This window comes from Pezoporus occidentalis, unplaced genomic scaffold (genome assembly GCF_034315485.1).
Source record: "Pezoporus occidentalis ecotype Australia unplaced genomic scaffold, CSIRO_AGI_Poc_V1 ctg195, whole genome shotgun sequence".
NCBI lineage: Eukaryota > Metazoa > Chordata > Aves > Psittaciformes > Psittacidae > Pezoporus > Pezoporus occidentalis.
The window spans coordinates 412939-557117 of NW_026913800.1; the positions used below are offsets into that span (position 1 = coordinate 412939).

The 144179-nt window shown below is 44.7% G+C and overlaps 1 protein-coding gene across 5 annotated transcripts; it reads left to right on the forward strand.

The window, feature by feature from the left end:
* The first annotated feature begins 16187 nt into the window (after nucleotides 1–16187).
* Nucleotides 16188–79332, forward strand: JCAD (junctional cadherin 5 associated). 5 transcript variants are annotated; one of them, XM_062617345.1, is made up of 4 exons: nucleotides 16188–16337; nucleotides 62386–62744; nucleotides 69541–73193; nucleotides 77498–79332. In XM_062617345.1, the coding sequence occupies exons 2-4, from the start codon at nucleotides 62446–62448 to the stop codon at nucleotides 77530–77532; spliced, it is 3987 nt and encodes a 1328-aa protein (XP_062473329.1). In that variant the 5' UTR covers nucleotides 16188–16337; nucleotides 62386–62445; the 3' UTR covers nucleotides 77533–79332. The 5 variants fall into 5 exon arrangements, with proteins under 5 accessions (XP_062473329.1, XP_062473326.1, XP_062473328.1 ...); XM_062617346.1 differs by lacking the exons at nucleotides 16188–16337; nucleotides 62386–62744 and adding exons at nucleotides 63565–63817; nucleotides 64854–65251; XM_062617342.1 differs by lacking the exons at nucleotides 16188–16337; nucleotides 77498–79332 and adding an exon at nucleotides 47663–47791 and having other exon boundaries at nucleotides 69541–73671.
* The last annotated feature ends 64847 nt before the right edge of the window (nucleotides 79333–144179 follow it).

The following is a 144179-nucleotide window of genomic DNA, read 5'->3' on the forward strand; positions in this document are numbered from 1 at the left end:
CAGTCCCTAAATGAGGGGCTGGAATTGCTGCCACTGTAAAGCAGCTGAGGAACGTGCAGAGCAGGTGGGGGCAAATAAAAAAGGACAATAAATGCTCCATAAGTGGCTGGTTTGCATATTTGTATAGGTCTTCTGGTGAGATTGCTGACATCTCAGTGCTCCGGGCAGCTTCAGGTGCTTCAGAGCAAACTGCAGATCCAGCTTAGAAAGCCAGCCCTGTCCCTGCCAGTCCTGTCCCTTCCAGGCCTGTACCCCTTCCGCTGTAGAATGGGGTGGTGATGAGTTAGCATTACCAGCTTCTGCCCTATTAACTGCAGGAGTTTAGTACTTACTCCGGAGGAAAGGGGCTTGACTGACCCTGACCCACACGTAGCTCATGCTCTGAGGCCCAGCAGAAGACAGGCTGAGGGTACCTGCTGTACCAGGGACCTCACCTTGGCTGGCCCACCCAGCCTCCAGACCCGTAGCCCAGATGTGGGGACATGGTGTGCATAACCCTTCTGTCTTTCTGCCCAGGTCCATGTGGCCAGGGAGAAACTTCAATCTGCTTGCAAATTTGTATTGCTTCAAAAGTGCAAGTGGATTGTATGACTATTAATATAAGAGAATGTCCCTGCTCACTGCAGGGGGTTGGGCTAGACGACCTTTGAAGGTCCCTTCCAACCCAAACTATTCTGTGATTTTATGATTACTGTCACAGAAATGCTGATATTTTTCTTCCTGGCCTTTTTTAACAGAGATCCGTATGCTTCTGTTGAAGTTTTTCCCTATTAGTTTTACTATTATTTCATCCCACACTGGCTTTTCCTCATCTGTGTCTTAGTTTTTGCTTTTATATAGCTCATCAATATCAGAAAATTCACTTAAAACAAAACCATAATTGTCTGCAATTACTTGTTGCGACTTTTTTCTGTATATTCCTCATCACTATTCTGTGTGAAGGTGAGTTATTTTGTGTTAAAAACACACCTATTGAGGTAAAGCTAAAAGAAAATCAAGGAACCTACTGGACAAAACTTTTGAAGGCAGTGAAGCGTTTCCAATGATGCTCCTTCCTTTGCTAAGGAAAGCTCCACTAGTCCAACAGCTGTTAAACACAAGTTTGGGGTAATGCATTCCTCCAGTCACCTTCTCATAATACAGATCCCAGATCTGATCCTATGGTTAGCCTTCCAATCATTTCCTTGTGTGTGTAATTAGCATTGATCCTGAAATATGAAGCAGGCCATAAGAAGGATAATATCTGCTAAGTAAATTGCATTGTTACATACAAGTCTGTTATGCATTTCTTTCTCAAAGATAAACCTTAAGGCTTGAGGTATGCTTGTATAAAGACATCACACCTCCTCACCTGGGGAGGGTGTTAGAGTGAAGCTGTAACTACAAGACAACATACTTTAAAAAATCCATCTTTGCTCTGGTACAAGGAGCAGAGCATGAACATGTTCATTGCAGGCACCGAGACACCAAGACAAGGCAGATGGTTTTGGTGAGGCTGTAAAGAGTGGCACAGACAGAATGGGGTGGGGCGGGTGAATTAAAAGCAAACCTCAAATATCACTAGAGACCTTTCAAGAAGTGTCTCTGCCTATCCCTCAGGCTAAAGAAACGCCCTTCCACAGAGGTGAAGGAAACACTTTCATTTTTCCATTTAACAGCATAAATTTAAAGGACATATGGACCTATCCCAACTGTCAATGGTATTTTTCTTTCAGATAACCAATGATGCAGCAGCTTTAGGCTGAATCCAAACCAAGAGCAGAGCCAGGTCAGTTATATTACTTCAGTCTGTGATTGTCCTCATAAGTGCTTCATAAAATGACTGTATCAAAATGTGGCTTGTAGGTGACAGTGCATGCTGATTTATGAGAGAGGATTTTCACAGCCTGCTAAATGGATTATCTAGAAATCCCATCAGCAGGGAGAGTGTGAGAGCACCTCATTACTCTGTTCCTGCAATCCGCTAGCTAGATGCTGGCCCTTCATTAGAGCATAAGGCTGTTCCCTGCACACCTGCTTTTAACTTTATCTCTCCAGAGTGACCAGCGTTAGCACATTCCCCAGGGAACCCTTACGCCTTATGTGACCAGCTTTGGGGCGCTTCCCATCTCACAGGAAGCAGGTCCATTGGTCCTGTGTCCGTGACAGGGAGAACAGAATTCTGCAACATCACATATGTGCAGATGGATGCCAGGCAGCTTAGAGAAAGTCAGTATCTCTGATTTAAGGCTTTTAAGATCTAGGCTGTTCTGTAACTAATTGCTTATTTAATAATGATAATAATGATTGATACTGAACTCTTATCTATTCTTTTCACTAGTAGAACTAAAAGCACAGTACATAAAAGGTAATTATTCCCATTTTATATATGGTGAAAGTGAAGCAGAGATGGGTGGATTGCCTTCTCCAATGTCACACATCATTTTACTGGCAGTTGGGAATAACACCTCAGTTTTCCAAGCTTTGGTCCAAGCTGGAGCTGCCAGGTCCCCTGAGGGGGTTTCCTGAGTGTCCATGACTTCTTCAGTGCTTTTCCCATTGCAACACTTCCAGCAACTGGAGGAAACCATTTCTGTGCCAGTGTTCACACACTTCAGCTCAAGGTCACACTACAAATCAGACAGTAGATAAGGTTTTTCTCCAGTGAATTTGATAGACTGTCTCCCATGGCAGTACACAGAGCAAACCTGTCTCTCTGGATGGTTTAAAGGCCTTCCAAGGGACATGTTCCCTGTTTTGCAATGAACTTCGCTGCTTTCTCTCTCTTCTTTCCTTATGTGTGCCCTGTACTGTACCCAGCACAAAGCACCGCATACATTTTGTCTTTCATGGTGCCTTGTGCTGTGGTAGCACTGACTTCCCACCACCACACATTTTATTTCGAGACCCACTTTCTTTCTGCAGCTGCTTCATTCTTTCCCTGTCTCTTTTGTATTAATTTGTTGTGTATTCTCAGGTGGGTGTCTTGCAACACCTCACCAATTATTGCTTATATTCATCCCGAGCCACAAGCAGAGGGTGGCTTTACGAGATTTTCTCTGCTCCATCAACTTGTGCAGTGTAAGAAGCACTTGGTGAATGGTTGTCTGACACCTTGTACACCATTTCTGTAAGCAGTCCATATTGCCCACCCTGACGTGGGTATTATGGCTTTTGTTGAGCCTGTGTAATTATGGCAAGACCTTTAGGAAACCTGTTACGCTGGAGGGATTCAAGGGCGATTAACTATAAAGGCATGTTATTTTTCCTTCCAGCCGAGTTTTGCTGCATTTTTCAGATTTGATTAGCTGAATTCTTATCTTACAGAGAAAAAAGACTTAAAATTCACTCTCCAGTGAAATAATACTGGCATCCTGTCCGTCAGTGGGTGAGATCCCACATACTTGTTTGCCAGAACCGAAATTGTTGCAAAATCTCCTTCAGGCAAAGCTGTAATGTCCTAAATATAACAGACTTAAGCAATTGTTTTGTAGCTGGATATTCGTCAATTCCCCTTGCATATCTAAACAGAAAGGAGAGATGAAGAGCAGCTTTAAAAAGCTAAGAGAAAGTGGAGAGTTTCTGTATTAGCTATTAGCAGGTCAAAGGCTTTTCCTAAGGAAACCTGCCCATTTAAATGGAAAACTGAGAGAGCACAGAGCTTTTTTCTCCATCATCCCTGCAGAGTGTGAAGTGAAATCTAGGCATTAGTGCTAAATTGTTTTCAATTTTTGCAATGGCTTTACGTAAGTAGCTTTTCCTTCTCCATGTCAGTACATTGGACAGCCGTTAAATACCACCCTTGTCAAAACAGACCCTTGTTCCTTCAGTCCTTATCCCAGTAAAACTGGGATAAGTTCCTGGTTGAAATCATGAATCCTATGGTGCAAGTGAGCCCGTGTGGTCCCTGCACTGGGCAGGCAGTGAAGCCAGGGATAACACACCATGGACACCCTGCCCAGTCCAGACAGGGGAACCCTGCGCTTCCACCTGACATTCTCCATCTTTTTCTTGTGCTCCAGAGTTTATTAAAAAAAAACAAACACCAAAAACAAAAGGCAAAGAAGCTATTTCAGACTTTTCAAGTGCCTGATGACAATTACCAAAATAACTCTTCGCTCTGTTATAGCACTCAATGCCTCTTATAGTGCAGTGCTGCATGCCGCCTGAGAGCTGAACCATCAGCAAAAGCAGCTCCAAACTGATAGGTTCAGAAAGACATACATACTTACATGTACTGGAAGTATAAGTGATGAATAAAGTTGCTTTTATTAGCTGACGTCTTCTAAACACTTAACAAATGGAGTTTCAGTCACTGTCTGAAATACTTAAGCACGCCTTGTATGTCGGGTCACTCCCAGGTTCCGAAGGGTTCCCAGCATGTGCCAGGGGAGATTCCCAACATGGGCAATCTGGGGTCAGCCTCCAAACCATAGGGTTAGGCCCCATGTTCATCTACAGCTAGGGCAAGCGTTGTGCTCATTTGAGTGTAGCACTTGTAAGGAAAGGAGTGGAGGCAGGCGGTGCTCATCTGCCATGGGGTTGGCAGCATATTTCAGCTGACTGAATATCTGGCTATTGGGCTGCCCTGCAACAAACCCACCTTCAGCCCCACCGGGCTTTGGCAGGGTCTGGTGTCCACCCAAATGAGGACATGTACCAGGAGGAGATAGCTCTTTGTTCCACAGGACTTGGTTTCTGATGCTGAGATGAGTTGCATCCCACCTGGATTTTGGTCCCCTCAGTTTCAGTTTTGAGCTTTTCTCCCAAACAAGAGAGTTACTAACATTTTCCTTAAATAAACTTAGGCATTTTCACATAATCAGATTCTTTCAGGAACTGGAGCCTTAAAGAAAAGCCAGAGCCTGTTACATGAGGTGTGAACACAGAATCCCCCGAGCATCACAGTGCTGTCACTCAGATAGATGGGAGGCACATTTTTGCAGGGAGAGAGTTATTCTTAATTTTTAGAATTTGCATTTTCATACAGTTAGCTTCTTGAAAATTTAGCAACTCCTCCCAGACTTTTCTCAGATCCTCAAGGGACTGGTGGTGGGAGAGCAATGAAGGAGAAGGACACCAAAACACAACAGCAAGAGACTGCAGCAGATGGAGAAGAGAAGCTGTGAAAAGAGCAGGGTCACTGGAAGGACAGTGCTTGGATCCTGGCTGTGGCAGGGACTCTCATCAGTTTGATGCTGAATTCTGTGAACTTGGTTTTTGCCGGTGTTTTTGAGCAGGCATTGGTAAGACCATCAACACCAGACCTATCACCTGAATTACTGTGCTGTGAACTTCTTGGGTAGCAGAGTCAGAAGAGTTAGGCACAGGTCAAGCGTTGCAATCTGAGTCATCAGTGTGACCGTGACACCCAGCATGTCATAAAGCCAACAGTTTAAGCTCCCATGTTTCTGTTTCTTTATCTGTAAAATGGAGCAAACAAAGCATTTCACTCAAAAAGCCTAAAACTCATGTTTGTGCAACATACTGAAAAGTATTATGATTAACCTCATATCAGGAGATGCATAGGAAATAAAGAGAAACAAAACACCCTAGTCTTTGGTTTCCTAAATTCAGAAATAATTTTTATCTTCAGACTGATGCAGGCCACACTATGTCGCCTTTCTGTAGGAGGCATGAAGGGGCAGTAAAAAGTAAGTTGAGACTTTGAGTGTCTCATTCATGCATTTTTTTCTCTGCCCTTTTGCTTAGCAGTTGAGTCTAAATGGGAGAAGGAGTGGGTTTGGTTTTACGCAGCTTAGTTTCCATGGGATTTTGAATAATCAATCAGTTAACATCATTATGACAACAGCTGATGTGGACTTGCTACAGTCATATTCATGGCACTGCCTGGATTGATAATGCACAGAATTTTACTTTTAATTTAACAACACTGGCTGTGGTTCATTGTTAAGGCTCCTCCGAGATTCATTTCCTTGTGAAAGCTATGCCAGCACACAAATAGTGTGTCAGTGCACCGCATCATGAGGAGTGGATCCGATTGGATGTTTTCCAGATGAATGTCTTTTTTCGTTTTGAAAATGCCTGTTGTCCAAAATGGGGATGTTCTGCAGGAATGTGTTGATTCTGACAGATTGCAGCAGCCAGGGGTGTTAAAACCTGTTGGTTTTGCCAGGGGGGCTCTCGCTGCAAACTCCCTCAACATTCCAGGGCCCCAGCTCTCCACAGCAGCTTGCACAGCTGCAGGGCTGAGAACAGGAGCTGGTTTTGCCTAAGGGCCCCCTCCCTCTTTTCCTCGGAGCAGCTGTCCTAGGGGAGTTGGGCTTCTGCAGGCAAACTGAGCAGGCACCTCAGGGCAGAGCTTTCCTTAGCTTTTTCAAATCCTGTGAGTTTTCCCAGAGCAGAAGATTGTTTTTCTTCCCTTCCTCAAACAAGAATCCTTAAAAAACCCTGTTCATGGCCTTCCTGTTATTCTGGAATACCAATGCATGGAGATGGACTTGAATGATCACTGGTTAACCACTTTAGTTTTGGGTATTGATAAGAAATGCAGCTATACCTCCTTCAAAAGGAGATGTAAGCAAAAAAGAAAAGAAAAACATTTAATGAGTTCAAAGAGAGAAACTTGACCAATAATGGAACATACTGTATAGGCCTGAATTTTGGCAGTGCACCACCTTGCCTTCCTCTTCCCTGCTGCCCTTCGGCTCCAACTTGCTCACATCTATGCAGGGGACCCACCAAGCAGTGGTGAGCACAGCAGCCCAGCTTTGTGCCCAGAGAGCTGGTCATGCTCTGAGAAGAAAACTCCTGTGAAACCTCACTCATCTCATGTGGCTGTTGTCAGGGCATCGTGTTTCTTTTTGCCCGATATGCAAACGGGAATCAGGATGCTGGCTAGAGCTGCTGCAAACCCTGCTGTGACAATGTCATATCTTCTGGAGCCTGGCCTAATTCATTTAATTTGAGCTGCCAAGTAGTTCTCAGAGAGTAAGAGCTTCAAAATGCTCCTGTCTTAAACAGATTTGAAGAGATTAGCTAAAATCAGAAGATGCTGTATCCAGGCCACTCCCTGCGTACAGCATGACATTGCTTTCTGTAGAGATCTGAAGTGCATTGCAAGGGAGGAGGTAAGTAGAGACCAATCTGTTTCATCACCTAAAGTATAATAAAACCAGCTTCAAACTCAGGAGCATGCGTATGAGGGGGTAGTGCATGCAACTACAATATCTGCACCTTAGTTTTGCTCAGGTAAATGTTCCCACTCCTGTCTTCATAAACCCTTGTATTCAGTGGGAAGTTTCACTGCATTGCTGTCACTGTGCAGGAGTTCTTCCTGACCACATTTCCAATAGCAATTAAGCACTGAAAACTTGCATTACAATGGCAGTGAGGGGCAAGTACAGGAGTGCAGCTCTGCTTTCTGGAGACTTGTAATGTTGGTGTAATTGCTAAGCTCAGGGATGCTTTCTTCATACTGAATTGATCAGTGGCCAAAATAAGACTTGTGGCCTCCTGTGAGTTTCCTGGCTTGCTGTGGGCATTTGGGAACAGGCCATCAGACAAGGCAGACCCTGACTCCATCAGCAGCAGCTCCCTTGTAAGATCCCTGGCAGCTAATGCAGGTACATCCACGGCATGGTCTGCAGGGCAGGCAGAGCTGCCCTCAGAACAGGATTTGGCCCATTAAGTGCCAAATGCCCTGGTTTAGAAGGAGCCACTGCCACTTACAGCTTTCTACAAGGCATTCAAAATTTCAGATCTTGTCAGCCCTGCAGGTTGTGCCTGTGAAGGATGGAGCTGCAAGCTCATCTGCTGCTTCTGTGTTACTCTCCTTAACTTTATCGTGCTTTCTTGTCATTTTCGGTGGGAAGGGTTGCTGTGAGCTCTTGGATCTTAGCACAAATCCAAGTCTGATTATCAGAACTTTGCCAAAAATATCCTTGGTTTTCTTTATCGCCACTAACCATATTTGTGCACTGCCAATCAGTGAGTGACCCACATCAGCAGTGTGAGGCTTGGTTTTCTGGAATACAAACAGGTGGGAATGAGTTTTGATCTGCTAGGGGCAGTGTCTAATCTGAGTGCAACTACCTTTGTAGATTTGCTTGTGGGCAAGTTTCCATAGCTCAAAGGAGCCATTCCCTCATCTGAGGAATCCCATGCTGAACACCAGTTTCAGGAAAAAAATCAAGCAGAATTACTGTGGCCATAAGACTGAGGAAAGTTCAGCTTGGAGAGGTTAAAACCTTAGGAGCAAGACCTCACTTTCTTTATACTTCCTGGGAAGTCATGGTGTTTTGCTCCTTCTGAGGCTCACTCTAGACAGAGCATGCTCATCTTACTCATTTTCATCATTAAAAACCCCAAGAGGATTTACACTGCCTTTACCAGGAAACGTGTCTTCTAATCTCCCAAGTGTACAAAGCAGAAATAAGTCCCAAACACCCACAGTCTTGCAAGAGAAAACAGATTAAAGTGCATCAAAGAGGAATCTAACATGGTGCTTCACTTCCTTTTTTAGTGTCCTTCCTCTGTACAGTTTGCTTCTTCAAGTTTGACTCCTGTTACTAATGATGTATATTTGTGTAACAATGGCAGGCAGGCATGTGACAGAGGTTCATTCCCCGCCGTGCCAGAGGTTGAGACACCTCACATGAGAGAGGTCTCGCCATCAGGAATTCATGGTTGGAATAGAAAGCCAGAAGAAGGGCTCCAAGGAAATATGGTTTCTTTCAACAAGCAGATGGGAATGGAGGAAGAGGTGTGGGGATAGAGTTTCTTAAGAACTCAGGGCTGCCAAGCACAGTCAGGTTTTGAGAAGAGCTGAGCTCCCACTTAGTAAAAAGTAAAATAATGGGCTAATTCTTCCAAAGAACTCCGGACAAGGGGAAATGAGCTCTTCTGGGGATCTTGCCTTATATAGTTATTGTAATGACTTGGCCTTAGTGCCAAGCATATGAAAATCCATCATAAAGTGACTTGCCAAAGTGATACAGGGAGTCTGCAGTACATCTGGGGATCAAATCCTGATCTCTGAGACAAAGTACGTTACTCAGGCCTCTCAGTTGTCTGGAAAGCACTAGATTTAGCCTTGGCTTAGCTGTCCTGCTTTAGACCAAAAAAAAAAATAAAAAGAAAGAGCTCAAAGCAGATCCTGCAATTCCTTAGGAGCTTTTCCATGCTTCCTGGGGGAGCTGTAGGGAAGGACAGAAGCTCTCTATGAGGAAATGTCTTCAGGGATGGTATGATTGTGATGAGGTAGAGGCAGCCCCACCTGGTCCTACTCACACTGAGCAGTGCAGAGGGCTTCAGTGCTCAGTAGGATTTTAGATCATCCATGCACACTTTGTGACTTTTGAACAAATTCCTGCTAGGCATGCTGAAGGCGTGGAGTTTGCCTGTGAGCAGGTTGATGAAGCATCTTTCCCCAGGTCTTGTCACAGCATATACTGGATAACTTTGGCAAAAAAAAACAATGGCAAAACTTAAATGCTGCTCTGCAAGCAGTGCAACAGGTAAGCATTGGTGTGGTGCCATACTTTCTGCAAAACATTCATATCCTCCCTTCTTTTTCAGTAGGCTCTCTAGCTCAGTGTTTCCTTCAGACAGGCTTTCACACTGCAGCCTGGACAGCTAATTGTAACAGAAATAATCACAGGTAAATAGCTGAAAGCAAGGTAGGGAACAAAGGCTTTCTAAAAGACACAGGCTGCAGTTCTGGATGTGTTAAAATTAGACTTATTCTCCTTTCTACTACATGGATGCCTCCTGCCTTGCTAAAATCATCAAGAACTGTCACATAGAAATAGCTAAGGAGCCACAGAGGCCACAAGACAGGACTCCATCCTTACTGGTGGTCAGACCCACCCTTACTTTCATTAGCAGCATTTAGTCCTTTTCCTGGAGGAAAAGCCATCAGGCTGGACCTGCTCCCTTCCCGGTGGCTGGCTCTGCATTTTGCTTTTCCGCCAGTGAGTGACACCCCATAACCACCACCAGACATCAGCGGCATGATAACATCTTCCACTAATGTGGCTCATGTCGCAATCCATGATACAGGGACCTGCCAGAGGTCCTTGTGCTCCTGCAATCAGAGGTGTGAGAGAAAAGAGGAGCCACTGTCATTACCGAACAAGAACTGCCACATGCTTAGCCTGAACATCAACATTTTCTTGAGTTCAGCAAAGAGCTCTGCTAATTCTGTTTTCCTCATTAGCCTCTATTTTCAGGACCTCTGAGGTCCCTACTCCAAACCCCTGGTTTCCTTTCCTCTCAGTCTGCTGCTTCTCCTTTTACCCACTATGTGCCCTGACACCTCCAGCTGAACAAGGACCTCTGTTATTTGCTCCCATCTTATTGAATGCGCTTTCTAAACCAGGGATTTTAACCTGCAGCTGGATTGGTCTGTGGGAAAGAAACTTGTGGGCTGTGGGTCAGCAGTGGCTTCATCTTGGAGCTGACTGGCATTAACTCTATCAGATATAGGGAAAGCTTTGAACAGCTTTTCACAGAACCCACCACTGTAGCCCCTCTTCCCCCTTACCCCCCAACCCTTGCCATGGAAACTCAATACAGCCCATATTGTGAAGGAGTTCAGAAAGGAGCACAAGAGTGGGAGAGGCCTCCAGCTGCCCAGTCTGGCTTGGTCCTTCCTGGTCATTGACAAGCGCTGACATGATGTCTTCTAGTGCAAGTGCAGAGCAGCTCATGCTACAGAGGGTAAAGTATAAGGCAGGGGAGTTCAGAGAGGCTTCACTCCTAAAAATACCTGCTGCACCCAAAAGCTGCTTTGGTTTGGGTATCATTATGTAACACATTATTGAAGATACACGTAACTGACTGCAAGAACGTGAATCCTTTGCTAATGCAGAGAAAACTATTCATCTCATAAATCAGAACTCAGTTGTCTTCGTTTTTGATTCTGAATGTCACAATAAGTCATCTTCCTTTCCACATTAAAGATGAGTATATAAACAGTGTGGGAGATGCAGAGAGCTCCCCCTTCAACAGCACAACTTCCTAATAACACAAGTTCTCCAGGGCAGAAATTCCAGTTTTATAGGAGTCACATATCTAGTGCAAATGCTCCCTGCTGACAGATGAGCCTGCCTGTTGGGATTTAATATGCTTGAGACCTCAGAAGGCACCTCATAAAAAAGGCATATTCAGTTGTAGCATTTGCATCTACCCATCTGGCAGGACTGGGGGTAACATCTTCTGGAGTGGAGGGTATCACTGGGCACTGCTGCTGGCAATTCTCTATTGCTAAGCAAACCTGGATCTTCTCTAGGAGTATTTTCAGTGTTCCCCAGTGAAAGTTAGCTGTCTATACAGCATGGTTTTCAGCAATCTCATTCAAAAGCTCCCTTCAGGAAATGCATGTTCATCCTTCTGAGATCCACATAGATTTCCTCATTCTGTCTCATACAGCAAGCCAGAAAAAGCTGAAAGATGGTATGTAGAAGTGGGGCAGCATTTGTTAAGAGATAATTATCCTTATTTTCTCTAGATTTGTTAATTTAACCAAAATATCTTGCTAAGCAACACAAACTCCCACCTGACTTTAAGCAACTGTGGATACAGGGCAGGCTTACACTTCTGGTACTGTCCATTCAAATTGTTAGAAGTGAGTCTTGTCCTGCGGCAGCCCTGGGCTGTGCCATTGAACCCTTCCTGAGACAGCTGTGAGATACCCCAAGGCTTGAAGGTGACCACAGTTTTCCTTATTACATGCTGAATACAGCAGGTCACCTCCGTTGAAGTCCCAGTAGGTCCTTGGCTCATGCTTGGTCCCTGGTGGTTCAGTCATTTAATCCTTTGCTCCTCTGCAGAGTCCTGGAGTTCCCTGAGATCCACCACTGCAGGGTAAGAACAGCCTGCACCATTACAGTTAGTTTATATTATACTTTAGGGTTTGCCCATCACTCGTACAAAAATTCAACACAAGAGGTTTCCACAATGTGAAACAAAGTTGATTGTTGGGGCAGTGGTGAAATACAAACCTTCCTGCACCACTACTTGTTCCAGGTGGAGACTGATATGAATTTGTTCATCACGCCAGAACCGCGGCAAAGCCTGCAAGGGCCTGGCTACAGTGCTCAGCCCACACAAACATGCCCCTGCTCTTGCACAGCAGACCTGGACCACCTAGGCCTAGGCTGGAGGGTACCCCCATTCCATGTCCCCTTGGACCTGTCACCTCTCCATGTGTGCCTGGGGCTGCCTGCATCAAACAGTGTCCCACATAACCATGAACAGAGTTCAGGTTCCTAATGTCATTAATGGGGAGATGCTTCATGTTGAGTGGGTGCAACTTCTTTATGGTAGGGGTAAGACTTGCTGGGTGTGGAGATGGGAGGCAATGCTGACATAGGGTCAATGGCTGCCAGTGCCCCTCCTGTGCCAGCCAATAAAGCCAGGGTCACCCAAACCCAGGGCCCACGTGTTTTGTCTTGGGCTTATAACTGAGAACTGCTTACACTTTATTTAAGGGGAAGCTCTTTGGTGGAATTCCCTGGGTTAACTTGCACTTAACTGTAAGCTCATTCAGTTTTTGCTTGTCACATCATTTGGTGGTTTATGTTCAATGATGGTTGCATTGACATAATTTTAGAAATAAATAGAATGGAAATGAGCACTGCAACACAGAAAGAAAATAATTCAAGATACATCAGCTTAAATCAGCTTTTGCTCTTGTAATTTTTTCAATAGCTATCACAATTTTGTGTCTTATGGTACTTGAAATTGGGAGGGGCTGGTATCATGGTACAGGCTGGTATCTCCGTGTCATGGTACAGGGCTTCGGTTCCAGTACTTTCATTAAAGAAAACATTTGCTTTCCTTTACAACAGAAGTAAGTACCAGATGTCAAAATGGCAGAACTGTGAAAATGTGATCTGCTACCATTCACAATGTGTGGTTTTGTTCTGTTTTTTCAGAAGCCGGTGTTTTCCAGGTCAATCCCACAATTTTGTGCGGATCCTAATGGAAGATCTTTTAACAATGTGGATTGGCAATGTCACTTCTAGAAGTGCTTCCCTGATTCAAAAGAAATTGAAGCTTTGTATCTCTAATTCTCAGTTCACTTTATAAAAAAAAAGGAGAAAACATGCAAGATAGGTTCCTTTAACATGTAATTTCCTATTGGCAACATCTATTATGAATTCGTCATTATCTCAGAAGGGGAGGCCAGTGTGGGAGTTCTTGCTGCTGCAAAATTTTACTTCATTGTGCCTTACAGTTCCTTTCATTTATTGCTCGGTTCATGTAAGCGCTGACCAAAACGCAAAACTGAACACCTAAATAGTTCTAGCATGGGCTGTGTTTTATTCTGCAGGCTTTAATGGAAGGCAGGTGAGCAGCACAGTTTACAGACCTCAGCCTGGTGTGATTATGGTGCAGATGATATCCAGCATCGCACAGAGAGTGCTAAAAAGGAATGTTCCTTTCACAGACTGGGAATAATTTGTTGCTGTTTACACTTGGGAAACAGCCATTCCAGCTAAGATCTGTAATGTTAGGGTTGGATGGAGGAGGAAAGAGCTCTAGGAAACTATGTGGAGCTGACTTTGTTGCTTTGTTTTGGAGGTAGCGGGCATGTTTGTGGGCAGCACTGCAGCAGGAGGACATGTTAAGCAGGGAGCAGGTCTGAGCTGCCTCAAGGCATGAGAGGAAAATAACAAACCTCATCAATAGGCAGGTGTTCACCTTCCAATGCTGGCTGCTGTGTCAGCCTAAATCTGGCAAAAGTTTCAGGAAGATTGATTTTCTTCTTTTGGGAGGTAAAAAACACAACTTGAAGGAACCGGTTTTTATGAATGTGGGTCCAATCTGTTGACTTGCCTAGGAGGAGAAAGGAAACAACCACTAAACCATCCCTCTGTTACTATTTTTCTCCGCATCCCAAAGAAACAGCAGCTATGTGCAATGCTGAAATGTCTTGCCTTGACATTTTAGAAATCAAACTCTTCATTTCCTTTATGTTTGTTTTTAAAGTGCTGTTTCTTGTAAATGGAGTGCAGCCTGACCCAAGAGATACACTAGAAAAACCAAACCATGTGTTAGGATCAAATGCTTTCACTTAATGCAAAATTATTTTTACTTTTTCTTCACCCACTGTTATTTTTTAGCTTCTCTGGAAAATGGACTCTTTTCAGGTCAACCTGCAGAGCAACTCCTGCTGCCCTCTCTTCCTCATGCTGCTTCCTATCAAGCCAGCTAAGCACAAATAAAAAATATACCACTCTGCAGCATAGAAACTTCCTTTGTGCATGCAAAGATCCTCCATGCAGGTGGAGCAGAGAGCACAGAAGCACAACATGGGTTATTTTCTTCCTGAAGTCCTCTCCAGCAGCTTGCAGTATTGGTGCACAGATCTGGTGCCTGTCACCAGTACCTCTGCAAACTGGGAGACCTGGACTCTTCCAGCTAGATTTCCTCCCAGCAGGGCTGTAGCAAGACCTGCCCCTGCCACAAGAGCATTGCTCATGCTTGCTTTCTTTACGGGGTCCCATGCAGAGGTGAGGTAGAAGCTGTAGCTGGAAAACATCAGTGGAACTGATCTTATGGTAATTACAGCAACGTCAAAGAAAGCAAGCCGGGGTGTAGTTTGCTGATTGACTGGTGGAAGGAGAAGCTGGTTGATGGTCCAGAGGCATACTGATGGGAGGTTTGGGAACATTTTGCTTCTAGCTCAGGTGCACATCCCTGACCACGACACAAATGCTTGAGAACCTACTTGCTTACTCTGCAAAACCTCAAGCTCAGGTGAGGAAGCAGAGAAAAGCATTGGAGTAGCTCAGAGAGCTCAGCCTGAGCTCTGGGAAGCAGGCTGGCATCTCCGGAGATGCCCCAGTCCATTCTGGGAACCTGCAGGCTGAGATGGGCAACAGGCTCTTAACCACTGCTGGTTATTAAAGATACCAGACCTGTACATCAAATGAACTCTCCTGCAGCCAGTGGTACCCAGGTGACTCAATAAAATTAGACTCCATGTTCCCAGCCAGCACCTCAAGAGCAGGGCACTGGCTGTGATGCAATAGGCAGCTGCTGGCTCCTGCTGACAGACAGGAGCTACCTGAGCTGCCACTGGATGCTCCGCTGCCTCCCTCCTGCCCAGAGTGGGCAGCGCTGCCGCGCTCTTCAATGTCGGGGTGGGAGGTCTGTGCAGGGCTTTCAGGCGGTATGATTACATCTGCAAAGCACTCGGGAATGCTTTGGGATGAAGAGCGTTATGTAAGTGTAAGATAATGTTATTTATAGAGCCAGGTTTTATTCAAAATGGAATTAAACTTGTGTTCCTGAAGCCTCTGCTGTCAAAGACAAATTAGAATTTGTCCCCTCTTCTCTAGTGTTTTACATCCAAATTTTTTTCCTCAGTTCAGCCCAAAGTTTAAGACAGCATATTATTTACTGATGTGTAAAACCAGAAAGTTAATATGTCTCTTTTCCATCAGGTGTGAGATGGCCCTGAAAGCCCAGACTCTAACCATGCTTTGCAACCACAGCAGCTGTGGCATGAAAGTGTCATAAACCAGGAAATAATGGCAGAGTTTGATCTGGATTAAATAACAAAACCTCAAAACCAGTGTCCTAGGAATAATATTTTGCCTGAACTTAACAACTGTAACAATCCACGAGCTGCAAGGAGGGTATAAAGCTTACATCCCTGCTGGAAAAGGCACTGGTTCACTGGGCTGATGGCTGTGCTCCCACAGAACTACAGACCTTGTGGCCTTTTAAAATCTTGCATTATTACCTTAACGAGCTTTATTTGCTCTTTTGAAATATTAGATTCAAATCCCTCATATTTGTACTTCTTACAAGCCACAAACCCCCAAATTGCTGGGATGCCTGCTGAAATCGATGCTAACAGGTGTTAGGAATATTGTTTTATGAGTTATGCCACCTTACATAGGTTAGTTTGCACAGTTCATCTGCTGCCCCTCACTTGTCATAGTATCTAGCATGAAATTCCACACATGCCTTTTATTTAGGAAAGAACACAAAAGTATGTTATCTTATTCCTCTGGAATTTTCCACACATATTTAGCATGTTAGTTTAAGCATAATTGGTTAGTGGACTCTTGAAATTTATACCTTAGCAGCACTTATTTACATCAGGCTTAAAGTAGTTTGTTTCAGTTGAGGTAAATGTGAAGCATTAGATTGCAAACGTACCTAATCCATCTCTCCTCCCCCATGACTAGAAATCCTGTGGTTAAAATAACACAGCCTCTATTCAGAGCACAAACTTAGAGCTGCTAGCAGGAACAGGCTTGCGTTTTAAACAACTCTGAGAAGATGAGTCTGTTTAAGGGTTTTTCTCAGGTTTGTTTTTCATCCTGCTTCTGATCCATGAGAGGAAACCAGGCTCTCTACTCCGGGCACACAAGGTAAAGATTTTCTGCGTTCTGTATATGGTTACATGTGCTTGTAAAGGAGTGTATGAATGTGATTGCAAAAATGCTGTTGCAAATGCAATTATAAAAATGTTGTTGCTTATTGAGGAAGAAGTGTTTGGCAAATAGCTTCATAATCTTTAACTGTTAATCTGTGGCTGTTTCCATACTATAGTGAAATGAGGAAATGATAATCTTGCACAGAGAAGCAAGCAGCAGCAATGCTCTTGTCACACATTAGAGAGGCTGAGCATGTAGGCAGTATAGGAATAACAAGCCCAGGTACTACTGTGATCAAGCCAGACAACAACTGGCATTTTGTTGACTGTCAGGTGTAGTCCCTCCTGGTTTTGTCCAGCTGCTGTACTCTCTGTGCGGGAGGCAGAGGCTGTGCCAGGGGATGGCACTGAGTCTGTTTACAGAGTATATGCTAATGCTGTTCCAGTGTGACTCTTACAGTAACAGTGCTTTCAGAAATGTTTGGATGTGGCGTGCCAGATAATTAACTGCCTTTATTTTATTTGCTCTTATTGCTTTCCAAGTCACAGGAGACGTAGGAAATCATCATCTTTTGCTTGAATCCTTATTCTATTTGAAATCCAGGAAACAAGCGTGATGTCTGTGCTAATGCCTGTAGGACTGAAACTCCCAGTGCTGGAGACTGTTAACTCTCCCAGCCCCAACACTCTCATTTCTCCCCGTGCTGCTCCTGAGTACCAAATCAGTCCTGCTGCACTGGGGTGTTCAAACACAGCAGGTCACACTGATGGATAATACAGAAACACTGCTACTCATAGTTTTTATTAATTTAAAATTAGGCACGGGGCAGCATGTGTGTGTCTGTGTGTGTGTGTTGGGGGGCACTTATACTCTCCTTCCACCAGTGTAGCACTGAACAAATGCTGCTCCAGGTGCTACCTTGCCAGCGCTGGAGAAAGCCTTATGTGCCACTCAGAGATGCTCCTTTTCCTCTTCCCCTTCCTTCCACTCATCTTTCCCTTCCCTGAGTAAGACAGGATGGTTTCACTATATCCTGCATGCAGTAACTGGCCTCCCCTGTCTGAGATGGTCAGAGATGGTCTCTGCCATCCCACCCTGGTAGCACATACTCTGCTCCTCTGCTCCTCCAGAGAAAAGAGGAGGGCCCTGCCTGGCATACTAGGTCTCTCGCATCACAGAGCTGCCATGCTGTGGGGAATCCTCTCGGCTGGCAAAAGCGCCCTCATCCCTTGAGCCAACAATGATGCTTTGTCCACAGAAGAAATGCAGCTTTATCATCACTTGGGTGCCCAGTGCCAGGATGGGCAAGCAGGGCTATAAGGAATACAAATACACAGCTTTTCATGATACTCATCTACAGCATGTCATGGCAGAGGGGCAGCTTGGGGAAGAGAGAATATGCACACAACAGAGAAATGCGGTCAGGCAGCAACTATAAAATTTCAATATAGAAAGTGGAGCTGATGTCATTTTAAAGTCCCAAGCAGTGCCAAGAATTCTAAGCTCCATATCAAGATTCAGTGCAAATCCCCCACAAACTTAGAATTTGTTCTTGCGGAAAAATGAACTTTTATGGAAAATATGCATGGGAACCTGCCAGGGGAGTGTGTTGCTTTATTTCTTTTATTAATTTTGAATACATTAGTTCAGAGAGCTATCCCATTTTAGCATCAGCAGCCTCTATCCAAGAAGCCAAAACTCACATGCAAATACTGGAAGCGAGGGAACTGTGTTTTTTTGTATGACCAGTTGTTACATGGGAAGAGCTGTTCGAGTAGGAAGGGGTGTGGGAAGGCTCAGTGGGATGACTGAGTTGAAGCTTTTTTACTGGTGACATATCTGAGTCGTGATGAGATGCACCTGAATGGAGAAGAATCATCAGCTATTATAACTTTGAATGCGTCAAAGGTGGGATTGCATGCAGCTCCTGTGATTAAGGCTGCTCATACGTCTCCTGCTATATGACTGCATTCACAGTTGCTTATAACTTTGCCAGACTTGAACTGCTCAGACTGAGTTCTTTCAACTTGATTGTCTGCTTTGGGCTAAGTTCTTTTCTGGAAAATTTCAGCCAAAACTGTCCAGCTATTTCCAAGAATGAGCACAGGGAAAAAGGCATTGTTGTCCAACTGGAAAAAAAAAAAAGGAAAAGAAGAAGCAGAAGGGGGGAACCTGGTGATCCTTTCCTTGGATAGTTCTTATCCCTCTGTGCTTTGGAGTAGAGATCTGAAATTTGGCAGCTTTGTGTTAGGGCTGCAATTTTTCCTTTTTTTTTTTTTTTTTTTTTTTTTTTACTTGGTAAATCTCTTCCAATTTGGCTTTGAAGGGAAAAAATAGCAACTTATTAGGGGCATGCTAGGGCTGAGCACTCAAAATCTGCTGAGATTCCTTCCCATGTGAGCAAGCTCAGCCCAGCATCCTGGCAGCTCCTAGTGCTGACCCCAATGCTTCTGTGCTCCCCGTCCATGCTACCAAGTTCCTGGAGATGCTGCTGCCTCCCCACAGCTTTGCAGGGACTGACCTGTGTTCCCCTCTTGCAGCCCAAGGGCTACGCATGTCCCCTCTCTGTAGCCCAAGAGCCATTCCCAGCTCTAGGAGCAGGATGAAGCTGGGTGTTCCCCATAATGCTGCTCAAAGCCCAGGAACTGGGCAATGGAAAACCATGCAGGGAACACCACTATTCTTTTGACACCTTCCCTTCACAGCAGTAGGCAGCCAGGCACCCTGGGGATGCTGGGCTAAGGGAAGGTCTGGTACTGGAATGCTAAAGCTGAAGGATCGTCTGGGACTGGGATGGGCAGTACTTGGTACATATGAGGCTTGGGAGTGGAGCAGGAAGGTATGTGTCAAGGTGTGAGCCAAAGGAAGAATATGGACATGCCAGAACCTGACATGAAACCTGTGCTGCCCCATCCATGGTCTCTTTTGGGGAATATGAATGCTGCTTTGCAGAACAGGCTTCGTCCCACTCTCCCTGCAGGGCCCTTTGTGCCAGGTCTTACTGAGGCTTTCCCCAGTCTGCACTCAGTAACTGTGGGGTGTGACCCCTTCTCTGCACATGCCATAGGACCCTGGTACTTAATGTCCGCTCCTGGGATGGGACTTGGTGAGAGCTCTGCCTCGAGCATGTCCAGTGTTGCCTGGAGCTGAACACTTCTGCACAGCCCCAGCTGTGTCTGTTGGTCACCCCTTGGTCTCAGCTCCTGACCTTGATGCACTGGGCTGTGGGACCCATGAAGCCTGCAAGGGTAGATGCGGCCATAGATCTTGCTGCAGGGAAGACCCACCGCTGTGGTGGGGGACAGCTGAGGTGGGCAACCATGCCAGACCCCTGACAAACTGGTGCATGATGTGATTAAGCTGGTTGCTTGCGTGCCTGTCTCTTCTCTCCACTTCCATTTTGTTCAGGTGACTAAAGCACCAACACACCTCTGATAGAGGTACCAGAGCAGAGACACATTTGAAGCACACAGGTACTACAAGGAGTTGTGCTACAGAAATTTTCCCAGTGTTGGGAAAATCAGTAATTTTTATTGAGAGGAGGTCTTGCATAGCAAATAAAGCCTAGGACCACACTGAACACTAAGGAAAAAAAACAAAATTCTATATAGCATCGTCTCCATTGAAGAGAGTCCATCCAGTACCATGGGATAAAGCTGAGACTTCTGGTAAAATACTGTGGGATCATCTAATTAACAAGTGATCATAACACATAGCACAAGGGAGGCCTAATTCTGGCATCTCTTACTTCATGGGTTTTTCAGTCTTAACAGTATTCTTCTAGCCTATTTCTGTATGCAATGCATATGCAGCATTTGCAGACAGATGGTGAAATCTCAGTGTTTCCATTTTGCCACTTGACGCGATTTCCACATTGAAAGGTAGGGAGCTGCGGTCTGCTTGTTCCTGCTGCTGCTGGAGAGACAGGGAGAGGTGGCTTCCTTCACTCCTGTGGCTATGGGTTATGGAGCACCCTCTACAGCCTCTTCTGCCACAAAGCCAGACAGTGAAGGTTCATCATCCTCGTCAGCTCCTGGGAGGCCCACACATGCACCAGGACTCAGCTGTGCAGGATGGTGTAGGCACAAAGATCACAAGAAGGAGTTTTAAGGAGAATTGAAACAGGAAGAAAAAGGAAGCTTACAGGTTTTTGCCCTAAGTGTTATTGAAAAAAAACACAAAAGTGCTTGTCTGGACACTGTGGCAAACAGTGCCCTAAAATCTGATGTTGGATGAGAGTGGATAGGTGGAGACTGACAGTTAAAGGACCAGAAATGCCCATTGTGCATGTCCTTGTGGAAGTTGTCACAGTAGAAATAGCCCCAGGGAGCTGTTGCTGTAACAACTTTGAAGTGATGATTACGAGCGAGGAGCAACATCACAAATGAAGCAGTCAGGTCCGTGCATAATGTTTCTTGCACAGCTCTGGAGAAGCTGCTGGTCCCTAATCTGCAACCTTGGCTGGTTCAGCCAGCTCATTTCACTGCACACAGCCCAGGGAAAGAGTGAGGTCATCTCCTGAGTGCTAATCCAAAACCTTCATTGCTTGACCTGCTTGAGACTCAGACCCTGCTCCTATCCCACCTCTGTTCCCATCATGGATAGAGCTACTGGCTCTATCCCATCATGCCCTTCCTACAGGTTTGCTCTGATTCAAACCAGTATGTGTGACATGACCAGCTTAACAATCATAACACTGTGCCTTGGGATTTAGCCTTTGCTGGGAATTAAAGTACATGCAGTCAATTCTGTGTTTCCTCAATGAATAAAATGGGGCTTTTGTGTAATTCATATATCTCATTTGTTTCTAAATAATCATGTATCATGAACTATTTTGTCTTGGAAATTAATGCCTTTTTTTCCAAGAAGAACAGCTTTGACCTACTCTGAAGGCCCCCATGTCTCCACAGACTGTGTGCGCCAGGTCTTCTGTCCTGAGCTATGACAGGGTCTTGGGTTTCTGAAGGTGGTTGTACAGTAACATTGAGGTCTCCAGATGCCGTAGCTGGAGAGAACCAGATTGATTCCAGCCCTGGGAGAAGCTTGTACCTTACTGCATTTACACCCCAGATATAAATTTGCCTTCATGTTATTCTGCTGTGCAGGGACATGGGATTGGGTAAAGCATCAAAGAAGTTTGTTCATGAATGGGTGCACAGGTTTTGTCTCCTACCGAGATACAGCCCTAGCTGAGTACTCTTATAGCAATCATCTTGATAACCCGAACAGTGTTCTCCTACACAAAACATGTACTGCTTCGTACAGGGGATTTGCCATGTCTTCAGATGCACCCATGAAATATGTGTCACCTGGGCTGCATGACCCTTACAAAATCCTCCATGAAAGGACACTTTGGAAGAGTGATTCATGTAGTGCACTTAAATTGCTTGTGACTTAAATTCAGAAGGGTAGTGAATACACAGTTGTTTCAGAAACGAAAAACTGATTTCTGATAAGGCAAAGTCCTTACCTTTTTCAAAAGAAGGAGACTAGCACAAGGTGAAAATAAGCGTTTTAGCCTCTTCCACTGGTGAAGACCATTTGGGAGATCCCTACCCAGGCATAAATTCAAGTTTCCCACCCCAAGACAAGTGCCATGGGTTCCCTCAAGTCCTTTTCTATAAATTCAGTTATAACACCCTTGCAAATCCCATAGTCCAAATCTATGTATGAGACATGACATACAGAGGTTCCTCATAGCCTCAAACTCCCTGAGTTTTCTCTTACTTCTTACAGACTTTTGGCATGTTTTCACTTTTATTTATATGTCTTGTCCCTCAGCACTGATTGTTTTCCTTTTTTATCTTCTTTCCTGCTACTGCTGGCTGGACTTCTATGCCCTTGACATTCCCTACCTGCAGGGCAAAGAGCACCTCCTTGTATCAAACCTCTGACAGTGCACAGCATTGAGCTCTGGCTGTGCTGAGATCACCGTACAAGGTGACTCCAGCTCTTAGCCACAGAGCACAATAAACCCAAGTCATCATTCCTAAGCCTCAAACAAATCATCAGGGTTTAGAAGTGAACTGTGTTGCAACATGCAGCCCTCCAGTACCAAGGCTATAAAGGGTTAAAACTTAAACAGGGGAAGTTTAGATTGGATATAAGGAAGAAGTTCTTTACTGTAAGGGTGGTGAGGCACTGGAATGGGTTGCCCAGGGAGGTTGTGAATGCTCCATCCCTGGCAGTGTTCAAAGCCAGGCTGGACAGAGTCTTGGGTGACATGGTTTAGTGTGAGGTGTCCCTGCCCATGGCAGGAGGGGTTGGAACTAGATGATCTTAAAGTCCTTTCCAAACCAAACCATTCTATGATTCTATAATGGTGTGTCTGTCAAAGACCAGCCAACATATGTGATGGGTCATGCATGATGAGCCATGCCCACCTTTGTCCCTTTCTCCTTGAGCACCTGCGGAGACAGATAAACTCTGCATTTACTTCTGTCTTCAGCCACCTCATCCAACAAAACACCAAAGGGGCTTGCAGAGTGGCTTTCTTGCACAGTGCACCCACTGCTGGGACTGCCAGGGTTTGTACCCCTGCAGCACTTTGGCACTAGGCAGAAATGATGTTGTCAGTAACCTATCTCAGAGAAACAATCAAATGAAATTGCTTTCTCCTCTTCTACTGCTGCCTTTGCTCATAATGATTTGCTTTGGCTTCTTGCATATATGTAATCAAATGCTGCTGCTTTCCACATGCTACAGATTGCTGTGTTTAAATTTAGAGGAATCTCCCTTAAATATTTATTTAAACAATAACATCCCTTGAGGCCTTGAGGAATCTCCCTTAAATATTTATTTAAACAATAACATCTCTTGAGCCCTTTATAGGTTGCTGTACAAGACTGCCTTTCATGAAAGACCGAACTTTTTGAAAGAAATGTATTTGAACTGCTTTCCTGCCTCTCAGCCATGCTGTGAGCCAGCACCTCCTTCTGCCAGGTTTGCAGATCCCGTGGCTCAGAAAACCAGTGCCTGCTCCACAAGGCTTGCAGACCCAGCCCTCAAATCGTGCCAGCAGCTCCCAGAGTTGCAGGGCAGAGTTTTAGCAGTCATACTGCTTTTGTCCCAGGAATTCAATAACCCTGTAACTTCCAGGAATTGGCTCCTTTCAGATGCAGGAAAGCCATCTTTCCTACTGGTACTCACACCCAACGGCTGAGGCTGGGAACACAGAGATGCCAACCCCATGCAGCTCCCACCAGCCAGGGAGGTAAAGCTGAGGGTGCTGACACCTTTCCATAGTATTTAAATTATACCTTGCAGTTCTGGGCATTTTATGAGCAAAAGGCATTCAAGACATACAACACCCTCTGTGCTATTCAGTTGGAGTCCACGGATCTAAGAAGGACTAAGCATCCAAAATAAAAGATTTTTATATTGTACATAAAAGAGAGGATCCAAACTCTTCACTTAGAAGGCCATTTGTTTGTACTTAATTTTAGCTGAAGTTGGATTGTATTTGTTGTATTAATGTTATCTGCTAAGAAGTTTCCCAAAGATTATCAGTATTGAAGAATAAGCTGTAGAGAGTTACGGCCCTTCTTCTGCATTTCCATGTTCCTCCAGCATCTTGATGAATCAAATATTAGCAAAATCTCCATAGTCAACATGGGTTTGGGTAGAAATGGGATTACTCACCAGCTGAAGTAACTGCAAAGGAGATAATTCATTATGCTGTTCCTTAGCTATGATTGAAGCTCATCTCCCCATTCTAGGCTCTGTGTGGGTTTAATCGCAGGAGCTAAACAGGGGAGAAGTACCACAGCTTCTCTGAATCATTTTTATTCTTGTAACAGTTCTTTATCATTGATTACATCAAGGCATATTTCCATGGAGACAGAGAGTGGTGCCATCAGCTTGCTGTCCCTCAGGTCCCCCTGGAACCTTCACTTGCTTTGCTAAGTGCAGCTCATCTCTGGAGGGTCCCTTGGGAGGAAGAAGCAGGATGAGTTTTGCTCAAGATCCTTCTTGTTTGGAGTGCAAATTTCAACAGACTGAATGAAAGGGTATATCCATTTGAGAGTAACTGCGATTGGTGAATCTGGGGGATCAGTCAGCCTTTTCTGATGGCTGAGGTTGATTGCAGAAACAGTTTTAAACATTATGAGGGCACTAAGTATTACTTTTCTCCTATGGTGAATGCAGTATGTGGAAAGTCTGCTTCAGACAACCTTTTCCTTTTCCAGTTGGAACTGGAAAAACCTCCTTGTACTCTTCTCTCCACCAGACAAGGCCATCATCAGCAACATGGATGTAATATCACAGTTCAGTAATTGCAAGTCAATACTCCACTACTTTGCTCTGTTCAGAGGAAGTACATTTTTCTGTGTGGGCATGTGGAGCCTTTTTCCAGCTTGCATATACTCAGCCATCTTGTGTCAGTGTTAGGGTCAATTTCCTCCCATTCTTTATTCACGGCATCTGGAGTAGACCTTTGACAGTGAATGTGTCTGAAAGAGTATTTCAAGAAAAAAAAAGTTATTAATTTTTTTTTTGTTGTTTCTTTTTTACCATTTCTTGCTACTGCTAGTCAATCTCAGCCACTGCTTCATAGCAAGAAACGGCTTTTTCTTCTTCCAAGCATCTGCCTTTCAGTGGTAGCTCTTACACAGCTCCTGCATTGCATGGGGCTGCACTGGGCCCAGCATTTCCATTTAATGAAAACTTCTGAGAATCATACCCTTGTCTTTATACACAATTAGGTCAGAAAGTCAAATTGCAGAAAATCTGAGGGAGCTACACAATCCTGAAAATGTTGTTTCAGACATGTCCAGGTCACTTAATTCCAGAAACAAAATATTTGGATTGTTCGGAATTAAAACAACTTGTTTCCAGTTTGAACTGAACCAAAACCTCTGACTTCGTCTCAGTTTGACGTTAGTCCACGCCCTTTCTTTTCTGCTCTGGTGTCTCATGGGTGCTTGTGCTTTTATGCAGTAGCTATGGCTCACCAGCTGGGCTGCATGCACCCATGAGCCACACAAACACACTCTTGTGGCACCCCACTGGAGTTGGGAACAGCTCTTCTATCAAGGAATAGTTTTTTTCTGTGGTTCTGCACACCTGTAGTGGAAGGTTTTCACCCAGAAAAGAGCTTTGGTGATGTGATCCAAAGCACTGAAGCAGAAATCCCATCCTAGTAGCCCCTGGGGTCTTGAAGTAAGGCACTGAAAAATGCAAGACTGAGGAAACCCACTCACGTACAATGAACTGAAGCGGTACCAGAAGAAGCAAGCCCACTCCTTTCAGTGCAGTTGTGCAGGGGTTGAAGCTGCCTTCTGGATACGGTAAGACTCACTTCCCGACCTCCACCGTCCTAGATTTGAAGAAGGGGTTTGGAGTGCAATGCCCCACATCCGTGCTGGCTGTCCTACCCACAAAACCAGCCGTTCCCTTCTGCCCAGTAGTGCTGAAGGGCTGTGTACAGCATAAGCATGCGGCAAAAGCAAAACCAAGCACTGTAACTGCTGTACTGGGCAGCCTTGCAGAGGTCCCTGATGTTTGCATGGCCAAGGTCTGCTGTGGCTTTATGAGCCCTGAAACAGCGTGAGTCCAAATGATTAACTGTTGTTATTTATTAGGTATAATACTGCCCAGTCCTAGGGCTGAACTCTCCAAACCAAAGCCCAGTATATACAAGCAGTCGTGCTGCTCTCCAAACAGCACCCAGCATCAATCATGGCACTGTAAATTGTTTACACAAAACTGCAGACATCATAACTTATTAAATAACTCTCTTGTCAGTCAGATAAGTAAATATTTCGAAAGACTCTGAACACTATGGCACGTTCCAACTGCCCAGACCAGCTCCAAATGGATCCAAGTTAACAGGGGACAAGATTTGCCATGCTTTTGATGTTGCTGCTCCAAATCAGGTTGAGAAGGGATCTGAAAACAAGCCTCCCTAAGGGAGGCTAATGAAGTTTTAAAGATGCTCAACTTTCCATAGAGGTAACTGGAGGAAGAAACCATGGAAAGTGTTTGCAAAGAAACTATCTTCTTGAAGCTGTAAATTTTAACTTTTGGGAGTCAGAGCCTCCCCCTCCTTCTCCACATCCTCCTTCCTTAACCCAGACAAATGAGGTTGGATGCCAGAAAACCTCTCCTGCAGAAAGGATAGAGCATTCACTCCCTGAGCCATAGCTAGATACCTCAGCAGTGGGTCTCTCACACTGCTGGTGAAATGCATGGTGGTAGCACCTTTACCTAACCGCCTTGCAGTGTAGGCAGCAGCCTGAGGGTGAGGAAAGGAAAGGCGTTAGCATTGACTCCCACACCTCCATTGCCTGTTGTAAGTCACTGTGCTTCTGAAAACACACCATTTCACAGCTAACTGCTTCTGAAACATTCAGTTCTCTGTTTGGTTTAGGATGTTGGTTTATGAGATATTTCTTTCCGATCATTCCCAACAATTATTTGGGATCTTTTCCCTTTTGAGTTCACTGAGTTGTACCAGTTCACCTCCTTTTCAAAAAGGATCGTGTTACAGGCAGGAATGCAGAGTTGAAAGGGCCTGAGCCTTTGCAACAAGATTTTGTTTTGGAAGCAAGTGAGTTGGAAGGAGAGGAAATGGGCAGCCCACCAAGGGCTTCAGCAGGATTATCCCACCCTCTCAGCAAGCCATTGCTGAGGCAACCCATGGGCTATGGCTGAGCCTGCTTCCAGGGGAGGCAGGGACAGACAGACCAGCAGTTTCATACAGTACAGAATCTGGTCCTATTGTTTGAAACCTCATCTGAAACATCCCCTCGGGCACAGACCTTGCTAATGTGGCAGCCACCATGAGTGCTGGAAAGCTCGTGATTGCAGTTGACTCCACGCTGCTGCCCTTTGGTCACTTGGGATCCTGAGGAGGGCAGTCCTCCTCCAAGAGCCCCATCAAAGTTCTCTATCAGCTGATAACTTTAGGCTAACCTGATGCTGTCATTGGCTCAACTGCATGTTTGGCATTTAGTTGTTTGGTACCTGACTGGGACTTTCTTTCCTTTAATAAGATTTTAATTCTTTGTCCTTTGAGTTACTTCAATCTCTCCTGTTGGTGCATCTGGGTAGTTTTCTTAAAATACATGTTTCTGTGTACTGTATTTATTACTTATTACATGTGTGAGGCTGTCCATGTTTGCAAGAGGCAAGATTTTCATCCCAGGAATAAATCAAATGCTGCCAAGACAGCACAATACAGACATAAATAAAACATAGGCTGCAGAGACAAACTTGTCAGTGGTTCTCACCTCCTTATACATCTGTTTGTGTTTGTGCACAACTATACTTACTGGCATTCCTGCCTCAATGTAATCAGTATAAACTGATGACTTATTAAGAAAACAAGTTTAAAAACAAAATCATTTCCTACTGTGGTAGCACAAGTGGGTAGATGCAAAGGGGAGATGGGAAAAGGGTGTCGAAGTAACACTGACATTTTGGCACACGCCAATGTGAAATGCAGTCAATACAGTCAATATATTCATGTCCCACAGATGTAGAGAGGTTTCGTACATTGGAGTAACTGTTTCCTAATTCCTAGACACACACAGATAGAAAACGACAATGCACAGAAGGAAGCATATTCAGGGAACCTGCCAGAAAGGTGCCATTTATTCAAAGAGAGGTGGAAACACTCCACTCTGGATCCAGCACCACCTCTAGCCTCCAGCCGTAGACACCAACCCACACTAATGGGCACACCACCTAAATGTCACCACTCCTATGGGCTACATACCTGTGTTGTGTTGCTTACATGGCTGTCAGTGAACGGGGTGTCCTCATGTGCTGCATGTAGCTACGGACATTACAGGAGGCATATCACCCCACTGCCTGGAGCCCCAGAGCCTCAGGACTCCCAGGGTGCAGGACCCTGCAGATCACATCCTAGTCATGTGTTGGTAACTGTGCTACTTTAGGCTGTTTTGTAAACTATGCAGCTGTCTCTGTGTTAGTGTTCCTATTGACCAGCACCTACCACGGGAAGTTAGCGATGGGGTAGATTTGCCCTTAACTAAGTGCATTTCTTTTCTTATCTTCATTGCAACATGTCACTGTTTTTTCAACCATCAGTGATTTTCTTCCCCTCCTAACATTGTCTCTGATTTCTGTGTCATGAGGGGGAGTATTGTCAGATCGCATTCTCATGATGGGAGAGGCAGAAAATCCATTCTGTATGTCATGTGCCCTTGGCTCCCAACACCACAAAGGATTTTTTCAAGCCTTGCTCATTATCTCGTTTTATACTTTAAAAGAAAAGCTAAAGTGCTGGTGACAAATGGCCTCGTTTATAACATTTAATTGACTGACTGCTCTTTTAAGCCTCTGAAATACACACTTTGGGCCAAAGCACTGTAAAAAGAACATGCCATTTACCCTGGTCTGCTGCCAGGTCACATTAAAAAATGTTCAGGAGGTGTTTGCTAGAGCAGGGGAAAGTGGGTACACTCTCACCCCAGCACCCTTTCCTCCTGGTTTCTACCAAGCCTGACAGTATCATCCCTTTCATGAGCACAGAGCAGAAATGGTGTTGGAGTGAAACTGTTATGAGAAGGGTGAAGCCACTACAAAGTTGTATATATCCATGTTCAATAAAGGAGCGCCTAGAATGGGACCCTGGAGGTTTCCCTTTGTCCCAGAACTAACCAACATTTTCATTGACAGGTTGGGCAATAGAAGAATATAACAATGTGCTTGTGGCAGCTCTGGCAGGTGCTGTGCTGGCTGTAGGTTGCAGGAATGACAAACTGGAGATAGGGATTGAAAAGCCCTCAGCTGGATTTTGGGAGGGAGAAGATGAATGCACACCTCTCTGCAGTGTCCCTGAACCAGGCTGGGGCTGACTGTCTGGGCTGCTGGTTTCCAGGACCTGCAGGTCATGATGGCTGACAAGTTGAGTGCCTATAATGTCAATACTGTTGCCAAAAAAGCCCCCAAACTCCATTGTAGAGTACATACGGCAGGCAAGGCAATTCCCCTCTGTCCAGCTCCCCCCCTCCCTGCTAGTGTGAGACTTCACCTAGAGATATTTTTAGGGATAGGAATGCTATTCTTCAAGAAAGGTGTATGCGGGTATGTGCTAAAGAAACTGGGTTTGATTAAAGAACAGGTTTTTGAAGGGAGAAGTAATAGGTTTCAGGCACAGAAGGGGCTTAGCAAAAAGAAAGTAAATAAACCGCTCTCCATCCCTGCTGTAGATAGCAGCCACGTGCTAAAGTTTCAATGAGGGTGTGTACTGGATCTGGCTGGGAGGGAGTTAAGAAAGATGTAAGACAGATTTAAGGAATGTTCCTAATAGTATGAGCAGTAAAACACAGAGATACTTTGTCTCTGGAGACTATGGAGGTTCTGTTATTAGAGGCTTTTAAGAACAGGTTATCCGGACATCTGTAAGGACTGACCTAGGCATGTGGTGGAGGGATGGACTGGAGCCAGACTGAGTCCCTGCAGATGCTTCTGCATGATATTTTCATCATGTTAATGTGAACACATGAGACTCCTCTTATAAAGCACTAAAACCATCACCCTGGTTTCTAAACAGCCCCCTGAAAAGGTTTCAGTCTCAGCTGAGCCCGTCTCCAGTTTGAAGATGGAAACCTTTTGACTCCTTTCCCCACTCTCACACAAACCTGCTGCCAAGGGGCCACTGAACCCCAAAGTCACAGCAACCTTCTCCCCAGTCCTGTCCTCTGCTGCCTTGGAAGGCCCAAAAGCCCAGCACCACCCCTGTTGCTGCTCATCCCTGGGGAGACCAGTCCCTTCACAACCCCAGCCATCCCACACTGACCGCTGGGGGACTTGCACTGCATCTGAAGTTAAAGATTGACATAAATCCCGCTGTCCTGATTAGCAGCCCATCTAATCCCCATGATGTCAGCAGGGTTTTGCATGGCAGGATTTGGCCCACTGCCCTCGTACAGGCGCTGCTGAAGAGCTTTGGGTTTTATACCCCTGCTTTCTGGCTGGTGGCAGGCAGGAGGAGGCTGCAGCAGGTGTGAGCCTGCAGCAGGAGCCTGCGATGGGGTGTCAGCCACCCAGCAAAATTCACTGCCAAGGTCTGTTTATCGCAGTGGGAAAATGGGACAGAAAGCTGTTTCCTGAGGAATTCAGGAAAATCTCACCATGCAGTTCCTCTTTCACCACACAGTATATACATATATATGGTTTTGATTATATCTGTGTGTATAAATATATATATATATTGCAATTACACTGTTTTCATGCTTCCTACAAACACAGTTTCTGGGGCTAAGACAAGGTATACGTGGGGCAAGGGGGAGGAAAGGGAGAGATGGAAGGAGAGGAAACTGCCGCTGCACACGGCGGCTCTCCTCTAAACCCCATTTTTTACACTAAAGGAATGCAAAGCAACTGTTTCTACTATTTAAGGAAAAAGGTTCCTATACAAAATCCTGTGGTTTCAAAGTGATCCTTTTATAGGCATAAAGAGATTTTTCCACATCCCTCTATTTAATTTCTTTTTTTACTCAGACCTGGCCACTCAAATAGATATTTGCAGAGTATCAGGCACTGGAATCAGACATTTCATTCCTATTCTTGGTACTGGAGATCAAATATCCCACCAGTTTACCACATAAAGCCACAGGGATGCAAACTCAAGACAGTTTAGCTTTAGGGCAGTGCAAGAGAGGGTTGAATTTGGTCCCATACCAATCCCGAGAGATTTTGAGCTGGCAATGCCCCATCACAGAATTGTATGTGCTATATGTTCTGCAGCGGGTTTGCCATAGTGACAGCACTCCCTAATGATCTGTTTATTCTTGTTCTTCTCAACAGTGGTGAATATTAGCAGCATTTGTAATCTTGATTTGGAGTAAGATTAGCTATATGCCAACCTTGAGTTATTAACAGAGGGTTTTAGGGTGTGCACCCTAAACAGCAGTTGAATGCAATGCAAAGCCTGCACCTGGAGCAGGGACTTGAACACTCACCTCTCCTGTCCCAGAAGTGGGAGATGTGGCATTGACATCTGTCCGGGCCCAGAGAACAGTGAGCACAACTCACAACAGTGGGTTGCCAGCCATGACTGTGGGTTCTCATGTGGGAAGACTCGGCCAGGCAGCTTGAGCCATGTGGGGTGTCTCAGGTGGAAGACATCCAGCCTGAAGGCAGATGCTGAGCTGCCTGGCCTGGCCAAGATGCTGGGATGTCAGGAAGCAAAGCAAACCTTAGGGATCTACAAGCAAGCCCGGAGACACCTGAGAGCTTCCTGGGTCCTCTTCAGGCACCAATGTCCTTGGGGGCATTGGGCACAGGTTCTAAGTTGGGGACCTGAAAGCAGCATGGCACAGCTCAGTGCTTTGTAAGGACCAATGCAATCTATAATTTCTTAGTTGAGACTATACAGTCATATACAGTGCTGGAGGTAGCTTTTCTGCACAAAACTACAAAACAAGGGATTTACAGAGCCCCAGTAGCTGCTCAGTGCCAGATGTCTATTATCTCATCACATACATATGTTGTGCATTGATGCCTGTGCTAATACTTTCCTTCACTACAACAGAGATATGCCTGGTACCACCAGTTTGCGTCGACATAAATAGCAACCTGTCCAAGCATCTCTGCTACAAGTGATGGGGGAAGGGAGAAGGACATATGTTCCAGATGAAAATACAACTGGGGGTTGTGCCCTTGGTGGCTTCAAGTTATATAATTTTATCTCAATGCAACCTGAGTCGGAGTGATGCCTCCACAAAATGCATTGTATTTGGCTGCTTGCACACTTACTTTGTTATGAAAGTAGGGGGACTGGTAATAGCGATGGTGACAAAACTACTGCAAAACAGCTGAGACTCCAGTATATCGTAAAAGAAGAACCTACCACATGGTTCCCCATAAGGCATGTTCCCTTATTCCTGCTTTAAAGTGATGTAAATCTCTGTCTTCAGAATAAATCCTGATTTACTCCCACACTGAATGAGTGGAAAACGCTGAAGTTGGATTTTGAATCAGTGGTGCAGGTCTTAACACTCCAGACTTTGAGGACTCTCAACTTGAAATCATGTTTTAACTGCATACGAGGCCACCATGGAAAATTATGTGATCCAGATATGCTTCCAGCTCATCTAGAAGGAATGATTAAGGCCAGGCTGAAAATACATTGACAGAATCAGGATGGAAAACTAAGTGATGCCTGCCCACAGAGGGACAAACTCATAGCGCTCTCCCAAATTGTGGGTGGTCTATTGTGCATCACTCTAGTCAATGAGAACATTACTCTCTTACACGCAAGCCTAATTTGAAAAACCATTATTTAAACTGAACAATGAATGCATTGTAACCTCATCATTCGTCCACGCAGAGCCTCAGCCCTTCGTCCCCCTCCAGCACATAGTAGCCTCTTCAAAATCCTGCAATTTAATTTAAAAACAAGAATGCCGTGGGCGTAAAGTTAGCACACAAAGAGCACAGACCACTGATGACTGCTTTCATCCACACAGAGCATAAGGCAACCAGATGATTTATTTTTATTGGCACTGCAGGCAGATCAGCTTCCACTGTTATGAAGGAGAGAAGTGTGGGTTGGCCCGAGCTGTCAGTCAGAGCGCACCCAGCAGAAAGACTACAAAACCCAACTCAGTAATTACATCCTCCTCAGGGATGTACTGCAGAGGAAGGCCAGGATCCCTGCTTCTCCCGTTGCACTCAGAAATAACCAGGACCGCTTGGAGTCAAAGAAGGACTTGGCTGTTGTTGAATTTTGCAAATGTTGTGGCATGTTTGGGACATCATGGCTACGCAGCAACCGAATCAAAAGTGTCCAACTTAAAATAAGAACTAAACACTGAGGCTGAAAATTAGAAATCCTCTATGAAGGTGCTGAGACCTGGTGCCACTAACCCCTCTCCCAGACTTCAGCAAGGGGAGGATAATGGCAAGGTGGAGCTTCTCCACTTGGACAGCTGCAGTCGAGGGAGGGGTGCTAGTGCCTGTCATGATCCTTGTTTTCCCCTATACCCATTCAGCAGGGCTCTCTGGTGTGCAGAGCTCACTGTAACAACTCACTTTGGCTGTTGCTCTGCTGGCTTCTACAAAACACGCACTTTGTGATCACCTGGACTCTGAATTAAGTGGGCAAACTTTTGATGCATATTCCCACTCATGCTAGGCTGTGGCTAATTCATCCAGATCCTACACTACCCTTGAAGGAGGCCTTGATTATCATGCAAATTACATTTTTACCCTGTTCCTCTGAGATCTCAAGTGGGAAATGAATTTCTTTCTTTTTTCATTAAAGATTGCTAGAGCATTCTAGCAAGTAAAAAGACCACGAATACAAATGGATGATCAGGGATGAATACAAAATGATACCAACAGCCCGGCAGAATTACTTCATGGCTTTAATTTGCAGTGCTGCGAGTCTGTGTGCTTCCACTAATGCTTTTTGGACAGTAGCATCGTACATTGTATCCCCTTCTGCTGAGGAGGAAACAAGACAGCTCTTCCGCAGCTTCAAGGCAAACAATGAAGAGAAGACATCCCAAAGAAGAGCAAATCACAGCTCCATATACAAACACAGGTGCTTTGGGCATGTCTGAAAGCATCTGCAGCGGGGAGCAGAACTACTCGGACTTTTGTGACTTGAAAATATTCTTCCTAAAATAAGAGGTTTTGTCATTGGGGTTTTTTTAGTCATTTCTGGCAGGAAAACCATTTTTGAACAAATTTTGGTGGTTTTGTTTGTTTGGGGTTTTTTTGAGTTTTTTTTCCCATTTAATTTAAAAAACACTTGTATTTTAAGTTTCCATTTTTTAAAAGCAAAATACCTTGAGAAAAATGAATTTTATTTGTCCATCTTCAGTACCAGGAACCTAAGAACTCAAAAACTATTAAAGAGAGGTCTTTTCTGTTTGTTTTTTTTCTCCCTGTTTGTACCTCTTTCTTACCCTCAAAGCCTCTGCAGCTGCTTTGGTGCCTCTTGCCTTTCCCCTATGCCTTGCTGAATCAGTTCACCTGAGTGGCACCAGGACCTCACCACCAATGTCCCTCTGGCACAGCCTGCATTTTGGAAAGGGGAGCATCTCCCCATGCCAGACATGCAGGGCAGGAGCTGCATTCTGGGTCACTGTGGGCACCAATGGGACACACTAGGTCAGATGCCCAATTGGGTGCATGACCAGGGGCTGCTGCCCCACTCTTTCTCCTCCCTATTCCACAGACAGAGCTTAGCAAAGGTCTGAATTTCCTCTAGCTGGCAGCTGGGCACTCTCAGTGCTGTCTGCTGCTGGCATTGAAGATCAGGCCTCAGGGCAATGTGCTTTATACAGTGAAATCTCAATGGAAACAGTAAAGATTTGAGGGCTCCTTCAGCTGGAAAATCAGATTCGGCTTACCTGAGTTATCAGGTCATCCTGGCTGGAGTTAATAAACAGCTCGGGACAAATGGGGATGAACAGTGATGGAGCTGCTTGTAGGAGACTGTGAGGTTGGTTTGGTTGGTCTGAGTCTGAGCAGGGTCTGACCCTTCACACTGCTTTGGCTCCTGCTGCCCCCTCTGAAGTTGCCTGGGTCAAGGGCAGCTGGTGCTGGGAACAGACCCAGCTCATTGCCTGTCCCAAACCCATGGGGACTTGATGGCTTTGAAATATCCCTGCCATCAGGACTGGGTGAAAGTGGCTGGTGGAGCAACACACTGCCAGGGTCAGATGGACAGACAGCACAGCCTCACAAGCACCCTCTTGATGGGAAATGCAGCTAAAACATTTCACTGGTTATTTGTACCCGTCAGTCAGCAGGCCAGGTCTTGCAGCTGCTGGGCTGCCAGGTACTAGGCACAGGAAAATGTCTTGTGTTCCCAGGGTCATCCTACCTGCATCCCTACATAGCCAAAGTCCTTGTTTCCCCCCTCCCCCTAGAAATGTCCGTAGAGGTGGAAAAAGGTAGATTCTGCAAGGAAATCTTGGTCTATGGTAGCTCTGAATATGCCAAAGTGCTCCAAATTAGAAAAAAATATACTCCTGAGATCTGATTTTGTACCACTGCAGTTATATTTTCTGTGCTGTGCAGGGGAAGCAATGAAAGGTGAAATCCCTGTAGGGAAGGATTTGTGAAGTTCTGCAGGAAATTGGTATTATGGATAATTGTTTCCTGCTGAGGGGATCTAACAGAACTTTGCAGAAAAGCTGCCCTTTTCAGCGACGTCCACTGCAGTGTACCTAGCCACAAAAGTCTGCCTCTATCACAAACATGTTCTGCTGCACATTTTCCCATTGCACCTGAAATCTAATGTTAGCTAATTCCGCCGGGATTTCCTTTAAAAGAGACACCATAGTGTGAACGATAAAGCTGTTAAATTGCAAATGAGGGGAAACGGTGGGTGCTTTGGTCTCTGGAGCACGAAGACTTTGATTCTTAATGGTAGCCACTGAGACTTGCCTGTTGAAAATGTGTAGGGAAAATGTATTGATTATCAGGAGAAATTCTCCCTTCCCAAGCAGGCTCATACTGCCAGAAGGCACCAACTTCATTTCACAATGTTTGGCTAAGCAAAAAAACCCGTTATGAGCAGCTTCTTTCTTGTACCTGGTTCCCAGTATTTTCAAAATATGTCCTTTATTTCTCCCTGTTAAAGGTACCCCATTAAAATAAGCCAGCATCACTAGAATACCAAATATGACAATTGGGGTAACACTAGATTTTACCATTGTATACAATCATGTATGTGCTTGTAAATATCCCCAAAAGCCTACATTTTTTCCCTCTAAGCCAAGACACCTTTGGTAAACTACTCTGAGCTGCAGTAGTGTTAATAGCACAGACTGGGTCCTCAGACAAGCTTTCCTCTTCACTCCTCCACTGAACTCACCAGAGCAGACTGATGGTACTTCCTGGATCGGATACTGATGTCTGTTGAATGAAGCCCCATTGCTCAGTAGCCTCTGACAGCTCTAAACCTGAAGCACAGAGACTTTGACCTAGACAAAATAAAACTTCTGCTTTATAATTTTCACAATGAGAACAAAACCAAGAGCACTGTGACTCTTTTATTAATAGTGTGCTTTGCTGCTCCCAAACTTTGCAAAATCTGTGTATCTGGAGCTCCAAGAATATTACTACTTGGACCTATTTCATATGGATTGTGAGGGATAAGACATTCCTGGAAGCTCACTTGCCAGGTCTGCTGGTCTGCCAGTAATCTGAGAAGGAATTATGGTCCCTTTGAAATAGGGATCGCAGCATGACTGGAGGCCGGAGCCCAGCCAGATACACATGCATGGACAGATCCACAGAAGATTCATTTTCCACCCTGTAATAGCCCTCATCTTCTCTCTTCTACCACTCTGCAGTTTTGCTGCTGAGGACACATGTAGGCAGAGAAGACACCAAATCTCATCTTTGAAATAATTCCAGAAACATGCCTCCACATCCAGCTCTCCTCCTGACTGTAGGAAGAAGAGCCAGCAGCAGAAGGCTGGAGCAGGAAGTAGCTCAGATATCATGGTTTTATTAAATGTCTCAGTAATAGCTTCATGAAGAATTAGAGCATTTTTGCAGGACTGAATGGTGCTGATGGCATCTGGTTTAACATGATAAACCTTGCTTGTCATCCCAAATTTACTTGCTATCAGATCAGCTCATCTGTTAGATTGCTATAGCCGCTCCCTGACATCACCAGGAGCGAATGTGTTACATCGATTAAGCCTTTTCCAGTCCAGCATGGATTTAGGTAAACTGCAGCAACTGAAGGACTTAATGAGGAAAACAGCTTGTGCGCGTAGAGCCCTACCTGAGACGTGCATTTGAAAACTGCAAACGTCTGTTACACAGATCCCTAACTGCTTTATCAGACAAGAGGAGAAACCTGGCAAAGCTTAACGATCTCATGGCAAGACATGTGAATGTGGTTGGAAGGTGTATGTCGGATCACCCAAACAGGTGCTCGTGCTACAGAAAAGGGTGCTGCCACCCCAACTAATGAGTTCCCAGCACACACGCCTCAGCTCATCATCCACCCCAAGAGCCTCCTGGGAGGTAACTGGCTTTTTCAGAAGCAAGGTGAATAAGCTGTAGAAGAGCAACTACGCTCCCTCCTGCTCTCTATAAACTCCTTGGAGTTCAGTAACCAGATTTCTGTAACTGTTGAGCTTTGTCTTTAGGAGGAGGCACAAGGACAGATACGCTCTGAAACATACTAGAAGAGTTGGTTAATGGAGGAATTTTATACCATGTTAGGAATGACTTTGAGCTGTTCTTGTACAGCTTTATTGTCTGATGGCAGTATGAGTGGCTTTGAGCCTGGCATCCCATGACTCGTCCAGCTTCCACACACGCAGCATCCACCAGACTGCAGAGTTCACCTGTCTCCACCATTCCGTGCCAGGCCATCAGCAGTACAGGAGCAGAAGAGGGAACATCTGCTTTCTGCCCCTCTTAAACAGTGGGAGAAGCGGAGTGCTACGTGGGGGAAAATGGCAGCCTCTTCCCTCATCAGCATAAAGTCACTCTTGTGCCATGCTTGCTGTGATTATCTGGCTGCAAAGAGCTATCTATCTAGTAGCTCCCCCTCTGTGGTGGTTATAGCAATAGGGAAAAGCAGCACCAGGCACAGTTTGAGCAAGAGCAGCTATGGCTATGAATTCAGAGCTCAGGACACAGCCACAGAGCATCTGAGCGATCCTGAACATGACCATCTCATCTGCAGGTCTGGATGGCAGACAGGCAGGCTCTGTTGGCCAAGCCCTGCTAAGATGGCAGCACCTAGAGTCACCCCATTGCAGAAGCCAGGATTTTAAAGAGGTTCTGGGATGGGGCAAACAAAAGGGGGAACCTAAGTCCTTAGGCAGCTGTGAATCACTGTCTTGGATTTAGGCACCTAAGTGCTTTTTTGGACCTCATCCCAAACACTTCATTGAGTGAGTGTTGCATTAACAACAGCCCAGTCAGAGGATAAGCAGCAACAGAAGTGTTCCAAGCTGCTCTTTTAATGCATCATAGGATGTGAACAAATGATCACTGCAGAAACAGCTGTACTGGGTTATGGTGTCATTGCCCCAAGCTGTTTCCTTCATGACTTCCATAAGAAAACACCCCTCAGCAGGACTTTCCTCAGTGCTTTCACTGCAAAACCATCAGCCTAGTGTACTCCAGAAACCTAGCCAGGTTAGGACCACTGACTTGGTGTTGAAATGGATTTGCAGCTCCCATCATCCATGTATCTGACATTGTTAGGAAGGTGGCTCCTGGTGGGTAGAGGAGGACAGTGTATTAAGGTAGTAGTAGTGGTATGTCTGTAGTGACTGTTTGCCTCAAATATGGAGTGGCCACTTTTGAAACCTGAGCTATGCAGTAACTTCAACTCACTCCAGCTTCTCTTCCGAGATGTGTCAAGTACCTACATGACTTGTGGTGCTGCTCATGATCACTCAGTTCATGTTGAATAGGAGACAGAGGCTCTTCTAGAAATGATGGGAATTTAAGGGTAAGCCTGAGTGTGCTGGGTTTCACTTTAAGCAAGACTACTCTGACTTTGGAGGATACATGGTCACAGGTAAAGGCTGTCTGCAGGGCACAACAAAAGGCAGAGCTGAAGTAAGAAGGCTCATTTCTGTTTTAACTTTCTCCTCGGAGTGGATGCAGCTTGGCTTCTCTGATGTTGTCTGCCTGACTATAACTTGCATGTGCAGGGAGGGGTTTAATCTCCTTTCAAACAGCAGCTCATTTAGAGACTGGCTTGCTGCTCTTCTCCCAGATCCTTTGTGAAGTAAAGGGAGGTCTTGTGAGGTCCCACACCATCTGGTCAGATGGATGTGGAACCTCTAGCGCAGGGACTTGCCTGAGGGGGTGACTGGTTTTGGACAAGATGGTGATGAGATTTAAGAATGTGCAGGGTATAAATGTCCTGCAGCACCCCAGCCCATAAAGGAGCATCCCTCTGAAGGAGAGCCTATATCACAGTGTTGCAGTGTGCCGAAATGTTGGGGGTAAAGCTTGAGCCAGTGAAAGAAAGGATGTAATAAATTTAGGGCTCTATTGTGGCTGTTTGTGATCTGAAGACAGAAAATACGGTGAGGTAGAGGCATCATTTCCACCGATGAGTCTGGAAGCCCTCTAGTGAATTGTGAGCTGCATATATTGTACAGAAGGTGGCCTTAGAACAAAATAACCCAATAAAATGCACATGGAAACCTTCAGGTTAATCTGAATGAGGCTTTGACTAAAAAAATAACCCAAACTTCTATTATTTTGGAGCTTGGTTCCGTTTTCCTCTTGTCCTGAATAGAAGGAGGGAAATGGAAGAATTCAGTTTGACAAGAAAAGCATGTTGGAATGAGAACTTGGATTTCTCTGTCTTTCAAGCAAAACTTCTTTGTAACATCACTATCAACTTCTACAAGATAATTAATAGATTTCAATAACTTTCAACTCCAAATATAGTCCCTAGAGACCTGCAAACCTTTATGTTGCAGGAGGACATTCTGGTGTTGGTGCTGCAATCCTTTGCACAGTTGCTGTAACTTCAAAGGTTATTGAGAAAAAACATGTTTCCATAATGCTGCTTAGATAATTTTTCGGCAAAAGAGCTTTTCCAGAAAATAGCTTCCTTTCCATTCCCTCCAGAGGCACTTCCAGTAGAGAGCAGGCAAGAAATGGGGATGACAGAAACTGCAGAAGTGCACACTCTGATGTAAAATAATACAGGAGCAAATAAGAGTTAAATCCAAGACTAAAATACACATGCACAAGGCAAGTCTGTTACTGTAGGGCTAAAGACACATCCCCACCCAGTCCTCTAAACCTGTCCACCAGTGGGTTTGAGGGGGAAGGAAACCAACTTGACAAGCATGACTGTGCAATTGCGATGCTCTGCTCAGCTCTATTTTAGTTATTTTTTTATTCCTGCTTGAAACAGAGGTGGTTCTGTACCACCCCACAGATAACAGCACACTCCCTGTGTCATTTCATAAGTAAGGCATTTGGAAAAGATTGTTCTATGAAGAATGGATTTCAGTCATAATCCTTTGACCCCCTGGTCCGTTCAAGACAGCCGTGACATGTCATTGCTCTCTGATAACGATTCTTCATGCTGCCTCTGCCTGCTCCTGTGGTGATGAGATGATCTGGGGCGGGTGCATGTCCCTGGCCTCACTCCAGAGCTCTGGGATCTGTGTAATCTCCAGTGTCAAGATGTGTTTGGATACGGAAAGCCGTGATACTGGTATGCATCAGAGAGATAACAGGAGCATCCCCTCACCAGAGGAGACAAATGCCTGGGCCTGGGTGTTGAGCTGCTGAGGCCCCATCCCTCTGTGGGCTTTCTGCCTGCTCTTTAACCCTGGATGACAGTCACATCTTCAAGGGGCTGTTCTTTGGAAGATAAAGATAGCTTTCCTGGTTCAAAAATTACAAGCCATTCTCACATTTTTTTCTCTTTAACAGAGAAGGACTGCAATTTCAGCTTTCTGGGTGAGGCTTTCTGTGGGAATGCGCTGGCATGAAGGGGTGTTGCAAACTCTTGTTGAACTTTTTGAGTACTTTGGTTACAGGCAAGCCTTTCTTCATGCTCTGCCCTTGCTACTGTGCTCAACTTCTCTTATGAAAAAAACAAACAACCTACAATAGATAGTTTTCTCCCCTTGATCTCATAAAGCCAGCTCATGTAGATCTACAGAAGGGAGGCAGTATTTCAGAAATGATAGTGCTGCCTTTTGAAATGTAAGATTTAAAGATCAGTGTTAACACAGCTAAAAGCTGAAATTGATGAGTTAAATAACTATTACTTCACTTCTTATGGAACTAATAGGAACTATGCCACAGATCATTTATAAGAGGAGACATGTTATGGTGTGCTGTGGTTTCGCATTAAAACACACCATTTCAATGATACTCCCCTCTCCCCAGTACGAACCCATGCTCTCCAAGGAAGGGCTTGTTGCAGAGGCTGGGGGAAGGGGGTAACCTGCTCCAGGGCAGGTTCCCTTTATTTTGCCAATAAATACAGTCTGGTCAAAGAACTTTGAAGATTTTGAATAGTGTATTCCCTCCAGACCCTATTTCTTGATATTTACTACTTTTGCCATTGGTATATATTTTTGTTTGCTCCTCATAAACCTGGGGGCTTCAGCTCTATCTTACAGCAGTGTTTTTCACAGCTTAGCTATATCAGTGGCAACAAACAAGAATCCTTTTATCCATACTGTACTTGCCATCTTCCAGCTAATTGTTCATACACATATGCTCAGCAAAGGGGGGAGACATTCCTGAACCACCTCTGCTGTTTCTATATTACTTCACATACTTTCATCACCTGGCCCCTTGTGCATCTCCTCCCCCAGGTGCCCTGCTATTTCAGACTCTATTCTCCTAGAGAGCTGCTCAGCACATGCTATGTGTTTGCGAGTTAAATTATCTATATTACTGAGAATCCATTTGCAGCTGTTTTAAGATGAAGGGTTTTTTTTTCTCCTCTTTCAAAGTAGATTTGCAATTTATTTGCAATAGATTTTTATGAAAAAGGCAAAGAAATTTTAGCTAATGCCTGTGGGCAACCTGAGTTTGCTCTCATCCTTCATTGTAACTCCAACAGATCAGTATCTAAACTTGCCGCACTAAACCTGGAGTCATAGCAGAACGGTACTGAGCTGTAGCTAGAAATCTGGTGGAAGACAGGGTGGATCCTACTGCTTGATTAGACCGACAGAAGGTATCGGGCACGACCTAACGGGCTGCTTAGTGTTGGCTGCGAGCTGCTGAGCACTCACAAGTAATGATGAAGTGCCCATGGAAGTGGGTATTTCCATGGAGATCAACATCTGATTGCAATACATGAGATTTGAGCACAGCCTGCTCTTCTTTTACTTCATTTGAAGTGTGTTTTCCACCAGCACTAATCTACATGGTGATGCTGATGGGGTTCACAGCTTTTGCTAACCCTCTCTTTTTGATTAGAGAAATCAAGCTAAAACCTTGCCTGTGCTTGGGAAAAGATTGCTTCCAGGCTGCATACCTCTCAGCCATGACCACACTTCCCTTGTGTGTGAGACTTCACTCCTTAATGAGTGAAGCTCATATCACTAGCAGGAATGACAATGTGGCAGCCACAGCTCAGCCTCCTCATGTATCCTCATGGAGATCGATGGAGCTGCCATAACAATCTGCATTGTACCGTTTGTGTACCCTTGTACATAATGAATTACATGAATATAGTGATTAGCCTTCTCTAGAGTAGTAAGCATCCATATTTTAAACAGGAAAAATAGGATGGATCCAACACCAACATGCTTAGCTACTGCATAACTATTCCCCTTCATCTTCCCTTACCTTCGGGGTGATCCTCTCCCTCCCCAGTCCTGATGCCTTGCTTTGAGGCCAGCTGGAGCTCCCAGCCCTTCCCGAGAGCTTTTCAGCTGAACGACTGTACAAATATTTTGGTCAGGAAACTCTCCTGAAAAATGAGGGTTGACTGTTCTGTTCCTCAGCTGGGTGACGGGGGTAATTACTGTGATACCTTCCCATCTCTCCTGGGTGTTATGATGAGAAAATCATTAGTATTTGCTGAGTATCCTGAGCCAAGTCCTTGAGTAAAGAGCTGTAAGGATTATTTTAACAATATTTAGCACTTCAGAAGTTTTGGAAGCACTACCTAATTTTCCCAAATGTAAACCAGCTAAATTCTGAAGGGTAATTTGTGTGCCACACCTCTTAGCCTCTTCAGCAGTGTTCACAATGTTCAGGAACACACACCGTAATCAATGCACCCTATCTCTGTGTTCACCAGTCTTTCATTTTTTGCTTCCCCCCCTCCCCCTTTTTCCCTCCCTCCAGCACACTGTGGTCATACTTTAGGATTCTGAGGTATATCTAAAGGAAAGAACAGCTGAACATCTATTTCCTTACATCTAAAGGAAAATATTCTCCATCACAGTGCAGTATTCCTCCTCCCCAGCAGCCTGTGGCCCAACACCTTGCACAGACACTGTGTGTTACATGACTGCTATGTATTACATCGTCCTTGCAGAATGGTCACCACCTGGCGCTATGAGCTATTTCCCTCTATTCAATACACATCCATCCCATCTGTTTCTTTGGGATGCTTAGAAAGCAATAAGGTATTTTGGGAACTGAATCCCCAAATACCAGGTCAAAAGAAGCACCAAAGAACTGGCAAATGAAAACATCCCCTTTCCACAGCAATGCTTAGTGTTTTCCTTCATGTAGCAATAAAATATCTGAAGCTTTTCTGTTCCAAACAAAGAAGAGGTGCCAATTCCATAAACAGGTGATTACCGGTGGATAGGTAATGTGACATGTTTTGTTGCAAAAGGGTAATGGCTGTTTTGTTTATTACTAGCATCTGTTCTGAGAAATTTTAATATATCAGGGCTCTAACATGCCATATAGGATGGAGAAGAGGAAAAAATAAGCACAGGTTTAGTAGCACATCTGTGGCTAGTTAGTTATGGTAAACTTCAGGTATGTGGTGATTTCAGTGTATGTTCTTAAATACATTCCCGGCAACTGGATCTAAGACAAAAACTTACAGTCTTTTGGGGAAAAATTAAAGTACCTAGTCACTCAAACCACACCAAATTATGAAGAAATCTGCTTGATTTCAATGTAAAAACCACTAATGCAGGATTACTCCAGAAATGAGTCTCCAAGCCTGCAACAAGCTCAGCAGGAATGGCACGAAAGCTCTGGCCCCTTGCAGCAACGCTGATGACGGGACATAGAACATAAACAGAGGACTCCCAGGGAGGGAGATTTTGAGGCCGGAGAGAATTATAAAGGCATAAAGCAGCAGCAACTTGCACCGAGCAGAGCAGGACTCCCCATTCACTCATCACAGCAATGGCACGCAGCAGTGCTTTTGCTGAAGAGCTGGCTGGCGTGCAGCGTGCCTGTGTGTTTTTCCTTTTCCCTTCCCTGTGCATTAATTCATCTGTATTTCCCCCATCTGGCCTGCCTCTCTCATGTTTTGTGTTTCTGTTTTCCACAGTTTCTGTCTATAACGGCCACTCACTCAGACTTGCAGGCGCTGCTCTTCATCTCCCTAGGAGCCAAGCCCTGGTGTTCCCTGCTTGCATAGGCATGTGGACCCACTCTACCATGTCCCATGGGATGCTGATTTGAACCCGACTGCTGTGACACATGGGATGGCCTTGCCACTTGCTGGGTTCATGCAGCCCCTCCATGCTCCTGTGCAGATGCTCACCTTTGATGCCACCACACAGCCACCACCAGCTTTTGGTTTATGGTTTCTTTGACCTTCTTCTTGCCCCCTGCAAGCCATGCAAAGCAGAGGGGCAATAACAGCTCTCTCCTCAATTGCCTGACCTTGTCACCCTCCCCCATCCACCGATTTTCACGCATCTCAGGAATCTTCTGTAGCAGGACAGAAGCTTTAGCACTCTTTTCTCTTCACAAACCCAATCTGTACGCTTCTCTTGTAGCCACATTTAATACTTCCAGCCTTTTCAAAGCTGAAGCTCTAAACTGAAGATTATCTGTCAATGGGCCTCTTCTCCAGAAAGAGCCAGGAGATGGAGATCTACCCAGGCGGCCACAGGATCGTGGGCTGTTCTGGGGAGCAGTGCTGCAGGCTGTGCACCATTTACTCCAACCACTGAAAAGCAGAATTGCTTTCCTGCCTCCTCTGTTTTTTCTCATCTTCACCCTTCTCCTGGCAGTCACACTCTGCATTGCAGTAGCCACCTGAGACCACAGCCTTACTGATGTGGGCACTGAGCTAAGGCAAAACCAGGAGCAACATCTGCCCAAAGAGTTTGCTCTCTAACAGGGAGTGGGCAAGATGCAGCAGGAGCAAGGGAGCCTCTGAAAGTTGTGCTGCCACTGAGGAGCACAGCACCCAGACTTCCCAAATCACAGACCAATGGCTTCATGTGTTACACCAGCCCTCTGGGCAATCCTGCTTGGACACAAGGTGGGGCTGCCAGCTCTCATTGGTAGTTAACTGTGAATCCAGCCTGAGAGATGCCCCAGATATTGTTTCAAAAATCATGCAATTTGCTTTCTGGTGTCTGACCATGGAGATGATTTCAGCTCAGGTTTTCAGGCTTTTCTCTTTAGCAGGAGAGCTAGAAGCATGGGTGGCTGTTTTCTTTTTAAATGAGGAAAGTTCTGCTTCTCAACTGTTCCTTTGACTTCACTCAAGGGAAATCTTCAGTGACTGCAGCACTCCAAAGTCATTCCAAGGGCTGTACATCCCTTTGCAGCCCACAAAGCGTGCTCAGAAGTGTAACAAAACACTACCCCAGGTTCAGAGAGGCAGCTCTGAGGTGGGCTGTCCTTTGCACTTTCATCATGCTCTTCACGGCCCATGACCTCCTCCAGACAAAAAGATGTCTCTCCTGTGCACCTTTACAGTGTTCAGTAAATGATCCAGTTTTCCTTCACTGGAGGGGCAGCTTCAGACTCTGCCTCCTCTCTTCCTGGCTCAAAGGCAGTTCAGAAGCAGCTTTCCCAATGGAGAGCTGACAGCTACGGCAGCAAGGCCCTGCTCTGTATGGTGCCTCATACTTACCCAACAGGGAGCGAAAGCTTTTTTGCTCTGAAGGAGGGATGTAAACAGGACTGTCTCCTACAGCCAAGGAGAGCAAACAGCTCAGAGCTGCAGCCATGCACATGAAAAAGTTGTCCTGGAAATCTTTTTCATACAAGACAATAGAGACAGGTATTTAAACCCCCACAACTCCCAATTTGCCTGTCAGAGTCAAGAAATTTAAATAACGAACCGTAACCTGTGCCAGCACAGCTTCCTTCATGGAAACCTGTGCTATCATCACACCCACAAGAAGTTGCTCTGTGACAAAACCCAAACTTTCTACTGACTGACTGTGTCAGACAGAAGGTTTTACCATGGGAAAATACAGGGGTTTCCCAACCAGCAAAGCCATTGAGAATGCTGCAGGGATGAAGTGTAAGGCGTCCTGCTGGAAGTCCCCCTGCTGCTGATGGCATTACCCTTGATGCATGCTTCTTGTGTCAGCGCTGCAGGCTCAGAGCTTCATAGCTGGAAGATAAAAGATGTCTGTAGAAAAGCAGGACAATGACAATTATTCCCAGCACCCTACAAAACCGGGGCATCAGGGAACCTGTACTCAGTTCTGGGCTCTCCTATAGAATTCTCCTGTGACCTTGGACTCATTGTGTAACTTTAATACCTTTGTTTTCCCATTATTAACTAGAGCACATATTGAATAGGACTCAGTGTATGAACACATGTAAAGCACTTTGATAGCCTAGGGTAAAAGTGAATAAAGGCATGGTGAGCAGTTGACGGGCCTAAGAAATTGCTGAAGTAAATAATTCACAAACATAATTTTTGAGAGTGTCATTAAACCAAAACATATTTGCAAATTATTCACCTGTTTCTAAAGGCTGAATAAATGCCAGGGACTGGAGAGGTGGGGAAGCAGGCAATCAGCTATGATTCAGAAAGGCTTGCAGATTGCACCGTGAAAACCATGATGAGGACAAGCCCTTTGGGCTTGCAGCCAAGTGCCAGCAGTCACGGCAAGTTTTGCAAGGGTCTCCTCTGGCCCCCCTCCACCCTTGATGGACCCCAGCCTTCCCTTCTGCAGATATTCCTTGCGCTGAGAAAGTTGTCTTTCTGAGCTCAGCTGCAGAGCAGGGAGGCAGGAGGTGCCTGTTCAACTGCATGGAGAAAACAACCTGCCCCATGTAAGAGTGCATTCCTGGCAGAACTGCCACTGCTGGTGTGGGCTTACGAGCCAGGCCCTTCTGGGTTATCTCTTTGGAAGGATGCACTGTCTGCTGTTGGACATGTCCTTGACCTGGCCAGGCTGGATAGGGCTTTGAGCAACCTGGCCTAGTGGAAGGTGTCCCTGCCTAGAGAGGTTGGAACCAGATGAGCTTTAAGGTCCCTTCTAATCCAAACCATTCTATGGTTCTGTGATTCACAGTTAAGTGCCCATCTCATGGGCCTGTGACGGGTGGGTACTTGATGGTAACCGGACCTCCCAAGGCTTGGATTTTTCATCTTGCAAGTGCCTCACACACGTTTTACCACCGGCGCAGAGCATCGCCTCCGCCGTGCACAGGCCAACGTGTTTCCAGGGACGGATTAAAGGAGGATGAGCGGATCCCAGCGTGGGAAGGCAGCGTGTAACGCCTGCTTGGTCAGCTGGTGCCTCGGGCTCGCTAAGGGCAAGGAGCTGCTTCCCCAGGCTGAAGCACGGCCCCGCCGCGGGAAGGGACGGGGAAGAAGAGCACACACCGCCACATCTCCCGTGGGCCCCAGCCGCCCCCCCCCGCCTCGGACGCTCCCCGCTGGCGGCCGGGGCAGCGCCAGAGCGCCCGGGGGGGGCGGGACGGGGCGGACCGAGTTTGTCTCCTCCCGCCCCCCCCCATCCTGCCCCGCCCCTCCCCGCCCGCCGCGGGCTCGGCGCCTCCCGGCTGCCGCGGCCGCTGAGCGAGGCGGCCCCGGCCGACCCTCGAGGGGCTCGCGCGGCCCGCCCGGAGAGGTGAGTCCTGGCAGGGCGCGGTGGGCGGCTGGAGGAGCGGGCGAGAGCGGCATCGGGGCTCGGAGGGGTGCCCTAGGGCGATGCGCGGCACCGCGGGGCGCGTCCCCCCGGTGCCCGTCCCTGCTCTGGCCGCTTTGCACCTGCTCGTTCCTGTCCTTCCCGGCATCGCCCCTGTCCCTTCGCCCGCGTCCCCAGCCCTGCGCAGGGCCCAGTTTCCCTGGAGCTCGCAGCGAGCGGGAGTCCCAGGGAAATTCCTGGGTGCCGCGGCTGGAGCCCCTCACCTTCATTCAGCGCCCGTCGCTGTGCTCCCCTGCGCCCGGGGCGCCGGCTGCGACTCGGTGTGGCTCCCGTTGAACCGACCAGGATGGGGCATCAGGGTCTGAAACATCAGCTGCTGCCCCTCTTGGTGTTTAGGCTTACTTCGATATTTGCACAGCGGTCACAGGGATTTTGAGGTTATTTCGTTTAGAGTGGTTGTTTTAAGCCATGTAATGTTGCGGGGGATGCAGAAAAAAGCTGTTATGTCAGAAGGAGATTTGTGCCGTTATGTCATTTCATAATTGCCTCAGAATTACAAATTACAGCCCTAGTCTCCCGCTGGATCTGTGCCAAAGGACTCTTGCATCTATTAAGGGTTTGGGGGTTTCTTCCTTCCTTTTTGGACGAAAAAAAAAAAAGAGAAAAAGTTGAGAATAATGACTTGAAAATAATGGCTTTTTAGTGGCATGGACCCTACATGTTAAGCTACTCCAGCCCGTGTCTGTAAGTGAAAATAACGATGTAACTGTTCCGAGTAGTCAGTCTGATCCATGCAGTCAAGACATTAAATCTTGGCTAGTGACACTGAGAATTGTGTCCTGCTGAAAAGTATTCAGCTGCACTTCTTTGCAGGAGCTGAAGCATTTTCTCTGTGTTGCAAGTTCTGATTCTGCCCAGAAGCTCTGTTGCTGTTTGTGGGGAACAGACGTGGAAAATAGCAGCCTTCCAGCTTCAAACTAAAGAATATAGGATTAATGACAGAGAAGGGCTGTGTAGCTCAGAGGAGCAGCCACTGCAAGAGCCTCAATTTGCGCCAGTGCTTAGTTTGTAATCACAGAGACTAGACCTGCCTCTGTGCCGACTGTGTGCATAGACTACGCTCTTGCCGTTCTACCACTCACCATGGAGGAAAAAAGTGTGGTCCTGCCGGCTGTTCCCTTAGCCAAGGATGCTGAGGGCAGCAGGAGTCTAGAGGAGATTGAAGCAGGTTGCTGCCACAGGACAGAGAAGCTGCGCTGGGCTGTCCCCCTCCAGGCAGGGTGGTCTCCTGAGCTGTGCCACCGCAGCATGTTATAATACCAACTCAAGTACCAATTGAGTCTGTTGTTTCAAAGGCTACATCCGCTTCTTCATCCTCCCTTCCAACAGTGATGTTCAGGATTGCTCCCAGCTGCAACATGCATGCGCCCGATCTTGGAAAAGAGATCTTTCAGAGTCTGCCAGGCTGTGTGTATCAAGTACCATATTACAGTAGTATATTGTTCTTTACATGCATAACTTCACTGGCCTGTTATGACCTAAAACGCACACAAAAAATAAACAAGGGCATATTGTTTGGTGGGAAGGATGCAGAAAGTTTTTCTGCCTTAGCCATTAGTAAGGAAAAGATTACTTTTAAGTGTTTCTCCTGATAGTCAGAGAAATGACATGGCACATGTAAGCTCGAGTTTTGCGAAGCAGGCTTTATTTGGAAGGTGAGGCATTTCTGAACTTCTCAGTCACCTTGGAACTAGTTACAAACGCATAGCAAAGTCCTGCCCAAATCTTCTCTTCTAATTAATTGGCCAGAGGCCATCCTAATTAACCTTGAGGGAGTTCAGGGGTGGGAGAGCTTGGTATGAAACAATTGTCTTGTAATTTGCTGTTCACAATGTGTTGACCAAGCCATGAGCTGCATCTCAGAAATCCTCTGGGTCTCTCGCTGAGGCTATTGCACCGGTTTATTTGTTTTTAACAGATGTTGTTTTCCACTTCTTGAATGGAAAGGGTTATCTCACTTTCTGCAACCTTGGTATTGTACTTTGTTTCAAGAGCCAGTGGACTCAAGCATGCTGGGGAAGCTTACTCACCAGTTCCAGCTATGAAGGAAGGGGCTGGTCAGCCTTTTGGTGGTCTTGATGCAATTGTTAAGGTCTCTTTATGAACTGATGGCATCTTTTCACATCTGGCTACAGATAACTCTCAGTTTTTCTGGTACTGGCTATGCCTGCAGAGAACAAAAGTCAGCAGCAGCCTCTCTGTCGCACAGGTGTATTACAGTTAGCGTATTAATAGAATTTGTCAGCCATAACTTGGACCATCTCAAATGGTGGGGCAAGGGGAGGGGTTCTGAAAACTGGTTGAAAAAAAGGGAAAAAAAAAGCTAAAGTCTGAATCCTGCTTTTTGGAAGTGCAAGGGCACCCTGCAAGTCACCGAGTGTGTGATGAAGGAGGAAAAGTAAACAGATGTATCTGAAATTTTAGGATGGACCTTCTTCCCCCGTCGTTATGATATCTGCTTGCCTTGTTCATCCAGGAGCTCAGCCATGCTCAGAGGCTGGGCCACCTTTCACCAGCCTGGGTTTGCCTTGCCAGTAGACAGCCCTGCCCAGCACATTCAGTGCCTCAGCAGCACAGCGGCGCTTGCGTGTAGTCTTCTTGAGCATCTGTCTTATTTTTGTTCTATGCTAATGCATACAAATGCTATTTTGGCATTTATTTTCTGGTAGAGCAAAGGGTCGGGGGAAATCCTGCTGAGACTACAAGGCAGGACACAGAGATGCAAGAAAGATAGATCAAAGGCATCTATAATACAGGAAGAAACAGAGGGTCAATCCAGAAGAGAGGGCATTTGATTATACATACAAGGGTAATATAAAAGGGATAACAACACAGGAGAGGATGGTAATGTCTGAAAATGAGTAAACAAACAGAAGTTTAAGACTATGCTGAGAATTTATTTACTCCAGCAGACACAATCCTTATCTCTTTGAAAGAGGAGAAGACCACACCAACCTTGGAGCGCCTCTGCTCCCAGCCACATTTCTGAGAGGGAGAAAGTGTTTGTTTACGGATCTCTCCTCCGTGAGTCCTGGCCTGATGGGCAGGCCTGTCCTGCTGTGATTAGTAGGATGCTAATGTGTGTAATCCTTTTGATCACAGGGCCCAGGCTCTATAAGTCATGTCACTGTCACCTCAAAGAAATTCAACTATGTGGTAGATCCCATATTAACAATTTTTACTTTGAAAGATTCAATTCAGTTATTATTGAGGAAAGATATAATGCAGTTATTGAAGAAAGATTTAATAAAGTTATTGTTGAAATACTTTTCTTTGGTTTTTACAGATAGAATACTTTTCAGTTCAAAAAAATGCAGACAATGATAATGATCCATGTAGTCCTAGCATAGGAGTAGCTTATGAGCACCTTGACCATAGATATTTTAGGTTGGATTATTAGCCCTTAACATCTTGATTTTCGATGTTTCCATGTGCATTGTTTCACTGAAGTGGTTTGCTCCATACAAAAGCATTGTAAGCAGTATGGAAACATCATCAGAGTCCTAAAGAATATCCTCTTCTGCAGTCTCTTTTTGGGAGGGAAAGAGGTAGCTAATTATGCTTTGTTTAATAAATGTACTATTTTGTTCTGCTGTTGTGACAAACAAAAGCTGTCATTTGAGGAAATCCACCATATGCTGCCAGTTGGTCTAAGGACTGGATATATCTGGAGCACAGAGTAGCAGTGAGCGCTCTTTAACAATTGCTCCTTCTCTAAAAAAAGTCTGCACCGATTTCAGTGGAGTAATGTGCTACTCTGTCATCGGTGGAAGCAAGCTGTTGACATTTTGAAAACCAGCTAATATGAACAGCGGTATCTGTGCATGCTTGGACATTTCCTCCCTCCCATGAATGCGTTTACTTCTATTTGGATGCTTATGAGCCTCAGCGAATCAGTGCTCACTCTTTGCTGGATTGGTCCATGGCAAATTTAAAAATCAACCTTATTGCGCATACAAACTCCCATCCATACCCTCTCAGACACGTTTCAGCGCTGTGTGAACCCAGTATTCAAACACCCACATTATTTAAGAAAACCCAGACTAGCTCTCTACCATTTTTTCTTGGCAAATCTGAGAAAGCAAACTTTTAAATGTGACCTGAAACCTCCTGACAAACAGGGCTGGCAATGCCTGGAGAGCAGCCGTCGCTCATTAAGGCCTCCCCCAGGAGATGCTCTGCACTCACTCTCATGCCACAGTGTGTTTGCTGATACATCTGCACTGGTGAGATACAAGGCAGGAATAACTACCTTCTGAGGGTTAAATAAACTCTTTAACTCCTCTTCTCCTCCCCACTTCCTAGTTTTATTGGAGACACGTTGTGTCATTAATTTATTCTGTGGCACAGTTCCTTGGTGATTTCAGTGAGGACTTTTTGCTCAAAGAATGCAAAGAGGATGTGTGCTGTAATTTTCACCGACTGTAAATCTCTGTGTTAGAGAAAAAATATGAACTCCTGCCCGCAGGTAATGAGGGTTAAACACAGAAATTCACGGATTTCTTTTTAATTTCGGTGAGATGAATAGGAGAGAGTGGCCTTGGAAGACATAAATTGGCTTATGTTCCAGCAATGGCTTTGACAGGTTTTTGTCTCATGTAGTTAGCAGAGATGTGTGTAGTACTAGTGGCTTTGAAGGCCTCAGTATGGTGTTGGCCATAATGGGAACTTTCTTGAAGTCTTGCCTGGTGCGTGTCCATGATCTGATATGAGTCCTTTGGTCAGAACCCCATTCTTGAGCCTCCAGTTAGCTTCATCTGCTCCATCCCTGACAGATCTTCATTTAGCCTGTTCTTGAAAACTTTTATTGATAGAGCTTCAGAACTTCCTAGCATTACCAGTGGTTCACTATCATCATGGCTAGACAGGTCCTTCTAATATCTAACCTAAATCTCCCTTGCTGCATGCTAAACCAGTCCCTTCAGTTTTCCACAGCCGCAGGGAGCAGGACAAGATTATCACTGCCTTTTAGCAGCCTGACATATTTAAAACTTGTTATCATCTCTCATTCTCTCACCCTCATTCCTCCCTCCTTCCCTTCCAACTAAACAAGCCCACTTCTTGTAGCTTCTTCTCCAGGGGTCACACTTCTAAAACTTCTTACCGTTCTTGTGAGCAAGGAGCAGGCAGCAGCATCTTGCTTGAGGTAGGGCCCAAAAACTGAATATAGGGCTGACAGGAGTCAAGAGCCTGACATGTGAAGCTCATCTTAATCTGTCTCCAAGCCTCTTCACCTGTGTGTACCAAGCCCTGCACTACTCCTGATGTCTTCTCTCTTTACAGCCCTAGCCCCAGAGACTCTTTTGCTGTACCACGCCATTCTGCACTTCTGTGTCGCATCCTTCTTCTTCGGCATGGTGCTTTACACCTGCCTGTATTGTATCTCAGTCAGTAATTCCAGACTAGGTCTATAATTTATTAAGATTTTATTCTAATTGGAATCCCTGAAAATGCTGGAAGCGCTCCCTACAGATTTGTAATTGTAATCTTTATTCTAATTTACAAGTCATTAATGGAAATACTGAACAGAACAAGACCCCAGGCACAGCCCTTATGTGCCTTTTCAGGTTGACATTGAATTTAATAACTACGAGTACAGATGTGAAACATTTGTATACCCACCAAGAGTAAATTATACCTAAATTGTATTTGCCTGGTTTGCATGTAAGGCTATCACATGCATCCATCAAAAGCTTTCCTCTTTCCAATGTGCGACTTCTACTGTTTTTTTCCTCCCTACCCACTGTGCTCCCAACTCTGTCAAAGAAGAAAATTAAATTGATTAGACTTAATTTGTTCTTGACAAGTCTGTGTTTTCTGTTTTCTCATGACTTTATCATGTGGGAGTGGATGCAGCTGCAGTGCAGGGCAGGAAGCAGGGTGATAGAAATGCCGCTGCTCCTCCTGGATCACACACTCACTCCCTCCTGCTTTGTGATAAATCAACACCTGTTATAAGTATTTACAAGTGGGTTGAATAATAGTTTGTCTGAGTCAATATCAAAGCCAGGCTGTTTGGTCTATGATATCTCAGATCTGTCTTCTTCCCTCTTTTGTTTGAAGTTAGAGAATATATTTGCCCTTCACTCATCCCTTGAGAATTTCTAGGAGATATTTACTCATGGCTTGGAGGCTGCCCTGGCTAGTTCCCTGCTCCTTCCTTGCTCCTAGCCTACGCTTAGTTAAGCCCTGCCAAGCTGAATACCCCCAACATATCTCTAATCTCTTTTTTCCTGTGTTCTAGACTATCTTTGTGTTAAATATCTAATATTTGATCACAGTGAACATTGCTGTTTACGGCTCTTCAAGCACATGAATTTTGTCTTTCCCAATGGAGCATGTGTCTGCAAGCCAGTGAATGTGGTTTCTGCAGTGGAAGGCAGGGGCACAGCATGCCAGGGCAGCTGCATGCACGGCTGCCTGCCATTTACAGTCCCATCTGACTTTATTGTCCCCAAAAAGATGAAATGATGAAGGTAAAAGCCTCATTTAATGTGTTTGGTTTTGATAAGCTCTCTCATATGCACACATGCAAAGCCAGAGTGAGAAAACAGGAGCAAGTACAATGGCCAAAGACTTAGGTATTCTCCTGAGATGTAGCTCGGGGTTATGTTTAGACTGAGCGAGTAGTACCATCTCATATTAAAACTTCTTCCACAAGAACCTGTTTGCTACTACTGTAGTCTGTCAGGCTTTTATCGCTTGATCTGAGACTTTCAGGTTGTGCCTCTCTCACAGACAAAATTTATTTTAATATTGTCAGCTAAACCAATTCTACCGTTTCCATGATAAATTAGGGGGGAGGAGGGAGGAGAAGGAATGTTGTTTTGCCCACATTAAAAAGGGTAAAGAAAAGAAATCCTCCAGCTGTTCCGCTGAGACCTGCAGTGTTCGGGAACAGGATCTGTGGTGACAAGGCTCAGAGACATCTGCGCATGTTCTCGGCAGACTCGCCTCTGTTTCTAGGTGCTCCATTTTCCAAAGGTTTTTCTCTCCCATCTGTCAGAGCTCCACATCCTCTGGTGCTGAGCAGCCCACCAGTGACCCAGCCCTGTGCAAGGACAGCGCTCGTGCCCTAATGACTCCAACATTGTGTGAGCAGAGCATCCCTGCACAGCCCTGGCATGGTGCCCTTGCCCGGGGCTGTGGCAGTGGAGCTGGATTGTCTCCATAATGATGGTTCCTGCATTTTCCAGGTACAAGTGAAATGGGGTCTTGCACATGGGAGCAGAAAGCAGTCGCAGAGGTGCTTCTGCTGGAAATGTCGATGGGACAGAAGCTGGTCATCAGGAGGGGAAGGAGGAAATTGGGGTGATGGATGTGAACCAGGAGAAGCTGTTAGGGGTGCAAGAGGTCAGGGCAAACTTTACCCCTTGCTAGTGTGGTGATGGGCTGTGTGGGAAGAGTGGCTGGACTGGTGGGACCAGGAGACGGGAAGGCAGGGAAGGGAATCTGCAGGGCAGTGAGGACAGGTGGGTGTGGGAAGTGGGAAATGCATTGGGCTGCATGGTGGTGAGGAATTAGCAGAGGTGGGAGGGATATAGGGTTGCCTGGACAAAAGCATTGGTACTGGATTTGATGGGCACAGGTATGGAAAAAGAGCACGGCAGATAAATTACTGCAGCCAGTTTTTTGTCTCATCCCATGTCTTCACAGTGCAGATAGCTTGACTTACCACAACTGGGCTGATGTGGAGAGGCACTAGATTCTTGCAGCAGTTGTTTTGAATGTACCTAGCTTACTTTTAAGGTTAACGGCTTTAAAATAATCAGGTTGTAAGCACTTCAGACTGGGTGCCTAGAATGGAGAGGGTTGTTTTCACATTAGTCCGTCTGCATAAATGCTTCTGTCTGGCACATGTCTGATATGAAATGGGAATAATATCACCCAGACGTGAGTGAAGATAAGCTAGTTTAATGTGTTATCTAGATAGTGCACTTTGTAATTTAGAAGCCTGTTAGTAACTCTGTGTTCAGAGCAGTGTTTGGATAGCTGCTGTAGATAAAGCCCAGGAAGACTAGTATCACCTAGCCTGCACATCCACTGAGGTATGAGTCCTGCAGAATTCAATAGCCTGAAGTCATGTAATTACAAACTGCAGCAACTTGTGTGTCCGTGCAGGGTGCCTTGATTTTGGCAATTCATGATGTCTGTATGCTTCATTTTGCAGTATGAATCATGTTCCTTCAGTGTTTTCTCCTCTGTGCAGTTATACAGAATCACTTACAAAAAATGTTAGAAATAGTTCTGCAGAGGTGGGGCAGGCAAATCAAGTGCCAAAAGGACTTCAGGGGTTGTATTCAAACAGTTGAAGGATTGCCACCTTCTGCTTTATTTCAAGTAGCAGAGAGTGGGGAGACAGAACAGAGGGCAGACAGGTCTTCTGGTCTCCCACCCAGTACATGGATGCTGTGCCAGGATGCTCTCTGGAACCAGGACTAAAGCAGTCCTGGGGTAAAGTTTGGACTTGATGGTCTTAAAGGTCTTTTCCAACCTATGATTGTAAAGCGTGGATGGACTGCTCCAAACATCATGCAGGGGGAAGAGTGGGAATGGCATGCAAACCATTTCAGAGCATGGAGGTAAGAGCTGTTTCTGCCACTGCTGAAAGTGTTGGCATTCATCATCGCTGGTATTGGTCATCGTACATGTGGTGGTGGTACCCCCACCACCCTCCAAAATAATAAGGCTTGGGAACCCCTGCCACTAAAGAAACCTGCAGATGAAGGCAGACTATCGACAGAAAACAATGTGCTTCCCCCACTGAGAATGGGCTCCAGAAGCAGCTCAGAGGAAACTCTAGCACCAGATTTCTTTGGGGTGTCTTTCAGGAGTACTGTGGCTTTTCTCAGGGCCAGGATGAGATCCCTGCTTTGGACAGAGCACCCCGAGACAAGGTGCTCTGATGATGTTTCCGTCTGGTGGTCTCATTGTGTCCCGCTTGCTGAGGCTGTGGATCCCCATTGTGTCCGCATACAAGGGGGCTGGTGCTGATTTCCGCCATTCATGCTTGTTTCTTTGCATCCAAGAGTGCTGCTGAGAAGTTTCCAGAGAAAAGCTTGGCCCCTGTTTCCAGTGTTATGAGGAGCTGTACCGGCTGCTAGGGACAAGTCGGAAACGCTGGCAAGATAGCAGGCATCCTCAGGAAGCAAACCCTATCAGAAAGCACTGATGTCATTGGCAAACAAAACAAATGACTGCTGGAAAAACAAACTGTTTTCCAGCGTTGTTGATCTTCCCTCAAATTAGCAGCTCTGCTCAGCCTTTACTCTTTTGGCCCAGTCTGACAGAGTATGTACAAGACAGCACTGCAGCGATGGTTTTGTTACTCCTGCCAATCCAATCCCTTTGATTTTATTTTTTAGATTTATTTATCTAAGGGAGGGTGGGAAGAGCATCCCAGCACTGCAGCCAGGTTTGGAAAGCTGGCTGGCGTCCTTGTGGACATTATGTGCTGATATGGTTGATGTCCTGCAGGGTTTGCTCAGGCAGGGCCTCTGGCTCTGCTGCCCGGGACAGGTTTGATGTGGGGGAAGGTACCTCCCCATGACTGCACAAGCCGATTATTCACTGTGAGGGTCGTGAGACACTGGCACAGGTTGCCCAGAGAAGCTGTGGCTGCCCCATCCAAGGCCAGGTTGGACAGGGCTTTGAGGAACCTGGCCTAGTGGAAGGTGTCCCTGTCTGTAGCAAGGAGTTGGAACTGGGTGATCTTTAAGGTCCTTTCCAACCCAAACCAATACTTGGTTCTATGCGTCCTAACAGCATCCCATCCAGTGGCCATGGCCACCACTGCTACCAGATGCTGGCAGCTTGTGCCATAGGCATGGAGCATTTCTCTATGTGGTGGGTCTGGGGAGAGCTCACTGGGGGCTTTGGTGCTGAGGGCACCGTGGCAGGCAGAGGGGTGCAGGCTTCTCTGCCTTGTTCCCATTGTGGAGCTGTGACAGGCACAATGATAGCATCCTGCTCCCAGCCAGGCCTTCCCACCACCCGTAGCACCACAGGGCTTTCCCTTCCACACATGGTAAATTTGCAGAGCAGGAAGAGACAGTCGCACTGGTTCCTCATGGTGCATTTCCACACCATTGCACCTCACTACCAATACCAAGCGGAGGTTCAGAGTAAACCCCACAGGCTGGAAGTTACTTATCCACTTGCTTTTGCCTCTCTGATGGCACCATGATTACAGTGGGAGGCAGAGAGAGGGGGTTAAACTGTGCTCCAAGCCAGTCTGACAATAATAGCAGGAAAAGCACATTTCTTCCTTGCACCTGCAAGTACTCTGTTTTCTGCTGTTTATGGTGGTCACATTGGATCTTTCTCTTGTTAGAAGCTGAACAGCTCTAGCAGCCAGCTGTTCCCCTTGGTCTGCTCGAACCTGGCTCCTATCACAGTCCGGGGCAGCAAGTGGATGGAAAATCAGCCTTTTATGTCAGCATTCAAAAATAACGCACAGAGCTTTTCCTTTCTTCCAAGAGGGAAGTGTCCTGCTCCTCTCTGCTTTCTGCCTGCTTTTACTTACTGCTGGCTCGCTTACTCAGAACGCTTATTAGGCATTTGGAATCCTGTTCTAGCAAGGGATACTCCTAAAATATCTTCAGCATAGAGCTTTAAATAAACAAATAATCTCTTTTTTTAAAAGGTGTGTAGTGTTACGTGTGTGAAAAGGGAGAAGATTCATAAAGCTCTAGAGACAAACCAGTTTAAGGCTCTCAAGCTGAAAAGCCACTTCTGCAGCGTTCCAGGTTCCCAGTTAAGCTGTGGCTCTGCATAAAAACTGTGCATGTTTTTCCATGCTGTGGGCTCTCCTCAGGCAAGTGCTGTGGGCAGTGCAGGGCAGAGGCGGCTAGAGTGTCCCAGTGTGCCTAGGAGCTGCATACCAGGCTGGACCAGAGTGGCTGGCTGGACCGGCTCCACAGTCTGCAGAGCATCCTGGAGACAGGGCGGGAGCAGAAAATGGTTGGGGTGCTGGGTAGGCAAAAAGTGGCCATAATATATGGAGTGCTGCACCACAGAAGCTGGTTTACATTCTAAGCCATCCAATCAACTTCTGTGTGTACGTAGCTTGAGAGTTTTAGTACTAATAAATGCACAGGAGCCAAATCAGTAGTTGCTTCATCTCAAGTAAATAATTGTAAACATCAGTGAACAGAGTTCTTTCTTCTTGCCCATGAAGAACATTAGAAACCAGTGTATAAAGTACTTGTTTGTCAGGATCTTTGCAGAGACTATCTCGTTTTGACTAGCTGATGATGCTGGGCTCCTGGTCCTCAGGTAGACCTACTACTTCTAAGGACACAGAGTACTCACCAGGCATGTTAAGTGAACTCTTCGTGTGGGGAAGATCATCTTAAGTGTTTTACATAACTGATCTATTTCTGTGTGTTTCACTTCTTTATCCACCTTTTGTTTTAATTTCTTTCTTCTTTGCATCCCAACCAGAAGGAAGTGCAGCAGGAGGGCCAGGAGACCTCCTTGGATGGATAAGGAGCTGCTGAGGAAAATTCAAATGAAAAAAGAGGCTTATAATAAGTGGAAGCAAGGACAGGTGGCATGGGAAGAATACAGGGATGTTGTCCGGGAAGCTAGGGACAGGAAAGCTAAGGCCCAGTTAGAATTAAACTTAGCTAGAGGTATTAAAGATAACAGAAGGGATTCTACAAGTACATAGCAAATAAAAAACAGACTAGGGACAATGTAGGCCCCCTCAGGAAGCTCTCAGGAGAACTGGCTACACAGGATTTGGAGAAGGCTGAGGTTCTTAATGACTTCTTTGCCTCGGTCTTCACTGACAAAGGCTCTGACCAAACCACCCAAGTCTTGGAAGGCAGATGCAGGGACTGTGAGAATGAAGACCTTGGGCCCACTGTAGGAGAGGAACTGGTTCGAGACCATCTTAAAAATCTGAACGTGCACAAGTCCATGGGTCCTGATGAGATCCATCTGCGGGTCCCGAAGGAGCTGGCAAATGAAGTTGCGAAGCTGCTGGCCATCATATTTGAGAAATCATGGCAGTCAGGTGAAGTTCCCGATGACTGGGAAAAGGGAAATATAACCCCCATTTTCAGGAAGGGGAAAATGGATGACCCGGGGAACTACAGAGCAGTCAGTCTCACCTCTGTGGCTGGCAAAATCTTGGAGCAGATTCTCCTGGAAGGCATGCTAAGGCACATGAAAATCAACAAGGTGCTTGGTGACAGCCAAAACATGGCTTCACTAAGGGGAAATCCTGCCTGACCAATTTGGTGGCCTTCTATGATGGGGCTACAGAACTGATGGACAGGGGTAGAGCAGCTGATGTCATCTACCTGGACTTGTGTAAGGTGTTTGACACTGTCCCACACAACATCTTTGTCTCTAAATTGGAGCGACATCAGTTTGACGGATGGACCACTTGGTGGATGAAGAACTGGCTGGCTGGCCGCATGCAAAGAGTTGTGGTCAATGGCTCAATGTCCAGCTGGAGACCAGTAACGAGTGGTGTCCCTCAGGGATCAGTGTTGGGACCGGTCTTGTTTAACATCTTTGTCGCTGACATGGACAGTGGGATTGAGTGCGCCCTCAGCAAGTTTGCCGATGACAGCAAGCTGAGTGGTTCGGTTGATACACTGGAGGGAAGGAATGCCATCCAGAGGGACCTTGACACGCTTGTGAGGTGGGCTGATGCCAACCTCATGAAGTTTAACCATGCCAAGTGCAAGGTCCTACACCTGGGTCGGAGCAATCCCAGGCACAGCTACAGGTGGGGCAGAGAAGAGATTCAGAGCAACCCTGTGGAGAAGGACTTGGGGGTGTTGGTTGATGAGAAACTGAACATGAGCCGGCTTCAGTGTGCGCTCACAGCCCAGAAGGACAACCGTATCCTGGGCTGCATCAAAAGGAGCGTGACCAGCAGGTCAGAGGAGGTGATCCTGCCCCTCTGCTCTGCTCTTGTGAGACCTCACCTGGAGCACTGCGTGCAGTTCTGGTGTCCTCAGCATAAAAAGGACATGAGACAGTTGGAACAAGTCCAGAGAAGGGCCACGAGGATGATGAGGGGACTGGAGCACCTCCTGTATGAAGAGAGGCTGAGGAAGTTGGGGCTGTTCAGCCTGGAGAAGAGAAGGCTGCGTGGAGACCTCATAGCAGCCTTTCAATATCTGAAGGGGGCCTGTAGGGATGCTGGAGAGGGACTCTTCATTAGAAACTGTAGTGATAGGACAAGGGGTAACGGGTTAAAACTTAAACAGGGGAAGTTTAGATTGGATATAAGGAGGAAATTTTTTCCTGTTAGGGTGGTGAGGCACTGGAATGGGTTGCCCAGGGAGGTTGTGAATGCTCCATCCCTGGCAGTGTTCAAGACCAGGTTGGACAGAGCCTTGAGTGATATGATTTAGCATAAGGTGTCCCTGCCCATGGCAGGGAGGTTGGAACTAGATGATCTTAAGGTCCTTTTGAACCCTAACGATTCTATGATTCTATGATTCTAGTAATACAGCCCAAGCAAGGAGGAATGTATCAGAATGGGTCCATCATTACACACAACCTACAGAATAGATCATTATCTTTCATGGATTTTGAAACTCTGGGAGAATGGGTATTCTATAGTTGCCATAATTCCATAAAGATGTGAGAGTGATTTAGGAAATAAAGATTGTTGCCAGTCAACTAACTGAGTTTACTGGATCTTTGCTCTAGCAGTGCAGAATTGAGGTCAGCCCTGGTGACCAGGAAGAGAAGTCATGACTGTCCCATGACTTGGAAGTCATTGAGACACAACAGACACTATCATCTCAGGTTGTTGCCAATCATTTTACACAGTGCAGTTGTGTTGTAAAAATAGACTGTGCTTGAAGTCTTAGGGTTTGTATTATTCTAGTTGAGGATTACTGATTACTCCTTATTACTCTGGAGGATTACTCCTTCCAGGAGACCAAGAGGCTGAAAACAAAGTAATCTGTAAAACCAGACTGTTTAGCTGGGGTATGCATGATATTACCTGGGTTTCTCATGTGGTTGCATAAAATTAATTTTTGTTCTCATGCATATTTTGTCCTTGTTCATGTGAACATTTTTTCTTAATAGAATATGCAGAGCTGTAGGGAGAGGCATGCTGCCTTGTAATCCACCCCCTCCTGCAGCAACTCCAAATGTAATACAGAATACACCTCTCCATGACTAGAAAAAAATTGTTTTTTACAGAAAGTGTGAGCTTACCTCTGGTGCAAAGTGGTTTTATGAGATCACTTAGTGACATCTGAAAGCTGCAATCACCAGTGAATTCTTCAGTGGAACAGACTGAGTCAGCAGCAGTGCAGCATCTGCTGCTGGGCTGACTGCATGGAGGTGTATTGCCTAGGGAAGGTCGGCACATGATTTGTCAGAATCTGCATGCACTTTGCTTCATCTGTTTGATGCTGAAGAGCACTGAAGCCAGAGAATGAGACTTTCAGCTTCAGTAGCCTATCAGCTGATCAAAGATATCTTTCCTTGTTTAAAGCAACCTTCTGTTTGTTTATGGTTTTGTTTTCCAGTGATGGATCCTTCTGGAAAGAGCTTTTTGATGGCACAGCTGTGAGTGAAATCAGCACAACATGTTCAGTGTCGAGGACCTCCTTATTTCTCATGGATACAAGTTGTCAAAAAATCCCCCTGTTTCATATGAGAACAGGTATGATGAATACCGGCAGGAAATCACAAGGAACAGATCTGCTCAGAGAACGCTGAATGGATTTGAGGCAGAATCAAGAGCTGGGGCTTACAGCAAGAAACCTCTGGTGAAAACCAACTCAAACGGCACTGAAAGCAGCCATGGGAGCCAAGGGAGGCAAGCAGGTCCTGGTTACCACCATGACCTTCAGGGTTTGTCCACTTTTCATACTTCAGAAGGGGGGTAAGTTTCAGCATCATGCCATGGCTTTGCTTTCTCTTCCTTTTGGTGCTGACAGTTAACTAAGCATGACCCTAACCTCTGACACCGCCTTCCTGTACTCCTTTTCTGCTCCCATACTGGTGACCATTTCCATGCAGTGCAAGTCCACACGAAGCAGTGGCACATCCATTCATCTTCTGCTTAGAGGTAGGCCTTTGAGAATATTGGGGTGAGGGGAAGTGGAATATTTAATTTACTGATGTGGTCTGTATTAGAAAGGCCTTTCTGATGGGTTTAGAAAAGCTCAGTCCAAGTACAGTGAAAAAAAAAGGAGGGAGGCAAAAGCTCTTCCTTTAGTTTTAAAAAACTGAAGCTTCTTCTTCTGCCATATACACACCCTGATTTTTGCTGTGGATTTAGCCACGTGCTGAACACATTAGGGTGTGCCTAAATGCACCAAGGACTTTCTTGTTTTTTTAAGGCTGCTCTCGTGGAGTAAACATGAGAAGGTGCCTGTGAATTTCTTTTTAAAACCACTCCAAGCCAGTGGAAGCTCTTGTCGTCACTCCATAAAATGTGCTTGTACAACCGTGGCTTGCTTAACACGGAGTACGTGCGTGCTGGGGTTGGGGCAGGCTGGGCAGGAAGAGCTGTGTGTACACACCGCCGCTTGGCCATTGTTCTGCAGCTATTTGAGTGCTGCAGATGAACAAAGGAAAGGGGCTAGAGCAGGACTGGAAGCCAGCCCACGTGTGACGATAGTTTACAAGGAAAAGCCCCTTCCTCCTGCCCAGTGGGCCTGAAACTGAAAGCAGGGCAAAACGCTGTTGCCTTGGGAGGTTGTCCTCTTAGGAAGACCTTCATGTGGCAAAGGCTTCTGGGCCCTGACTGCTGGGCTTGTCCCTCATGTCTCTTCTGCTTGCAACTCTGCTTGCCTGGAGCAGGAATGGCTCCTGGCTGCCAGCTAGGATAATGGGCAGGAAGAGATGTGAGCTCTGCAAAGCAGTCCTAGGGCAGCACATCCCAGCCGTAATGAAAGTCCCCAGGTGGAACCAGCCCTTCTGCAGAAGGAAGGAGAGGACACAGGTTTAAAGGTAATGAGGAGGATTCTTCATGGTGTGTTATGGGTAAAGTAAGCTGGACAGCAATAAAGTGAGGGAAGACAGAAAGAATGAGAGGGGAAAAGGTATTGAAGCAGGGGAAGAGGGTGCACAGGGGGGCCAAGGAGGGGTGGTGCTTGGCCTTGGAACCGAGTTTACAGTATGGAGAAAAACTGGTGTGAAGAAGATATATGGCTGTACAAGGCTGGAAGCTACTCCCATGCTGCTGCTCCCACACCCTGTAAGGTAGAGCCTGTGTGGGTGCATGGTGGCAAGGGAGGACTGCTGCCTCCCTGAATCCCTCTTCTCCGAGTGCATCTCTGGGGGATCACATATCTGCCCCATGTTTCAGACATGGCAGAGGTATCTGTAACTGCTCATGATGGCTAAATACAGAATAACGCAATCTGACAATTTAAACGTCTCTTTCTAAGACTCAAAATGCAAGGAGTGGAACCTGTCAGTCTACAGCGTAGTTAAATACTATAGTCTGTTTTTTTAAAATGTCTTTTCCGCATTATATAGGGAACACAGCCTTGGAAGTGGCTGTGTCACACCTTCATAAAGATAGAACTCTTTTCTTATTGTCACAGCAAACTCCGATTCCCAGAGAGCCTATTGGGAACTCTTACAAGGCACTAGCAGCTATGAACAAGGGAAAACCTTTGTCTGAGCCGTGCCTTTCTTGCCACCCCTGGGTGTGCAGAGTACCTCTGGTGCAGAGCACGCCACTGCGCTGCTGGTACAGGAAGGGAGGAGCGAGCCCTCTGGGACAGATCCAGGAAAGCTGGCTGCAGCTTCAGTGCTGCAGCACCCGTGTTTCAATTGCCGAGCTCCAGCCAGGGTGACAGGCCCCTTCCTGACCCTCAGGCACATCTGAGGCACAGGGCTGCCGTGCAGGTGTGAGCTGTTTTGAAACTGAAGGGAAGGGGACCCACTTTGGAATGTTTTGGCCTTTTACAGGTAGGCCATGGTGAATTCCACTGGGGATTTTGATCTCTCCCACTGTCTGGTTTCTGTGCTGTCGTAGGAAATAGATTCCTGGTTCTCAGGCTGGGAAAGAACTACACGCTGCAGAGATTTGGGAACCATTTAGGCCTGAAGAGGTGACAACCACCCAGAAAGATCCAGCATGAAGACACTGCTCTTCGGGCACTGCAGGCTTCCTGCAGCTGTTTCCTGGCACTGCCTTCCCAGTGCTGCACCACAGCAGGAAAAGCCCAGAAGAGGCAGAGTATGTCCCAGTTGCCTTCACAGACCTTGACCCAGCTCCATGGCAATCTGGAGCATCACTCGGGCTCCTCAGCCAGGGAATTATCTACACCGTACTCTTGCCCATACCACTCACTGATATAGAAGAGCTAATCACCTTCCAAGCACCACAGAAGAGAGTGACATTGCCCACCTCGTTGCTGCCTACGCAGACAGGTTTGCAGGGCTCAGGGTGTTTCATGATGGCAGGAGATGATGCTGTTGTCTCCACTCATTGTGGTGGTTATGCTGATGAAACTTTGCAGAGGAGGAGGAGGAGGAGACAGGCTTCATAGCAACTGCATGTGGGCACATCACACCGCCCGCTGCTGCTGCCTGCGAGGGGGGAGTGGCACCCTGGTGGAGCTGAGAAGTAATGTTTTGCTCCGTCCCGTTGTTCCTCAGGCAAAGTGAAGCGGATGATGGGAGGGCTGTCCTCACTGTCCTTACTTAACTGAGCATGAGGAGGTCTCACAGTAAAGGTTTGGGAAAGGAGACGAGGCAAAAAAGATGGGAAAGCTGACCCTATTGGTAGACATGACAGGATTCATAGAACTCTCTCCTGCTTCTCTTCTGAGTGGAGAGAAAAGGCACTTTGCTCAGCTGTTTGTGTGGGAGAAACTATGTTGGTAACTAGCAAATTTAGGCAGAAATAGACATCATTAATGAGATCACCTGCTGGAAATATTAGAAAAGTGTGCTGGTGTTTCCCAATGCTAGGGCTTGGTAAATTTTATGTGAGGACAGGCTCCCAAACCAGAACAGAAGCTGCCAGTGTCCAAAGCAGCCCTCTGAAAAGTTTTCCCCTTGATGCCAAATCCTGGAAATTTCTGAACAGTGCCTCTTGGTTGGGTACAAAGCAGCTCAGGCACCATGGGTTACTGGGGGCCTACTGCCTACTATTTGCATACAGGAAGCCAAAAACAGGGACAAAAACTCCCTCAAGAGCCCTACAGTGGCCTCATTCTGCAGGGTTTTGACTTGAAGCCTGTGCCATACTCCTTCACTTCTGGCCGCATTATGTGCATCATGTGAGGTCCTGCTGGTCAGTCACCCTAGGGGAACTGGGCAGCTTCCACCCATTGCTCTGAGTATGGCAGCTTGGTGAAATACAGGTAGTGCAGGTAGTGCAGGGTGGACTGATGGCCTCGTTTCTTGCAAAGACCTAAAGTTCATAGAAAGCTAGCAATAGTTTGGGGAGTTTTTTTGAGCAGTTTTCATTAGATACAGATTCAGTTTACAGCATTTCATGATAGCAAACTTGATATTCGTTAGAAGCAGGCCTGTTAGAAAACAGTTCTTGATGTTAAAATCTACCTCCTTGGTCCCATGGGACCTCTCTGTCACTGGCACTTACATCTTCCTGGTTGGTCCCATGGGACCGCTCCCTCCTTGGCACCCCTCGCAGCTTTGAAGCAGTTGCAAGCAGCTGTGTCCAGGTGTGCATTTGTTTGTGCATCAGTACTGGCACATCATGGGGTGACCCAGAATTCTGTAGTAGCATGATCAGAGACTAGCTACTGCTAAGAGGAGCTCTGGGATCTTTTCATTGATAATATGTCCTGGACATGAAGACTGCAGCATGACTGGTGTTTGCCATCTAAAAATGTAGCATTGATGAGGCTGTAGTGGAGCATTTTGAACTTGGGGTGCCCCTTGGATTCTTCTTCCCACCACTTCATTGACCCAAGACCCAAAAGTGTCATCTATCCCAGAAGGAGGCGCTCTGCTGCAGTAGTGGCCGTAAGCAGTGCGGTTGTGCAGTGCTGCCCCACTGCCATACCTGCAGTGTGCACATGTGCAGGAGTTGTTTTCCGTCCTTGGAAGGAGGGGAGCCTTCAGGCTGGAGCTAAGCAGGAGTGTCCTTTGGAAGGCTGTGGAGCATCCCCTTTCCACTGCACAGTGCAGTGCCTTGCTCTCCAGAGGTTTATGCTGCCTACAATACAGGCTGGCTGTAACCACTTCTAGCACCTGAGCCAGGAGCTGGAGAGACTGATATTGTCCATCTTGTGAATAGATCATAGAAAAGATCAGTCTTAAAATGCTCTGAATACCTCCTTTTAAATATCTTTTCTGCACTCATGTTGCAATGATGACATGGTACATGTTATGTGGTGGTTTGTATCATGTTCCAAAATTAATTACTGGAGCCTAGTTATTAATATTTTAATCTTTAAAAATAAATTTAATCTTTTAAACAGCTTTTAATAAATGGAGACACAACCTTTCTGTAACTGAAGCTGTCCTAACTTGGGCTAATTTACTTTAATAAATGACTGAGCTTGGATTTTGTTTGTTTTTAAAAAAAGCAAACTAACTAAAACTCTTCTGTTTTGGTGGTTTCCTAGGAAAGAGTCGAGTAATGCTTCCTTCCCTTTCCTGATTTCCTGTTAAATCCTTTAAACAGGTAGCCCATTCCGTTCCCATGCTGTTAGTTGAAATTGTTGCATATCTCAATATTATTGTCTACCTTACCTCCTTCCCTGGATGTTTTTATATTTAGGTTAATAAGAATTTGGGTTTGCTTTGATATTTTTGATGGTGAATTAAGCTTTGCAACATCATCTCTGGAAATATAAAGATCAAGATTTGTAGATGCTTTTCTGAAAGACATGCTACCACTGAAGCAGGAATCATTTTAGGGAAGTCTGATAGTCTGTGTTGGGCAAGATGTCAAACTAAATAATCATAACAGTCTCTTCTGATCTTGGAATCTATGACTCTGTACTTTCTGCAATTTCTGCAGACCCTTTTAAAATAATGGATAAAATCAAACAGAAGGAGCAATCTCTGCATTCCCTCCTCACTAGTGCTAGACACTGTTTGTCACCTTGTTTTGTAAACACACATACAGATGGTGCCATAGCAATGTGGGGATGAGTTGAATAGGTAGATCTGATAATCTCAAAAGGTGGCAGCATTTGTTCAACTCAGTGTCTCCACATGCAGAGGGGCACAGAAATGTTTGTTGTCCCTGCAATCAAGTTTCCAATGTAGCAGGTATTCTGTTGTATCTCACTGATTAATGAAGATGACTTGATGATCTTGAAGGTATTTTCCAACCTGGTTGATTCTATGATTCTATGTCTGTTACTTCCTGAGGTTCAGCAATTGAACTGTACTTTGCGCTTTAGCAGCAGAACATTTTGTTCAGATGTTAAGTCTTAATCCAGTTGAATTAATATGAACAAGATGCTCGTTATCCCAGTTTGGTTTTTAAACTTTTATAGTCATGGATGAAGTTAATATACACAAAAGAAAATTGCTGTGGGTTTGGATTGCTTAATTTTCATTCCAAATTTTGAGTTGTATTAAGTTTTTACAAACTACTATTTAAATACATGAGGTTTTTTTTAGTAAAAAAGAGCCAGATGACTGTTTATATACCTTGGGGTGGAGGGAAGAGAAAGAAATTCTTGGGTTCTATCTGCATACTTGTCCTATTTCTGTCAATTTTGATTTTTCTTTCCACTCTTATGCTGGTGGCAACCACAGAGTGTAAAGGCAGTTATATTGTTGGACACCTCAGGTACAAGAATAGAGAACATAGTTCAAGTAGAAGATGAATTAATTATTTATATAGAAGGGTACTGATTTTGTTCCACAGTAATATGTAAAACAGTTTACACCATTCAGAACACACAAAGAGCTTATTCTGTTCATGTAAATCTGTGTTCTGGATTTTTAATCCATAGTAAAATGACTCATGTCTTTCATATTTCAGTAATCATAGAATCATAGAATCGTTAGGCTTGGAAAGGAATGGATTGCTGGAGTTAATCCCTCTTTTATATGGGAAATTTATACTTCTTTTGAGGTATTTTAGATTTTAAATATTGGTTCCCCCTTAATCAGAATTGTGCTGATGCATCACCGTTGTTGTGGCATGTGTCATTTAATCCAAAGTATTTTGAAGGAATTTATTCCCTCGGAAAAATGAAAAGAAACAACACTGGAAACAACATGTAAAATTTCAGTTCTTGCAGTAGGATGCAAATCATGTTTCTTACAGAATATATCTTATGAAATAGCCCTCTATCTGCTCTACTTACCTCTGCTTTTTGGATTACTGTTAAACTTGTGTATCACAGTAGTCCCCTTGACATCTATAGATTTTGATGTAACAGAGTGCAGAAATAAGTTTCGCGCAATTATTTCTGGTTTTCTGGTGTCCATTGAGGAGGGCTGTGCATGCTTGCACAGCATGTAACTGTGTGCATTTGTTTCTCTCTCTAACGGCTTTTTGCATAGCTAACAATGTGCCAGCAGAGCGTTGGTCCCTTCCTTTACTCTCATTAATGACTGACTTTTAAATCCTCTCATTAAAGTCATAATATCATCTCATTGCAAATAGATTACACAAACCCCATTGGCATAACTCCACATTTGACCTCCTAATGTGCTTTACTCATAAAAGAAAAAGCAGGCATCTGTGCAAATGGCCTGTGACACTGTTTCTTTTTCAGGGTGTATGACAGGCCTCAATTAGCGCGGTCTTCCCAGCCCAAGACTGATAAAGATCTTGCCTACTGGAGAAGACGAGGACAGGACTTCAGTGTGCTCCTGAGCTATTCCCAGAAAGCCGGTGTGGAAATGAAAGGCCTGGCTGCAGCCCCGGGGGCACCCCAGCACCCCAAGGAGAGTCAGCTGAAGGTGGGCACAGGTTCAGGGTACAGCAGAAGACGCGGCTTGCAGGAGAGCTGTGAAGTGCCCAGTGACTGCAGATGGCAAAGTATGGGAATGGAAAGCTGGAACCAGCCAAAAAAGGTAGGGAGACAAATGTCTGAGGGTGACAGGGAGAAGCTGCTTCAAGAGCTGTATTCACTGACTCTGGGAGACAATGTACTGAGCACCCGCAACAAGGGGAAATCACAATCGTTGCCAAGGGTCCTTTCACCCGAGAGCATGAGGTGTGTGGAAATGCCCTCCCTGACCAACAGTAACAACTCACTCAGCGTAACTAAAGCCCCCTCGTATCCCCCAAACAAACTGAGTGTGGAACCAGCCAAGCCCCACGAAACAGGAGGCCATCTCCTTCCCCTGGTGAAACCCAAGTATGGGAAACCTCTCAAGCCTCCCTCCTATGAACTGCAGCGGCAGACCAGAGCACCTGCCCATGCTGTGGGTTTCCAGGACCACTACCAGAAAGATGAACCCATCTCTTACTTAGCCAAAGTTAATGAGCCAAGGCAAGAGGCTTGCATTCATGACTCTGGTTTGGAGCCCCCAGTCTATGTACCTCCTCCTTCTTACAAATCCCCACCTCACCAAAACGTGACCCCGCATCCTCTCAGTGAAGTGCCTAACACAGACACATATGCCAGCAGCAATCAGCAGGGTCCTGCAGAGCGGGTTGTCCCCTGCCAACGACCAGCCATGAATACTTCTGAAGCAGGGGTTGACCCTTGCAAAGACAACCATCTTCCTCACGGGAAGCAAAGCCATGTACGGCGCTCTGCTGACTACCTGCGTTCTGTTCAGTATATTCCCTTTGATGATCCTCGGATACGACATATTAAAATCGCACCACCTGAAAGTCTTCAGGACAACACTAAATACACTGAAAATGCACGTAGTCCCAGTTCTGGTGCTTTGCAAGAGAGAGATCTTGAAGTACAGTACAACAGTGCCTTTCTGGATGCATCAAACTTGTCCAATTCTGCAAAGGGCGAAAGAACTTCCATCAGCTCCACCCATAGCAACAGATGGTTGGCACCGTCCATCCAAGATCAGGAAAACTGTGCCTTGCTGGACCAAAGAGACAGTTGTAGCACAACTAATCACAGCCCCTGTAACGAAGCCAGTGTGGAGTACACAAAAGGCAAACTTTCTGTAAGAAATTCACATATGGACAGCACCTGTGAGACTGTTACAAAAGTGAAAAAGTTTGAACCTGGAACTGGGATGCAGAGTAAAAAAAGTTCAAAGAAAAAAATGAATGAAACTATATTTTGTTTGGTATCTATCCCAGTTAAATCAGAATCCAATCTGCCAGATACAGATAGGAACAACAACATAACCCAGAGCCCTGGTAAGAATGGGTTTGATAACAATGGGGCTTTGCAAGAACAAAGTCTCTTAAGTATGTCTTCAACGGACTTGGAGTTACAAGCGCTTACAGGAAGCATGACCAATAAAAATGAGTTACAAAAACAAGAGCTGTGGAGACCAGAAGAGTTCAAACAAATGAATGACCTCAGATTTATTCAGCCTGCAAAACACAGAGAGCTCAAATACTCTGGCTCCTGGCCAGGTGATCAGTACAAAGACCAGCAGACACAGACCAGTTTCACAGAAGAACCTAAAAGCCCGCAATTTTTCCATGGTACAGAGCCTGAGCAGCCCAATAGTAACAAACCACTGTCTCCAAAGCTTCTAGGGTGTACACTATCCACGATAGGGTCAAACCAGACAGAGTTACCTTCTCATGAGAGAAGCTGCAGGCAGAGCACTTACGGTATGAAGGGTCAGATGTACCTCAGCCAGTCTAGCAACAGTGCATTTTCCAGGACTGCCACCTCAGTCCTTCATGCCCCCTCCCCAAAAGTGCTCCGGAGCCAGCCCATGTCTGCCCAGGAGAGGGAAACTGGCCTTCTCTCCAAGGGAGATGTAATTAAGGGAGAACCAGGTGCTCCCTGCAACAGTAAAGAGCTGTTTGGTCAGTTCCTGTTGAAGCCTGTAAGTCGCCGTCCCTGGGATGCAATAAGTGAGCTAGAAAGTTTTAACAAGGAGCTGCAAGAGCAGGAGGAGAGCACAAGCAGTGAAGAAGATTTGGAAAGTGCTGTGGCTTCCCTGCAGGCAGGTGTCCTTAGGCAAAGGAGGGCGTCCAGAAATGAGAAGTTGAACCAGGAGCCAAAACACAGTGGGAAATCGGAAATGGTTGTGCCAGAAGGGCCTGTATTTAAGTCAGGAAGAGTTAAAAGTAAGTCTGAAAGTTGGAGTGTGGGGACGGAGCATGGTGGCGAGCCAGGCAGCATTGGTTCTCAAGGCTCTTTGCAGCCAGGAGGGAGCAGTGAAGGAGTCAGACCAGCAGATGGAAGTCTGATAACAGAAATGAGGATGGGGGAAGCCAAGAACATAAAAAGCAAGCAGCCAGTTGACATGGAGCCTCTCCAGAGAGTTTTGTCCAGTAGCCCAAGCAGTTCATGTCACAGTAATCCTTTCAATAACCCTGTCTTGCAGGCTATGAGTGAAGACCAAAATTACCTAGACTTTGTTAAGCTGAGCAAAGGTGCAACTCCCACAAATGATGCAGTATTAGAGAGAGGCTCGGTAGTATGCTTGTCACTAACGAAGAGGAACCATGGACGCTCAGAGCCAGATTTGAGGTCAGTGGGACTTGATGTAGCCCCAGGACCCGGTGCTAACAGTTCCGATTACTCTTCAAATGCAAATGCAGTGGAAATCCCTGTGAATGAGTCATTGCAGGCAAGAGCTGCAAGGATTTTAGGTATAGATATAGCAGTGGAGTCTCTCCTTCCAGATGACCGCCTTGAGCCCCACCCAAGCACTAGCCCTGCAAATGGTGCCCAGGACTTTGGGTCATCAGTGGGGAGCACAGTAAGTGACAAAGGAAAAAAAAAAGAGGGTTCTTATGAAGGCAGACGAAAGTGTGGCTGGACAGAAAGTGCTCTTTTTGTCAGAGTAGGAGGCCGATCTTTATACCCTGATGAATGCGAGACTGCTCACCAGGAAACCAGTGCTAAACCACAGGTAACAGAGCAAGTTCTTGAACAACCTGCGAGTCCCAGCCAAGGTGAGGACCAAAACTTGGTTTGCAAGTCAACTGTGTATCCACATTCAGAAAAGAGAGTGAGAAGCACTTCAAAAGTGATAGAGACACTCCAAGGCAAGCTCACTTCTCCACCTAGCCGGACTGCCATGGATCGCTTAGTACGAATGAAAGAAGTTGACTCTGTGTCCCGGATGAGACGTCTGAGCATTAAGAGCGCAGACTCAGGAGAGGAGGTGGATGAGGAGAAGCTGTCGAGGGTACAAGAGGAAAGAGGAAGCAAACTGGCAAGCTCAGGGGCTGTTTCCAAGCGTGTCATCTCTCTCAGTGAAAACGGATATTTAGGTGGAATGGACAAGAAGAAGATCAACAAAGATTTTTCTTTAGGTAAGACCCTATTACAGGAGATCCGGGTGCATGCTGTTTTCTTATGTAATGGGCATGATCGATTTGCTTATGCCCACATAATGCTGCTCAAATAGTTACAGGCTGTAGGTGGTACTACCCCCATCTGGTTGTCACCCCTTTGCTCTCCTTGTGGAAGAGATGAGTGTTCTCTGACCGCATTTTAGGAAAAGGTACTTTAAAACTCACTTGTGATACTGAAACTCATTCACAGAGACTGGAGCGCCCTCTGAGGTCTTATCTCTGTCTAATTGTTTCAGGGAACAGCCAGCTTCAAACAGCAGAGTTGAAAGATAGTCACTCTAGTGCCAGTGTTTGGGAATGTGGTGATTTAATCATAGCCTCTCCTTGAATACCCATTTTTTCCCTCTCTTAAGTAGACACGTACTGTATCAGAGTTCAGAAGAAACTAAAAATAAAAGTCTGATGTTCTTCTGTGAAGCCCCTGGGAAATGGCTGCATTGAGAGGCCTGGAAAATTCTCTCTCATGAATATTTTCTAGCTCAGATGTTGGGAATAACTGTTACCCCAGGTCAAATGGAAAGTTGACCTTCTCAGTGAACACCTTTTGTGGTTTGTGTTTTTTTTTTTTGGGGGGGGGGGTTTGGTGTGTGTTCCTCATCTCTCAAAAGTACAGAAACTTGTGTAGTCCATATGCATCCCCAAAGTGTATGAGCTGTTCTGTCTTCAAAATGGTTTTCATATGGCCTTGTGTTGAACACTGAAAATCAGTTGTTGCCATAGATCTGTGTTAAAGGATAAATCTCCCAAGCCACCTGTCTAGTCCATTAAATTAATTGGAGTGAGCAAATGTATGGTGTGAAGGTTGTTAAATGAATATTAATCTCCTCCTTCCTTTTACTGTCCTCTCTGTAACAGCTAACACTTTCCCTTGAAATCTGCGCAGGTTATTCATTAAACTTCACTGATATAAATCTGTTCACAGTCTTCTAGCACAGAGGGACAGAAACTAAATAGAGCATACTTTAAAGTGGATTTATGTATTTCCATCTGAAGAGAAATATTTGTATTAGTTCTAAGTATTGACTCCTGCAGTCTTACAGCCTTTCCCTTCATGTCTTCTTTCTCTGTCTCACAGCTGTATGTCTCTTTCTGTTCTGAACTGTATTTCTCAAGAGCAGATTTTCCAAACAGGCTAATTCAGCTTTCTTGTACCCATCAGGTCTAGTATGCCCTACATGCATTTCGTATGCTTTTCTCCCTTGGGGTTGCTGCTGGAGTGAAGAAAATAACTGCTATGGTGACATGACTTCAGGGATGTATCAAAACAGATTATGTGTGTTTATTGGAGATTTATTCTGCAGTAAATTAGGTCTAAATTTATCCCTCTTGCTGACAATGCCAGGCTTGTATTCTGCAGTGTGTTCCTGTTGCAGCAGTTCCCTCACAGACGTAACAGCCCTCCCCATTCCTGGATAAGCGTGGTGGATGTCCCTTCCTGTTGCACACATCCAGTACCACAGGGTAGCACACACTCACATGGGAGGGGAAAGCATCTACACCACTGGTCTCTTCCCATCCAAAGAGACCCTGAATTGTTGATGGCCACAGGATCTTCACCTCACCTTAATGAGGCATGACTGAAGATTCATGTTTGTAGAAAGGCCTAATATTGTGTCTTCCTCTGTTAACTCTCACTCCAACTTCCAGATTAGCTTACTGGTACCATTGACAGACAAAATGAGAATTAAGCATAGAATCAGAATGGTTTGGGTTGGAAGGGACCTTCAAGATCATAGAATCATAGAATAGTCAGGGTTGGAAAGATCAACTAGTTCAAACCCCCCTTCCACAGGTAGGGACACCTTCACTAGACCAGGTTGCTCAAAGCCCTGTCCAACCTGGCCTTGAACACTGCAAGGGATTAGGCAGCCACAGCTTCTCTGGGCAACCTGTTTCAGTGTCTCACCACCCTCATAGTGAAGAGCTTCTTCCTAATATCTAATCTAAATATACCCTCTTTCAGGTTAAAGCCATTCCCCCTTGTCCTATCACTACATGCCCATGAAGAAAGCCCCTCTCCAGATTTCTTGTTGAAAACCTTTGTATTCATAGCTTTTAAAGAGTATTGCCAAAGGCCATACTATTTGGAGTGAGGTAGGGTGATGCTACTCTTATAATTGCAGAATGGGCCCATCATAGAGGCTAGAGCCCTTAACAGAAACAGGCTTTCACACGTATAATGCAGCTTGGCATATGAACAGTCATCTCAGAGTAAAAGCTCTGATGAAACTCAGTGCAAGAAGCTCATCTTACTATGCAAATACTGCCATTAGAAGAACATCACCAAATTTTTCCAAATGCAGTGGATATATTTTCTCCTTTGCTGTTTGAAGACTGCTTCCATGAGGCTGCTGATCTGGCTTTGTTGCTGTACAAAGCATTTAAAATGAGCTTAACCAAATGTTGAATAAACATTTCTGTTCAGTGCTAGAACTCCAATGTTTGTCTCCCTTGAAGTGAGCCTGGGCCGTAGCCTGGCCCATTTCTGTCCTTGGTTTAGGTGCTGAGGGCATGGGTCAGCTTCCAAGGAATAAACTGAGCCACACAGAGACTCCCATGTCTTGTGGCCTCATTGTCTCCCCCCCGCCCCCCTGACTCCCCAAAACAGTGAGCACCTGCAGTTTTGTGGAGAGTTTTATTAGTGTGAATTCATCTGACCTTAGGAAAATCAGGTTTCTGGATGTAAATCCATTTTTATTGTTAGGTCAACCTCACTCAGAACAGTTCTAGCAGTTTAGATGGCAAAATATTTACAGTGAAAAAGATGTTACCGCTTTAGAGACATCTTCCCACACAATCAGTTCATTACGCTTAGAAAGATGCAGCGTTATCCTGGAGTGCACTAACCCTCGAAAACATTTTCTCCTTGATTTTTTTTTTTTTTTTTTTGCATTCACATGGCATCTGTTTTTGAAGTTTGGAAATGCCAGAGGAGGCTTAATAGTGATAAGCAGTTCTGAAAACACGATGTTGCTGGCACAGACTCCTTTCTTGACTGACCTAGCAATTTGAAGAGAGTAGGCAAGAGAAGTGATAAAGGATCCTGCAATAGGAATCCACGCACTGGGGCCAAATCCAGAAGTTCTTCCTTAGCCAGCCCCACCTTGATGTGAGTCTGGATGCTGCAGATGGACAGTTGCACATTGGAGTAGAAGTTTCCCTCTGAGGATCTTTATGCTTGTTTGAATGAAGACATTCACTCACATCAATATAAAAGTCCTGAGGGTTACTGTTTTACTCCAAAGTGTGATATTTATTTGTGCAACTATTTTCACGCTCAACTGTTTAAACACAAGTGCTGTGGGAGTACAGCCTACAAGAGGGACATTTAAGGTTCACACAGATGGCCAGATTGCGTAAGAGCAGCAAGTAGCACATGGTAGCATGGGCTGCAGTGCTGGTTTGTCCAGGCTCTTGTGTGCCTACAGATTCCTCTGTAGGCAGCCCTGGTTCCTCCATGCTGTGACTGTGCATCCCCAGGAGCCCAGGATAAGTCAGATGCATGCATGATGGCGGAGGGCATATCTCACAAGGCAAAGCCTGTTCAGTGCAATCCTTACCCAAAGTCACAAAGGTGAAGGAAAGGGCTCCTGTCTGCTCACTTCGTGGCCAATGTTGGGATAAATCCAATAAAAAAAAATCTGATAAAAGAGTATGTTTGGTGATTCAGGAAAAGAAAAACAACATATGGTCTGTCCTGTGAACTGATAAGCAGTGGGCTGAAAATGAAGAGCAGTGCTAGTAAGCCAGTAAAGTGCTTTAGTGAATAATGTTCAAAACGTGAGCTGCAGTTCTGCAGACTGAAGTGAGACAGTCTAGCCATAGTGATGCAACACAGCTGTGCTTTCCTGTATTCTGCTGAATTAATCTGAAACCAAGGATTTGCAATTGAATGAAAAAGACCCTGATGGTTGGATGGCATCATCACTTCTTCAGCCAGTCTTAAACACCCTGCTAGGATGCTTAAAGCATTTACTTGTCCTTAGCATTCAGTACAAGGCGGGGGGGGGGGGGGGGGGGGGGGGGACACAAATGTTAAGTCTTCTCTCCTTTTCAAAGCATCTGAAAACTAGAAGTAGTCACTTAGCGTTCAGTGCACATGTTCCTACCCACCCAAGGCTTTCCAAATTCTATCTCCATGCATTTGATCCAAGTTATTCCCAAATTACACAATTTAAGGCTGTAAGTCCAGTTTTAGCTTCTTTTCTAAAATAAAAACTAGGGAAAACATTATTAACAATATTTTCTTGGTTTTTTTTCAGATACATATGACCCCACCAAAGTTGAAAAGGTGTGAGATGAATGAAGAGAATAGAGAGACTTCTGTTCAACTAAGAATGTTTCACTGATGTATTTTCTTTCTTTTCTGGGTGCTCTTTGTTTGTTTTTTTTGTTCTTTGATGCTTGGAAATTGCCTCCATTTGTGGTGTTCATGGTGTACTGATAATGCCTTTACCACTGCCACTAGGAATTAGCTATTTGTATCTGAAACTGTTGGCGGAGACCACAACAAAATCTGACTTATACATTGGAACCATCTGGCTTTGTAGCATTAAAACTTAATACCAACTGTTGGAAATGGGTTTTTATCTGAACTCTATTTCAGTCTTCAGTGGGGACAATGAAATGCATGAAGTGAGGCTTTTGAGCTTTCTCTTTGGTGTAAATGTAAACGTGGGAGATTAGTGAAATGATTTTTTAAAGAATGTGAATTTATAAGCTAAACTTCTAAGTATCTACAGTCTAAACTTTGTTTAACTTAAGGGATTTTTGGCCATAAGTAGAAAGTGCTGCTGCACGACGTCAGAGAAGGAATGTGAGAGAATGATAGCGAAGACCAATTGTGAAATTATTTCTAACTTCCAGAGTTTGAATTTACTCAGATTAAATACTTGCTTGCCACCTAGGGAGAAGAAAAACAAAAACCCCAAAGCTTCTAAAAGATGGAAGACTTTTGTAGTACAGTGTACAGAACGTGTAATTATAGTAGCTGGCAACTAGTGTTTCAAACCAATGCAAAGTATACCACTGGCTGTTTTGCACTCAGTATTACCTATTTTTGTTTTGCTGTTTAGAAATTCTTTATATGAAAGAATAGTAGCTGGTTTAAAATAGCCCATTTTAACAAAGTAACTATATTTCTTGTTACAAAATACTATCTATTTTTCTACGATGTAAACAATTGCTAACAAGTGGCAAGTATAAAGAAGTATTATTATTATTGTTATATTTTAAGACCTACCCCTCTGAGTGAAGGTGCCCCAAGCAGATTTCACTTGTATATCTTAATGCACACTCCATATTGCCACATACGCAGTAGTGCCACCTTATTTTGTTCTAAAAAGAGCCATCTATGTATGTGTGTATTACAGTGTTTTTTCCCCACTCTACCTTTGGATCATTCTTGGAGCCACTTTCTGAAACACAGCTGAGAACTGTCTGGGCTGGTGTTGCTGCCATTATATTCCTTGTCAGCCATGATGAAAACATGGGTTTGGATCTCAGTCCCAGTGTCTCTGAGTGGCTCAGACAAAATACCTGGTTTCTTTCTTTTACTTTATTCTCTTTCTTACAGATTATGGGTTTGAATTGGGCCAGTGTATAAAAAATAAACAGAACTGAGTTTAATTCTTCCCTGAAGTCAATTGATGTTGCTGGGGAGAGTTCAGGTGTCTTCTTGATGGCATTTAAGTACATGGCTTTAAGTGTATTTTATCTGCACACACAAATGCATGAATTACAGAAGCTACAATAAAGCCTATGCATTCTGCTCCTTTTAAATTAGCCTGCATAGTATGTGTATCTTTAAAGCCTTTATGTCCACTCCTGTGTGTTTTTTTTGTAAGTACCCGTGTCCTGACATTCTTCTAATGACTTGTTCATGTACTTCACCGGTCTATTTTACTGGCCTTCTCTGTTTTTTTAGCATAATTTTATTTTTAAAAATCTAGTTTCTTGAAATATTTTTCCTAAGTTTGTAATTTTGAAAGAACGATGGGGAAAAACACTCATCCTGTGTTTTGGCAGAAAGAATTTCTTGTCTGTAACACATGATTCTGTTACATATGGACTATTTAAAGCTTGTTTGAAAAGAAAATGTGGTCTATAATTTATTTTATTAACTCTTCTGTGTGTTGTTGTTGTTGACAAACACCTTTCTTCATCACCATCTTCTGCATCTAGGCACTAGTAAATAGATACAAAGCACTTTTTGTCCACCCTAGCCTCCTCCCTAATTCTGCCCATAAAAAAAACACCTAATTCTGAAAAGGAACTGCTTCAACTTTCATCATCCCACTTATTAGTAAATCTGTGATGCCTAGCAATAAATTGAAAGTTTTAATTTGTCCTTAGTTTCTGGAGAACTGTAAATTGTCCCATATAACCAGTCGTCCGACCTTCAGTTCATTTCTTGGTGCAACAAGATTTTTCTGTGCATTGTATGTTCTGATGGAGAGGGGGTTAACTGATTCTGCAACATGCCTGTCATCCCTCATGTCAAGTAATTACTTTTCCAATGTACATAAACAGCCAAGATCTTAAAAAAAAAAAAAAAAAAGAAGAAGAAGAAGAAAGAAGAAATATAAAGCAGCAATATTTCAGGGAAGATTTTATTGTCCAAGAATGAGAAATTAAACCCAAGGAAGTTAGTAAACTGCATTAGTATGTGACTGGTCAGTGGATGAAAGACTGGAGTCAGTACTGCTTTAAAAATGGTGTATTCCTCTAACAGCATTTGTTGTTTCATATTATACTATGATACAGGCAACTGAGAAATACATGGAGTATAGTTTTATGAATAACTGTGCCTGAGTGTTTCTACAGTATCTCTGCCATAATTAAAATGACAACTATCAGAATGGGCTGGATGGTAGCACAGCTGAACACCTTTCCCGAAACCTTTTTCCAGTTGCAGATAGCATTCAACAAAAAGCTCTTTTTATATCAGATAGAGTTAAAAAACAGCTGGGGTTGGTAATGGCAAGGGCAGGAGCTCAAGGCCAGTAGTGCAGAGGAGGATGTGGCAGGCTGTTTCCCGTGCGTCCTGCAACAGTCTTGTGACTGCAGAGCAGCATTGAAGAACTCTGTATTTACCTGTATTCTCAGGAGGAAAGGCAGAGCTAGAACCTCAGAAATCACATTGCTACAAGGTTTTTTGTATCCAGCTTGTGCTGTTGTACTGCTGTAGCAGGGGAAGCTGGGGCTAGATGACAGGTTATCAAAAGGCTTGCATGCGAAGGCACTGGTTTCAAGTGCATTCATAGAAATTCATGCAAGAAAATAGCCTGGTTTACGCATTTTAAAAACTTTTAATGGGGAGACTCCTCAGGGGAGGGATAGCTAAATAGGACCTGCATCTCCTTCCATGTTGAAATCCAGAATGAACAATCAGCTTAAGGGCTTAATGACAGCCACAGAAACTGGTGGCAGTGCTAAGGTGCTAGGAAGATAGATAAACAATGAAGACAAACTTTCAGGCTCTTCTGTCTGAGAAGGAAGTCGCCCATGAGCTTCAGGGCTGTTGACCTGTCCAAGGCCTTCTCTCTCCAGCCGTGAACTGACTGGGGTGCAGCAGGTGGAGGTGCCCAGGCTGCCAGGGTGGTTGGTTCAGAAGAGGGAAGTGCTCCCTCCTGCAGTTCCTTGAACATGAACTAGGAGTACGCTTCCAAGAGGGATCATTGTTTTCAGACCCCACTGCAGCCTCCTCACCAGAGGTGTTTTGAACTAGGCAGAAGTGTGGTCTGAGAAGAGCTCAAAAGTTTGTGTTTCAAAACCTGCTGCCATCAGAGCTGAACAAGGTACGATGGGGAAGGCAAAGGAAGGAAATGTCTTCCAATGACTCAAGATCATCAGTAACTGAAATGCCCAGTGGTATGCCTGACTAAGCATCGCTTGTGAGCTACTAACTCCCTAGGCATAAGGACTGTTGTATTTCATACCACACATTTGACAGCAGGTTAATCTTTACTGCAAACCACTGTATTGCCTATCAAAAATATCAGGTTCCCTTGATTCAGCCGTTGATGTTGGGAGCAAATAGTCTGTGTACTGAAACATTCAATAAATCTTGAAAAATGTGAAGGACACCATATGCTGAAAGTGGTGAAGAATGACTGAATTAATCTGCCACCCTTACAAAATAACCAGTCCCATCAAGCTTATTTAAACATTGGAATTTAGTAAAATACATGTTTGTTTAATATCAAAAATCAATATTATTATCTTGGGCTGATATCCTGTTGCCTTTGCCACATGGACAGCCAGCTGAATGTTATAGCATCTGACCTTCTCTTTGGGTTAAAATATTGGTATTTTCTTCATTGCCCCTTTTCAAAGGAAAAAAATAGTGGAGTGATCGAGAAATGTTCTTGCATTTTAAATGGCAGAAGTTCTTTCAATTGCAAAGTGAGTTCTTCTGTCCAGGCTCAAGATCTGATAAAGGCAAGTACATGTAAAAAGTGAATCTTTACTTGGCAGGAGCCATCAGGTCAAAGAAGAGAGACAAACCCATGTTAAATGGAATGGAAAGGATTGACAGCTTGTCAGCCTTTTGAATGCTTTCTGCAAAGCTGTCCTTTTGGAGGACACTGGTATTTTCTTCGTTGAGGATCAGACAATACCCTAATTTCTCTCAACTGGCAATAAGCCATGATGCTGCACTCCTAATTTACTGGAGTGAGATTGAACTGCAAGTGGAGTCTACAAAGTTTAAACCTCTATTCTTCTGCATCATCGCAATGTTGTATCAGGCTGAAGATTTCATGAGATGATGACTGTATCACTGAATTCATTAGAAAAGTTGGGGAATTGTGATTTAATTCTTACTCAAACTTGCATGAAAATGTTCGCTGCACCTCCCCCTGGGAACTAAATGAAAGCTGTTTACCATCAACTCTATTTTTAAAGAAAAAATATTTCAAACAAAGAAAAAGGGAAATTCTGATATCTATAGCAAAGCCCAAAACCACAATACTACCTCCCACCCATGCTGAAAAATATGTTTGCAATATGGCTTGCAGAGCTGCACAGCAGGGAGAGGGTGAAGGGAACATAAGTCACAATTGACCAACACATGGCTGAGATTAGAAATAAAAATGAGATTTCCCAGCCAAGAGAAACCTCAATAACATACAGATTATAAAATGAAGGAGGAACTTTCCACCCTCAGCAGCAGTAATCTCAGCCTTCTTTCAAGCTCTGGACCATCACAGAAAATAATCAGAACCATTCTAAAAGCCATTCCTAACCTGGAAGGAAAACAAGGAGATATGTGTGCTAGACAGTACATCAGTCTGCTTGTGTCTTTGTCCTTCTACAATGCAGATAATTCTCCACACTGGCTTTCAAGTTACTGTGGCCTATCTCCAAAATTAATATTATGTCATTGCCATGGTTTTTTGCTCAAACTGGCCCAAGGGCTGATTTAAAAGGATAAAGAGAGGAAATGGGGTAAGCAATTACAATAGTATTTACATGATATCAGAAAATGAACGTGTTTTAAGAATATTTTTGTAATTTTTTCTGCACAATGCAAGTACTGTGTTTCTGGGCCTATGTGTAAACTGGAGGGGCACTGTCAAGAGGAGACATTCTCCAAATAAAGGTTTTGCATGGATATGCTCCCCTGTGTTGTTGTTGATGTTATCATGGGACAAAATGGAACATGTGCTCTGGTGTTTGCATTGCCTTTGAGGAAGTTAAATATATTGGTGAAGAGTTAAAAGGCTGCAGTATTCTCTGGGGGGCTGCTGCTTCAAAACCTGACATTGTTGCTGGTCTGTTACACCACCAGGTACAGAAATCATTTTTACTTGAAAAAATCACTTTCCACATCCACTCTTTCTTGGATCAGCACAGTCTGTAGGCTGCTTATTTCCAAGTTGTGTTCTGTTTGTTTGCTACCTTTAGGATATGTTCTGCTTCTGTGTGAGAGTCGATTCCTCCTTTACTGCCTGGCAACAAGCCATCTGCACTGGGTAAACCTACAGTGTCAGAGCATTTTCCACTCCATGTGAGTATTTTCCACTCCCTTCACACAAGTTGATATGGCACTGGAATAGTTTACTTTGGCTATGTTGCAGTAAAGAATGGCATGCTCTGTATCTGTGCTGATAGGACTTCAAGAGAGCTAAGTTCTCAAGTTAACATAAAAAATATATCTTTTTTTTCAGGCAAAACTGTAGGCTGCTCATAGCTAGAATGTGCAGCTCTGTCTTTTGTCACTGGCTCACAAGCAGATTAGACCTTACTGTCATGCTCACGTACATTGCTGTGTAGAAGCAATTGATTCACCCTGGTACCTCTCATCTGTCATCAACAAACCTGTGGAACAGAAGACTTGATGGATGTGAGAAGGCTGAAAATGGAAATCATTGTAGCAGTTTTGCTTTCCTTTTCTTTCCATCATCCACCCAATCTGATCTCACTATACCCTCTCCTTCCTCACCATTTGAAGCATAAAAATCTCTGATCCAGCATAATCCTATCTTTGACCGAATTTGAGTCGAGAAACTGATTTTCCTATGTTTTTCTGCTGGTAGGAGAAGGCAGGTATTCAATTCTTTCCGATTGCTGATGAGTGTTTTTTCTGTTTCTACTCTTCAACTTAGTTTTAGTCCCTGCCTCAATTCACACATATTGTTCATTACTTTTTCCAGGAGTATCCATATGTGTAACAGAACTGGCCATTTGGTATCAGCTACAAAAGGACGAAGTCCTGAGGGTGATCTAGGGACCAAATAGTCCTGTTACTCAGAGACCTGATGCTTCAAAGCAAGGGGCTGGCCATGTTTTTGGGAACCTACACACACAGCCCAGTAGGAAAGGTGAAGGCAGGAGGGCAGAGACCTTTCTCCACTGCCACTCACCAGCACTCACCCTTTCTCAAAGAGGTGGGCACCTATATCAAGACTGATGCCAGCTCACACCAGCAGGGAGCCACTCATCACTTTTGCTCTTGGATGTTACCTGGCAAACACCTCCATGAAATGCTTCAGGCAGGCAGATGTTCTGCTGTCTGCCACCAGACAAGGACAGGGGCTGGCCAATATAGTCTGTGCTCCCTCCAGAAAAAAACCTGTAGGTGCTCAGGCCCACCCTGGCCTGCAAAGAAAGTGGGAAAACACAGAAGTGGATAAGTGTGAGCAGATGCTGCTCAGCCCTCACTCAGAAGGTTTCTTCCTACGTCAACCAAAACCCCTCCCAGCTGCAGGGCTTCCCTTCACCCCCTCTCCAGCACTAGCTGGAGAGCCACCAGCTCACTCACCCTTAGCCACACTGGCCCACACATGCCTGATCCCTGGCTAATCTCAGACAACCCTTCACTCTTATCTTACTCTACACACACCTCATCTTCTTTATCTCTCTCACTGACCCCTCATAGCCCTAGAGCCCATTTGACCTTTTATGGGTAACAATGGTATGCATACCCAGGTTCAATTAAAACGCTATTATCTCTCTCTGTGTTCTGCTCTGAATCTTCCCTCTCCTGGGGGAAAGAAAACAGCCCCCTGGGAATCCCTTTGCACCATTTATGCAGAGAGGTGCCAACACCAGCGTGGGAAGTGTCATACCTCAGGGGATGATGCAGAAAGGAAGCCAACTCCCTCCTTTACCCCTTGAAATAAGAACACTTCTTGTAACCATAAGCAAGATCACAAAAACTGTTTGCAAACCAATAGGAAAAAACAAACGAACAACCCAAACCACTTTAAATCTCTGAGGTGCTACACTGCTGCTCTGTAGCAGTGCACATCAGTTAGCTGCAGCTCACTTTGCCATGGATTTAACAGCCAGTCCTTTGGAAGGGCTGGGTGGACAGGTGTTGCCCTAACCAGGGAGCTTCAGGTTCTCCTCTTATTCCTTCCCTACTCCATTTCACCTGTGGAGTATTTAGAGTCTTTCCATGTACTGTCCCAGGTACAGCCTTTAGCCTCAGTTTCACTGTAGTAGCAACAGCACCGAGTAAATTGAAACCCACTGAGCAAACAGCATGGTGGCCTAGCCAGCCTGAGTCATTTGAAGCAGCAGGGTTATGAACTTCTGTGAGCATAGAGGCTTGTCATTTGTCCCAGTTTCTCATTATTATTGTAGCATAATGTTTAGAGTATAAAGGAAGTCCTCTGCTCTCCCCGTGGTGGGTCACACTATAAATACCCAAGATGGCACAGGACAAGGAGGGCTGTAAAATTCAGGATGTGGGTCACAGGATGGCTGTCTGCTTGCTGTCTGGGAGAACACAATAATAAACTCTCACAAAGGACTCTGATAACACCACATGAAAGGAGTACAAACACTGTGGAGATCTTTGGCTGCTGTAAAATGTCACCGCTCTCTTCACTTCATGATATGCTGCTTTTCTTATTTCCTTCCCTTCTCAGCCTCCTCTTGAGTGCCTGAGGCTGAAAAGTATCCACAAAACCTTTTTTCCATTCTGCATTACTTTTCCTCTCCTTCTTCCTCTCGGTGCAGACACACCTCCATTTTCTTGCAACAAGCTCCTTACCCTAAGCCACTCTCAATATAATTCAGCCACTTCAGCTGAAGTTCCCCTCAAGGAAAACAGCACCATGCCAGAAATACAAGGCCTTTTCCTCTGCCCCCCCAGAAATCACAGTCACCGTGGAGAGGTGAATCAGGACAGTCAAATGGAGGCTGCCAAGCTCCTGGGCCAGATTTTAAACAGAAACATTCCTTATGTAAAAATCATCTTTTATTCCCCTTGAGAAATGAAAACCAGAATCAATGAATGTCATCAACTCTTGTAATAAGGGGATGTTCATGGAGAACGTTGTGCCTTTTTATCATTAAATGTTTACTGGCTGTGCTGTTGGGGTTTTAATACCCCATGATAATGTTTTTGAGAACAGATTTAGATGGGGGGGGGGGTGTGTAATGAAACAATTGTAGATACATTCCAAACCTTCTGAAATGCTCTTTGGAAACCCCCTTCACCTGCACCAATGTAATTTTTAATTTTTGTTATCTGCTCACCTCCATATTTCTCCCCTCACAACTACCAAAGCCTGGTGTGCGCAGCTCTACAGAGCACAGTTGTCTCTTCCAGCTGAAGCTATAATTCAGTAGTTGATTAATGTTGGTGACTCCATATATATCTGTAGAGTTTTGCTCACTGCTTAGAAATCACACGGGTTTGGCTATGTGAGTGAAGCAGTAGAGTTTTGTAGCAGAGGTTAACATTTCCCCCCGGCAGGGTTGAAAGGTGTAAGTCATGCCTCCTGAAGCAAAGATTTAGTTCTATTCTCCTTTCCCCTGAGATAGGGACTGCCCTCTACTGCTGAATCAGCAGGATATGCCCTGTGCCACAGACATTAGCTGGCTGAAGAGCTGTTAATGGGTCTGAAAACCATATCCTGCCCCGGCCTCCCTCCACTCAGCCTGCGTGGGAGAGGCAGGGAGCACAGCAAGCAGAATGGAGAGGGAAATGGAGACCCCTGATACACACAGCTGTTATCTGTGATTAGCTGCATCCTGTGCCATGCTCCACCTTGCTGCAGCAGGGAAGGCGTTTGAACTCGGAGACTCTTTCTCAGCTCAATCCCTATCTGACAAACACACAGCAGGCAGCTCAAGAAGAAAGCAAAGTTTGACCCATCCCCAATGACTCAGTTTCTAAGACTTCGGACCAATTTCCTAAAACTCTGCCTTGAGGAACTTTTTAGGCAGTGTCGGTACATTTGAACCACATAAATAGCTGAAGGAGTTCATAATAGCCATGGAGCAGTGAAACAGAGAGTTTGAGGGAAACAAAAAACTCAATTACATGCAGGCAGGCCAGTAAGAAAGCCAAGCTCCTTTCAGGAGGGTCACTTGCTTAAAATACCTGCAGCTGGCCTCTGATCTGTCAGCCCACAAACCTCACTGGGCTGTGGCTGTTGGTTTGCATGTCCTCTTTAGAGGCAATTTGTAACCACTGTTCATGTTCTGACAGTTGGGTGTGACTGTGTTCTTCAGTGGAAACCCCTGGGAAAGCATCAGCAGGCCTCCTTCCACAATGTTCTCCTCAAGGACTCCTCACCCTGTGAACTGTCTCCTTAACTTTGGGTGATGTTTGTCAAGCACTTGTTCCCTCTTCGCTATCTACCCTCTTTTTACACAGCAGGGCACAACTATTCACTGCCCTCAGGGAGTCAGCCCTTTCCCCTCCTGCTTGGCCCCTTCAACAGGACTCAGATCTCACTTCCTCATACGGAGCAGGCAAGTGGAGATGAGGAGGTGCTGCAGCCCCTTCCCCACAGATCCCTTCACAGACACAGCCATTGTGCCATGGCCCCAACACCGCCGCAACACCGTTGAGCTGGCTGCCATTGCTGCCCCACACAGTGCTGCCCTGGTACCTCCCGAGATGTGCCCTGCCCAAAACCTGTGAACAAACACCAGGGTTTCCCGTGCCCTGTGGGTGCTATTTTGTGCCCAGGGGGCTGGGAGTCTCTCATTTGCAGGAAGGCTGTACTCTGGCTTGCACCACAGAATCACAAAATGGTTTGGGCTGTAAAGGACCTTGAGATCATCCAGTTCCAACCCATCTGCCATGGTCAGAGACACCTTCCACTAGACCATGTCAACAAGGCTCTGTCCAACCTGGCCTTGAACACTGCCAGGGATGGAGCATTCGCCACGTCTTTAGGCAGCCTGTTCCAGTGCCTCACTACCATAGTTGTTTGTTTGTTTGTTTGTTTGCTTTCCACAGAAGTCTGTCAGTGAATTCCACCCCATGTTTTTTGTTGGTTTATTAGTGCTCTTTACGTAAGGCAAAGCGTGACGAGAAGAGGCCATGGTTTGATGAGTCTTTGAGGCTACTGCCCGTGCTGTGGCCCCCCTGCTCTGCACAGCCTGCTCACTGTCCCTCAGGTTCACGAGGCTGTACCACAGAGCGGGAAATACAGGTAAATTCAGCCCTCCCTTGCAGCCTTGCGGGCAGAGCTCGCTCCCCTCTGCCCCGTCCGCGCTGCTCAGGCCGGTGGAGGATCAGCGGACCTCTCTGCCCCGTCCCGCCGGCCCCCCGGAGGCGTCGCCGGCCGCTGGCGGCAGCCTCTGCAACAGCGCCACCTGCTGGGCGCGCTGCTGCCTGGAGCATCACAGCGGGGGCGCTGCCTCGGGCCCGGCCCCGCCAGGTGCTGCCAGCCGCGAAGGGAGAGTCTTTGGGGTCGGGGTGCTGGGGATCAACCCACCAAGGCACACCCGTGAGCTGAGGTACAGGGTGCAGGAAGACTGGGAGTCCCTGAGGAGCTGACCTGGCACTAGGCGGAGGAGAGACCCTGCGGCAGGTGTCCGCCCAAGCTGCTGCCTGCCCAAGCGGCTCAGCGCCGGCAGGCAGAGCTGGCAGGGGGTCATTCGCCAACCTGACCCTGTGAGTGCTTCCCTGGTCTTAGGGTTACTGAGCAGTGTGAGAGAAGAGTGCAGCGGAGAAGGGCTTGTGTGCTTTCCAGGCACCTTTTCCCTGTGATTAAAGGGGCCTGTGAGACGGCTGAAACGCGATCAGGCTGTGGTAGGGCCGTAGGATTTTGCAGAAGCATCCAGGGATAGGTTGGGGTTGAGTGGGAGACAGATGGGATAGGTGGGAGCTGGTGGGCTCTAAGTGCTGCTAAGCTCTGCCTGGTGCATACCCGATTTATGAGGTTGGGTTTACATATTCCAGACTGCTGGACTCTTCTGTCAGTGGAGATTTTTATTTTCAATGAATATTTCAAAAAACCTGGGGTTTTATGGTTCTCATGGAGGCAAAGCAACAAGAGGCTGTTTTCAAAACTGGATTAACCACAGTTGCTTCCCATTTGCCAAATCCTAGCAGCCTGAACTCCAGAGCTCTTTTCATGCCAACCATCCTATACCCCAGTCCCAAATGTGTAACCCATAATCCTATTTGACTTTGATACTACAACTGAATTGTCTGATCTGTGGTTTTAGACCCACTACAGGCAAATTTGACATTTCACATTTGTATGAAAAACAGCTTGAGGGCAGTGAGTAAAACGAAAATCCATGGAGGTCGGTTTTGTTTTTCATTGTTGATTGTGTCAAGATGGCTAAAGAATAGCTGGGAATGGTTTAGGCATTGATGCTGGAAGAGGAAAACTGTCTCCTTTCATGGGGAGATGGGCCTCAGGATGACTGGGAACACCCACTGAACTGAACAATTAATTGCCTGGCTGTTGTGTAACCTCACCCATTACTTATACATTTTTCTCAGTTTGAAAGAGATGTTGCCAAATTAACCCAATTTTTCCTGAAATACATCTCCATCCCAAGTATACCTTAGATTCCCTCCCACCTTTGAACTCCACTAACCCCAGCTGTGGGGAAGGGGACATTTATATTAAAATATGTCACAAGATGAGCTGGGAGGAAGGAAGAAAAACATTTCAAGAGTGCAGTAGCATGAAGGTAATTTTTCACCCTTGATTCAGATGGAAACAGGTTCTATGAACTTGGCAATGTGCTTTGTGTGCTTCCCATCTTATAAAACAGTGAAACATTTTGAGACCCAAAGGTAAGAAAAGGTTGTACTAGCACTACATCTTTATGAGTGTGTTTTTCATTCTTTCTTACCTGGGTTCCTCAAAATGTTTGTTTTTCCAGCTCTCTACACATCTTTTCTTTCCTGTCTTAGCTGGGAGATGGGCAGATGCTCTGGTCCATCTCATTCTCTGTGGTGACACAAAAGATAAGGCTGTGCTGTCACATTATCAATGCTGTGTCAGCCTCAGCTCATTACACGGTTCTTGGAATGGCCAGCCCTTTGCAAGTCATGCACACAGCATTCTTTACCTATACTGATCCCTTTGGTGTTACAGGCTATAAGAGGGAGATGAAGGTCAAGCAGTCTGGCTCTGCCTGGTTGGGAAGAAACACCTGGTAATTGCAGTCCTTTTGTCTCCACTTCTCCTCCCAGCTTCTAAGATTGCTTATAAGGCAGGGTGTTCATACAAAAGACGCTGAAGAGGGAGAAAATCCATAGTCATGGCAGCAGGACAAAAAAAGAAAAATAAACTGAAAAGGCTTCAAGTCCTGCAGGTAGAAGCTCCTCTTGCTTCAAATGAGTAATAGATCAGACTCTCCTCTGCAGCTCTCCCAAGCATTTATCTGACTTCTTTCTGAGCCAGCCACTACTTCTGAAAAAACATTTCCAAAATTAAGGCTTATTTCACAAGAAAAGACAAACACAACATCCAGCCTGGTAGAAAGCTGCATCTGATAGATGTGAAAAGCCAAGCAGCTCCCTTAATGCACTTGGAGCCGGGAGAGGTGAACTTCTCTCCAGGGACAATTTTCATAAGAGCCCCACTTCCTCAAGCACATCCTCCTGCTCCAGCTGAGGCAAAGGCCAGGTTTGAGTCTGGCAGCTGAGAGTCCTGCCCTCTGGCCAGTTCCCAGCACCTGCAGGCTACTTCCTGCAGAGCCAGGCCAGCTGCTTTCCCAGGTCTCTAAAGGGCACAGATTTCTGCTACTCTGTTTTTCTGCACAGATTTATTTGCATAAAATGAATGTTCTTTAAACCCAGGTTCTTCTTTTTTTTAAGATCAAAAGCCTAGTGCCCTTCACTGCAGCTGTGTCTGTCTTTTAATGCGTAAGCCAGTATTATTTTAAAGATCTACACAAACCGGCTTCAGGGAGCTCTTCTTTCCTGCAGTGCAAGAGACTTTAGGGAAAACTTGTTTCTAAACTAAATCCAAAAGAATAGAGCTGAGCGTAAAGCAAAGACCCTGAAACAGTATTTTGGATTATAAGTATTTAAGCCTACCTATCTTGTGTTAGGTAAAACTAAAACCCTTTTTGAGTCACTGTTTCAGTTCCCACATTTTAGCCCTCAAGGAAAACAGGTAAAGAGAGGCAATGCTCACACAGAAAGCCAGTGTCAAACTAAAACTTTTCCTTTCTCTTCTGAGCAGGACTTTCTGCAATTGAGCAGTAACATTTCTGAATAAACTATCTGTAAGAAGAAAGAAGCTAATCTGTATGAATATTTGTTGTCACCTTAATTTAATAAGTGATCAATTATAGTCCGTGAATTAGTTCAGCAGGTGGTTAGTGTGGAAGAGAAATCTAGTGCTTCCAACAGACTGGCTGCTCACTTAACCAAGAGACACTATCCCTTTCTGGCTGTGGACTTAGTTCAGTACAACTCTTGGTGTCAGTCTAATCTCAGTGAATGTCTACAGGAAAACACGGAGGATTCTCTGTGGTCTTTCTAGGTCTTTATAAAACACCAGTCCTTGGCTTATTAGCTATGAACCCTATGTGGAGAAACTCTTACAGATTTTATACCTATTGTTGAGAGATCTAGCAGCTCTACTTATTATTTTATTTATGTTGAACAGTTTCCCCTTCATAAGACCCCAGTCTTCCTTGTTTGTGATTTTGCCAAACTTTTGAAAATGTTTGGCCGGGAGATTTCCCATGCCAGACATCCAGCTTAAGCTGCTTCCAAGATCCAAGTTAAGAATGAACTTTTTTAAAAAAAAAAAAAAAATCATGGCCTGAAATTTTTGAGTGCTCTTTTTTTTGGGTAGGGTGTGAGATGAGTGACAGTTCTTTCACTCTCCCAGAAAGAGATTGCAATGTGGCAAAACTGGCTATAGTGCAGAATATGGAGCAAAAGAACAACCTTTGAAACACCAGAGGCGTCTTCCATGTACGTTTACAGACCTCCCAGCGTCCATCTTCTCTGAGCAAAACTGGAAGGGAAGTGCACACTGCAGAAAAGAAGCACTGGGGATAGGAAGGGCAGTACCATCCCAGGCTGTCTGGGGTCTGGATTGTGCTTGTCTCTCTGTCCCCAGGTGACACAGTGCACATTGTCCAAATAGTCTTTGAAGAGGTAGGTCATGCCATTGAAAGCCAGTGGGAGCTGTGCTTTGGGCAGATAAGGTGCCATGTCTAAAAATCCTGAAAAATCAGGTGAGAAACACTTCAAACAGAGCAATATGTTTTCTGGCAAGCTCTGGCTGTCATGGGTAAGTATAGATGGGATCTTCACTCATGGAAATGCTAATCTCACAGACTGTGTTGAAAATAATAGTTGTTTTCTGCAGGGGACAGACACTACAGTGATGACTGCCATAGGAGGATAACATGGATGTGTCATTTAAAGTGCTAAAACAGAGCATAATAACCTTATTTCTGGCATTGCCTAGCATTTGAATACTGGGCAACCTTTGTATCGCTCATCTAATAGAAGTTTTATGTGTGATAACATGACTCTGACAGTCTGGAATGCCACCTATTAGGCAAGATTCTTAATCTCTTTCTGACTTTACAGTTCCAACACAGAACAAGCCCAGCCCTGAAACTGGGTTGTCAAATATGATTGATCTAAAACTATGTTTTTCAGCCATCATCTGTGGGTCTCTGAAATGACTCCCACAGGGATTGTCCAAGTTAACTGCTTGCTGTCAGCCAGCTTGTGGCTGGCTCATACTTCTTTAGAGGTTTGAAAATTAAAAACATGGGTTTGAAGCATCAAGGCTGATTTTCCTGGTGTCCTCTGGCTGATGGCTTGCAAGTAGGGTGTGACTGGTTGCATATATCTGAGCGTTGCCATGTGATTAGAACAGTATAAACTTCTCGAAATAAAGATTGATATTATATATATATATATGTTTGGGGTTTGGTTTTGGTTTTTTTTGTGAATTGGCCACAAGCAGGTTATGACCATTTAGAACGTTTTTACTTAATCAAACTTACTCAGTGAATAACTCCCTGCTCAAAAGCAATTTGCGAGAAGTCTATATCTAAGTATGCAGTATTTGGACACTGACTGAGTTGACTGAATTTATGACTCATAAGAATGGTTTTGCTCCTTGTTCTCCCACTGGGCAAGTGAAACTTAGTTTCAGCTTTTGTGCACAATCACTCCCATTGTACAAGTCCAAAATTGCTTTTTTCTGTGAACATTTCCAAATGTTGCTTAAAAACCTACTGCTTGGCACAAACAATAGACACTGACAGTTCCAATGTGCACTTGAACACCTGCAGGGCCTCTGGAAACCAGCTCCTGATAGCTGGAGAAACACGAACAACCTAAATTAAAGGCAGTAAATGCTTCACCTCACACTTTCTTTTTATTAAAATGCCTACAAAGTTTTTTGGCCTTTATGATATCCCTATAGTAAGTGAATCACTTGTAAAAATATGAATGAATGTTTCCAGGAATTAATTTTTATGCACAAGATCTGGCCAGGGGAATTGCTTGGGTGTGTGCATGACACCCTCTGGAAGAGCCCTGTGTCACTCATAGGTCACTACAGCATATCAGATATTGCAAGAGCAAAATAATTATAGCATCATAAATCAAAGCATACAGCAGTTTCCCTTGTTGACCATGATAGGTCTGTTAACTCCTGGCTGTCATGGATTTTAGCAGCTCCACAGGGGCTGATACTAAGCTGTGCATTACTCACTAAGTTTGTTAATTATACCGTAGCTTTTTATACATTTTGAGAGACAAAACCCATAAAAATTAAAAGCTTCCACAGATTTTTTTTTAATGAAATAATGTACCTGCTTTTTTAATAACAAAAGTCTAAAGGGTTCAGTAAAGGAACAAGATATTTTACTCCATTGTTTTGCACTTATAAAGGCATATAGGCTAATAGGCACAAACAATTTTATGGGAGATGGAAGGAGAAGAGTTTTGCCCTGTCCTCAGGATTTCCCCATCTGGATCCAGCCATTGTGTTGCTTCTGCCTTTTAGACAGCACTGTACATAGCCATGCTGTTTGTATTCAGCCAAGTGGGCAACCTGCACCTGAACATTGCAATTAGGCTTAACTAGAACTTGAGGAGTCACTTTGTCTCAACTGGGCCCCAGTCACCCTAGCTCCCTTTGTAGTCAGTGGGAAGAGGGGAGCAATAGGAAATCATGTTTTTTTTAACATCCATTTTAGAATGAGACACGACATGCCCAAGACTACACTACTTAATATTGCTCTATTTGCTAAACAGTATTTATTATGCCATAGCTACAGTGTCTAGCATGTCTCTTGCAATATAGCTCCCATAGTAACTTGCACTATAGCTGGCAGCTCCCTGTGCTAACCAGGCTGAGCTGTACTCGTAAGTCAGGCTGAAAAGTCACTCCAAGCATAGAAAACATCTGCAGGGCCTCATCACTTAACTGATCAGTTCTCCGAGACAGGAGGAACTACACATAGGAGGCAGAGAGCGGTGGGAGCTTGGCCCCCCCTGCTACTTGCCACTTTCCCTGGAGCTGGTGGAGCACATAGGACAGTAGCGGGAGCAGAGTGGTGTACAGAGCACTGTAACAACGCCAGTGTGGTTGTGTCTTGCTGTGAATCTCCTGGGGCACTAGCAGATAGGAGGAGAATGAATTCCTTCTCCCCTAGATCTGTATCTTGTTTCCATACTAAACTATTTGCACTCCAAGAAACTTGCTCACATGCAATTCTCCCCATAATTCAGTTTTTTCTTTCCTCTGTAAATCACACACATAATGCACTATAGAGCCCCATTTATGAAAACAAGATCTATAACAAAACCCTCTTAACACCAGTAAATCTTCTTTTAATGAATTGGGCCTGTAGCGTCAATTATGAAGCTGGGCTGTGACGGCTGCTGAGCTAGCCATGCCAACAACAACACTGAGGCAGATCACTGTCATAAGGGTGTTAGGAGAGTCTCAGGAAAGGCTTGGACGCTCCCTCTTTCCCTTCAAGCACTTTCACATCTGCACTGCATTACAACCCCTTCCAAATGACTTCACTGGGATCTCCAGTGTTCTTGGAGTATTTACATTATCAGAAAAGAAACCACTAATTTATTTGTTCAGCCTTCCACATAAATATACCCATAGCCCAGTGTGAAACAGCTCACATTTATCTGGTTTGCTTTGTTTTCAATGGACCTACCCTGGATTTTCAGTTTTACAGTGTGTATAAAGAATTAAACTCTTTAATTAGATTGTAAACCCTCTGGATCATGTTTTTACCATGTTCTTGCGCACTGCATGCCATCAGAGACTACTTTCCTTCAGCATTATTAGAAATAGAACACTTCTAGGTATCCTGTAGGAGCTGGAAGGACCACATACAGGGAATGGTGGATCTACTGGCTCCCACATGGATGGCTGATGTGGGAAGGCTAAAGATGCTATTTGTGACCTTTTCCTTGAGTGATAGATTTGGACCATCTGTAAGACAGGGTGTGTCAGAGTTCATTTTTCTCTGGCGGTGAGAAATTGCCAGTGGACAGTGAGACAGGCGATGCTTTTATCTTTCTGGCCTTGGACACAGACAGAAGGCAAAGCACAAGGCAAATGCTCACCCTCAAACCTTCCTGCTCTCCTCAGGCAGTGTGATGACGAAGGCACTGGGATGGAGAAAACTGATGGCTTGCTCTGCTGTGTGCAGGACATCAGTTTTCTATCTCAGCTATGGAGTCCAGGACGATTTTCACCCATTCTTGTAATATTGACACCAATTACAAGCTTTTCTTTCTACTTGCTTCTTCCATTGACCTCACAGAGTAGCTCTTTTGAGTCATCTTGGTGCTTAGTAAAGCTCAATGTTGCAGAGGACCTCTTTGGCTCCATTTTATTTTTAGACAGCCTGCACTTGTCCTGTTTTCCATCTTCCTGCAGCAGGCTGAGTCATGTTGATTTAGTGATGGAAGATCCCTTGAAGGAGAAATGGGAGAAAGGAATATTAAAACAATAAATTTCACTTACTGGAATGCTTGGCCTAGAGACACCTGGTCCTGTGGACTTTCATCACTTAAAGTGGATGCTGGTCTAGGTAGAGCTAGTGCAGCACATAAGCACTTTTGTGTACTGCCTGGTGGACTGCATGGTGGGGTGACATCTGGATAGACGATAAAACCAGACACCTGGCTTGCTAAAGAGACATCGTTGATCACTGAGAACTGTAAGGAGTTTGGGTGTTGTAGTATCTCCTTCTCCTAAGCTATGTGCATGGTTTATTAGAACTGGTAAAGAAGAAAAAGAAAGCATGAACTTTTCCAATACAAACAGTGGGCTTCTACACAATGCTAATGATCCAGCTTTGTAACTGCTTTTGTTTCTCTGAAAGTGCCTGGCTTGGACAGGAATTTTGGTGTGGGTAAAATCTGAGGAAATTTGGGTAACATTTCTCTGCAGATTTTGAGGTTATTTTTTTAAAAAAAAAAGAGGATTTTTTTTTTTTTTTAATGACCATGTTCATAAATTCAAAACTTCAAATTGGGTTACTGCAAAAACGTATTTCTAGGCATTCCCTTACTTTAATTCAGTCTTCAAAAAAACCCTGATGAAATCAGATGAAAGAAGAACATGTCCTTTCTGCTGCCCTACCCCAATCCCAATCCCGGTTAAAGTACAGTGCTGCATAGCATTGCTTGGCTGGGAAGATGTGGCTGTACCTGATCATGCACAAGGTGCTTGCTGGCTGCCTTCTCTGGGTGTTTGCGCTGCCAGAAGAAATCCAACAGCCATCACCTATAGATGTACCCAAGAGCACTAAAAAGTCCGCAGATGTTTAAGCTCCTGAGAGGCCACAGTGGTTCGGGATCCGGCAGAGGAGAGGAGTGTGGGTGTGCATTAAGCATGGCCTTCTGGTGACATCCACAAGACACTTATGATGCTTGGGAATCTGAGGATGGATATTTTCCCTGATAGCTCAGTTTGTGAAAACCAGCTGGGGGCACATCAGTAAGGTCAGGCATTGCTCATGATTCAAAACTGAGACAGTACTAAAGCTCACTCTTTATCTATATATCAAACCCTAAATCTTCTGGTCTGGAAATTCATTTTGCTGGTTTAGACAAACCATTAAAGGCCCTCAACTTGGGGTTAGCTGCATGACCCAGGAGGAGATTTAAGGGAAGGGTGTGACTGAGAAAGCAAGAGAAAAGCCCCCAGGACTGCGGCCAGTTTTAGTCAGAGGAGCTGCTTTGTTATTATATTACAGCTGCATGGTGTTTTAACTATAAACTGCTCCAGACCCAGGCTCGGGTGCTGCAGTGATTCATATAGCAAAACAGTTTACAAATCCCACATGAGGCAGTCAGTGTTTGAAAGTCCTTTGAAAGCATTGTTTGGCCAGCAGCAGGGCTCTTTTCAAGGTCTACTCTGGTTGCAACTCTCATTTCTAAAGGTACACCTATACAAACAAGTGACTGTGGAGTTGTGCATTTATATCACATCATGTTTTCCACAGCAAGATCCCATTCACAGACTGTGGTAAGTGAAAAGTTGCCTAATCATAGAGGGAAATTTTCTCCCAGGCAAGAGGCTGCCTCTGAGAACTTGCCACTAGCAGCTACACTTACATTGTAAATGCACACCTTCATTCAGAAAAAACTGCGTGGGTAGCTGTACCCTATGTTAGTAGTACACTTGCTAGAGGTGCAGTTTCATGGCTGCACAAAGCAGCCATGCAGGAGGTGCATGGGGAGTGTGCTGGGTACTGGAAATGGATACAGCTACTTGAGCAGCCAACAGGGAAAGTGGAGAGAAGCCCAGTGTGTCACTTTACAAGCCTCTGTATTACAGTGTTACCTGCCTCCTCCATCCACTGCTTGGAAAATTGTGCCTAGTGGGATGAACCCTGGTCCTAATCCAAGTGAATCCTAATCTTGACTCTCACAGCCAAAGGGAGATGGGCTGAATTTGCTGTCTGCTCTGTCAGACACAATGAAGTTATTGGCCACACCAGCAACACGTGGAACTAGTGGGCACCTGCTGGAGGTACTTGCAGCCTCACAGGAAAATGGCTCCTGCACTTTTGACAACCTTCTATGGAGAGTGCATGGCTTGGGTTGGTGGAAGCCCCATGTCATTGTGTGGAGAGGCCACAGACACAGTATAGGCTTCATTTTATGGACTGCATTCATAGATTTCATTTTATATGTTACCCTCTTTTATAGGAGCAAAAGCAAAGCAATGTGTGAGTGGGACAAGGATTATGCTATGAGGTCTATCCATATTCCCCCACAGCTAGGATTTCTAGTGCCTTAATTCCCTAAATTGGTGACAAGGTTAAATAGTATCAGAGAAATATGGACTAAGGTTGGTGTTCCAGCCAGCCAATATCTAGGTAATAATTTAAAATGTATTATTCATGAACACTTTATTAAAGTTCACATTAAGTCATTATAATTCTTTCAGTACCAATGTTCCTGCTTCACATGAGAGGTGTTTAATATTAGCTGCTGTTCAGCCCTTTCCAGCCAAATAAAATCAGTCTTAGCTCATTCTGTCTCACTTAGATCAACAAACATGGAACATAATGAACTCACCATGCAATATGACTTATCTTGCCAGGATGGGAAAGGGAACGTATTACAGCAAAACATGCCCCAGCATTTTCCTTTAACAGTGCGTGGTCCAAATCATGCAAGGACTGTGGACATGCTGCAGGGCACTAGACCCTCCCAACCCCTCTGACAGCACAGGAGAGCCACTGTGCCTGCCCTCCCCACCACCAGCTGCTTTGGAAGTGCAATATTGCAGTGCAGTGGGTCCCAGAGTTAGGCTGGTTTCCAGAAAGGCTCAGGGAGGGGTACTCTCCAGCAGCAGCCTCTCTCCTGCTCCATGGTCCCTGTCTAAGCCACAGGGTGACTGCTGGGTCAAATACTGTGACAACAGCCCGGGTGCTGGGCTGGTGACACAGGTAGTTCAGTCTCTGCAGCAAGTAATGGGAAACTGACTCACCTCATGAGTGAGTCCCACTCTTAATGATGGAGACAGGAAATCTTGGATATACCCACCCCCATTGCTATTAAGAGTTTGAAAGAGGGGCACTGGGAATATTTTTGAATTGTGAGAGCAATGCTAAGAGCAAAACCATAGAATAACGTCAAGTTCTGCCGATTCAATCTAAATTTTTCCCAGTATTACTTGAAAATTAGAAGCAGACAAAACTATTCATCATGTTATAGATAACTTGGCCGCAGAAATACGGCATCAGCATATGCTGAAAAGTAAAAGCTAACATGATTAGTAGACTATTAATTCTAGCAGCAGCATTGCCTGTATGAGATCCATGTGTTTAAAGAGTAAGGTGCTTGGAGCAAAGACCAGCTTTTCTGTGTATCTAAAGCAGGTGCCATAGGTCTGAACATTAGACTGAAAATCTGGTATTGCAAAATTGGCAATGACCTTTGAAAATATTGCCCATCTGAAGGGTTGCCAGAGTCTTGTGCTTCTATTGATCCAAAGCTTGATGATATCCGTAAGTTTCGTGCCACAGGGCTGGTTAGGCGGATTTGGATCCAGCATCCAGGTACATCCATCCAAGGCACGTTGCAACTCCTGGAGTTCATAAAAACTCTGATTACAGAACTGGTAGTCGGTGCTCTATGCTGATGCAGTTTGCATGATAGTGCATTGCAAGTTACACACACACACACACACACACCCCCACCCAGGCCTCCCAAGCCTCTGGGTTTTTGTGGTTGGTGTTTCCCAGGTGCTTTAACCTAGAAGATGCAAATACCCCTTTCCCTATTTGTGAAGAAAAAAAAAGAAAGAGAACGTGGTTAAAGACTGTCAGGGACTTGATATCTACTAGAATGAAGAGCCCCACTGAACTGCAGTGCTTTTCTTTTCCCAGGGAAAATGGAGAAGAAATTGCATCCTGCTGAGTTTTAGTGACAGTTTGGCAGGGAAAGGTCCATAAAGAAAACACTATCAGCAAAGGTCTTGTGAAAAACAAACTTCAGCATCACTTGATCCAGATAGTCCTGTTAAATCATGTTAAATGTTTTCTATGCATCCACGGAGGGTATGACAGCTGGTGTCTGCATACCACTGCAGCCTGGGTTAAGTTACAAATTATACACATACTGTCCTCTGCTAGCCTCCTCCTCATGAATCCAGCTTGGCCCTTCCAAATCAATTTGGCTATAGCATTTTCTGGCCTGATCTTCAGTATTTTAACATAAATAATGTGTGTTGCAATTCGTCTGTACCAAGATTCTTGTTTCCTTGGTGGGATCCATTCCTGTTCCCTTTCCCGGGAAAGACAGTGATTTGCTTGTAGTGGGTGAAAGCATGCCCCTGCTGCTGCTCTCTGCCGAAATAGCTGTCCCTCACCCAGGAACATGCTGTGCTGTGAAGCTCCCAGACATGCCTCGTCTGACCTCCAGAAGTCACCCTGTACCGCAGTTCAGTCACAGGGATTGTGACAGCTAGAGCAAACCCACAGAAGATCAGTAGGCTCTTTCCTATCCATGGCCTCTGTCATTTCAATGTCACCTCATTTCATTAATTCCAGCAATTTTTTATGTTAAAAGTCTTGTTTACAGGTGAAAAGGAAGCTCACCTTACACTAGCAGAAACCTTAGCAGTAATTCATGAGTCACTGCAAGTCTAGATATGTTACAGAAAAAGAAAGAATAACAATGCAGTTAAAATCATTTTACACATTCAATTTCTCCCCCTTTTCCTGGTGTCAGGGTGATCCTCTGTGCCCTGAGGTGGACGGTCTCAGTCTGGTGGGGCTGGGGTTGTTGCAGTGAATGGGGGGAGTCTGAAGTGCTTTGTGAAGAGGAGCTTGATGTTTGTAGAATCATAGAATCATGGACTGGTTTGGGTTGGAAGGGACCTTAAAGATCACCCAGTTCCAACCCCCTGACACAAGCAGGACACCTTCCACTAGACCAGGTTGCTCCAAGCACCATCCAACCTGTCCTTGAACACTGCCAGGGATGGGATTTCAGGTTGATGGTTTTTCCTTCCTTGATCTAGGATCCACTTGGAGTAATTTTCATAAGCTAACATGGTTTTTTACACATTTATCTTTCTCTACTTGTCTGCAGCTCCATGTTTCATTGGAATTTACTGTATGTGGTGCCTTTTACATATGTTGGGTACTATTCCTTTGTTCTTTTTTTTTACCCTAAAACCAGTTTTGTCTAGCTCCACTTTTATTGAACTGATATGGGAGAGATGTTTATACCTGTGGGATCACCAGTGCCAGCCTGTGACACATCTCTCATTGTCCCAGGCCTGTGCTTCTCTGCACCTCAGCCTTCTCAACAGCTGTTGTAGCAGACCTGTCCTCCCCTACACTACATTATTCTATTAGTCATAAGTACCTCATTCTGCACAGGAAAACTGCAATCTCTATAAAGCTTATAAATGGTTGTAGCATGCAAAGACACACAAAAGTAAAACAAATAAGCTTTGCACTTGCAGTCACTTAGCAAACTTGCTGCCACAGCTGAATGAAACAAAACAAAGTAAACCAAAACTGCAAGCAGGTCAAGAAAAGTTCGGACAGAGCAGAAAGCCTCAGTCCTGAGGCCTTGCAAATTAAGTGTGAAGCTTCTGGCCTAAGAAAGGCAGAGCTGTCCTACAGGGCTTCATCACTGCATGATGTTCTGCTCAGCTTCACCAGCAATAGCTTTTCCAGTGCCTCACCTAAAAGCCAGATTGTAGGCTTTGGAGCACATGAGGATGGATGACAGTGACATGCAAAGGCAATGGCATGTTTCAAGTGTTTTACCAGTCTGTACTTGTTTTTTTTGATTAGCTGCTTGAAAACTGCTAGTGGAGAAGTGCTGTTGTGGGCGATAGAACAGGTCTCTCTTGCTTTCTGTCTGTTGAGCTCTTGAGCTTCTAGCCTGTTTTAGCACAGGCAAAAGCTGGGTTTGACAGCCCAGCTGCTTCACAGCAGGCCTGGGAAGAGTACCTCCTCATTCTTACCCTGCCTGCTTGCAGCAGACAGCAAAGCACTTCACATTTGGCATGGGCTGCTTGTCAAAATGCTTTTATTTTCCCTTTCAGAACATCGTTTCCAGATAAATAATGCCTGAGAACTTCTGGCATCACTGTAGTATATTCATGTCCTTTAAAGAGGTATCAGTGGCCATGTCTGCATCAGGCTGGCTTTCACTGAGTCACGGGGCACTGGGCACTTTTAAACCCAAGCTGTCAATAAGTCTCTTGCCCTGACTGTCCTGCTGTAATAAGACACTTAGTGCCACCGAGCAAGGAAAATGCCACTTCTGTTTGCAAAATGGACACACTTCCCTGAGTAATAAATGAAGCAAGTCACTGTCCGTATGGGCTGGCTGTTACCTTCTGCTCTTTGCTCCTTGATTTACTGTGTGTGGGAGCAGCTTAGCACATCAATATTGCAAATCAAATACCAAGCGGACAGGTGATCTTTTGAGCTTGCATCTGCAAAGGGAACAACTTTCAAGCTTTCCTCTTCTGTTCTTCTGTTCAAATCATGGCACTCAACTCATCAAACAGCTTTTGATCAGTGGGTTTTATTCTGCTCCACTCTGCAAAGTCTGTTCAGGGCTTTTTCTTTTCTCTCTGTCCCCCTTCCACTCTCTGTCTTCCTCTTTCAACAGTTAAATTTTCCATCAAAGACTGGTTAAAGCTTTTAGATTAGTATTACACCATTCACTGGTTAACTGGAAGCTGCTTAAGATCCTGCATAATTACACTGTCTTAGCATATGTTTTCCTCAGTGGCTCTTGTGGCATGTGGAATCAGTGGGTCTCTTAAAAGTATCAGGGCCAGGCACAGTTTAGCCAATGAAAATGCTAATTAGAATGGAAAAATGCATTGTATGCATCCCACATGTTCAGATTCTAAAGAACATAAGAAAAATCCTTAGCCTTAACACTCTAAAGATGTCAAATACTTCTTTCAGACAACGTCTTTGGAGACCTAGTAAAGTCAGCAGAGAGACATTGTTTTGTTAATGATCTCCCAATAATTAGATCCATATGCATGCACAATACACCATGAGCACTGTCTTCCTTTTCAACTTCAGGCCTGTGACAGTGGTTTATGTTGAACTTCAGGGTGTGTTTTAAAATAACAGAAAAACATGTCTACTATTGAAGCTACCAAACAAAGCCCTTGGGACAAGAAAAGCCAATATCCAGTGCCTGTCCTACCCTCCTGTGCCTCCTTGTGTCATGTCCTGCACTGTGGCAGAGCCTCTGGTCACACAGCCAGAAGCAACATCTCCTGCAGCAACTTTGTCTCACCTAGGGTACAGTAGGTTACTATTAATTAACCAACATATTTATTATTAACTAATAAAAAGATTGGTTTAATCCTGTTCCTCAGAGAGTAACCCAGCACCTCTGGTACTGCAGTGTGCTTAGCCTAGGGCAGGGTCAGACCACAGACCCTGCAGTGGAAGCTCAGCAGCCGGTTGCTATTACCTAGGGGAGCTGGTGAGGATGTGCCTGTCCTCCTGCTTTCTCCAGGTATCCCAATCCACCCCAACAAACCTGGCTCCTTCCTCTGTGTCACCATTACCCCATCCTGTTGGCAGGCCAAACAGATTTCTCTCCATCCTTCACTTTCCATTAAAGGCAGAATGCTGCATCCTACCCCTGGCTACTTTGTTGGCAAAGGGGTATTTGGGAACAGCAGGGCAGGCTTGCTGCTGTGCCACCTCTGGAGTCTGGCAGCCCCTGTCTCTAACAAGCATGCAAGAAGTGTGATTTCTCTGAGGCAAGAGGGACCTTTAATCTTGTGAATGTTCCAGAAAGGGGCATGTATCTGCAATGGCCATGCCAAACCACTGCTCCAGCACAGAGCAGTGGCTAGGGGAAGCCCATCAGAAAGTCTACAAGGAAGGTTATTGATGTTTACAATGAGCTGAGCAGTGTATATTTTATTTTAGCCTTACTCTTGGAGATGGATGAATTATTCCATCCTGCACTCTCTGGGTCACACATCCCCTTACAATGCCAGCACTTTGCTACAGACCATTTCTGAAAGATACAGTAGGTGAGACCACATCTCTGCCCACTGGAGGAAAGGCCCACTTGGCCCCTTCCTTTTGCCTCCCCCTCTATGCCTCATGCTGTGTCACCAAATCCACACACAATGACCAGAAGCCTAGCATCAGTTGGTAGTGAAGAGGCACATGGGGATGATTTCTACCACATGCTTGGTGTGTGCCTTCCCTTCCCTTGGCCCCTGGGCGGCCATGGAGACACAGAGTTTATGCACTAGTGCAAGAGGAGGGGATGCTATCCTTTGGAGGAGGAGAGCATTAAAACATAAATAACTGCAAAAAATGAAAATTACGTTAAAAAAACTAGTCCAAAGGTTTAACTGTTAAAGTGGAAAAATAACATTTCATGAACATGATCCTCCTAATACTGAATAATACACTGCTCTGTGTCACGCAGCACAATAATTTCCTGTTCAGCTTCACTTTCTGAGCAAAACCAGAGATCAAGATTGGCAAGCTGCAACGGGAGAGCTGGGGCTCTCCCCACAGCCCCAGCCACTGGAGAGGGCCTGTTTTCTTCTGTCTTACTCTCAGCATAAGCCAGTTCAGCCACCGGGTGATCCTCTTGAATCACTTTTTAACCAAGTCAAGAAGACTTCTATGGCAACAGCCTTGTTTGTGTGTGAGTAATGAAGGGGATTTCTAGCCAGTAGTGAAGGGGGAGGGAAGATGTTTGGCCAGGACTGCTTGCAGAAGTTAAAAACAGACTTCCTTCACATCTTGCTTCAGAGTAAGATTTTGGAGAACCAGAGCTCTAGAAACATGTAATTACCATTTGCTTTCTCTACAGATTTCTCTTTTTTGTTGGTCAGTGCGGTGCAGCTGTTTCTTGCTCTGGTAGAAGCCAGCTTGCCCCAGAGACTGAAGTCCCCTTGCACCTACCTGCTGCTGTGTTTGCCAGGGGGACCTGATTCCTGCTCAGGGTCTGCCCTCCCTCCTTTGGCACCTTCCTTCCTCCTCAGCTCCCACAAAGACCTTGGTTTTTGCACGTTGTACAGCATGTCCTGGTGTTTGAAGTGTGAAGAGGTCTGTGATTGTACATGGCTGAACCCAGATTGTTTTTCCATTTTGATAGAGCTATATTTAGGCTGTTCAGTAACGGCATCCTGAACTTTCTAAAATAAACCAATGCACAAGGCCCTGGTTCAGTGTCTGCCTGTGCTGGTGCAGAGCCCTGCCTGCCTGCCCCCGGCTTGCCTGCAGTGTCCAGAGTCTTTGAACAGCCGCTGGCAGAGATCCGGTTGCGAGTTCAGGGTTTAACAGGTCTCTTCTCCTGTCCCACTCTGCCCTTGTGTCCTGCTTGCCATCTGCTGACCTGCAGTCAGGTTAATATAACTCTGGAATGAGTGCAGCTGAATTACAGAATTGCGCCTATGCAGAGAGGCCAGAGCTCTGGGGGTTATTCTCCTATTTTAACCATCGTTCGATACCCATTTAGATTTGTGAAAAAATAACTGGCCTTCTTCGACCTCCGTAGGAGACAAGTCAAACAAAACAACCTCTTCTACTGCAAGAAGCAGAGTTTGATCCCAAATCTGTGTTTTTATCCCAGCAATCCAGTTATAAACTGAAGCAAGGGAAAAGACTGTAATTTTCAGAAGTTATTGTGCAAAAATTGGAAAGCCAGTCACAAGAACTTCTCTCCTTGCTTGCCAAAGACTTGTTTTCTCCTTATTGTGGATTGGACACGGTGGATCTAGTTGGAAATGTAAGTCTGCAGGAGTTAGGCCTGAAGGCTTAAATATGAATTCCCCTGTATTTCAAAAGTACAAAGATCTGATTTTGGCCTGAGCCTTTTAGCCACTGATAGTTGGGGTTTTATCCACACACTATCACTGCAATAGAGAATTCACAGCTAGAGGTTTGTTTCAACTCTTTTTTTTTCTGTAAAGCTCACTGGTGTAATTGTCCTACAGACTAGCTAGTGACGCTCCCAGTTTGCAGGCATCAGCTATGGGCTGAAGCTAGTAGCATCCTTCAGGGGGTTTTGCAGAGCTGAATTCCCAGTGAGCTGGCAAGGCGGAATGCCAGGAGCTGAGCTGGCCGTGCAGAGGGTTCCCAGCAGAGCAGAGTGGAGGACCTCTGACGTGAAACTGATGTTCATACCTAAAATGTCAGCCTTGAAGGCAGCCATATTCTCCTTTATTTAGAAGTCACTTGAAACAGTGTTAGTAATTAATTGGGTGTTCAGTTTTTGTGGTTGACATAGGATTTTTATCAAGCTTTCTGTCAGACAGCATGGAAATTGAAACATGCAAAACATCTTCAAATTTCTCCCAGTCTAGTCCAGCTTTGTGTCTCCTCTCATGCTTAAGTGTAACTGCATTCTCTGTTTACCAGCCCTTGTATAGCCTAAGTATGTGTGATCACATTTATAAATGAAAGGTATCGCTGCTGTGGTCATGTAGATTTTGAACAGCACACAGCTATTCACTGAGGTGCAAACTTGCCAAAATCAGGCAATGTGAACATCCCAAGTTCAAAGGAGTGGTCAAACCCTACCAAATTACAACATTTCTCATAAATAAGAATGCCCTAGTGTACCAGCTGGTAGGAATTCAGTGCCTAATCTGTCTCATCATTGACTGGGGTGATATGGACACTGCAGTTGGAAAGATGCCATTCTGAGAAGCTATCACATCTAGTCTGTACATTAATTCTTGGAGATTTTCAGCAGTTTTGTCTAATCAGCTTTCTTGCTGTTGGTTTTTTTTTTTTAAATCTTGTGACTTCTGCTCCAATGATCTGGTCAGACCCAAGGGTGGGGGGCTGAGAGGCTTCAAGTCAAATCAGACTTGAGAGCTGAATAAATTGGGGTGTTCTTGGCAAGGCTTTTCAGAAACATAGAAACAGATGGAAAAAGAGACACAGGAGAAACAGCAATGCCCCAGCTGCTCCTAATGAGAACCCCAGCAGGGAGCTGGTTAACCCTGCTCAGGGGCTTCCAGGCTCCTGACTAACTGGAGGAGAACCCAAAAAGGCAGTGTCAGTACATGCAAGAGTTAACAAGGCTCTTACCAGCCTTGTGAGCTGCCACCACATGCTGCAGGTACTGTGCTGTGGAACACATCACATAGCCTAGCAAGGCTTCACTGTCTGTCTTGTGAGCTCTTGTACAGTTAACATAAAATGATCAGTTCAACCATTTTTGGCACAGCTTATCATGCTGAACATGCCTGAGAAAATGCACAGACTGTTGCTGTCACCAGCGTGGTGCTGGCATGAAATTCAAGTTATATGAAGGATTCAAGAAGAGCTGTTTTCCAGTGGTGCCTGGTTTGGGGTCCGTCTTGCTGCACTGACAGTGATGGCAAACTACTTACTGAAAGGAAAAAAGTAGAAAAGACCCTCCTCAGCAGAAAGGTTGCGCTGCCCTCTGGACACTGGCTGGAAAAGTTCCCATGCACTTCAAGTGCCTGTGGTTATATTAGTCATGCGATAATGAGAAAATAGTCTGCTTCAGGGGCTGTGGCTGGGGGAGTGGGATGGAGCTGGCTTCACCCAACTGCTCCACCTTTTCCTTCCACACCAACACCAAAAGAAAGGGGGAGAAACCCCTGATAAATGTGCATGGCAGCTCAGGTGTGAGGGAGTGGGGCCAATCCATGCTGAAGCCCTGCTGAGGAGAGCATGAAAGGAATATATGCAATGGGTACTTTCAAGTCCTGAGAAGCAGAATTTTAGCAACTGTTTTGAAATGCAAACAAAAAGAGGTTTACTCTGTAATGTTTCCTGGGTTTGAGGTAATCCTTGTTGCAACAGCAAGTTGTCGCTTGCAGATTTTGTTTCATTCCTGTTTAACCAAATTCCAGATTGCCCACATCTGACATGCTCCTGTTTTGTGACTCTGTCATTGTTAGAAAAATAAAAGAGAAATCTTGACTTGCATGGAAACTCTTTCCTTGCCTTTTTTGGTAGTGTCCTACTACAATAATTCTGTTGAAACACAAACAAAGGGCACTTTCTAATTGCTAAGCAAAAAGAAAAACAAAGAGCATAAAATATTCAGTGAGGTAACCCTTTCTTTAAGATTGTATTTCTGAGCATGGGGTCATGTTCTTGTACTAGTGGCAATGATCTGCAGATACTGTGGTGGTGAGGTTCCAAATGCCGATAACCAGCAAGCACGTAGAATACTAAATAATGTTTTATATATATATATATATATATAAAACAAAACCACGAAACGCAGAACACAGAAAACTGTCTTCACTGAAAGGTTAGTCAGCCACTGGAACAGGCTGCCCAGGAAAGTGGTGGAAACACTGTCCCTGGAAGTGTTAAAACACACATAGAAGGCCCTATGTGACATGAGGCTTGGTGGTCGGGGGGGGGGGGGGGGGGAAGGACAGAGTATCCAATGCATAGGGCTCAATCTAGCAGCACTTTAGGAACAGCAAAACTTAGAAGATTCTGTTTTCTTGTAGTTTCTAGGAGTCAACTCGTACCATATAAAGCCAACACTGGGAAAATTGAGTGGCATTAAAAATACAGCATTCCCTGGAGGAATCAGACTGCCTGGAAAAGCACTGGCCACCTGTAGTAACAAAAAAGAACAGGCTACTGCGCTGGTCCTGGGGAAGTACCCACATATCTGAAGTTATCCTCTAGTTAGGAGAGTTTCCATGCCTCCATGTTCTTGACCAGAAATGAAGGGCTGAGCACAGACATAGTGGACCACAGCGGTATGCAAAGCAGTCACGAGCTGCAGCCAGAGGTGGGTGTTTAGTGTATCTGTCTCATGGTTTTACAAAGTGAATTTGAAGTATCTATATAAGGAGCAACCTGGGTACTTATAATCCATTAAGTCTGACAAGGAACATTACTGGATGTAATATTCCCTCACAGTGGTCTTGCTTGGGTAAGAACCTGTGTTGTAACAGCTGTTCCTATTTGTCTTGTTAGCCTTGCTAATGGCCATTTAACTGCTTTGTTCCCTGCCTCTCTGCATTTCTTTTAGTTAGTACTTGCAGTATCCTGTAGTATTTGGGAGGAAATTTGGACATGAAGTTTCACAGCAGGCAGAAAGGTCACTGTAGCAGTGAGAAGCAGCAAAAAAATGATATGCAATTTATAGTTTATTTCTTGCCCCCTTGCCCTGTGTGGGCTGGCACAAATTATATCTCCTGCTAGACTACAAAAGCCAGAGAGGAAGCATGCTGGGTTTAGCCAATAAGGGTAAAAAGATGTTGTATTAGCTACTCAATGCTCAAATGTGTTAAAAATATCCATATAACAATAACAACCTATTTCATAGCTTATGTATGACTTTATATTTCCAAAGACACTGTTAAGCAACAGTTCCTGCCAAAGTCCCTGACAGCAGAGGACAGCTTGTGTGCACGCTAAAATGTATAGTTTGAATGCAAATACACATTAAATTTTCTGGTAGAAATCCCAAACTCAGATCCAGAACTTGGGGAATTGATGAAGTTATGCATCCTAGCAGAAAGTTTGAGAAAGATGATCTTCGACGAAGGCTACATTTACTTAGACTGGTGGTACTGCAGCCAGGGTGCTGTGGTAGTGCATCTACAGATACGAAACAAAACAAACCCAAAAGCACAAAAATTTGGAGGTTATCTGAAGATCTCTCATATCAGCATGTTTTATGTGTGTCCAGAATTGTTCTAAATCCTTCCATGTCAAAGTGATGTATTTCTCCTGTTGAAACCAGGAAGAAAATAAAAGTAAGCCAAACTATACCAAAATTGAATGCAATATACCAGCAGTACTGCAGCATCACAGAAGGTATGTTTGAATCTCTGCACAGTTATTATGCATACATTTAAGCAATGCTTCTTTGCAGAGAAAAAAGAAAGGAGGCGGGGAGAGGTAGGAAAAAAAAACATTCCAGATAACGAGACTGCAGAACAACTTGTTATTTGAAAAATAGTTTCTTACTGAGCCTGCAGTGGATTGAGTTAATCCCCAATCCTAAACACTTGCAGGACTGATCTTGGGTGAGCTTTGCAACTCTGTCATGCTTAGTGAGTGAAGAGCCAGCAGTCCCTAAAATGTCCCTTTCCCCAGTGGCTGGGCAGTTGGCCTCTGTCAGCAGTGTGTATGGAAAGCAGCACTCCTGCTCCTCACGTGCTGAGTCGCTGGTGATGGGGCAAGAAGAGAGTGCTGGAGACCATATGGCAGCTTTGCACATCAGAGGACTCCAGTGCTGAAAAGTGACTCAGACAAATTGTTCAAGTCTGGTTGGCCCTAAAAACAAGGATCAGGGAAAAGTTTAAGAGTTCATTAAACCTCCCAGGCTTATAGACAGCAGTCTGTAGTTGGCTAAGCCAACTTGGTCAAATCAGGGGAATGAAGCACAAGGGCTTGTGTGTCTTTCTAGCTTGCATGTGCAAAGTGACCAACCCAAACTGAGTCAAAACAGTTTGCAGCCTGCTAAAAGCACAGCACTTTAAAGTTACGCTGGTTTAACAAACGCAGACCTTTATACCAAAACAAAACTTGCTCTTCCTGAAACATATTTGAGACCATGAGAAATACACCTGGGGAAACCATATAGTGACAAGAATAAAGGTAGGTCGTCTTGGAATCACTGCGTTCTCTTGTGTGCCCCCTTGAAAGTTTTAACACTCTTACAACATTTTCTGTAAAGTTTGCGAAATTTTATGGCCCTTGTTATTAAAGTCGTTGAAGTACTTTTTATCAGGGAGAGGTGGAATTCTTTCTCTGCATCACTTCACACTGAACCTGCAGCAACTCTATTTGATTTGATGTTATTCTTTGGCAACACAACCCGAACCCACTCCAACATCAAATGAGAGAGAAAAGGTCAAAACCATAAATTTTTGACCTTGCTGGGTGAAAGGAGACATTACATTCAAACCTCTGTTACTAATGGTAGCTATACTTCACGGCAGTGCAGGCAGTGCTAAAGGGCACCAGCAATGACATCTTTCATCACTTGTGCTAAAATGCTCTTCACTTACTGCCTCTTGCATGGGGTGCCAGTGAAATGTGATGTAAATGGATCTGTTGACAAACAGGTTAAATGTCAACACCCATGGTGATACGTTGTTAGGAGTAAGGGCACAAGATACTACAGAATTGTTTAAAAGGAGCAAGTGCTGAAAGGTGAGCAAAGTTGTCATCGCAGTTATTTACTGTGTAAGTACCATGGTTTGACTGCCTGGCTCTGGTTCAATACAGCCCTCATCCTAACCTCCCTTTTCTTTCAGGCAGCCTTGCTTCAAGCTTTGCTGTTAATTGTCCACATCCTTGTGGTTCCCCTGTTAAGTGTTGCAATGCAACTGGAAGAGTTAAAGGAGGTACATGGAGGCACCAAGGTCCTCTCGGGACCAGTGACTGGGGATTAAAATGCCTTCTGCTTCCTGAAGGTTGTTCTGAGGAATGGTGAGAGCTTTGGATAGGAGATGTTAGATACTGTACAACTCGGGGCAGCTATTAGATGTAACACTCCTCCTGTGGGCTCTGACTTTTTTGCTTTAGAGGGAGGCTTTTTAATCACAGTGGTATTTACATTGGTTTGCAATGTTGTTGTTATTATTATTTATTTGCTATCCAGGGTTTCTGGTAGGCACAAATTAATCAGTGTACTTATTCTCATGTGCTTTTCTACTGTAATAAGCATCTTGAGACCCTGAAAATTGCTATTGAGAGAAACAAATTAAAAAGCTCCCTTTCTTTGTTGCTCAAATACACCGTGTTTTTCACAGGAAAGGAGCCGGAGTGAATGATTGCTGCTTATTTCCTCTGTGCCTCTGGCAAAGGAGGAAAGCTGCTACAGAAATAAGTTAGGAACATGCACATGCAAGGTGGTACACAAGACTGACACAGTATCTTCCAGGCAAATAGTTTATAAGCAAGATAGCAGTTAGATAGCTGATCCATTCCTTTTGTAAGTCTGCTGTTGCTGTGTTATATTTAATATACAGTCGTGCCTCCCTGTCCCATTAAAATTGGCTGTTTGGGTGCTGTGTAAGCATGGTATAGAACAGGCAAGATTAGACTTATTACAGTCAGTGCTTGATGAATAAATATTTTGATGTTATATTTTAATGATGTGAATGGAGAAACTATCCCATGAAAGGATGTTAGTATGAAATAGCCAAAGGGAAAAACAACTTCTAACGAGATATGAGCAGCTCTGTAATCACAGGGCTTCCCGTCTTAAGCTGATAGATTTGTCACTTCCTCCCTTGACTCTTTCCCAAATGTAGATGCCAAATGAAACAAAAATAGCAACTTCAGATGAAAATCTTTGTAGGTAATGAAAAGAATCAAAAATCTTCTTGCAGAGCATTAGTAAAGTATCTCGTTGAAAACATAATGTCAGAACAAAATGTGAGTGTGTCTCTTATTAGTAAAAGCAAATTTGTTAAACAATAAAGTGAAAGCAAGACATGTAAGGTCAGCAGAAACTTCTGTGGAGACAGGGCTGGGTAGTGTCTCAATCAGCGATCATCTTGGATATTTCTTACAACTAATCTTGAAATTACTTCTTCAGCAGAAGAATGCAACTTTGAGATGGAAATGAGGGGGAAAGTGGGAATTCCTGACAATATTCCTGACAATAACAATGTGTGTACTTGATAGTTTCTGAACTTTGAAATAAATTTTATTTGGTGCAGTAATTAATGGGAATGCAGTATTATTCTAAAGTAAAGAGATTTTCAAATATAAGGATTAAGCATTGGTTTTAAAACCAATAATAATCCCTTACATTCTAATGTTAAACCAAATAAAATTGAAAGAGCAATGGGAAGGATTTAGACTTTGAGGCCATAGGCCAACCTTGCTCCTGGGAAAACCTTTTCTTGCAACATCTTTTCCTCAATGTCAGCTTCAGACTTCATTTCTCTCTGGCCATAGCTTCTGGCTGTTCTTCCACAGGAAGTGCTGGACTGCAAGAGTGATCCAGAGCAGCAGCTCCTCAGCACCCCATAGAAGAAAAAAGCTTCCTGGAAATATCCCAGACATACCAGTGACAAGTCCCACTTGTTATGGTACACAGCAGCTTCCAGTGCCCAGCCTGGCTTGCTCTCTAAGCTCTCTGAATCCCTTTTTGAATGTGTCCTCCAACTCCTCCTGGCTTTCTGCTTCCTTTTGCATTTTCCCCATGTTATTCTTAGGGCTCCTTTCTTTTGCTCCATCAGGCAGCTCCATCTGTCTCCTTCTAGTGCTTATTCTGTTTCATGATTTCCTTGTGTGTCCCTCAAAGAGTGCCACCATGTAGGAGCATATACATATTGGGCAGCTCTCTTATTGTTTGCAATAATGAGAAAGGGAGAATATAGCTCTTTTGAATGAAATTTTGTTTAGGATTACAAAGCTGACAGCCCACTGTGGTGCTAAAATTCTCTTACTCTACCTCAGGCTATATACCCCTACATGCCCCTCCTCACAAATGGCTATATTAAAGGCAGTACTTGGAACCTGGCCATCTATAGGATGATGCTTGAGTGTTCTCAGCTTCAGTATCACACCATATTTGCTCCTGCCTGCTCCTGCTTCTCTTTCTCTTTCCTCCATGATTTTATCCATGGTTTGAGCCTGACCTCCCTTTCTGCGCTTGTTCATTGCTCCTGTGCCTTCTGTCTCTTGACAGTCTGTACAAACCAAGAGACTCCCTGGCTCGACCTTTTCTCCAGACCTCTGCTGAAGTACAGCACCTCTCTCACCTTTCCTGCCTTCTCTCCTGCTACTTCTTGGATCTCTCTGCAGTTACAAAACATCTTTTTCCAGTTCCAGCTATACATAGCTGCAAACTTTGTAGCTGTCTCTGAAACTCAGTAACAGCAGTAAATATTTATAGTGTTAGCATCTTAACTAATAATTAGGCTTTACTGAATTGCTGTACAAACTCAAAGGGAAATGATCTTTGGCTTGACAGAAGTTGCCAAAGGTGGGTTCAGCAGAGCACCTCAGGGTAGCACGTACCAAAGGGCCCCGTTGCTGTAACTGCAGAACACTGCCTTTTCAAGTGGGAACTTCAGAAACCTGTGTGTACCATAAATTTACAGTCTCTATTCTGCTCTCCTGTCACTGGGTTGCCATACAATTCCCAGGCAAATAACTCATACTGCATACTAAACATTGGTTAAAGAACACCACACATAAACTTACAGAAACTGCTACGGTTACCAAATATTTAACTCCTCAGAACAACAATATTTAGCAGCTCTAAGACCATAGTATGAACTTCCCCAGGAAATACCTCATCACCTTCTGCCCTCGGTATAAACTCTGTTTCTTTGATGTTACCTTCTCTTAAGTGTATAATAACACGTGTGGATTGTTAGAAAATTTATATCATTGTATACGTTGGAAGAGAGACTAAAAGAAAGCAAGCATGTGAGAAGCTAATCCCAGCAGGGTGTCAGGAGAGAGACATGCTCAGATGTGGTGATGGAGTGTCTAAGTTTCAGTGTAGGAAGGACAGAACAGCTGAAGGGCTTGCCAGGATGAAGAATGACTTTGTACTGATGTGGGACTGGACCCCAGAAACTCTGACTCCAGGCTCTTGGCTTGAGAGGTTTTTGCAATTAAGAAAAGATACCCTGTATCTTCCTGCTATAACAAGCATTATTCAAAATAAGATGATAGTAATAATAAATGCAATGGCATGTACCACAGCCAAACCCGAAGGTAAGGGAAGAGGGGATACTATTCCTGCAGTACTTTGTGGTCAGCTCTTGGCCAAGTGCAAGGCTCCTTAACGATGACAGTGGTAACTCCAGGACTTGAAAAATTGTCTTTATCTGTGAAGTCAGAGCATGTTATTAGCAAGTGTTTATGAATTCTGCATTCTGCTACAGCACATGTGTGCATAGCGTTTTCTGACAGTTAAAGATGTGCTAAGTTTCCTTGACAGAAAACAGACATTTTAATAAAAAGGCTGCCATTTAACTAGAAACTCCTGGGCAGAACTATATAGGAAACAGTTCCCATGACCTTCAGGGGGAAAAAAATTTGTCTTTTAATAGGGCTCCATACTGCAAAAGAAATCCTTACTCTGCAGTATAGAGGCTTTTTTAACACAACCCTAATGATGCAAGTCCTGAGGAACTGCATATGCTGTTTGCAGAAACATATTGCAAATTGCACTCCTCTTTACTGTCAGAAAAAGAAACTTTGAAATGCTGTTTCAGAGCAATGAGTTTGGAACAGAGTAAGACTGAAGCAGGATCTTCTGCAATTTCATTACATTACACATTTTAATCCTGAAATGACAATTGCTTATTGATTTAGTTACCCTGTTTAAGCAGCTGACTGCTAGTCTTGTGTTTCTGGGAATTCAGGCTTCTACTCAACATGGGCTTTGTTCTGAATCATATCTAATTTCACATTTAATATATGTATTTTAATTTAAAACGTGTTTTACAAAAGTAGCAAAACCTATAACCCAGCTGTCTTTATCCAGTATATTCAGTTCATGCTTAAGGGTCACCAGTTTGAATTAGCTCCTTATTCAACATTGCTGCATTGTTTATAGGCTGCACATGTCACTGAGCAATTGTGGGCAAAGATTTATTTATGAGCTGCCCTACCTGGGAGTGCTCCCCAGCGGCAAGACTAGAAGCGAGCAATGGGAACTGTAGCCGCAAAGGAAGTTGCACCATCTGTCTTAAAACAAGACATGGGTGAGGGACGTGGAAGGGATGAAAAGAAGCATTCATAAAAAGCTGATTCATCAGTAATCTGCTTGCACGCAAACAAACAATAGCTTGGTTTATGATAAGGTGCTGCCTTCCAAAGCTGCACTCCACTCTGTAAGGTATACTATATGCCGCGAACTTGGGGTGATTGGCTTGATTTCACCAAAGAGCTTATGTTGAAACTCCACTTCTTGTTTGTGGCTGGCACAGGAACAAAATGTGTCTTCTGGGGCAAGCAGGAAAGGAGAAAAACTCTGCGTCATCCACCTAGCTTGATGGAGCCTGAAGGGAGTTGATTGGCTGAGCTGAATGGATGGCGTGCCCACCACAGCCCTGCTCAAGCCACCTGGATGGGAAATGCATGTATATGCTGTAGGCAGTGTTGGCTCTGAGTTCATCAAGGGTCCCTGCTCACCCCTTCAGCACTGGCACTGCCTCTCCACAACTCACACTCAGTCCCACAGCCTCATTTATGTACATGTTATATGGCCTGTGGTTTTGTGCTGCGTCTTACACCTACACCTTGCAACTAAAGTTGAGCAGGGTTACAAATAACATCAGATTTCTGTATCTTTCTTGCATTCCTACAACTAAAAAGAGTTTTGAGGTGAAAGTACAGCATGGTCCCTCCTGCCTGGGAAGGGAGAAGGCCCTCTGGCAGGTCCTTTTACAAGCAGTATGCAATACCCTGGCGTTTGTGGCAGCAGCCTTTGGTTTTCTGAAGAAGCAGCAGCCTTTCTTACAGTTTTCATGAGCCAGGTGGTAGGCTGGGCCCTGGGCACAGACCCTAGATGGGGTACTGATGGGTTGCTGCACCCATGGACAGGGAGCCCATCACTACAGCAAAGGCAAACACCTTCACAGCTGCTGTCCTGTCAGAGCAGCATCCAACCACATTCCAGTCCTGAATTCCTGGTTCAAGCCAGCACATAATGCCTATGTATAATGAGATTTGAATACACACAGAAGTGCTCAAATGGTAAAGAGGAGTCCAAAAGAGCTGAAGTTTTCCTTTAGGCTTCTAGCAGCTGCAGAAAAAAAAATATCATCTCTAGAAAAAACAAAACAGGGTCTGTACACTTTTGGCTGAGCCTGCTTTACAAAGGAAATGAGGTTCATGTGATTGCACTCTGCCTGTCAGACTCCCTACCTCTCCTCCAGCCAGTGCCTTTTCCAGCTTGTGTGCCTATTCAGTCAGATGGGGGCAGGATGAGGGTTCCAGAGAGGTTCTTCCTCCTCATCCCCTAAGACTTGGGGGCTGCACAAAGGATGGAGACCCAGGTCAGTGATCCAGCAGTTATCTGCTCTATTTAGATTGCTTGTTGGTGGATTAGCTTGTGCTTATCTCTGCAAGTGGACACCTGATATTTACACCAGAGAACATCTATTTCAGTCATGGGTCATGAGAGGAGGAGGAGGAGGAGTTGACTGGACTTCACAGGGTGACACCAGGCTGCTCAGCTGTTGTATTTTCTGTATTAGAGTTCAACACAGGAAAAATCCCAGCATTTTAATGGATTTTAGTTGCTGAGCAAAGCAAAAAAAAATCAAGGGTCTCAATTTTTCATCACCTGAAATGAGTTTCAATGGGGCTTGAGGATTTGCTAGTTAAAACATGATAATATTGCAGAACTTTGTTTTTAGAGAAGGAAGTCAGGTAGGAAAATGGCATGCATGAGAGAAAATTTCTCGCTGGGTGTGTAAACAGAAAATACTTCATGCATTTGGTGACAGGCTTTCTTGCAAAGTCTTCATGAATCCCCTGTGTAGGGAGTTGTCAGGTTATGCAACATGGGGATGTTCTGGTGTCCCAAGACACCAGAACCAAAAGCTAATAGCTAGCAGTTTGGGACAGATAGTGGGAGCCATGATGCCAGTCACACAAGCAGTGCAGAGGAAACAGAGACAAGAGGAAAATTACCCAAGACTGGGTCTAAGCACTTTGGGTTACTCAAGTTACCTCTCATGTAAATTGTTGTCATGATAGTGACTGCTGCTGTAACATCCTTGACCTGTCAAGAGACATAGAAGTCTCTTGATAGTTCTTTTGTCTGTCTGTTCTCAAAAACAGGCAAAAGAAATTTGCACTGCTGAAAATAAATGAAGAAATAATTTTGTATGGGTAATGAAGGGTACTAACAATTATCATTTGGCTTATTTTCAGTATTACAGGAGAGGTTCTTGAAGAGCTATTAGTGAACTGTCATGTTTCACACAATATGTATAAGGAACAGAGACCAAAAATTGTCAGCAGATTCTTTCATCTTGATTTTAATTCTTATTTTTAAAGTATAATGCCAAGACACAAAAGATGAAAAGCAATATCATTCCATGTAAATATTAGCTTTCAAACACCTGGCTGTACATTTTCATTTCAGCAAACAAAATTTTATTCATCAATTCAACCACTTCCATGGAAAAAATGTTGACAAAAGATTGAAAGTGAATTACCAAGCAGGTTTTGTGTGTTTAAGGAGAGTTGTACTAGGAAGTGGATTAAGCTCTATTTTCAGAGTCATATTCTTCAATTTGTTAAAATGCATTGAGTTTATTGTGCCCTTTTCCTCTTCATATACAGAAATGAAAAGACTATTTTACTTGCCTAAACAGGCTGAAGTAGATCTCTACATACAGGGTTTTATGAGCTGATCTGGAAAAAAGAAACAACTAAACCCATGGACTAAAACTATCTATAAGTAACTGTCTGTAAGTACTATCTTAAATAAGAAAACCCGAATTAACTATTGAAGGACAGTACCGATGTATATGCAAGAGAAAAATGCATCATCTCTGATGGAAACAACTGCTCCATTATACAAAGAATTGTTCCACATTTGTGTGTATTTGCAACCAATACAGGCTGTGGTACCAACTACTTTGTTGCCAGATACAAACCTTCACAGCAGCTACAACATGCATTTGCTTGCTGACAGCCACAGTCACCCCAGTCTGTATCTGGGGAACACAGGTAGGAAGTGAGGGGCCCAAAGGTGGTCCAGAGGGTGGTGGGCTGTGGGGCTGGGAGGCATGATAGAAGAAACAAAATTCAGGAAAAGGGAAGTACGAGGGGATAGAGGAAAGGAAGACCACAGCTCAGAAAAAGAGATCCCATAAGCAGCTAAAAGAAGTAAAACAGATAGATGGATAGATAGATAGATAGATAGATAGATAGATAGATAGATAGATAGATAGAGAGATAGAGAGATAGAGAGATAGAGAGATAGAGAGATAGAGAGATAGATAGATGAAAGGAAAGTGGAAGAAAAAGAGAAAGCTGGTATATGGGAAGTGGGCCATGAATGTACCATGAGATGCTGCAACCAGCAGACCATGTGTAATTCAGCCAGTTAGTGAAGTCTGGTATTTCTCCTGTCTCACCCTAATACACTGCAAATCACAACGTTTGCCAACTGCAATGCTAAGTACCAAGTACGAGTGGTTATCAGACTATGGATTACAGACACAGGGCTTGTAGAAAGTAACAAAGGAAGATTGTTATAACAGGTTTCACCTATCTAGAAGGTTCCTCTCTTCAAAAATATCAGAGCAGCTTAAGCCATAAAGGGTTCAAAGGCAGTGCAACATACAATATCCAGTGGTGGTGTCACCTGTTCAGTGTCAGAGGATGGTTCAGTAGTCTGCTGGATTTTAAGTCACTAGTAAACACTGATGTGCAATTTCCATGCAGCCAGAAATGAGGTTTTCCAATGACCATCTTAACCACAAACATGAGGGAAGAGCAGAAGCTGCTCCAGAAGTTGCTGCTGTGCCCATTTTGTGTTGTCAGTCTTTATCTCTCAGTACAGGCATTGCAGGAGATTTTGTGCTCACATGCAATAACAACACCTGGGTGATGGTAATGGTGCCAAAGTGAAAGGAGGATATATATGAGGCAGAGTCCACTTACTGGGGTCTATTCTCTTCCAGTTAAAGTATTTCTGAAACTCATTCAATAGCCTAACATCAGCAGGTACGGTTTTATTTTCCACAATCAGATGTGGTTCACTGACATTACTAGCAGCTTTGTATCATTGTACAAAAGAAAATTCAGCAGTCTCGATGACAATCAGACAAGCTGTAACCTCTTTAAGTCGCTGTGATATGGAGGCTCATGATACTCTCTACAGCTGCAGAATATCTCCCTCTTCCTTTCTTTGGTTGTGACTCCATCAGGTTCTCATGAATAGCTTCACACAGTGAATAGCTCAGCTGAACAGAGGGTACTTTGCTGCTGGCCACTTCATGGAGATACAACTGCAGCTGCAGGACTGAAGAAACCTGACAAACCCTTATCTGATTATTGCTGTAATATGAATGCTGCCTCTGGATAACAATTATCTCCCTAATATCTTTTCAGCTTGCACTTTAAGTCTTGCTCTAAGCATGTTTGTAAACTTAAAAGTAAACTCTTGAAAAGGTTAAAAAAAGCACTTTGATTACACCCTGAGGTGCCAATACAAGAAGATGAGGTACCAGAGGCCTTGGGCATTTATTACATGCCTTTACATCCCTTTAAGAACATGCATTTACTCAAATTCATCCAGATAGTATAAGGAAGGACTTTGGAATAACTTGCTGTTTCTAGCCATATCCCTGGGGCTTTACAGTAGCATCAGTGTCCCAGCACCAAAACTAGAAGATGAGACACAGAGAAGAGAGCCAATAGGGGAGTTCCAGTCCAATTAGACTCCCTATCTCAGTGACAGTTGTCCCAACTGTCATACTCCCATAGTGTGTATGCACAGCTGAGTCCCACAGCACACCAGCTTACAGCCATGCCCAGATACCACATATCCTACACAGCTAGTTCACATGCTCCATCACTGACCCACTGCATCTGTAAGGCTGGGTCATAAAACAGAAAGAGCTGTGGTGGCAATGCCACAGCCTGGAGTTCTGCTGCACAGCAGATACTTTGCTCAAAACCGACAACCACCTTCTGTTGTTTCAGTATAGTTACATAGGCTCCTATCATGTTGTAAAACATTTCCCCCATGGGATCCAACATGGGCATGTCCCATGTGTCAGAGAAATGACTATTAGTGTGGCTTATAGCCTAGTATGTCCATGTTGACAAAGCCCAGGACTAAAATACGTGCTTCATCCTTCTCAAGTCCCCGTGCAGCGCCTCAGGATGTAGCAAACTTAATCCCTACCACAGCTCTAGCTAGAGAAGTCTCTTTTTTTTCCAAAGAGCAGAACCCTGCTGCGGGTGCTGAGGAGCTGGCGCAAGAGTTGGCCATAGCACTGGGAACATGTGTGTCCCCATGGCTCCCCTCAGCTGCCTTCTGCAGCTCCAGAGCACTATGAGGAAGGAAGTGAGGCAAGAGCAGGAGCAATGAGACTCGATTTTTCAAAATCCAGGTTAATCTTCAGAAACAGTGGTGGAAAAAAAAAATAACAAAGTTGCTTCCAACTCGTGTACTAACTGCGAATCATATGCAGCCCATCGTGTAGGGGCTTATTTATTTTACTCTAGCTGCTTTTCACTGAATAAGGAAGGTCCATCCAAAGGACTTGTGCTTTGATAATCTACTCTGTTGTGTTCCCCCAAATCCACTTCTCTCTGTAATCAGACTGTCGGTCACTACAAAAGATCAAAACTGCTACATTTAAATGCTATTCTGCTTGTAAGAAACTAACATCTGATCAAAGTTTAACAGTGTGAAATAGGTTTCTTGTTTTTGCAGTAAACTTTTGTGTCCCTTGTTGTCGGTCCAAGTTCATGGAGGTTTATTTTCAAAGCAAATCTCTTGTTTTCATTCCACCACAGAGCTGTTATAAAGCCAGCTATTTTCACTGTAGAGTATAACTTTATTTTTGTTCGGTCTAACTGCTAGAAGCAAATGGTTTTCATCAGGTAAAATGTCACTGTATACATGTATTATATAGACAAGTCTTGGACACAACAAGCAGTTAATGGTTTTTAATTAAATAGAGCGAGACAGGACACTGAAGGAGTGACCCAGGGATTACTTGTAGAGGAAGTTTCTCTCATGACTAATAGTGACTACAAACAAGATGGGGTATTATAATAAAATTCTACTGCTGACAAAAATATTAACAGTAAACAACGACGGAGCTTTCTTCTGGGTATAGGAGAACATCTGGAACATATTAAGACTCTAAAAATTCCCTTTAAGTATGGATGGCTAAAGTTAAAGACAACCACCCAGAAACCATGGCACTCAGACTAACTCAATATTTTTTTTCATTAAAAATTACTTAGGGAGATTTACATCTTCCCTTGGTTGACATCGTGATGTTCTGCTTGTCCAGACTTTGAGTCCTGAAAATGTCTATGTGAGGAGAAGGAATAGAGAAAAAATGGTCTCGGCTATGTCCTGCCTATGTCCATCTGGGAAAACAACTCCAGTTCCAGGCATCCTTCTGCAATGCAATCAGTCAGATGCTCTTTGTGACCACTCTGTGCAGATACCCACTGCTTATTACTGCCATATGTGAAGTTGATGCATTATGTGTCTAGAAATGCAATATAAGTACCAGATATTGACAGAGACAAACATGAGAGGAGCGGGATGTACTGGGAGATCATTCCAGAAAACAGGAAAGTTTCCTTTAAAGAAAAAGGCAGTATGCTAAAAGAAGGATGGGATTGTAGGAAGGTTCTTATTTCCCATTCTCCTTTCTCCTGGCTGCTGGTTTTCCTGACATCTCTCACTGCAATCTTGTCTTAATTTAGACTGTGAGTTCCTGCAGACAGAAATTAACCTGTAATTTGCATATACTGCATGCAGTACAAGTGCTTTTGTCTTGGCTGGATCTTCAAATGGTGCCTGGGAGGTAGCCACAGCATAAACATGGGAGCTGGATATCTCCATGGCTGGACTCCGGAGCATACACAGTGCACAATAGGTGTGGTCCTGGGAGGGTACTCAGCATCCTGCTCCTGTAGAGCTGCACCATCTGGTCTTGAGCCACGAAGAATAAGGAATTACTAGCTCTCGTATACAGCCCCCCATTTTCAGAATTAAGACCAGGAGATGGCATCAGTTTTGGCTTCCTTGGGAGTTCCCAAAAGGCAAGCCAAGGCCTGTAGAACAAACAGAGGGACAAAGGCTGGTTCTTGCTCTCAGCAAACTGGACTGAAACCCTCAAAGCTCCTCAGGGTGGGATTCATCTCATCTCCCAAAAGGGCCCAGGTTATGAAGATCCAGGGCAAATAATTCTTCTTCCGTTTTCCTTCAATTGCTCTAGTGGGAATAGAAATAAGAAGGACTAGTTGCTCATCAGCTACCTACCATCAGTTACTGGTGAGCAAGATGAAGCCCATCCACTGTTCCAGAAACCAGCCGTGCCAAAGAGTTTTCCTCTCCTATGTATTCCATCTTGAAGAGCTTCCTGGCTGTTTCTGGAGGAGACTTGGTGAGACGAGTGCAGCAAAGCTCAACACATGAAGCACAGGAGGCCTCACACTGCCGTTGGCATAGCAGTGGTAGATTGTGGTCTCCCTTGGAGCCAAGCACCCCACACAAATGTGTGAAAGACACACACAAATATAGACCAGAATGATGATCTAGAATAAAAGCCAACTCACTGTGTGGCCTTGGTAAGCATCTGATGTCTCAGCTGAATATTTATGTATTTATTTTTACTTATGCATGTTTTCCTCAGAATAGGGGAGGGGTTTTACATGTCTTCATTATAAACCTTCTGCCCAAGTCCTAGTGCTGGGGTAACAACCCATATTCACAGATCTAAGAACTGTGTTGGGAAGAGGAAATTAATCTTCTCTCTCCCTCTCACATCCTTCCAGCTCCAATTTCCTCTTTCTTCTGGCCATGTATTTGAGTGGCTGAAACATTCAAAAGTAGCTATAGAAATAAGTTTTTCAGGAATTGGCAGGGAGCAGCTATTATACCCACTGAGGCACTTACAGACAGGCAGCACATAGGATCTGAACTCTGATGAGAAGGTAGCTACTTTTTTGGCATTAAAGGGGGACTTTTGAAACGCCAGCCTGCAGTGTTAAGAAGGACAAAAGTGCTGTACATGTTTCCCATTAGGGAAACCTGAACCTCTTGATCTACCCCACATCTCATCCTACCAAGAATTTGGTGAACATTACCAAAAAAGAAAAAGAAACACAGAGAGAAAGCCTGATCCTGAAAGTGTTCTGCAAGGTGGAAGATCCAGATACATAAAGCCCTGAGCACCAGTCCTTACCACCTGGCCCCATTTCTGGGCATGGTAGTAAGGGGGTGGCATGTATGTACTTAGGAAACAGAGTAGGAGAGCTGGAATAAGCTGCCAGTGTCCTCCAACTTTCCTTCCTATCAGTAAGCCATTGCTGCTAAAGGCAGTGAAGGAGACCTGCCAAATACAACAGCTAAAACCAACAGCCTAAGAAACATAATATTTAGGGAAAGGGGGGGAAGCGGGGCAGCTTGTGCCAGCTGCCAAGTCTGCAACCATAAGAGGCCTGGGGCATGGGAGGTCTCCAGGAGGGTGGCTGCTGGTGGCCAGGCCCAGGACAACCCTCCTGCTCCTGTGCAGGTATGAGACTGTGACTGCCCCCCCGGCTGATGGATGGCCCCACTGACTGCACAAGCGGTTCAGCTTCCCATCTTCAAACCAGTTGCTCTTTGCAAATGGAAATGGAGATAAATACTGAGGGCAACCCCAGGATGGGATGCATGGGCTTGGGGAGCAGTGACTTGTATGAGGGCTGAGGTCAACACTCCAACAGCAGCTTCCAGGACTGGAGCAAAGTAGGGGCTTAAAGAGATCTTGGACCTACCAGAGTCCATCCTGGAGGTCCATCAAAGACAAACCGGGAAGGAGTCATTCTTCTCCAACACAGCTCTGGTAGGATCTCTGCAATACAATTTCCTTGTCTGCCCTTCTAGAGGGATGCTGGGAGGGATCCACAGCACAGCACAGGGGTGAGGAAAACCTTGTAAGTCTTGAGGAGATGGGATGTGAAATGGGCAGAGAATTCACTGTCTTTCCTATTCACATACCTGGGGTCTAATTTAGAGCAACAGTGAAGCTCTGTTTTGCCCAAGTCAGGATGATATTGCCTGGTTGCCCTACCAGGAGGTTTTGTCCCAGGAATTAGGTATGACTGATAGCAGGGTGAGTCCTGCTCTTTGCTGGTAGCAATTAGAAACTCTGTTCCCTGAGAATTCATGTGTTTTGTCTAATTTGTGCCTATGCATTCAAGTGACAAGTAACCAGGCAGAACTTCACCAGCTAAATGCCTAATCTGCAGACAGTTTGGCCTTCTTCTGCCCTTAAACTCAATGAAATCCATGGCTTTGGGTCTACATGATGTCCTCATCAGCCACTTCTCTCAGCCAGCCTTGCTGTCTTTGGCATTAGAATCGGCTGAGAAGACTGCAAACCCATTGGTGGTTTTGGGGTAACTAGTAGGGACATCTTTCAAAAGATGTGGACTTTGGAGCTCTTGTTCTCTGCAGTCGCACTGTTAAGACACCAAGTAGAGCAGAGGCACATCATAGAATCATAGAATGATTAGAGTTGGAAGGACCTTAAGATCACCTAGTTCCCAAGCCCCTCAGGGCTCAGAGTTACTGGCCACACATTTCATGTGAGCAGTGGCAGGCTGCTGCCCCACGCGACAGACTCTATTGTAGCACAGCAGCTCCTTTTGGTGAAAGTGGTGCTACAGCAGCAACACTGTTCACTCCACCTCTGAAAAAACATTTACTTGTTCATTTTTGATGGCCATCTCAGTCCTAAGAGTCATAAATCAGACTTCACCAACTCCACAGCAAGTTCTTCCTAAGAGGTCTCCTGAATTTCTCAGTATCTGAAGGCCTCTTCCCCACCATGGGGCTCCTGAGAGACACTGAAATTGTTCCTGGCCCTGCTCCTCCTTGCAACTTCTATTGTACGCATGCTCTTGCTTGCCTGCTATTCCTGTGTTCGTTTTTATCCTCATGCCAGGCTGGAGCTCTGGCTCATTGCAACAATATTTCCTCATAAGGCCATACTTAATAAGCGAAGAGCTTGTATTTGTTGGTGCTGGGTTGGTGGCATGTGAGGCTGCATAAAGGAAAACAAATGTTTGAGATGTTTGCGAAGGTGCTGTCATGAGACAAAACAGGGCACTTGGGCCTGACACTGCTACGTTTACTTGTGCTTGGATGTTCCAGAGACTGCTCAGTCTCTTTAATAACCCTGCCCTGGGATGTTTCCGTCACCTCCCTCCCTTCCCTGTCCTCCTGACAGCTCTGCTTGTAATCAGGGCTGAGAGATGATGGGGAGACTCACCCCCACCTTTGAAAGAGCCTGACCAGCCACTGCCACCTTGCTAAATCCATTTCTTCAGCCTCATTTGTCACAGAGTCAGGAACACCCCATGCAGCCACAGCAGGGACACGTTTGCCTTCCTCCAGCAAAGTGATCCACCCAAACCCCCACAGCTCTAAACATTGCAGAGACTTTGTCCTGGCTCCGAGCAATTGTAACATCCACACAAATGAGGAGACAAATATCCTATTTCCTCAGTTCAGGGTGAGCTGTAAGCACTAAGCCCTGTCTCTCAAGGGCCAGGGAGGAGTGGATGCAGAGGAAGGGGCAATGAACTGGCCACTGCACCTTATTGAGCTCACTTGCTCCTTATCGAGCCTGATTTGGAAACAGAGCTTAAAACCTGTTTGCTTAGAGGTTTGTTATAGTTATAGAAGCTAACACTGGAGTTATGCTGAGCAGCAGAGCAGAGGGTAAAACAATGTATTATGCTTAAGTTAAAGCACTTCCACAAGGGTAAAATGAGTATTCTGCTGTAGCTGTGACTTGTGTAAGCAAAGAGTACCTGTGGGGTCAGCATGCAGGGTGGGCATGCTGCACCTTTGTGTCATGAAATCACCCAAGGAACTGCATCCCACGCTTTCCCAGGCCTCTGGAGACCCCTGGAAATGATTGCTACTTCTGTGACCAGCTGTGCTTTTCTTTGAAATAAGTGAAAACCCTCTCAGACTTTTAGTTGTAGGGTTTGGTATTTCTTAGGGTTTCCTTCTTGTTTTTTCCTTTGTAAAACTTCAGTACTAATTCCCCCTGGAAATGAGACATGTGAAGGAAATACATTTGGGGCAGAACTGTACTCTGCACTTGGGAAAGTGAGGCCCTAGGAGGTGAAGGGACTTGCCCCTAGCCCCAGAGGAAGCACATCCCACACTATAGAACCAAAGGACCTTTCAACCTCAATCCTTTGTCTTAGTTGCAGTTTTCTTGCAAATATTTGGGACTCGGATTTCAAAGTTCAAGATGGGTTAATCACAAAGAATGCAGCTCTTCCTGCTCTCCATGCACGGGTGTAAGGTAACAAGGGCTGCAGTGCCCTCCCGGACACCCCACACATCTGCACAGGTTTCAAGTAACATCTGGTCTTTAAACTCAATATCACACATACAGATTAATGATTACCTGCCTGCTGTCCTGGCTTCCAATCAGTTCCACTTTATTGACTTAGCCTGGGCTCAACAATGGTTTATTAATCTTGCCTTTGCGTATATGTAGCCGCCTTATTGTGATTATATACTTCCCCCAGTTTTATTAACCAAGGTTACTATAGTAAGGCATTAAGGACTTTGTTGATTTGAGCTCCTGTTAACAGTCTGCAGACTGGAGCCTAGGTGAGATAATTACGAGAGCTGGATCAAACTCCACTGAGTGAGAACTTTCCTACAGGGAAAGGTTTGTTAATGAGATGCTGTCATGTCCCAAGGAGAACACGGGAATAGAGCCAGGAGACTGCCAGAACCTGTAAGGTGCTCATTCCATGGGTTGTCCTCAAAGGCTGTGCTACTGCCTGGTTCTGGCACACTGACACAGTGCTTGGGATTGCAGCCCACAGGGTCCTGCTTCTGCTCCATGCCTGTGCCTAGCCTGGGCATCACCCCAGCACACCATGCCCCTGCCCTCACTGCCTGTCCCATCCTGCCTCCATCCCTGTGGAAAGGTGTGAGTGCAGGCAGCCAGGAAAGGGTACGAGGGCAGGGTTTTACCTGTGTGGCAGAGCTATGTGTCTGGCTCAAGGTAGCTGACATGTACAGGAAAGCTGCTCTGGGTCATTCCTGAGAGCTCGTTCCTGGAAACAGATAATTCAAAACGTTTGCCTGGAGGATGATGGCTTGTGGGATAACCACAAGCATCCGTATCATGGGGCAAATATTTGAGGCGCATCCAGATCAGCTATTACCCATGTGATTGTTTTCAGTCATCTTTCAGAGAAGTCCCTGGGGTTGGCTGTGATGGGAAGTGGTAAGGAGGAGAGCTGAATGCGAGGTGCATCCTGGGCTTATGGCTCATCTGCTCTTTCCAGACACAATGCCCACTGCGAGCACGCATGTGAGAGCTGGGGACTGTGCGTCAGATCCTCCAAAGGTACCTTTCTGGGGAAGGAACCTGCATATGAGCAGAAATAAGAGCCTTTTATGAAAAGTAGAGGGATTCAAGTAGCAGCTGTAAAAACGAGAGCCTCCAACACTGCAACAAACAGAAAATTACATTTCCCCTCATTGTGTTGAAGGGGCCAAGCTTCCAGCCAGCTGTGGAGGAAACAAGGAGTTTATATTATTTGCAGTGTCAGTCAGGACCAATGTACAAATTTCCTGTCTGGCTCCCTCTGCAGATTAACAAGACTTAAGCAAAGAGTATATTTTTGTTTCATTTCGTTTTCCTGTTTCTTTGAGGAGAAGCTGCACCCCAAGCACAGCAGTCACAGGAGCTGTGACTGAGGAGGTGCCATGGGAAACTGAGTGCACAGGAGACAAAGGAAGAGGCAGAAATGCCTGTGGTGCCGGAGCAGCGCAGCTCTGCCCCTTACAGCTCTGGGCCCAGACAGAGCCACAGCTTGCAGGAACATGTTGACATTTGTGGTCTCGCAGATAAGCATATGCCATTTACTCACAAGCCCAAAATGTTTACAATACATGTAAAATTACCTCCCCACAATGTTTGTTCTAATTTTGAAAGCATTGACATATAAACTTAAATTACTGAAAGAAAAATGCCATATTTTCTCTGTGTTTGCTAGTCCGGTCTGTGTAAGCAGGAAGCACAGCCAGTCTGTGCAGGACCTTTCTCAGTGTCTCCCTGCACTCCAGCATGGGGTATTTCAGCCAGCTGTGAGCAGAAACAGATCCCACAAGGCCTTTGGCCCTGAGTGATGGCTGATGTTCATGGTGCTTTTCCAGCTGCTTCCAGCATCCTGTGACTGAGGGCACTGGCCAGGGAGCAAGTGAACATGGACATTCGTCAAATTGCAAGTCAGGTATCTGTAAAATGAAGCAGTTAATAGTCATGAGCAAACTGCTCAGTACAGACTGAGCTGGAGCATTTCCTAGATCACTGTGTGGAGCAGTCAGGGGTGCAAGACCTCAGGCAAAGGACTCCAGCATCATGAGAATCACTTTCTCTCTGGTTTTCAGACAATCCCACCACCATTAAAACTGGTATTACCAGCTTCATCTTCCTGTCCAAAATTACAACTTTTGGGTTCCTAATTTCAGGGTTACTCCTGCCTGTCCTTCCCGTATGTTTGAGGCATGCTAGCTGCTGGATTTCTTGACTTAGTGTTGTATAATAAATGGCAGAGCAGTCAGCTACCCTGATCCTGGGTTGCTTGGAATCATCAGGGACCATTTCAGGCAACAGAAGGAAGAATATTTCAAGCTTCTTCACTTGAAAGAAGGGAAGCAGCATGAAAGAACCTCTGAATGAAAAGAGCTGGATTTCATGTATTGTAAACTGACCTAACACAACTGCTCTCACTCAACTATGCTGTGTTCCCAGGAGTCCTGTCCCTCTGCCATTGTGTGTTTGTGCATCTATCACTCCTGTGCAATGGGCTTTTCCCTGAACCTCCCAGGAGAGCCCTCAGAGGGGATCCCCAGAGCCACCGCTGCATGGAGGTGATGGGTGATGGCGAGGAGTTGAGGGGACAGGGACAGGATGAGGGAGATACTCCAGAAGATGTTGGGGAGAGAGGGCAGTAGCTAAAAACAGTCACCAGAAAAGAGTCAGGGATCTGCTTTGGGAATGGCTACAAGGTTTATCGGCTCCAGGGTCTCCCAAGCCAATTAACTTCTGGTGTGGAGCAGGCTCATTTGTTTACCTTCCTGGGAGATGAAAAACAGAGTGAGATTTTGCAGCACTCAGATTCCCTGAATTTTTTAAGATTTTGATTAATCGTGAGGCATTTTGGCAGCCTCTTTGTATACTCCATAACCCCTATTTAATTAGTCACCGTCTAAATGCTTACTCTGTCTGGTGTCAACCAGAATGGCTCGGCTGCGTGGGGGAGACTGGTGGGCCTCAAGGTGCTGGTGGGGCAGGAAGCTGTTTCTGTTCAGGGTCTGCGCTGATATCCCCTTGGTTTCTGCGAGGGGAGACCTCATGACAAATGTCCTTACAAGGATATTGAACATGGAATAACCTTAATTTGTATTCTCTGCAGTCACAGTTGGCTTGTAGGGCTCAAGGGATAAAAAGATCCAGACTTCATGGATCTGGAGACCATCATGGTTAAAGCTGGGAAATTATGCTGTTGGTATTGCAACTGTGAGAAACTGTGGAACTGTTGCCAGATGGGCCATAAAAGTGCAGATTCACTGTCCTCTTCAGGTACCAAAGGGTTCACGCCAGGTTCATGAGCTGGCCGTGTCTCCGTTAGCAACCTCATGCAGATCAGAATGGGGCTTTTGAAACAAGTGTCTCTGTGTGCTATGCTTTGACTGTGATCATAGAGGAGTTTTGGAGGATGTGAACTGGATCCCTTTCAAACAAATGGGAATGCACTCCAGTCATGCAGTCAATGGTGCAGGGGCATCAGGTGCATGGGACCACATCCCAGTAATGGTGCCCCTGAAGCATGAGCCCCTCGAAGGGCTTAGCGTGCAGGCATGGCCTTCAACACCAACATTTTCAACTCTACAATTCCACTCACTGGGTGACACTGAATAAAGTTGCACAGCCTGTACCGAATTGGTCAAAAAGATAACTTCCTTTTCTTGTCCTCTCTGCACAGTGTATATCCTGTTTAGTGCAAGAAGGTGATGACTGGTACTTCTTGTTAGCAAAACACCTTTCTAGTGTTTTAATGAGATGGCAAAACTGCTTCACGAATGTGGGCAGAAAGTGCAAACATGATTTGCAGAGAGATCTTTTTTCCTACATAGAATGGATGCTGTGCTTCATTTTCCCTTCTAACCCTTCACTTGTCGAAATCAGGAAAATCTAACATTCTTCCTTACAAAAAGTAAATCCCAGGTGTATGCCTAAAGGTGTAGCTTTACAGAGTCAGATAATAATATAGGCCACTAATAAAATGAATAAAGTAAAATCAAGAAGGTATGGAAAATCAGTATAAGCAAAAAACGGCACGAGACTAAAGAAAAGAGCTTCTACAGAAAAAGAAATATAACTGCCATTTATTATATCTCTTGCAGTGTTGCAGCATAAAAAAATGTACAATTCACTGATGCTTCCAAGTCCATATGGAATTGCCACATTTGGGGACATCAGGTTTCTACCATCACCTTGTATTCATTTTTCTATTTACTTCTGTGGGTTACATCATCTTAAGTCTTGAGCCATTCCATCAGAGGATGATATGGACATGGCTCAGAAAAAGCACAGCTCTTACCTTAATAGAATGCAGTATCCATGTAAACATGTTTTTGTTACAGTAAATGACAAAGTTTACTGTCATGTATGTTTCAGACAGTGAGTTGAACAGGCAGTGCTTTTTCAGTCCTTACCAAAGGCAGCCTATGCACTGCACAGGTATTTGTAGATATCAACAGATTGAGTTGTCCCTTGCCTATCTATCTTTCAACCAGAGACATGCATTTCCTCTTGAAGTGCAGGTATCTTTCAGTAAGGCAAGGATTTTTCAGATAGGTCTTCTTGTATAAGGTATGCCATATGTGGATATATATATATATATTCTTGTATATGTATGTAATCATGTATCTTCTTGTGTGTGATATGCTATCATCTCCAGATACCAACTTTCCTAAAAAGAAGTGCTAACCTTCCTGATAGCCTGATAGTCACTCAAAGATTTAACCCAGATGTCATGACATCACTTGAATTTATTCTGCCATCCTGTATGCATCCCAAGCCTTTGGTCACTGTTATGGGTCTTGGTTAATTTCTGTAGTTTCTGCTGCTCATGTCTTAGAAATGAGTTTCCCAGAGTAAGGTCTATGGGACTGCCATGCAAGATCATTTTGCTTTGGGAATTCTCCAGCAAGCTGTGTGTGAAAGAAAGTCTTCTGCTTTCTTATTTCTGTGGTTCTCTTTCAGGCAGTAAGCAGTCACATCTACACATTTGTCATCAAATTTTAGGTGCTCTACAATCATTCTTTCTGCCAGCGATAAAACAGTTTGTCTCTCATTCATGGTTACAACCGAATGACATGAGACTAGTAAAGATGCAGTTGATGAATGAGCAGCTGAGACAGTTGCAAATTTCATATTAAATGGCATTTGGTTAGTCATAAAAAAACCTTGTTCAGTTAGCCAAACATTCAGTTAACTGCCATGCAGACAGCTTGCAGTGGGTGTCCTGGGATCCCATTTTCCTACAATTGCTGAGTAACCAAACAGGTAAAGGACTGTTTTCTTTTAAGATTTCCTTTATGGAGGCATTTATTACTTTAAAAAAAAAAATAGGGGAACATTAACCTTTAACTGGCACCAAACTGTTATGCAAAGGAATGCTCTCCTCTGTGAAACCCTGTGTTTATTGTGTGTCTGTTTGAAGTAGTGTAAGCATACGTGATGTGAAAGATGCTGAAAGGATGATCACTCAGCTTTACAGATCAGACCTGGAGCTGGTCCAGACAGATGTGTAGAGAGGCTCTTTGTAGCCAGGAGTCATACAACTGGCACTGATTTTTCTTGAAGAACTCTCCAGCTGTCCACATGTGAATTCAGCAACTGCAATAGAAGAAAATATTCCCCTTGTCTTACTTGCTGCTCATTCAGATGGCAGATAGTTCAGCAATTTTCACGTGTTCATCTTCAAACTAGAGAGACATCAAAACTGGGCTAAGCCAGTGCCACATAAAGTCTCTGAGGAGCCAGTGGAAAATCCCTGATGAGTAACTGTACATATGTGAATTTTGGCATTTTGATGCTGCCATCCTCTTTCTACTGCTGATACACAGCGCAGTAATTGCACTGCCTTGGTAAGGGGAAAGAAAGTCAAACCAGTGAGTACAAGAAGTAAGAAATCATACACTATCGAGTCCTCTTGCAGCTCCTGCTATACAACTACTGCTGTGTCCTCTATTTAAAGATTGATAACACTTTAAAGCACGCAGCAGCCTAAGTTCCCTCACATGCTGTACTATTACTTTCTATCTATCTGCAATGACAAAATGATATGAAGAGAGAGTAATGATCCTCAAGCCTTCAAAGACAGGGAGTATCAAATTTAATATGTCATTAAAGTTTTGGGCTTCCCTGAAACTTATATTGAGCCAGCTCTAGCTCTTCAGTCCTCAGTTCTGATTTGTATCTTTGTTGGAGCTGTCGCAACAAATGAGCACAACAGAGTGTCTCTGCAGCTCCAATCTTGGTTAATGCATTCAATAAAGGAGCTGAGAAAGAGTAGGGTTTTACTCATTTTTTAGATTCTTGGAAGGCTTTAGTTCATTTTGGCGGGGGGGGGAAGTCTGCAGTAAAGCAATAGATACATAACTCCTAGATCATAGAATCACAGAATGGTTAGGTTTGGAAGGAGCCTTAAAGACCATCCAGTTCCACCCCCTCTGCCAGGCGTTACGCAGGAACACCTTCCACTAGACCAGGTTGCTCAAAGCTCCATCCAACCTGGCCTTGAATGCTGTCAGGGATGGGGCAGCCACAACTTCTCTGGGCAACCTGTGCCAGTGTCTCACCACCCTCATAGGGAAGATCCAACCACCTCATTAAGAAACTAGAGGGAGGATTCAGCTCACAGATAAGGACATTTGTGCCACAGATGATCTCGGCATCTAAGCCCCATTATGGTTCTTATCAATCTGGCCAATACACCATCTGAGTTTTGAGGCATTTCATCTAGATGCCTACCTGTGATCACCAAAGGTTTTCCAACTCCTTTGATGTACTGACCAGATTGATGCTGAGAATAGTAAGAGGATCTCAAACACCTTCACCTGTAGGGATCTCTACTTTTAGATGTCTGAGTCTGGGGGCTGAATTTGACCTCAGGGTTGACAACCAGATCTTGCTGCCTTTTGTGGACAGTCACCAAGAGAAGCTCAAGAGGGCCTAGAGGCTGGACACACACTGGCCACCATGTAGCATCTTGATGCATGAGTACCCATGTTCTCATAGTCCATATTAGCTGGCCATGTGCATGCTGTCACCCCAACAGACTTGTATTTACAAGCATCAGATAGGTCATGATGCAAGAACAAGAGCATCAAAATCTGAATCACAGGTTGTGGGTAAGAACTGTGAAATTCCACTGAGAAAATTGCAAACAAGAAATTGCCCTTCAAAATTAATAAAATATGTCACCCACATTAAACAGGTAGCATAATATAGGTTTAAATGCATCTGGTAGACTATTATTAGATGGAAAACACCAATTACATGTTCTACAGAATTGAAATGGAGACCTAGTTGGAAGTCTTCCAATGGAAAGGTTTTTCTTGCAAAATGCTGACTACAGTGAACTGTCTGGAGGATACTTTAGGCCTTCAATTAAAAAAAAAATCAATAAAGAAAAAAAGTCAGAAATATAATTTTAATAGCATTGAATATTTTTTTTTATTTGGATATCATAATTCTTTGTCTTTCTATTATAAACTATAACCTCTTCCCAAAAGCTTATTTCAGTCAAAGTCTTAATTTTTGTTAGCACAAGATGTTTTAACCATCTTGGATTTGTTTGCAATATTCATTCTGGAATGAAAGAAACTTCAAAGTGGTGAAATGCTGTCTGCAATTAAAAATCTAACTGCTGCATTAGTTGTTACTTTCCTCCACTCAACTAACCTTCATTTACTGGCTTGTTCTTTTATTTATATGAGAACATATTTCAGCTTTGGAAAGCAAAAGAAAATTGTTGACTAGGAAATTATTCTCACACCTTACAATATGTCTCTATAGGAAGGCAAGCAAATTTTACTTTTTTGATGTATACCATATTCATACAAATAGTAGGAATGATAAACATGTGTCTAAGTAACTCAGATTTATTAAACTTTGCCAGAAGGTTTAAAAAGTTATTGAATTTATATTTAAATTTTAAAATCTGTTTGTCCCTAAGACTCAGGCTGAAAAATTCCCCAGTCTATATGGAATCCCTAATGCAGACAAGCAAAAAAATTACATTTTTTTAACTATGTGTCTGGATTTTCTCTTTAATTTATAGGAATAGTAATGAAAAAGTACGCCCCCAGGACATGCACAGAACTTATCTGCCAGTGCATTAACTGGGACTGAATATCTGAGGATAAATAAATGGAGAAAAATGGCTGCCTGACAGACTCCAGGGGAGGGAAGAAAGGGAGAAGCCAAGGAGAGCTGGCATTTCCTCAAAGAAGTGATAGAAGGACACAAGGACAGACATCCCAATTAGGGTAGTGACTAGCTTGGCTAAAACAATGGCTTCGGGCACTACAGGGAGACAAAAGAAATGGAAACTAGAATGTGTGAATTTAGCATAAAGTCTGAAAAAGAGAGGCAAGGCTGAGGCAAGAGAGAGGCAAAAAGAAACAGAATCATCTCAAAAAGGAGCATGACCACGGCGGCTTTGCAAGTGGTGGTGGCCAACAGTGCTTGAGGCACTGAGTTCATACAGAGAAACAGCATCCTTATTAAAAAAAGCTGATATGGCTGGCAGAATGCATAAGCTGATAGACATGCAGGTCCTTCCTGAGAAGACAACAAAGAAGATCACAGCTTACATCAAGTAGCAGCTACCGAGGATCATCTAGAGGAAGAGGAAGCCATTTGATACATGCGTTCATAGAAATAAGGACAAGGAACACCCTGCTTCAAAGCTCAGCAACATTGCAACTCTTGGCAAAAGACTTAAATTTATTGTACATTTTTTATATCAGTCTTTGCTGCAACCAGGTAAGCAGCATGGTCCATATTAGCAAAAAAGGGACAAAACTTGGTCTTCAGTAGTTAATTTTAATCCTCTGGAGTTTTTTTTATCAGTAGCAAGAAAATAAATTGCACTCACCATGGATCTGTCAAGAACAAATATATGAAATAAAGAGAATTTCATCCTGTGGTGGGCAAGCAGCTTGACATTAGCCACGCACTGAATGCTGCGTCTTGACATTTTCATAAGCAAGGTGTGGAGATGTGGTATTGATGGAGGAGTGGACATCTTTGGGAGCAGGCTAGACAAATATCTTTAGGGAACAGCAAAGGCTAAGGGATCATTGGGGTACATTCCCCTCTATTTTTCTATGTTTCAGTGACTTCGTATACACATTAATTATTATTACCTGGTTTTGCATGCTGTTCTTGTCCTGCCCTGAATCCCGCAATGCTTTTCCTCGTCTGATTGACACCGAGTTCTCCATAGCTTCTGTTGAATTATATTGCATTTCTTCATTCCAAGTGGTACTGAGATCCAACAGCCTCTTTTGTCAGATGAGTTGGTTTGGTTTTGTTTTTCTTTAAAGTCATTAAATTCAATGACACAAGGCAGAGAAAGGGAATTGTTATTTCTTCCCACTTTGCAGAGATGAGAAACCAGATTCCACAGAATCCATAGCAAAGATAGCAACTGAACCCAAATCTCCTGGACCGCCAGAGTACCTTATGTACAAAACTACCCTATTAATCCTGAGGGCAGGACAGGCTGTCATGAACCACTGACTAGCCTCACATCAGCAATTGCCATCTTTTCTCTTTCTCTAGGTAAGCAACTACAGGAGCAATTGGGCTGAGTCTAAATTGTGAAAGCCCAGGAAATACTCCTGGGGCTCAAACAGCCCAACAAATCCAAAGTTTATATCTCAGCATTGCAAGCTAATGAGTCTTCCAAAGCTCCCCTCAGGTCATCTGGAGCCACTCCCCAGCCACAGATTTAATTCTCCCTATGCACTCTGAAAAATGTAGTCTATTTAATCATTTCACCCACAACTTGGCTTGAGTTTACCTGAAGCTATTGTTTGGGGTTTTTTTTCTGGTCTGTTAATTATACCTGCAATTGGCAAACTACCATTTCTGATGTAAAGCTACATGTGATGTATCCCCAAGCCAAGTCACATATGAACTTGGTCTAGAAAGCTAGAGCTAGCAGCCAAACGCAGCAAAAACTGAGCTCTGGAGGTATCCCCTGAGCGTGTGCAGGCAGCAGCCAAGATGAGAAGTTGCCAGAAGGGCAAATCCTGAAGTACGTGTTCATTTTTTTATGTCAATCCTTTACTGGGGCAAAATTCTCATTGTTTTTAGGGAAGTGAAGGCTTTGGAGCTTGGATTTGAAGTGTTTATAAGCAGATGACTGTGAATCCAGAAGCCTCCCTCAGGAAAGATCCACTCTGTGCTTCCAAACAAGCTTCTCTCATGGCAGCAGAAAAGGCAGAGTTACATATTTGCAGGTCTTTCCTCCAGCAGTCACTGGAGGTGTGTTAGCTGGTGGTGTTAGCTTCGGTGCCCAGTGGTGCTGAGCCAAGCCCTCTGCACACTTCCTCCTTACACACTGCATCAGCAGCCCTGCTGGGCTGGGGATCTGAGAGGTCCTAAATGCAAACAGCCAGGCACACGGAGACCCAGCTCACACAGGAGAGCTGTCCCTGCAGGCAGTGGGGATCTGCTTGGAAGGGCTCCATACCTCTGCAAAATTCAAATTCAAATGCAAACAAGGCTCCCAGAGTCAGTGCAAAGCCTTGACCTCCTGCTGTTCCTGAATCCCACATGAACAACAGCCCAAGGTGACAGTGAATTTTCACTCAGTGCTTCCCCATGATGCCACGGCAACAGATGAAGTGAAGGCCACCACTGTTGCAAGTCCTTGCTAATCATGCTTCACCATGGTGGACCAGAGGAGAGGAAAAGGACATGGACTCATCTGCTCACGAGGTAAAGGGCAGGCCAACTCCACAAATTCCCTCTGAATTTATACATTTCCTGGGAAGACACCAGATTTGCCCATCAAAGCCTTTCCCACATGAGAGAGACAAACAGCAGTATCTCTTCTCCCAAGTGACAACCAGCCAGAAAAGCCCACAAGGATGCATGCCAACATTTCTCTTGCAGCCCACACCAGTAGGGGCGATTCAGGCCTAAACTATTATGACTTTTAGCAAATGCAATAAGAAACCAGAATGGAATAAAAAATATTTTCATTTGCAAGTCTGAGGTGAGCTGCTTTTTTTTTTTTTCCCCAATTTGTGGAATGTTTTCAAAGTATTTCAACTTTCTGCTACTTTAGCTTTGAGTTTCTTATTTGCTGCCAAATATAATAAATGAAGTGGTGGCAACAGGGTAGCACTATTTTTTCACTTTCCACTTTGTTACCCTGAACTTTCATGACATTATAAAAATGTGGAAGTTCTGAAAATTTAGAGAGTGCCAGAAGGAAAACGAAAAGTGGTGAGTGGGGAGAAGAACAGGGGTTGTTCAAGAAGAAAGGATCAGTAGGTTCTGATCTGGCAGAGAGGCCTTTTCTCAGAAACATGAACAGACCAAATGGAAATCATAGAGCCACCCTCACTCAGCTTGTGTAGCCTCTGACTCCACTGGCAGATCTGCTGTATAGCAGCATGAAATGATTTTGTGCCACAACATCTGTGCCATGCTTATAAGTGCATTTCATGCCATACATTGAAAAAGCTGAGGCAGCTTTATTTGGCCAATTAGTCTGAGATCAGGGCAGAGAAGTGCCTTATATAAACACTTCAGAGCCAGTGCAATCCATTTCCTACTTTGCACAAATAAACCTCCCTTCTCCGTAAAATTCTGAACACAGAACGTAAAGTTGGCTAGACCAAGTCCCCTGGTAGAAAGGCTTCTTTCTACAGCTACTCAAAAGAAGGTGCTTTACAAGCAAAACTGTAAAGTCATATAAAACAGCACTCCAGCCCCAACAAGGGGTGCACTGGCTTGTGCTTGTGCAATGGCAAATCAACATGGGGAAGCCCAGCAAGGACTGGATCAGCAGCAGCCAGCATGGTGGCAGTGCTGTTCTTGATGGTCCCTGGTGGGTTTAGGACAGGTTGAACATGTTTGTAGAAAATAATAGAAACTTCACCACTGATTTATACTAAAAACTTGTCCACCATGATCTGGCAAACAGCAAGGGGAGAGGAAGAGGAAAACACAATGAAGGGTTGGCATATTTGAGCATTTACCTCTTGACGAATGAATCTGGAGCAGCAGCGTTGCTGGGAAATAATGTATGGGAATTTATAGGGCAACATCTGTTTCAGTGTCAGAATTCATTAGTGAGGAAACGGGGAACACAGGTACACCAGAGGGATTTGGAAAAGCTGAGATTACAAGCAAATGTGTCATTCAATGTCTGTTATTTTCCATATCTTGCAACTTTGTTCAAAAGATCAAAAGAATTTGAATCCAGCTAAAGACTGTATGTGAGGCTTAAAAGTATTATGGTACTCATTATCCTTCATGCAATCCTTTTTAATGATTTGTTCCATGGCCATAGACAGGATCACAAATGCAATAAAAGTGGGAAATGTTGAGTTAAAACAATGGTCTGGTGTGGTGATGTCATCTATACAATAAACAAATGTCAATGCAGAGCTATAAATAACCTCTTTGTCATAATCTTGAATTGATCCAATACCAGATGTATACACACTTCATGAAAATTCCTTAGCTTTGAAGAAAGAGGACAATAATCTGTAATATAATGTTGGATATATTTATATGTGTGCTTCTCATGGGTAATATATGTTACAGGCAAGAGGGCACAGGGCCCTTGTCCTTCCTGCAGACAATGCCTATACCTCTGTGCCAAGCATGACACGCTCCTGTGAGCACGCAGGATAAAAGAATCACTCTGGGCTGTAAATATCGTCCCAATGGCAGGCAGGGCCGTAAAGGCTTTGAAAAATCTTCATAAAGAACATTTCACTTACTTCATGAGACAAATCTGTTCTAGCTTACACAGGGAAACTCCCAGGTTCAAAATGCTAACTGTTCCCCAGCACACCTGAGCTTTCCCTCTGTACAATGTGAAGAGTGAAGTATGTTGTTGTGAAGCATTGCATAAAAATACACCCATGCTGAAACAGCAGTTTTGGGTAGCTAAATCTGTCCTTTTGATCTGGGACTTTTTAATTCTGTTTCTATATTTCTGTCCAACAAAGGCTTTTATATTATAACAATTGCATTTAAAAAAAAATCAAAATCCCGTTGCATCAGTCAAGCAGTGTCTTGGGGCTGGCTCAAACCATTGACGTCATGGAGCTTTTATTCAGGCTCTTAATCTGCAATCAATCAGCCCTTAATATTATTCTGTGCAGAACTCCATGCCTTCTTTTGGTGATAGAAAAAAAGAGACCAAAGGCTTGTCCCAGCTACCAGTGCTGGCAAAATTGCCTGGGTCATAATTACATTCTTAGTGAGCCTTAGTCAGGAGTTATCCTGAAATGCACTGTTTTGCCTTTCCTCCCTTGTGTACATTCCTCTTTCTTTATGGTTTGGCTTCAGTGCTACACTGCTCTGTCCCTGTTGATCTAATCTGGGGAGCCCAATCCTGTGGCATCGCGGGTGCTGCTGGGGACAGACAGCCTGAGCCACAGGCTGGCTCCAGGGGCACACAGCGCTTTCCAGAAGCAGGCTCTGGGATGTTAAATCCTCCTGCAGTAGCATGAGGTATTTACTAATGGCTCTTGGAAGCTGTATGAGATTGTCAGGAAAAAAAAAAGATATATAAACCCTAATCTTCCTCTGCCTCTCCTAGCACTGCGTTCAGTACATCCCGTTAACCTTTCCTTCCCTGATGGCTACAGCCATGTCTGCATTTACTCATGAGACAGTGACTCTGTGCAGGCTGCCACAAGAAGAAGCAACTGTCTGGGGGCTCAGACGATAGGGACTTTTTCCCAGTGGTCTTTCTGGTGTATTTTCATCAAGTGTCTTCTGTTAAAACGAATGGGTGCCTGGCTCTGCCCCTGCAGGGGCAGTTGCATGGGCTATACACAGCTCAATAAATGTCACAACGACACACCACAACCAGGACTATGATTTGGCTGGAACTGGGGGGAACTGAGTTTCTTCATTTAGCAGCAAAAAAGAACAGGCAGAAAAGAGGAACCAAAACATGGGTATTATCATCCAAAATGTGGTTTGGGTACTCCAGATATTGAGAGGTCACTTGGAAGAGGAGTGACAGAAGGGAAGGCTGCACACCACAAATAAGTTCAAACACAGGCAGTGCGGAAACACACACAACAGCTACTGCAGAGGTGCCGGAGACTGCAAGGTCACTGGTGGGAATGGTGGCCTGCTGCTTCCTATTGTAACTACATCACATTTGGAAATCATTCAAAAAAGCCTCAGCTATAATTGCTTCAGTGCTTAGGTGTCCCTGAAAGAATAAAAATTAACCAACAACCCCACGAAGTCAGAGAATGGAGAGAATGGTTTTAACCTTAGACTTTAAAGGGGAGGTTATTTGGAAATGTTCCTGGGGCTTAGGACAGCAGAGCTACAGTTACCCACCGATATACCTGAAGGCGTCAGAGTCTTTGCCCAGTGACTAAGCTGGAGGCCAAAGGAGCAGATTTAGAGGAGTAAAGGGCACCCAGGTCTAATGACTGCCCATTGCAGTCATTCCAGGAGCAGAGCAATAACCACATCCAAGTCACTCAAACCTTGGTCCTACATCTTATTCACATGACTCCCTCATTCATGCCATAGACTGATGGGTGAAGTGTGCAGAACGGCATCTACTGTGGGACAGAGACATGCTCTGCCCTGCTAGCAGACAGCAGCCTGCTCTCAAACCAGTGAGCACACACTGCCCATCACTATTTTTGTGGAATCGAGAGGCAGGAGTGCCCCAAGGGCCGAGCTGGGGGTCAGAGAGAAAGGAGAGAAGCAGCTAAGCTCAGAAGCATGTTTAAACAGCTGGCACATCTGGGTGAGGATAGAGATGGCCTGGACTCACTCATGGAAGGCTTTCTTTTTCTCTAGGCAGTGTATAGAAAATTGGGGCAGCCCTTCACTGGGGAAAAGTGCTGCAGGCACTCAGAAGTAAACATTGGTTCTTTCTGTTCCATAAAGAACATTGCTGCATGAGTAGCTCTGTTACATACTTGCAACCTAAGACTTAATTTGAGGTGAGACCATAGATTAAATTATTCCCATCTTTCATTCTTCATAATTTCTGGAAAAATACAAGCAGATACAAGTCGCAGCTAGGAGATGAGGAGTAACTGATGGATCAGCCAAAGGGCTTTGTTGTAGCCACATTAATTGTGTGCTTGTGAATAATGCCAACAATAGCAAACACATTTACACACATTCGTAGCACATTCAGGATAATCTCTTGGTGGGTAAAGTATGTGCAGGTACTCTGATGCTATATATTCTGCAGTGATATGCTGTATCAACCACGAGTCTGTTTCTGAATTACTGCTAAATAGTCCAGGTGCTCTGTAAGCCTGAGGGCCTTTGCACTGTAAATCACACGAGAGCAATAATTTTAGCCTTTCACAATGAGAAAGCTTGTTCTGGGAAATCTTTCCCTCTCAAAAGTCCCCTCTTGACTTTGGGTGGTTTGGGTTCGCAGGACTCCCTAGTTTTTTACATTAGAATTTACAGATAGAAACTAAAAACCAGATTCTATCTTCAATATTTATTACAGGTGTGAATATAATACAACACTAAGATAATGGTGCCTGGCCTGGAGGAGTGAGACCTTTCCCTGTGTGACTTATGGCCACAGGAAATTAAGAAGTTTAAGCTGAGGAGGGACAAAATATGTTAGATGCAGAATTGTTTCTTGTTCAATATTGCTAGCCCCTGGCCTCAGGGGACATGCTGACAGGCCAGCTGTTGTCACAAGTGTCCTGCCATTTCAGGTGTCTTTAGAGACTTAACATCTGGATGAACAAGAAATGCCAAATGTCAGTTCACAAGACACAATTTTCTTGCTCTCAGCACTGCAGAACAGAAAAAAAACACCTGGAAAATGTGAAATGAATGTAATTAATGACTCTCAGACGTTGAAAGGAAAAAGTATCCAAAGTTATTGTACAAAGTACGATGATTTTTACATCAGACTGGGTCTGACTGACCTGCCTGTATGTGTGTTAGTCTACAGCGAGAGAGGCCAGTCTTTCTCCGGCATCGTAAAACTATTAAAAATGGATGATACCCTGATATTCCACCCTCATAACACAGCTTGGACAACTTCTATTGAATGAATCTTCTAAGTAAACAGCTGTAAAGAGATGCTGACTGTGTTGCCGCTCCAACCTCTCTGCTCAGGCCATGTGAACCAGAGCTCCAACAGGGGAGGTGAAGGACCACAACCTGCCTGGGAAATGCAGGAGGGCTGTGATGGATGGCTGGGCAGCCCAGCATGGGGAGAAAGCTGCTCTGACTGTTCTGAGCCTCCTGCCCTCCGTAGGTCTGCCCCAGTTTGCATTAGCAAGCAGCAGTTGCTGGAGTCAGTTGTACCGTGCAAAAGGTTTTGAGAAAAGTCATGGCTGGATGTTTGCAGACAGCTGCCTTGTCTCTGAACCACACACTGACTAGAGCATAATAATCAAAACATAACCATCCACCTGGATCAAATGAAGGAGGAGGATTAAGAAGCAGTGCCTAAGGCCCTGAGGTACCTGGACAACCATTTCCACAGAGGGGATGAGCACAGCCAGGCTCATGAGATGTTTCCAGCTGCATTCCTTTCCCTGTCTCTGCCCCTTCCCAGGTCAGGACACCTGCAGAAAGCTCCCAGAGCACCACAACCAAGTTCACACTCTCTGGCTCCCAGCAGGGCTGCTGCCTCTGGGCAGAGGAGCCCACTGACCTGAGGCAAGCTGCAACTCACCTTGACCCAAAAACTGATGTCCAGGACAGAGATAAGCTTTTTAACTGGTCCTGTCCAGCCTTCTGTTCCCAGCCACCAGGAGGTATATTAAGGAGGTCTGGGGCTGTGCTGCTATTATTCTGGATAAGTGCTGCTGATGTCTGGGCATCCTCAGCTGGCAGGACTTTTGGATTTCTATTGTGATATTTCTGTATTTTAAGCTCAAGAAAAGCAGCTGAGGCCCCAGGCTAGGTACTGCCAACAAATCCCAGGGAAAACAAAAACCAAACCACAAATCCAGCACAAGCCTGCGTAATAAAAGTTCTCTTAGAAGGCAGCTATCTCAGCACACTGCCCTGCTGCCCACCTCCAGCACACTGGCGCTGGGCGAAGCTTGGTGAGGAGGAGCTCACTGGGATGGGGACTGTCACTGCTCCTGTGGGGTGGGCTTCTGCCTCCTGCAAAAGGAGATGGGAAAGTGGGGCCAGACCTGAAGAGCCATGCCATTCCTGTAGTGACTGCAATCAGAGGCCGCTTGCTGACCCCCGCTGAGATGTGCCTTAGATG

Excerpts from the sequence above, each read along its gene's own strand:
- JCAD (XM_062617342.1), top strand. The coding sequence starts at position 62,446 with ATGTTCAGTGTCGAGGACCTCCTTATTTCTCATGGATACAAGTTGTCA. Across the intron at positions 62,745-69,540 it reads TTTCATACTTCAGAAGGGGG|GGTGTATGACAGGCCTCAAT; the intron begins GTAAGTTTCAGC and ends TTTCTTTTTCAG.